Source organism: Salvelinus alpinus, chromosome 14, assembly GCF_045679555.1.
Source record: "Salvelinus alpinus chromosome 14, SLU_Salpinus.1, whole genome shotgun sequence".
Taxonomy (NCBI): Eukaryota; Metazoa; Chordata; class Actinopteri; order Salmoniformes; family Salmonidae; genus Salvelinus; species Salvelinus alpinus.
Window position 1 is genome coordinate 200,881 of NC_092099.1, and position 144,179 is coordinate 345,059.

Here is a 144,179-nt window from a genome sequence, read left to right on the forward strand (position 1 = left end):
AGGGCTGCAGATGAAGGATCCGGGGTAGGGGTGGACTCTGTACAGTTTGGCTTGGAGTCTCAGGTAGACATCATCGTTAGGCCATGGTAGTTAGGCTGCTGTGGTGATGGCAATCCCCGAAAAGAGAACTCCAAGTTAGTCGGACCTTGGAGAAGAAATGAGTCGTTCTGGACTGCAAGTGCTGAATGGTTGGCAATATAGTTGAGGTAGTACAGGCGTGTGGATGAGATGCCCACGGAGTGACCCAAACTTAGACCCCAGGAGAGAAAGCAGAAGCGACGGTGGAAAGGAAGAAAACCTTTAGGAACCAGGCCAGCTGGGGAGCCAATCCTCTTTTGGCTGATAAGGTAGGATTTGGTGCATGTGGTAGCTTGTGTCGGTGAAATGAGGCAGGGTCTGGAAGACTATGCTTGAGTTAATGCAGGTTTTGAGAGATGAGCATTGAGGTGGGCTGTTAGAGCGGACTTTCGTGAGGCAGGGCTATGGCCGGCAGTTGATGACCTGAACAGAGGCCGTTGGTTCACGGATATAGAAGAGTGTCTCAGCTGGTAACACCAGGGGCCAAACCGTGGCAGGAGCAGTTGGCATGTAACTGGCTGAGCTGGATGGGATGTGGGACTTCATTGATGGTAGGGATGGAATGCGAGATGCTGCGGGGGCGGCTTTCACAGGACCAGCTGGACCGGAGGTGAAGAGAGAGGGCGTCACTGGCAGAGAGAGGTGGTTAGTCACCGCCCAAGTGTCAAATGGTATTCACACCCCTGGATTTTTTCCAAATGTTGTTGTTTTACAACCAGAAAATAAAATGGATAAAACATTTTGCTTTCTTCTGGACTACACACAATACCTCATACTATCAAAGAGGAAATATGTTTTTTGAAATGGTTACAAATTAATAAAAAATGAAAAGCCCAATAAGTATTCAACCCCTTTGTTATGGCAAGCATGAATAAGTTCAGGAGTAAAAATAGGCTTAACAAGTCACATAATAAGTGACATGGACTTACTCTGTGTGCATTAATAGTGTTCAACATGATTTTTGAATGACTACCTCATCTCTGTACCCCACACAATTATCTGTAAGTTCCCTCGGTCGAGCAGAACATTTCAACACAGATTCAACCATGAAGACCAGGGAGGTTTTCCAATGCCTCGCAAAGGGCACCTATTGGTAGATGGGTAAAAGCATGAGCATGGTGAAGTTATTAATTACACTTTGGATGGTGTATCAATTCACCCAGTCACTACAAAGATACAGGCGTCCTTCCGAACTCAGTTGTCGGAGGGTAAGGAAATCACTCAGGGATTTCACACTGAGGCCAATGGTGACTTTAAAACAGTTAGAGTTTAGTGGCTGTGATAGGAAAAAAAACGAGAATGGATCAACAACATACAGTAGCAGGAACTCCACAATATTAACCTAATAGGCAGAGTGAAAAGAAGGAAGCCTATACACAATAACACATATTCCAAAACATGCATCCTGTTAAAACAAGAAACTAAAGTAATAATGCAAAAACTGTGGCAAAGCAATTCACTTTTTGTCCTGGATACAAAGTGTTAAAAAACATTTTTTTCACTCTGTTATTATGTGGTCTTTGTGTAGATGGGTGAGATTTTGGGGATTTTTTATTCAGGCTATAACATAACAAAATGTGGAATAAGTCAAGAGGTATGAATACTTTCTGAAGGCACTGTATATACTGAACAGAAATATAAACGCAACATGCAACAATTTCAAAGATTACAGGAAATCAGTCAAATGAAATAAATTCATTGGTCACAGATACCTTAAAAAAGGTAGCGGCGTAGATCAGAAAACCAGTCAGTATCTGCTGTGACCACCATTTGCCTCATACAGTGCTACACATCTCGCTTGCATAGAGTTGATCAGGCTGTTGATGTGGCCTGTGGAATGTTGTCACACTCATCTTCAATGGCTGTGCGAAGTTTCTGGATACTGGCGGGAAATGGAACACACTCTCGTACATGTCGATCCAGAGCATCCCAAACATGCTCAATGGGTGATAGATCTGGTGAGTATGCAAGCCATGGAAGAACTGTGCCATTTTCAGCTTCCAGGAATTGTATACAGATCCTTGCGACAGGGGGCCATGCATTATCATGCTGAAACATGAGGTGATGGCGGCGGATGAATGGCACGACAATTAGCCACAGGATCTAGTCATGGTATCTCTGTGCATTCAAATAACCATTGATAAAATGCAATTCTGTTCGTTCTCCGTAGCTTATGCCTGCCCATACCAAAACCCCACTGCCACCATGGGGCACTCTGTTCACAACGTTGACATCAACAAACCGCTCGCCCACACAACGCCATACACGTGGTCTGAGGTTGTGAGGCCAGTTGGACATACTGCTAAATTCTCTAAAACAACGGAGGTGGCTTATTGTAGAGAAATTAACATTTAATTCTCTGGCAACAACTCTGGTGGACATTCCTGCAGCCAGCATGCCAATTGCATGCTCCCTCAACTTGAGACATCAGTTGCATTGTGTGACAAAACTGCACATTTTAGAGTGGCTTTTTATTGTCCCCAGCACAAGGTGCAACTGTGTAATGATGATGCTGTTTCATAATCAGTTTCTTGATATGCCACACCTGTCAGGTGGATGGAATATCTTGGCAAAGGAAAAACGCTCACTACCAGGGATGTAAACAAATTTGTGCACAAAATTAGAGAAATAAGCTTTTTGTGCATTTGGTATTTTAGGTATTGTATTAGGATTCCATTAGCTGTTGCGAAAGCAGCAGCTTCTCTTCCTGGGGGACATACAAAACATGACATAATACAGAACATTAATAGGCAAGAACAGAACTACATACAGTTAAAATCAGCACAAACAGCCTACATATCAATACATACACACAAAATATCTAGGTTAAATAGGGTAGAGACGTTGTGCCGTGAGGTGTGGCTTTATAAATGTTTTGAAACCAGGTCTGCTGTTCATTTGAGCAATATGAGATGGAAGGGAGTTCCATGCAATAATGGCTCTCTTGAATTTGTTCTGGATTTGGGGACTGTGAAAAGACCCCTGGTGGCATGTCTGGTGGGGTCAGAGCTGTGTGTAAGTTGACTATGCAAACAATTTGGAATTTTCAACAAATTGTTTCTTATAAAAAGAAGTGTTGCAGTCAGTCTCTCCTCAACTTAGCCAAGAAAGACTGGCCTACATAGCATTTATATTAGCCCTCTGATTACAATGAAGAGCAAGACGTGCGGCTCTGTCCTGGGCCAGCTGCAGCTTAACTAGGTCTTTCTTTACAACACTTGAGCACATGACTGGACATAAATTCAAGATAAGGCAAAAAACCCTGCATGACTTGCTTTTTGGCGTGTGGTGTCAAATAAGCAGAGCATCTCTTTATTATGGACATGCTTACAATTTTGAATCTTTAGGTGTTGAACACGAGTTTACAATCTAAGGTCACACCAAGTAATTTAGTCTCCTCAACTTGATCGACAGCCACAACATTCATTACCAGATCGGGCTGAGGTGTAGAGTTTAGGGAATGATTTGTGTCAAATACAATGGCCTTAGTTTTAGAGATGTTCAGGACCAGTTAATTACTGGCCACCCATTCCAAAACTGACTGCAACTCCTTGTTAAGGGTTTCATAGCAGCCGTTTGATGCAGGTAGTGTTCTGCATTCAGGTCCTCTCTCCTGAACTAGTGTTGATTCATAATGCCATCAACAGGAGCAAACCTACCTTGAAGACTGTTGGAAGAACAATGTACACTTGTTCGGGGTATCGTGCTGTTCAGTACAAACGACCACACAACATAGCAAAACGTTTAATGAACTGAACGCACCCTTGCCCTTAGAACAAGAAAAGTTCTACTGAGCAACAATGACATTGTAAGTTCTTTTTTTTTTTTTAAGACCGTTGTACTAGTCTCAGGAAGATATTAATATTAATCTAAATTGAGCAATTTCATTTTTAGAAATTCCAGAAAAATTGCTTATTATGGCTTTAAGACAAAATTACCATTGCAAAAAAATGTCACACAAAAGGGGCTCTTTGCAAACTTTATTTTCCTTTCCAGACAGAGAATGCACAGACAATCAGCGAGGATGATAAATGCAATGACTACATTTAGATATCCAGGTTTGTAAACAATGTATCAAATTAAAAACCAAACAACCATGGACCTTCATATTATTATTTTGTATTTGCTGCTCCTAGTCCAGTAAAGAGATTATGGTAATCTAAATGGTGGCTAGACACTTGTAACCATCTCTATTGCATGAAAAATTGATTGTTAAAAGAATATAGCAACATTATAGCAGGCACCTATTCAGCCGATGAAGTACATATTTCTATTTTTTTTTCTCATGTTGAAAAACTGACTATGAAAAATTAATTAACATTGTTCTAAAACACGAAAGCTCTACCAATAGGCTCAGCAGGCCCTAAAGAATTCCTCATCGCTACAGTTGATCTGTTTATTTAAAAAATAAACTAACAAAACATTTGACTAGTCTTTATCATTTACATTTTTCTATACAAAAGCAGAGAAACAATTACATCCAAAACATTTTCCTGTTCCATTTAACTCATGCCTCATGCATGATTCGATCCAATCAAGTACATTAGTTTAATGTGATTGACGATGATTCACAGCCAATAAGACAAGACGATGGATGTCACACAGTGACAGGATAAATGGAGGTTGCACATTTCAATGTGATCCAGCAGGTGAAGCAGCCAGGCTGGCTAGCTTAGCACTCGAGCAGCAGACAGCCAATGGAATGTCAGGAGGCGACGGCAAGCACAGAATTATGGTAAAGAAAACCCAAATGGGCCACTTTTGGCACAGTCGGCGTGGTGTCTTATCACATACACCCATTTAACCAAAAATATACAACTAATGATTGTTAAAAAAAAACGAATCAAAGGAACATCTGATAACCTTATAGTTATACGGTTTGATTACAAGTCGAATATCAATTACACAAGTGCAAAGTGTGCTAATTTGAACATATTCAAATATATAGACATAAAGCATATTTTTAGCAGTGATAAAGGCCATTGTCATGCTTGTTCTTTTCCAGATTGTCAGAGAACAATTTCAAAATGACACAGGAAAATGTATTATTTGAGTACTTTCTTATAAACCGATTTGGGAGGAATGATACACAACACAGTATCCAAACATCTCAGGGTTTAACAATAACAGTGACACTCTTTAGATTTATGATGCTGAAAACAGTCTCAACTTGGGTCTTTTGGTAAGGTAACTAGTGTAACCCCCATGTAATAAGCCAAGTTAAATATACTTAATTCGCTCTCAATCTAATTGACTTCTGACTTTGCCCGATTGCGATGGGGGTAATCAAGACTTACAGTAACCCATTTAAAAATAAGAAAATACAACACAATGCATGGGTCATGTATTTGGCTACAAAAACAAGCTAGTGCCCTCAATGGAGTAAACGCAAAGCAACAGGTTTCTTCGACACAGAAGAAAATACTATTCTTAAATTCACATAGGACTTCGGGCATGCAAAGTTTAATTTTGTAAAATGTCAGATTTTTGTTTACAGACTATCAGTCCTACAAATGCAGTTGGGCAATATTTCTTGGTTCTTAATATATATCTAGGTAATCCAACTTTTTTCTCCCACATCATTTTAGAGGTAGACTCAGCGCTATGAATCAGTACCGCAGATATTGAGACGAGCGAGATGCAAGACTGCTCTCCAATAGTCACACAGAGTATCTGAGCATGTGCTCGGGTGCACTTTACACCGCTATAACGTGGTAGCTACAGGACCAAAACAGTGGAGAACTTGAGGCCCGTGCTTTAACACTCTTAGTTGTTGTGGAAATTGACATAATATTCTGTTTACTTTGTGCGTCGCTGAGTCTACATTTAACATCGTCTTGAACACGCATAATGAAATGAAACTGACTGGAGCCTACATCCGAGTGAGTACCTAAAGTCGTTTTTCTTTCGTAGCACTATGTAGCATTATGGGTACCTTCAATACCCCCAATGCTTCTCAAATCAGCCATAAAAACAAGACAAAAAATATATATAAATATGGAGACTGCTGCAAATGAACACAGACATTATAATTAGACACACAATCGCTCGTTTAAGGTTGGGGTAGTAGCGTTCACATTTTTGGCAAAATGCATAGCTAAGCTGTGGTTCAATAGTTTTGCAGAGCAACAGGGCGAAGACCTTCAATACAGACCTGTTGACTCATGCAATGCCTGTGGACAAATTTGGGCTTTAGCACCACTTTCCTTTAACGCTTCCGAGTCTATGGACTAGCTAGCTCCTAGCTACTCTATTACAGTGTGTTCATTGGCAAAGCCACCACAATGGACTTGGCTTGGCACAGCTTTAAACAGTAAATGTTGATACACAGCGGGACAGATTTCACAAGTTTACAATGGATAGGGGCAATGGGAAGGCACCACAGGTGCACTAAGCAAGTAAAATGGGACAAGCCACAGGGTTGATAACAGATAAAGGGAGTGGGAACGACATAAGACGACACACTGCACAGGGTTATGATGGATGAGCAGAGGGCTGCTGGGCCATGACAACTTCCTCTCTGTAGGGGAGCGCCCTGCACCGGTGGGAAGCAGTCTGGAGAATTCTCCAGGTTAGGAGGTGGATACTTTATCCATCTTGAGGAACTCAAAGGTAGTGGAGCACACCTGCTGATACTGAGGCGAGCCGCCGATATGTGAACTTATCTTGTCAACAAATGTATTTAGACCAATTGGAATGTGACATTCCTTTTGATTTGCTATAATGGTTTTCAGAGGAATGGGGAGAGTAATCAAAGTGTTACTTGCATAAGCTAGTCTCCGAAAGGAAGGTGCCCTTATCAATATCAACTAAAGAGGTGTTTGTTGGTGAGAGTAACCTTGAGGTGTACCTTCAGTACAGCATCTAAGCTACATGGGAAGGAGCATAGGATAGAACCTAGGAGCTGAAAGGAATAACTCAATGGGACAGAGAAAGGGAACAGAATGGGGGGATATGTATAAGCCACTGCTTTGATCTACGGAATGGAGAGGCACAGGGAGCATGAATGAGAGCTCGATCACTATGCATGCAGGACACTGGACCACCACAGAACAAACAAAGCACTTTTTAAAGGCCAAAAAGCACAAGTACCGACACACAACCCCACATTCGCCTTCCCTCGTACCAACCGACCACACCCTCCACCGCTAGAAGCCAAAGTCAAAAACTATCTGGTCTTCGAAGATGGCAATGAGCAGCATGATGGAGAAACCGGTGAGCAGGCCAAGGTTCTGCAGGACAAAGTGGCCCAGCTGACAGCGCTTGTGTTCCTCGCTGTCGCCGTGGAGCATCTCTGGTAACTAGAGAGGGAGCAAAAGGTCACAATGTAGTCAGACACCATACAGGAGAATTAAGAGGGGACTACACCGTATTAACGGTAGACACTAGATAGAGGTCATTCAACTGTACTGGACTTCGACATTAGGTCAGGTGTTACCAAACCTTTTATGCCCGTGATGCCATTTTGATTTTAGACAACCATCAAGGGCTGTCACCATTTTACAGTATTTGTCAATTTCTTCTTCTACAAGTTTATTGGTGGTTCGTAAACAAACTGAAAAGGTGCTTACCACCATCTACTGTGCTGGGATGTGTTTAGTCTGAACGGGCATAAAGCCAAGGTTTGGTCATTTCATGCCACCTGGAGTGCTGCAATTTGCTCAGGACATAAATAATGAATTGGCTGGTCCTTCCTGCTAACCATTATGGAATTCTGTATTTAAACCATGAGGTCCCACCCAGTCGACTACTTTAATGGTGAAAGCCTTCAATTGCACTGCCCTTGTTAAAACAGGTTGTGAAATGGTTGTGATTGTTTCACTGTACAACTAACTCACCATGTCTACCAGAGCCACATAGAGGAACATGCCAGCAGTGACGGCGAAGATCCAGCTGGTGACGTTGTGTGTGTACTGGCCCACGGCTGTGCCGATCATCATGCCCACGTAGGCCATGAGGGCAGAGAGTAGGTTATACACAATAGCCTGTTTCACCGACATGCCAGCCTTCAGAAGCACCGCAAAGTCACCTGGAGCCAGAAAAGCACAAGGAGGACCGGGTAAGAATACATGGGCTGGCCAACACGCATGTGATAGTATTCACTCAGTCACTCACCTCACACTTACTGTATGAAACCATTTGATACTCATCGATACCCACAAAATGATGTTACTTACTGATCATCAAGTTTGCTGACGACAAGACGATGGTGGGTCTGATCACTGACGACAATGAGCTTACAGAGAGGAGGTCAGAGACCTGGCAGTGTGGTGCCAGGACAACAACCACTCCATCAACGTCAGCAAGCCAACAGGAGCTGATCGTGGCCTACAGGAAACGGAAGAGCGAGCACGCCCACATTGTAGTGGAGCAGGTCGAGAGCTTCACGTTCCTGTGTCCACCACTAAGGACTTAATATGGTCCTCTCACACCAACACAGTCTTGAAGAAGGCGCAATTGCGCCTCATCCCAATCAGGAGGTTGAAAAGATTTGGCCTGACACCTCAGATCCTCAAAACGTTATACAGTTGCAGCATTGAGAGCATCTTAACTGGCTGCATCACCACTATTTATACAAATGTATGTGGACACCCCTTCAAATTAGTGGATTCAGCTATTTCAGCCACACCTGTTGCTGACAGGTGTATAAAATCTAGCACACAGCAATGCAATCTCCATAGACAAACATTGGCAAAAGAATAACCTTACTGAAGAGCTCAGTGACTTTCAACGTGGGACCGTCATTGGCCAGTTCGCAAAACAAGTCAGTCCGACAAATTTCTGTCCTGCTAGAGCTGCCCTGGTTGACTGGAAGTGTTGTTATTGTGAAGTGGAAATGTCTAGGAGCAACAACGTCCTGAGCAGCGAAGTGGTAAGCCACACAAGTTCACAGAACGGGATGGCCGAGTGCTGAAGCATGTAAAAATCATCGGTCCTCGGTTGCAGCACACACTACAGAGTTCCAAACTGCTTCTGGAAGCAACGTCAGCACAAGAACTGTTCGCCAGGAGCTTTATGAAATAGGTTTCCATGGCCGAGCAGCCTAAGATAACCATACGCAATGCCAAGCTGGAGTGGTGTAAAGCGCGCTGTCATTGGACTGGAGCAGTGGAAGCGCATTCTCCGGACTGAGGAATCACGTTTGTTGACATTTGAAAAGTTTACTGACGAATTATACATTTCCATAAGGCCTGTCATGACAGCAGTCTAAGGCACTGCATCTCAGTGCAAGAGGCATCACTGCAGTCCCTGGTTCGAATCCAGGCTGCATCACATCCAGCCGTGATTGGGAGTCCCATAGGGCGGCACGCAATTGGCCCAGCATTGTCCGGGTTTGACCGTCATTGTAAATGAGAATTTGTTCTTAACTAGATAATTAAATAAAATCTCACACATATAATAACAATACATTACCTTTGTAAAGCTTTCATTATACAATAATCTCAAAGTGCATAAAAGATAAGATTTAGGGATGCACGATATATCGGTGAACATATCGGAATCGGACGATATTAGTTAAAAATGCCAACATCGGCCGATGTCTAGTTTAACGCCGATGTGCAAAACCAATGTCAAAGTTGTCGTGCATACCTATATAACGTAGGTACATGACATAACGACATTATATACGTGCTATACAGCAGTCCTAGTCCACAATGTCTGCTGTGTGGATCGAGCAGTCATCAAGTCAAGCGTCCGTGTGTGTGCTAAATATTTAACTGTACTAGAATGCTTAAAAGGCCACACACACAGTGCCTTCTGAAAGTATTCATGCCCCTTGACTTTTTCCTCATTTTGTTGTGTTACAGCCTGAATTTAAAATGTATTAAATTGAGATTGTCACTGGCCTACACACAATACCCCATAATATGAAAGTGGAATTATATTTTTAGAAATTTTTAGAAATGTATTAAGTTGAAATGTCTTCAGTCAAAAAGTATTCAAACTCATTGTTATGGCAAGCCTAAATAACTTCAAGAGTAAAAATGTGTTTAACAAGTCACATACTATGTTGCATGGACTCTGTGTGCAATAATAGTGTCTAACCATTTTTTAATGACCACCTCATCTCTGTACCCCACACACAATATTCTGTAAGGTCCCTCAGTCTAGCAGGACATTTCAAACACAAAGGCAGTGAATAGCCCTTTGAGCATGGTGAAGTTATTAATTACACTTTGGGTGGTGTATCAGTAAACCCAGTCACTATAAAGATACAGACGTGCTTCTTAACTCAGTTGCCAAATGGGAAGGAAACCACTCAGGGATTTCACCATGAGGCTAAGTGTGACTTTAAAACAGTTACAGCGTTTAATGGCTGTGAAGGAATCCGGTACAGATTAAAAATATTTAAAAAATATGCATCCTGTTTGCAATAAGGCACTAAAGTACAACTGTAAAACATTTGGCAAATTTTTTTACTTAATGCCCTCAATACAAAGCGTCATGTTCGGGGCAAATCCAACAGAACACATCACTGAGTACTACTTTTCATATTTTCAAGCATGGTGGTGGCTGCATCATGCTATGGGTATGCTCGTCACTGGCAAGGACTATGGCATTTTCCCCCCCGGATAAAAATAAACAGAACAGAGCTAAGCACTGGTAAAATCCTAGAAGATAACTTGGTTCAGTCTGCTTTCCAACCCTTTTCACCTTTGACAGACAATAACCTAAAACACAAGGCCAAATATACACTGGGGTTGCTTGCTAAGATGACATTGAATGTTCCTGAGTGGCCTAGTTACAGTTTTGACTTAAATCTATGGCAAGACTTGAAAATGGCTGTCTAGCAATGATCAATTACCAACTTGACAGAGCTTGAAGAATTTTAAAAATAATAATGTGCAAATATTGTACAATCCTGGTGTACAAAGCTCTTCGAGACTTACAGCTGTAATGTCTGCCAAAGGAGATTCTAACATGTATTGACAAGGTGCGTATACTTATGTCAATGAGATATTTCTGGATTTAATTTTCAAATAAATTAGTTACAATTTATAAAAACATGTTTCCACTTTGTCATTATGGGGCACTGTGTGTAGATGGGTTAGATTTTTTTTTTCATTCAATCCATTTTGAATTCAGGGTGTAACAACAAAATGTGAATAAGTCAAGGGGTACGAATACTTTATGAAGGCACTGTATATATGGCTTGAACGTGGCTTGTCATAGGGTGTGTGGGGGTTAATAGGGAGAGAGTAGGTCTGACAGGTAGGCGGGTCCGATGCCATTCAGGGCTTTGTCGACAAGGATGATCATTTTAGTCAAATCTTTGAGGAACAGGTAGCCAATGGAGATTAGTAAGGATAGGGCTGATGTGGGCCGACTTTTTTTGTTTTTGTTTCAGAATCGTTGCGGCACTCTTTTGGATGAGCTGTAGTTTATGAATTGAATTTGCAGCGCCCTATTCTGGAGAACATGAATGCATGGATTCGATTTTCTGCATCAATATGTGAGGAGGGTCTTAGGTGGGAGATGTTCCTTAGGCAATTTTTTTTAGTTTTACAGACATGACTAATGTGGGCATTGAAAGAGAGGGCAGGGTCGAATTTCACACTCAAATTAGTGATGACTGATGAGTGATGACACGCTGCAGGAGTTGGTGATCTTGTGGGGGGTGCCTATGTGCATTGCCTCGGTCTTGCCACTTGAGTTGTTCTGCATCCAGTTGGACAATGTTGACAGAGCAGATGTGTCAGGCTTGGTTTTAATGTACAACTGTGTGTCGTCTGCATAGCAGTGGAATTGCTGTCTGAAGATCTGACCAAGTGGGAGCATGTAAAGTAGGAAGAGGATAGGTACTAACACAGACCCTTGTGGGAGACAGCAGTTTATGGTGGATTAAAACGACTTGCGGTTGGAGGTAGGATGAGAACCAGTTAAGGGCAGTCCCACAGATGGCAGTGTGCTCTCGGGGGCACTTCAGTAAAATGGTGTGATTTACTGTGTCAAAAGCAGCAGAGGTGCAGAACAATCAAGATGGTGGGGAATCCTGTATCTTCAGATATGAGCAAGTCATTTACAAACTTCACCAGGGCTGTCTCAGTACTGTGCATGGTCCTAAAGCCAGACTGGAGAGCCTCAAAGATGGTTAGCACGGAGGTGTGAATGAAACTGAGTTGCACTACTTTCTCCAGGACTTTAAGTAAAAATGGGTAGTTGGAAATAGGCCTGTAGTTTGAGATGAGGATTTGGTCAAGGGATGTTTTGAGCAAAGGGGTGACGGTAGCAAATTTTGAACAGTGATGGCACCTGCCCAATGTGGAGGGACTTGAACAGGTTGGCTACAAAATTGGATGAGACCAACTGAGTTGGAATAGGGTTTAGGGGTCACTGGTAGTATACATTATTTGAGGATTTCTAATACAGCAGCAGGTGAAACCAGAGTAAAGTCACTTAGGAGGTGGATACAACGTCCTTTCGGATGGTGTTGATTTTAGCTTTGAAGAACTCAGATAAATCGGTTGCATTGTTTGGGAGTTGCTGTGGGAGGGCCAGAGTCTATAGGGTGGAGGAGGCGACTGATGGTGGAAAACAAGGTCCTGGGATTTCCTCTGTCGTTGTCCATCATGGCAGAGTAGAAGGTGGATCTGGCTGCTTTTAGTGCTTTGAAATAGCAAGCCTGGTTGTCTTTATAGGCCAGTAGGTGGACAATACTTCTCCACAGACACTCTAAACTGCTAACATGGGTCTTTATGCTGCGCAGCTCTTCTGTGAACCATGGGGAAGACACCGGAGGAGACGGCTGCCATTTTACGATCTCCTAACCAATTGTGCTATTGTGTGTGTGTTTTCTCGTGTTATTTGTAACTTATTTGTACATAATGTTTCTGCCACCGTGTCTTATGACCAAAAGGAGCTTAAAATCTGACCATTATTCTATCCTCCTGATTCTGGCTTACAAGCAAAAACTAAAGCAGGAAGCACTAGTGACTCGATCAATAAGAAAGTGGTCAGATGAAGCAGATGCTAAGCTACAGGACTGTTTTGCTAGCATACACTGGAATATGTTCTGGGATTCTTCCGATGGCATTGAGGAGTACACCACATCAGTCATTGGCTTCATCAATAAGTGCGTCGATGATGTCGTCCCCACAGTGACTGTATGTACATAGCCCAACCAGAAGCCATGAATTACAGGCAACATCCGCATTGAGCTAAAGGGTAAAGCTAGCGCTTTCAAGGAGCGGGATTCTAACCCGGAAGCTTATAAGAAATCCCGCTATGCCCTCCGACGAACCATCAAACAGGCAAAAAAAAAGATCAATACAGGACTAAGTTTGAATCGTACTACACCGGCTCTGACGCTTGTCGGATGTGGCAGGGCTTGCAAACTATTACAGACTACAAAGTGAAGCACAGCCGTGAGCTTCCCAGTGACACGAGCCTACCAGAAGAGCTAAATTGCTTCGAGGCAAGTAACACTGAAACATGCATAAGAGCATCTGGTGTTCGGACAACTGTGAGATCACGCACTCTGTAGCCGATGTGAGTAAGACCTTTAGACAGGTCAACATTCACAAGGCAGCAGGGCCAGATGGATTACAAGGACGTGTACTCTGAGCATGAGCTGACATTTTCAACCTGTCCCTGACGGAGTCTGTAATACCAACATGTTTCAAGCGGAGCACCATAGTCCTTGTGCCCACTCCAGTTCGCATACCGCCCCAACAGATCCACAGATGATGCAATCTCTATTGCACTCAACACTGCCCTTTCCAACCTGGGACGAAAGGAACACATATGTGAGAATGCTATTCATTGACTAAAGCTCAGCGTTCAACACCCTTGTGCCCTCAAAGCTCATCACTAAGCTAAGGACCCTGGGACTAAACACCTCCCTCTGCAACTGGATCCTGGACTTCGTGATGGCCACCACCAGGTGGTAAGGGTAGGTAACAATACATCCACCACACTGATCCTCAACACGGGGGCCCTCAGTGGTGCGTGCTCAGTCCCCTCCTGTACTCCCTGTTCACTCATGACTGCACATCCAGGCACGACTCCAACACCATCATTAAGTTTGCCAATGACCCAACAGTGCTAGGCCTGATCACCGACAATGATGAGACGGCCAGGTCTCTGACCTCCCTATAGGCTGTGTGGTGCCAGGACAACAACCTCCCTCCACGTGATCAAGACAAAAGAGATGATTGTGGACTACAGGAAAAGGAGGACCGATCATGCACCCGTTCTCATCAACGGGGCTGTAGTGGAGCAGGTTTAGAGCGTCAAGTTCCTTGGTGTCCATATCAACAAACTATCATGGTCCAAACACACTAAGACAGTTGTGAAGAGGGCACGACAAAGCCTATTCCCCCTCAGGAGACTGAAAAGATTTGCATGGGTCCGAAGATCCTCAAAAAGGTTCCACAGCTGCACCATTGAGAGCATCCGGACTGGTTGCACTACAGATGGTAGTGCGCACGGCACGTCACTGGGGCCAAGCGTCCTGCCATCTAGGACCTCCACATAAGGCGGTGTCAGAGGATGGCCCTAAAAATGGTCAGAGACTCCAGCCACCCTAGTCATAGACTCTTCTCTCTGCTACCGCACGGCAAGCGGTTCTGGAGTGCCAAGTCCAGGTCCAAGAGGCATCTTAACAGCGTCTACCCCCAAGCCACAAGACTCCTGAACAGCTAATCAAAGGGCAACTCAGACCGCTCTTTTATGCTGCTGCTACTCTGTTTATTATCTATGCATAGTCACTTTAATAACTCTACCTACATGTACATATTACCTCAATTACTTCGACTAACGGGTGCCCCCACACATTGTCACTGTACCGGCACCCCCTGTATATAGCCCCACTATTGTTATTTTACTGCTGCTGTTCAATTATTTGTGACTTATTTTCAATTTTTTTCTTAAAACTTCTTAAAGTATTGTTGGTTAGGCGCTTGTAAGTAAGCATTTCACTAAGGTCTACACCGGTTGTATTTTGCGCACGTGACAAATAAAATGTGATTTGATTTGACAGTTGGAAGGATCCGTCATCACGCACTCAAAGCCGCCCATCTTGACCGTGTTGCTGTGTGCAATTAACACACCCATCACTGCCAATGAACTTCTCAGCGGGGTGTTAAAGAGCCTGGAGGAGGCATTTGTCTTTGGAGCGACGGGAGAGGAGAGGCTCACTTTTCAAATGCGCTGGCGTCATTTATTAGGAGATGACTGGTCCGAGTGTTGATAGCGTGGGGTGGAGTGAGGGGGTGGCAAGCAGATGCTCCCTTAGGGTTGGCCCCTTAGGGCCAGTCAATGAAGAATGGAAAAACATGGAATACAATGCATCTTAGGCCTACTCATGTTATAGTAGAACCTATAAAAATCTGCTGCAATACACCTTAAAAAGGAGCATACAATGCTAGACTATTTTACCCTTAGATGCCCCAGACCAGGGGTCTCTAACCTTTCTAGCACGAGAGCTACTTTTTACACTTTTTTTTTCTCCATAGCTTTCAAATAGGCACATTCTTCTCTCCTACAACTCTAGATGCTTCTTCTCTTAATCATCAACAGTTATGATACAAGTTTCTACAGTATACTACAAAATTCTTGACTAACAATTGTTAACCATTGAGTGGAGTTGCATTGCTAACAGAATGGCAACATTATCTATTCATTTATTCTATTCTCCTTAAACACATTGTGGTTCATCAAGTAATATTTGAAAGAGTCAGCCAACCGAAACAGCAAGACACTATTAGTTAACAGCAACATGAGGGGGAGCATGTAGACAAATGAATAGTGTTTATTTCTGCTCTAGTCTGGTCTATTCATCACTCAGACTAGAGACACACACTCAGACGTCATGTCTACGGCAGCAGCCATCATTAGTGTGCAGAGACACTGTCGATCAGCCTATTCCCTCTGCTTGCTACTAACACACAAATAAACAAAAAAAAGCCCTGCTGCATGGGCACAGCACAAGCCATGGCACAGAGGCCAAAGTACTTTTAGAGGTTGAATCAATGTTTTATTGTCAGTGGGGGTTCCTCATCCATCACACCTTTGAGCCACAACGCATCTTGATGACTAGTGGAGTTGAATCTGTCGGTCATCTCTACCTCAATGAATAGCAGAGTTTCTGTGAATGGTGTGGAGTTGTCATGAATGTCAATGCCTTGAGGCATGTGTGTGGCTACAATTCAATCAATTGCATAAAAAGTTCAATCACAAGGTCTACACTGTAACAGAGGTGTTAACCGTGTAAAAATATATAGTCTTTGTGTTTCATATGCTCCTGCCTTGATTGAACGTGTAATGAGTAATTGCTGCTGGCCTTGTCATGAAGGGCTCCCTTGCAAAGAGACCTCGGTATCAATGGGACTTACTGCTTCAAAAAAAGCTTAAATAAAATGTTTTTTAAAAAGAAGCTTATTTGATGTGTCAATTAGTCTTATTTAATGGGTCAATTAGGTTCAATAAAACATTAAATTAATATTAATAGATTTCCTTTATTTAGGCTACAATTGACTGGATCAGGGCTAGTGTCTGTTTAACAGATAGTAGGCACTGTGCATTCTCTCCATTGCCCAACACATTGTCCTTGGGGAGGGGATAATTATCCAAGCTTTTGAGTCAATTGTGAAATGAGTATTGGCAAAATAATGGATGTTGTTTGTGACGATTGATGGCTCTGAAGCCCTTCTCGGACCGGGAATGGTGTACTTACCCAGTTCGTGAGGCAATTCATGGCAGAACACGGCAACAGATGTACTGATGCCACCGGTAATATTTGCACTGAAGGCAGCACCTGTCAAAGAAACAACATTCAACAACAAGAACATTGACACAGACTTAATTATGTTACAGAACAGTATAATACAGTCTAATCTTTATTAATTCAACCTTTACCTAGCCAGATAAGTAATTGACAACAAAATATTTTACTAAGTGGTGGCTTCCTGCTCACCTATGGCCAGGCCGTCGCTGAAGTTGTGCATGCCATCACCCATGATGACCATCCAGGCGATGCTGGCGATGCCCGCGTCTTTCATCTCCTGGTCCGAGTGGCAATTCCCACCGTGTGAGTGCCCATGCCCACCGCCGTGGTTGTGCCCGTGTTTCTTGGGCCGACGGCCGTTCTCCTTGGTAAGTGAGTCTGCAGGGGCCAGTGGCGTCTTATTGCTGGGCGAGTCAGGTGGCTGCAGCTCTGTAAGCTGGGTGTCATTGTGGCCGTTGTCGCAGGAGATGGCCGTGCTGTCCAGACCTTGAGGGGGGAAAAGGAGTAGAAAGCTGTTACTAAATGCCAAGTTCAGGATATACTGTATATGGCATGTCCTACAAAACACAAAGCTGGCAATACAGCAATGCATATATAAAAATAAAAAAACACACTCCTTGTACTTTTGTCATGCATAGTATTATCATCCTCCTACACACAAAATTCCAAGAAAAAACACATCTCACACAAATCTTCCATTTTAAGTGTGGTAACAATCCTACTCTTTTGTTAGTTAGAGTTCACTTTAGGACAGGACACCCTCTTACCCTCTGTGAGAGGCTTGAGGTGAAGCCACTCCGCGTCCGAGCGTCGATTCAGCTTGTGATCTGACAGCTTCCTGCCAATCTTGGCCTCCTCGCCCCTCTTCTTCCTGCGACAGAAGGTGCCCTGAAGGAAGAAAGAATAGACACATTAATAGAAAGACACAGACTTGTTTGCTAGCTCAAGTATAGCAATTCACCCACACTTAAGTGATAATTCCTGAGAAACTGGGTTACAAAACATACTAAAATAATTGACATATTTTCATTAAAAACGTTATTTTGATGAATTTATTCATACTATTTCATCCTTCCACAAGATATAGTCCCGACACAAATCTAGGGTTGCTACCCAAGCCAGCTGGTTGTTCGTTCTATCGGTTGCCAGAGACGTGACCCAGTCGTTCAGTTTTTTTGTTCTGCAGCCGGTGGTAACTTGTGGAATAGACAGGCTGGAATGCGGTTTTAACCAATCAGCGTCCAGGATTAGACCCACCAGAATAGAGAGTGGGAGGCCCTGGTGCACAACTGAGCAAGAGGACAAGTACATAGGTGTCTAGCTTGAGAAAGACGCCTCAAGTCCTCAACTGGCAGCTTCATTAAATAGTACCCGCAAAACACCAGTCTCAATGTCAACAGTGAAGAGGCGAATCAAGGATTTTCTCGTGAAAGAACGGTGTCCATCCCTCCAATGAAGTTTCAGACACTTCTATGCCAAGGCGCATTGAAGCTGTTCTGGTGGCCAAACGCCTGATTAAAGACACTATGTTGGTCTTTCCTTTATTTTGGCAGTTACCTGTACATGTACTACTACAGTGCCTTTAGAAGGTATTCACACCACCTTCTCCACATTTTGTTGTTACAAAGTGGGAATGAAATGGATTGTCATTTTTTGTCAACGATAGACACAAACTCTGTCAAAGAGGAAGAAAAAGTAACTTTTTGTAATTAATAGAAAAAAAGAAAAAAAAACTAATATATCTTGATTAGATATGTATTCAACCACCTGACACAATACATGTTAAAATCACCTTTGGCAGCGAGGACACAATATTAGCCCATAATTTTTTTTTTTTAATCTTCAAGCTCTGCTGCAATATGTAACTTTTTGGGCAACCGGGTCATAATGACATAAATGAGTTACAGATATGTCACTCAATGAAAGCAAGACTAAGAAGCGGTAGATCTGTTTAATGTACGCTATTACTACGTTTCCCGTGCTTAAGTTTGTTATTTGCGTCTTTTACTTTTGTGCACCAGCTTCAAATTGCTGAAAATACAATATTTCTGGTTATTGAAATATATTTCAAAGTGATTTAGATTGTACAATGATTCTCTACAATACAGTACTCTCTTGTTTTGTCACAAACTGAAAAGACAAACTATTAGAATTTTAACAACCAGGAAATGTTGGAGCGATTTCTGCATAAAAACTGCAATTAGGCCATTCGGGAACATTCAAGGTCGTCTTGGTAAGAAAATCCAATGTACAGTTGAAGTCGGAAGTTTACATACACCTGAGCCAAATACATTTGAACTCAGTTTCACAATACCTGACATTTAATCCTAGTAAAAATTCCCTGTCTTACGCCAGTTAGGATCACCACTTTATTGTAAGAATGTGAAATGTCAGAATAATAGTAGAGAGAATGATTTATTTCAGATTTGATTTATTTCAATCACATTCCCAGTGGGTCAGAAGTTTACATACACTCAATTAGTATTTGGTAGCATTGCCTTTAAAATTGTTTAACTTGGGTCAAACATTTTGGGTAGCCTTCCACAAGCTTCCCACAATAAGTTGAGTGAATTTTGACCTATTCCTCCTGACAGAGCTGGTGTATCTGAGTCAGGTTTGTAGGCCTCCTTGCTCGCACATTCTTTTTCAGTTCTGCCCACAAATTTTATATAGGATTGAGGTCAGGGCTTTGTGGTGGCCACTCCAATACCTTGACTTTGTTGTCCTTAAGCCATTTTGCCACAACTTTGGAAGTATGCTTGGGGTCATTGTCCATTTGGAAGAAGCATTTGCGACCAAGATTTAACTTCCCAACTGTTGTCTTGAGATGTTTCTTCAATATATCCAAATCATTTTCCTGCCTCATGATGCCATCTATTTTGTGAATTGCACCAGTCCCTCCTGCAGCAAAGCACCCCCACAACATGATGCTGCCACTCCCGTGCTTCACGGTTGGGATGTTGTTCTTCGGCTTGCAAGCCTCCCCCCATTTTCCTCCAAACATAATGATGGTCATTATGGCCAAACAGTTCTATTTTTGTTTCATCAGAGGACATTTCTCAAAAAAGTACGATCTTTGTAACCATGTGTAGTTGCAAACCAGTCTGTTTTTTTTTATGGCGGTTTTGGAGCAGTGGCTTCTTCCTTGCTGAGCTGCCTTTCAGGTTATGTCGATATAGGACTCATTTTACTGTGGATATAGATACTTTTGTACCGGTTTCCTCCAGCATCTTCACGAGGTCCTTTGCTGTTGTTCTGGGAATGATTTGCACTTTTCGCACCAAAGTACGTTCATCTCTAGGAGACAGAACGCGTCTCCTTCCTAAGCGGTATGATGGCTACGTGGTCCCATGGTGTTTATACTTGCGTACTATTGCTTGTACAGATGAACGTGGTACCTTCAGGCATTTGGAAATTGCTCCCAAGGATGAACCAGACATGGAGGTCTACAATTTTTTTTCCTGAGGTCATTGCTTATTTCTTTTGATTTTCCCATGACGTCAAGCAAAGAGGCATTGAGTTTGAAGGTAGGCCTTGAAATACATCCACAGGTATACCTCCAATTGACTCAAATTATGTCAATTAGTCTATCAGAAGCTTCTAAAGCCATGACACCATTTTCGGGAATTTTCCAAGCTGTTTAAAGGCACAGTCAACTTAGTGTATGTAAAGTTCTGACCCACTGAAATTGTGATACAGTGAATTATAATTGAAATAATCTGTCTAAACAATTGTTGGAAAAATTACTTGTGTCATGCAAAGTCTTAACCGACTTGCCAAAACTATAGTTTGTTAACAAGAAATTTGTGGAGTGGTGGAAAAACAAGTTTTAATGACTCCAACCTAAGTGCATGTAAACTTCCGACGTCAACTGTATGAGGTACATAGACAGGGTAGACATTTAAAAATCATGTTAAACAGTGAATCCATGCAACTTGTGACTTGTTAAGCACATTTCAGCGTTTCACTTTTTTATTAATTTGCAAACATTTCTAACAACATAATTACACTTTGACATTATGGGTTATTATGTGTAGATCAGTGATACAAAATCGAAATTGAATCAATTTTAAATTCAGACTAACAACAAAATGTGGAAAATGTCAAGGGGGGGTGTGAATACTTTAAGGCACTGTATTTCCTACAATCGACTCTTTCACGTCACAGTAATATAAGGTATGTCTTACTTTCCAGGTATTCTGAATACCAGTTAACAATAGTAAACACCAGAGGTGTGCACTCGAGTCACAAATATGGTGACTTGCAACTCGACTTGACACCAATGACTTGTGCCTTCACTTGGACTTGAGCCTTTTGACTTGATACCCTCCCCAAGCCCAAATAATAAAAATTACGCTTTAAAAGAAAAGAAGTGTGCAGTGCATAAACTCTTAATTTAACGGATTACAGTCTGAATCGGACAGCAGCCAATGAAATTGTGCCAGCTGAGAAAAAGTTGCGCGTGGCAGTGCAGAGGAACGTCGGTGGGTGAATTCAGATGGAACCCTTGGAAAGATGATACCCAAAATTATTATTTTCGGATATAAAGACTACACTGTAGTCATCAAAAAAACGGATTGCAACTTGCAAAACATGCGGTAAGAAGATTACAGACGGAGGCGCAACAACTTCGTTCGACATTTGAAGCTGCACAAAGAACAGAAGTCATGGCTAATATAGCCGACAGCTATATATAAAACTTCGCTAGTGTAGCATGTAGGCTAACGTAACGTTAAAATAATGAGCCTCCACACTGTCAGTCAGTGAGGGAATGTGATCATTGCACCCAAGATTGTGCTACAACTGGCCAGGCAGTTGGAAGCCTAAATCCTGCCTGATGTTACTGCTGTTCCTGAAACCATTGACATACGTTAGCCTACGTTAGCCTACTGTAACCACACACAGAGAGGGTGTGTGTGTGTGTTAAGGTTGGGCGATTGTGCACAAGCTTACATGGCTTTCTCATGGCTACCCATGTACTTCCATGGAAATATAAAGTTTATTTGGAAAGTAATAAATATATATTTTAAAAAGCATTCATGATTTGTGTAAATGTAATATACTAACTATTACTCTTGTTAAAAATATGAATTGTATTACATTTGGTGAAGAGCACATGATGACTTGTTTAGGACTCGAAACTTGACTTGGGACTTGAGTGCTAAGTAAAACAATGACTTGATCCCACCTCTGGTAAACACCTAGTTATGAAATTATTTCCATAGCATTCAATCAGGTATGGGTGCATGGCTCCTCCTTACCCCTGCGTCTTTGTAGTGTTTGAACATGCCGAGGCAGTGCTCAATGATGAAGAGGAAGTAGATTCCAGCCAGCGCTGTCAGGCCCTTCCAGACCCCGTCAAAGGCAGTGAGCATGTCCACCTCTTTAGTGTTGCTCTCGTTTCCCGACTCACCGTGGCTGTGGTCGTGCTCCCCTTGAGCCTGTGAGATGGGGAAAAAAACGAAATATTGGTTGCACTATTTTACAGTCTTGTTTCCACTGGTAATAGGAAATTGTGGTATGGTGTAGCCAGAGTACCAGTCTTTTTAGCTAACATTCCACTCCTTGCCTCTCCTGTCATTTGTCAAAGAGACTGACCTTTCTTCAATCTTCAAATATGAAAATGTTATCATTAATGACCGAGGAGATCAGAGGATTTGATCCTGATTCGATAACTTTTGTGATTGGAGTAAAGCTATGAGGGTTATGTTTGAACTAAATAAACATGTATTTTCTCCACAGATCACGTAAGCAAAGACTTTTATAACTAACCCAAGAGACCACATCCTGTCGTTTCCAATGGAAGAAAATGAATCAGTGGGCAGAACAATCGAGGTGGGCAGAGCCAAGCACAAGCTAGCACAATCCTATTGGCACATGCCTACTCCGTGAAGTACACATGTGCAATAACCAGGGGTTAAAATAAGGCAGTCCGCTACGGTGTCACGGCAAAAGAAAGTGGGGTACGGCGTAGCGGTAAAAACATGAGCCTATAACAATAATTAAAACAAAATGTCAAGAAAACTGTAGGCTATTACAGCACTTTTTTAAAATCATTATCGCATGTCAGAGGCATGAAAAATGTGCGAATGGACAACGCTCCAAAACGGTTTAAAATAAATCCATCTCGCGCCATCTTCTGACTGTTACCCAACTGTGGACTGGGCTTCCTCTCATCACCATATTCAGCGATGAGTGGAAATCCCAACCAGATGCTTCAGATTTATACATTCGGTGAAACATATAGCTCATTGTTCTGTGGCGTTTTTGTTGTTGTTGTCCAGACGAAAATCAGTCTGAAAAGTTGCTAGCTCATGTCCAATTTTTTTACCATGATGTCCTTCTGGACATACTGGAGAAGTAAATTGTTTTAGGACCTATTGAACCAGCATAGAGTTTGTCACCCGTGGTGAACATACTGCAACTGAAAAAAAATAAAAAAAATAATAATAAATAAAAAATGGTACAAGGTACTTACTGTTTGAGCCAAAGCCCATTTTAATTCACAGGAAATAAAGATAAAACACCAGGTTTAAAAACCTACGTGTTATTTTAGAGGAGGAACATTGGCAAGGTGTGGCCGTTTCTCTCTCAGGCTGATACAAAGAATCATCCATGCATTTAGTACAAGCAGGCTTGAGTACTGTAATGCTCTCCTGTCTTGTCTACCCAAAAAAAGCCATTAGTCAACTGCAAAACATAGAATAATGTAGCACGGGTAATGACCAAGGCCAGACTGACGACACATTACACTAGTTAAGGCCTCTGCTGAATTTTTCTAATAAATTATAATACATTAAGATTCTTCTATTGTTTTTAAATCAATCCATGATTGTGCACCAAAACATTTAATTGATGTACCCAGTAGGTCCTTCAGGTCCTCTGGCGGCCTGTTAACTGTCCCAAATCCTAGGAACAAGAGGCATGGAGAAGCAGCCTTTAGTTATTATGCCCCTAATCTCTGGAATATCCTGCCAGAGAACCAGATAGGTGCCGAAACTGTGGACATATTTAAAATCGATTTTAAAACGCATCTTTTTAGCTTTGCTTTAGGGCGCTTTACTCATTCAGTTTTGCTCCTTCTTTAGTGTTTTCTTATCACATGTTTTTTGTATAGTAAATATTTAAGCTTTTATTTTCATTGTTTTATCATGTGAAGCACATTGTGTTGCATTCCATGTCTGAAATGCACTGGAAGTATAAATAAAGCTTGATTTGATAAAATTCTCAAACTAAAGATATACCGCAATTCAAACCACAAAACATTGTAGCTTTGATTTTAAAATGTAACAACTTGCCTAGCTAACAGCTAAATTGTTGTTTTTGACTTTGTATAATTCTAATTTCGAAGCTGCACATGTTGTCATGGAAAATATTTATGTAATTTCCAAAAACCAATTAGCAACCCCACCGGACATCTAGCTGCATATTGAACATTGAGATTGCTGAACGTGGAATGTTGGCTAAAAAGGCTGGTACCCAGACTAGATACGGTGTACTTTACAAATTCAATGAATTTAACCATTTTAGCATAAAGTGCTGAAAACTTTTTTTCCTGTGTGTTTATTGCAACAATAATATCAATATTACACATCAATACAGAGACATTTGTGTATACAATGATAAAATCAAACACAAATTCAGTACATCTTTAGATGTGACAAGACATGATTTCTCATACTTTGAGGTTTGAGGGACTTATAAAATTGTAACAGTTAAATGAAAAAACTACATTTACATTTTTTTATATAATATTTGGCCAAGAGAATAATAATGTTAATAAAATAGTTATGATCGGCATTACAAGGATAATAAGCATAGTGCCATTTAGCAACAAACGTACTGTTTAGTACCAGTGTTCTTTAAAATAACAGATAGAAACTTTAGCAAATGCTTAGCTAGTAACTTTTGCCAACATTCTTTAATTTCATGGCCAGGATTCCTGAACTTGTTAACAGTATGAAATGTCAAGACAATTATTCCATCGCTACTAGGGGTGATGGATGATGAATTGATGACTGGATGATGAATTGATGACTGGCATGAAACTCAGAGGGGAGGAAGTCTGGTTGGAATAGTTTGCAGGGAGATCTGAATGCAGGTTTTGTGGAGAACGATTGTCTGGGATAATGCAAAAGGCAAATTCAACTAGAGCAGTCTGATATTACGCAGATAAATAAATAAAACATCTGAATAAGTCATGTGTGTGATAATTCACAAGGAGCTGTCAGGCTGAGGGCTGTGAGGGGAGTTGGCACTGTGTGTGTGGCACTATATTGGCACTCCACTGAGGGCACCAGTGGTAAGGGAACAGGATCTTATAGCGAATGAGTTGCTCTGGCGATGGCAGGGGTTTACAATGTTTAGAACTTTGCAGCTGAAAATGTCATGAAGTCAATACCTTATTTCTTATTCTGCAAGAAAACGAAATCATGTCTGCTCTACGCAATCCACTTTTATCTGAATGCTCTAACGTTGGGCCAGAATGTGGTTAGTGAGTGTGTGTGGATTGGGTGCCATGGCTACACGGGAACAGATGGCATGCGAGGTGGATGTGTGGGTGGTACAGGGCAGAGAAGTTGGCCTACTCCGTGTTCGAATTGCATATGGATCAAGGCCTAAAATTAAACACTCGCCACACACCAAATGCAGGTAGGTTTTGGCATTGGCGGGTAGTTACTCAGGGCTCTACAGTGCGGGCATTTTATAAAAATAGTCACAAGTCAAGTATGGGCACATGCGAGTTGTGATTTATAGAAAAATAAATGCTGCAGTATCAGTTTTCTAAGTATTTCTGCCATTCTGTTTCATTCATGTTAATGCACAATCTAATCCGAACGTTGTACCCCACCTCGCGCAGCAACACTGCCTGTCTGGGGGGCTGTACGCACTGAAATATTTGCTTTTAGAAGCAATGCACACAGCCAGGAGTTGGTCTAACTAGTAAAGTGAGACTTGTGTTTCTTGGATATTTACATTGTTTTGTCCACAAGTTTTGTTTTTAAATGTTTGAGTTTGCTTCCACTGAAGGCAAAGAGATGCCGTTGGCCTCTAGTCAGATTCTCACAGGCACACTAGTGATGTGCAGTTCGAAAACAATTCATTATGTTTGAACTACGATTTTTACTGACTCAAGAGTCATGATTTGTTTTTCATGAGTGACTTGTTCATTTTAGTCGTTCGTTTGATCTGCTAGTGCCGGCCGTAATGAGTCCTAAAGCAGGATTAATACACGTTCCTCCGGCTCAGCGACTCCAGAGACGTGCTCCGACCACCAACTGTCTGGCATATGTGTGGAGGAACTGACAATTGATTGCATGGTGCATTAATGAATGCCATTAATTGATTATTGATGCACTATTGTAAAGTGGCCGTTCCACTGGATGTCATAAGGTGAATGCACCAATTTGTAAGTCGCTCTGGATAAGAGCGTCTGCTAAATGACTTAAATGTAAATGTAAATTATTGAATGTTATGCTGGAAACAGCTTTGTAGAACCAAAACATACACAGCTCAACAAACTCAAACGAAACATTTGGAGTGCTGCAGTTCGCAAACAACATTGTGCTCATCACCCTCACGGCAGTCAAGGAATGCATTTCGCCAAGAGTTTCTCAAAATCTAGTCCAGTTGCGGCCACAACTAGTCTAGACCTTGTAATAAACACTCTTATATGTTTGTATGCCCAGCAATACACGCATGTAAAAATGTGCTTTAAACAATGTACAAGTTTCAGTCACAAATGACAGCTCCAATGAGCCACCTATGGTGAACGACATGTGAACCAGAGGCTTAAGAATCATGACTTTGAGAGTTCAGTTCATCGATGCCCAGTAGAGGGTCCTGAATGCTCTGGGCATGATTGACTCAAATTAACGAAATTAGTTATTATGACTGAACGAGTCGAAAAGATCAGTCAGCAAAAAGAGCCGAAATTCCCACCAGTAAGGCACACTGAAGACTCAAGTGGCCCCGTTACCACAGTAACCTTAAAAGGTCAGCAGAATCTGTGATATTTGGTTAAAAGACTCGGTTAAAAGACTTGGTTAATATTACATTAAACTGAGAAATATACCACATTACTTCTTACTAGTAATACATATCTTGTTTTAGAAACGTTACTAAGCATGCTCATCCATTTTATTTTAAGTTTTTTAGTGTAACGCAAAACAAATATTTTGGTTGGTAAAAAAAATCTGAGTGGCTGGTAGATGTATTAATCTACATGCCAGTGTCTGGTAGGCATTCAAGTTTTAGGTCCTGACATTGACTCTTGGGGTGCCCCATGTCTCTTAGGGTTAATGTTAATATCTTTATTTTTTGGGGGCCCGCATAGATATTTCCATTCTTGTTGTGGGGGAGCCCAGCTCCCCTCTTCCAAGTATAGCTTTAATTCACGTGGGGCAGCAGGTGAATCATCAATCTGACATCCTGTAAAAAGTCTTCCTATTGGGGAAATTCAACTTAAAGGCCCAGTGCAGTCAAAATGAAGCGTTTCCTGTATATTATAACATATTGTACAGCTGATGAAACAAACACTGTAGAAGTATAAAAAAGTTAAAATCAGTGTTATTTCCTCATAGTTGCTGGTTGAAAATACAATCTACACAGGACCTAATCAGCAGGTTTGCATGGTTGGAATTTCAGCTTTCCAAGGTGAAATCACCATGCGGTAAATTGGTAGATAGACCAATAACAAGAGAGATCCAAACCTCTCTGCTAGTAACAGCTAGTTTTCAGTTTCCCCTCCCCAGTCCCAGAAAGTCATAGTAAAAATGCTAAAAAGCTATTTTTGCCCATTTAAATGGAATCTATTACAGTAAGGTGCCTTTTTCCACATTGTTACATTGCAGCCTTATGGATAAATGGATAAAACATATATTTTTTCTTCTCATCAATCCATACACAATACCCCTTAATGACAAAGCAAAAAATGCACCAACCCAAACAAGTCTCTGAACTTGTTGGTGGATGTGTGTAGATTGGATGCCATGGTGGTGTCATGACGTTGCCTGTCTGGGTACATCAAGCCCCATCCCCCTCTCCCTCTCCCTGCCACTCCCTGCCTCCCCCTTTCCTCCAACCCATGCTGTGGCCAGAGAGACGTCGTAAATTCCTGAGAATCTCCTCATGGACACACAGTATAGCAGAGGGTAAAACTTTCATAGAGAACAAAGGGATTTCTTCCACCTCACAGAACATGAGGTACGAACAAATTTCATGTTCCGGAAAAAGTATAAAAGATCGGTGAAGATTCCAGCTATTAACAGTATCATACTCCGTTTGTCACAACTTGGGAAACTCATGGGAGACTGTGTGGCTACATTACCATACCGCTGTTTATATAATAGCCTCAGATATACAACAATTAGATGTAAACCTCATAAGATGAATGAGTGAGTATGATACTGTTTGTATAATTGTGTAATATGATTTTGGACTGTTTAATGAAGAAAAATCCAATCCCTTTTGATTTGAACTAAATCCGAGGACCCGCCCCTGAGCCCAGTTGGGTCAGACATCCTGGGACAGCCCTTTCTGCAATCCTAATAAAAACCCAACTCTGAGAAATTATCACTAGACCATGTTTTTCTCCATTAGGAGAGGAACGAAGGTTGTGTACCATTGCTGAATCTTTAACCATACCACGTGGTTAAACTCTTAGACTATACCGACAGAATAAGAACAAGTCTTTGATATTGATTACTAGTCTGCAGCTAGGAATTCGGTATCATTGAACGCGAAGAACGACAACCGCCGAAACATCCACTTGATAACGAAACGAATGAAAGTTCAGAGTGACAATCTCCTCTAACCAAGACAGAGAGAGAAAGACGAAACTCTCCAACAGAAACTAACTTTTCTCCAGCGATCAAGACGACACACTGAGCGTAAATATATATATATTGATTGCAATTGTTCCCGAATGAGTGAGCGTTCATGTGTAAAGGATTAGCATGTCAATTGTTATAATTATGAACTCTGTAGTGACTTCTTAGTCGACCCCCAATTTTCCTTTTGTCTAACAAGCCGCCATGCCGGTTCAGCCCACTAGGGCATATTTCTCCTATCATTTCATGTAACCATTTTAAATTTGTTTGTTTGTTAACGCATTTCTGTGAATTACTTAGTTAGTAATAAATAAATGATTTAAGACAATTGATGTATGGATGACTCAGTGAAGACTGGGTTCGTGCAGATAACCAACAATTTACGACGTTTGGAATGAGACTAACGTGAGGTAAAATAAATAAATCATTAATCAGAAGACTATTGATCAGATATGAAAATATCTGAAAGGTTATATTGGGAAATTATAACTTTGTAATCTGAACACTTTCCCTGGTGCCCCAACTTCCTAGTTAATTAGTTACGTTATTATATCGTTGATCGCGTAATAACTAATTACAGAGAATCTTTGATAAAAACAAAGTCTTCAATTTAACTTCTTATGGCTGCAGGGGGCGTATTGACTAACTTGGAAAAAGGTGCCCATTTCAAACGGCCTCGTACTCAATTCTTGCTCGTACAATATGCATATTATTATTACTATTGGATAGAAAACACTAGTTTCTAAAACCGTTTGAATTATTTCTCTGAGTGAAACAGAACTCCTTCTGCAGCCCACTTCCTGACAGGAAGTGAGTTTCTGAAATCGGAGGTCTCTGTTCAAGGGCTTGCCTATAAATGGGCATGATACGTATTGATATACATACACATCATACACCTTCCCCTAGATGTCAAGAGGAAGTGAGAGAAGAAATGAATGGATTATCTTGCTCTGAAGTGGAATAAATCCTCTTGGAATGACTGGTCCGCCATTTTCTGTATTTTCGAAAGCGCGAAGTTGAACCTGGAATCGCCTTCTGGAAAGCCGTCGTTATAGGCGAATACTATCTCCGGCTTTGATTTTATTTGATACATGTTACAATATCATCGTAAAGTATGTTTTTTCAATATAGTTTTATTAGATTATTGAAATTTATTCGGGACGTTAGGCGTGTTGCGTTGTCTGCTTTTGTTCAGGATGGAGAGCTTAGCACCACTTGGCCAGTGTGCTTGCTAATTCAAGAGGGAAAGAGGTCGTTCTAAACCCAAACAAAGACGGTTCTGGACAAAGGACCCCTTGTACAACATTCTGATGGAATATCAGCAAAAGTAGGACCCATTTTGGGATGATATTTCATATATCTGTCGAACTGTGCTATCGCTACCGATTACCTGGAATCAATGCTGTTGTGTGTTAGCTATTGTAGTAAGCTAATATAACGCTATATTGTGTTTTCGCTGTAAAACACTTAAAAAAAATCGGAAATATTGGCTGTATTCACAAGATCTTTGTCTTTCATTTGCTATACACCATATATTTTTCAGAAATGTTTTTGATGAGTATTTAGGTATTTGACGTTGGTGTCTGTAATTACTCTGGTTGCTTCGGTGCTATATCTGACGGTAGCTGTGATGGTAGCATCAATGTAAAACTGATTTATACCTCAAATATGCACATTTTTCGAACAAAACATAGATTTATTGTGTAACATGTTATAGGACTGTCATCTGATGAAGTTGTTTCTAGGTTAGTTTGGTTGGATCTTGGTTAGTTAGGTTGGCTTTGTGCATGCTACCTGTGCTGTGAAAAATGTCTGTCCTTTTTTGTATTTGGTGGTGAGCTAACATAAATATACGTGGTGTTTTCGCTGTAAAACATTTTAAAAATCGGACATGTTGGCTGGATTCACAAGATGTTTATCTTTCAAATGCTGTATTGGACTTGTTAATGTGTGAAAGTTAAATATTTCTCAAAAATACATTTTGAATTTCGCGCCCTGCACTTGAAGTGGCTGTTGTCATATTGTGCCCGGTGTCGGGCTTGCAGCCTGAAGAAGTTAATGACAGTAAAGACACGACAGTGGCTATCTGAGAAACTAAGGTGTCACAGGGTCAGTGGAACCGGAAAGTACTCACATGTGGCAGCAGGTGGAGCAGGGCGTCTCCGCTGAGCGTGCCCACAGCCAGGGCAACCAGGAAGGTGAGCAGGAACTTGAAGCAGCCCTGGTTGAGGATGGGCACCAGTATTACGCCCAGTAGGGACAGCAGGCTGATAATGGTGATGGAGACAAAGCCCCACATCCAGACCCACACTACACACAAACATAGAAAGGGGGTGGGGGTGAGAGAGACAAAGATGGCGAGAGTGAAGAAAGAGAAAGACAGAAAGAGTCATACCACAACTCGTAAGGGAAGGAGCATTATGCATCAACCGCCAAAAATATTGAAGGGGGAGTGACACCATAGTCAGAAACATGTCCCCCTGCAGAGAAAAATGTCTACCGTCCACAAGCTGTTGTCATTCATAGGCTTACTTTCTTGAGTGAGATTTTGTAACAATCACTTCCATCGCTGTTGAAAGCGATAGCTACACACAGAGCTACGTTGGTAGATGTCATTATGAGTTCATTTTGTCCTTGCTCCTTGAACATTTATTCAAAACAGAGGCCCAGAATTAAAACAGAAACATAATGTATCAAAAGGTCATAAAAGTATATGGTCATGACAGGATCAGTTTGACAGTCATAGTTGGGGCCAGGGCTCTAGAAAACTGAGAAACTAAAGAACAATTTAGATGTTTAATGTAGTGTGAAATTCAATGTCACAAACGTGTGCCGCAGTCGCTAGACTGATACTAGCTTCTGCCGCCAGCATTCAGATCTGGCAGGTGTCGAAGACTGAAAATGCAGGCTCATCATCCAGACAATTGATGTCAAGGGTGGACATCGACAGTCCTTTCTTGCCAAGTCAAAATTAATTGGTGTTCGATGAATATGTTGTGAAGATTGCGTAGCCTGTTTTGGAGGTGGCCTGACTAATAACGGTTGGTTTGTTCAGGTTATTATACATGTAACCCTAAATAACCATAAAATTCTGTTGACAATAACTACACTCCAACTGCAAGTTAAGGAGTGGGAGAAACACCTTCAAGCCCCAAAAGAAAATGTATACCGTTGTTTTCCAGTTATTTTTATAGGGCAGGGTAATCATGTTACTTTTAGTGGGCCTGAATGCGACATGTGACTCCTTACGCTTCACAGGGATCACAAACGCTCTCACGGGATCAAATAAGTACAGCCTTTGGAAAGGTTTGAATACTGAATACTTTTTTCCTTCTCTCGGGGTGGTCACTGGTCTCTCGACTGGATAGGTTAAACCAAGTGTTCATGGACCTGTTCACCCCTAGTCGTTTCAGAGGTGTATTCCAAAGTAGCGTCAGCAAATATTATACATTAACAAAAAATAACCTAGGAGGAGTGAGCGGTCTTAACGCTAAAATCAAATAGATCAAACAACGATAGTCCAAATTTATACAAATAAGAATGAATAAAACACCTAGTCAAGCATCTTTTCATCTGCCTAGTCTCAGGTGGTTAATGAAAAAAGTGATCCCTGATCATTCTGTAGTTGTCTGAATAGTGAATCAAGCGGTTGCTGTCGCTTTGCCCAAATGGAGGATTAAAAATCATTACAAATCTCCAAATGCTGCAAGTCCTTTTGGAAACAGGAGGCAGGCGTTCCTCACAGGAGGGGGGGGGGGGGGATGCTAATGACAGAGACAGTGCACGACAAAGTTCTAATTACACAGATAATAGATGTTAGTTTTGGGAGCATGCCTGTTAAGCTCGGCTTTAGGATAACAAAAATAAAAAAAGTATTTGAAGACCGCAACAGGGACAGCGTCATAAAATTGTATTAGCTGTCAACTCCTCCTCCAATGAGCTTTGAGAGTGGGGTGAGGTATTGAGGAATCAAGGCTATTAGTTTTCAGACAGATATTGTCATGTTCATGATCTCCTAACAGGGAGATGATTTTTAATTGCCCATGAGCCTTCCTATTGGGAAAATTCAACTTAAAAAGGCCCAGTGCAGTCAAAATTAAGCTTGAAAACTGTTTTAAAACATTGTACAGCTGACGAAAACGAACATCGTAAAAAAGTATTAAAAAGTTCATCAGTATTATTTCCTCATAGTTGCTGGTTGAAAATACAATCTACACATGACCTAATCAGCAGGTTTGCATGGTGAGAATTTCAGCTTTCCAAGGTGAAATCACCATGCGGTAAGTTGGTTGATAGACCAATAACAAAAGAGGGATCCAAACCTCTGCTAATAACACATCAGCGCTCTGGAGCAGTTTATCAAGGATCTCTGTACTTTGCTCTGTTCATCTTTGCCTCGATCCTGACTAGTCTCCCGGTCACTGCCGCTGAAAAACATCCCCACAGCGTGATGCTGCTACCACCATGCTTCACCATAGGGATGGTGCCAGGTTTCCTCCAGACGTGACGCTTGGCATTCTGGCCAAAGACTTCAATCTTGGTTTCATTAGACCAGAGAATCTTGTTTCTCATGGTCTGATAGTACTTTAGGTGCCTTTTGGCAAACTCCAAGCGGGCTGTCATGTGCCTTTTACTGAAGAGTGGCTTCTGTCTGGCCACTACCATAAAAAGGCCTGATTGGTGTAGTGCTGCAGAGATGGTTGTCCTTCTGGAAGGTTCTCCAATTTCCACAGAGGAACTCTGGAGCTCTGTCAGAGTGACCACCGGGTTCTTGGTCACCTCCATGATCAAGGTCCTTCTCCCCCAATTGCTCAGTTTGGCCGGGCGGCCAGCTCTAGGAGGAGTCTTTATTGTTCCAAACTTCTACCATTTAAGAATGATGGAGGACACTGTTCTTGGGGACCATCAATGCTGAATAGATGTTTTGGTACCCTTCCCCAGATCTGTTGACACAATCCTGTCTCGGAGCTCTACGGACAATTCCGTCGACCTCATGGCTTGGTTTTTGCTTTGACATGCACTGTCAACTGTGGGAACATATAGGAAAGGTGTGCGCTTTTCAAAATCATGTCCAATCATTGAATTTACCACACGTGGACTCCAAACAAGTTGTAGAAACATCAAGGATGATCACTGGAAACAGGATGCACCTGAGGTCAATTTTGAGTCTCTTGAGTATTCACTTATGCAAATAAAGTATTTCTATTTTTCAAATGTGCAAAAATTTATAAAAACCTGTTTTTGCTTCGTCATTATGGGGTATTGTGTGTAGATTGAGGAACATTAATTAAATGCACTGTAATTGTTGCAAAGAAATTCTTTGATATAGATATAAATACAAATACAGCTGCATTGGGCCCTTAAACGGTCCAAAACATGTAAATGTTATGTAAATGTTATGTCTACTGAATTAAACTCCAGAAGTAGGGAAACCGGTAAATAACGTGTGGATTCATAGGGGACCAAATGAATGATTGACATGGCTCTATTAAAGTGGCTAAGGATGTTACATTGGGATTTGTATGAAAACATCTTGTTTATGTGAGTCAAGGTTAGTGTCCTCTCTCTGGCTTAATCCCTTTTAATGGCCATCACGGGAGCTTCAATGGTGTGAGTTTAGCACCACTGACATTCCAAAGGGCATTAAAAAAACGACCTCTACCCTCCCCTCTGCAGGGAGGGGGGGGGGGGGGGCTTAGGACTGGAACAACATTGTCCACACACCCTTGTTGCAGGAAACATCCTATAACATGCTGCAGTTGTGGGCCACACCCCTCAGGTTATCCCGAGTTAAATTGAAAATGTTTACCAAAGTTGGTCGCCAACTCCTCTATCCTGCTTTGTGACACACCCTTCAGGTGTTGATGCCCATGAAGCGAATATGCCACAAAAGGTGGCTAACCTTTGAGCCAGGTAAACTGTCGCACTCAGATAGTCCTTGAAATCTCGTAGCTCCCAGTTGGTGAAGATGACATGAATGCATTTTAGTGCTTCTGAAGTTGGAACAACTTCAACCAATGAGATTTTAGGTATATGGCTAAGCAAGCTAATGTTGCGGCTGTTAACTTGGTTATGGTGACAATGTGTCAATAATGCATATGTTTTATATAAATCTGTTGGTGAAACCCAGTTTTTCACTTTAGTGAGATTTTGCCAACCATTATTATTAGAAGATTCTGCATCAGGATTTGTTGTGTAGCTGCTTCATATTCCGCATTCACACCAGTTGCTTGGCCTTTTAAATTAAATAGTGTCAGAGAGGAAGACGTGAAGCAAGAGCTGACTCCTGTCCAAAATCTGAAAGTGGGGAGTGTTGAATTTGGTCAACATAAAATGTAATTGCTAAATGAGATGAGGCCTATTTGATCTAATAGAAGTTAAGAAATGCTTTAAAAATCAGTTGTTACAAATGTACTGGTATACAGTGCATTCGGAAAGTATTCAGACTAGAGGTCGACCGATTAAATCGGAATGGACGATTAATTAGGGCCGATTTCAAGTTTTCATAACAATCGGAAATCGGTATTTTTGTACACCGATTTGGGCACCGTTTTAAAATTATTTTTTACACCTTTATTTAACTAGGCAAGTCAGTTAAGAACACATTCTTATTTTCAATGATGGCCTAAGAACGGTGGGTGAACTGCCTTGTTCAGGGGCAGAACGACAGATTTTTACCTTGTCAGCTCGGGGATTCAATCTTGCAACCTTACAGTTAACTAGTCCAACGCTCTAACCACCTGCTTTACATTGTACTCCACGAGGAGCCTGCCTGTTACGCGAATGCAGTAAGAAGCCAAGGTAAGTTGCTAGCTAGCATTAAACTTCTCATAAAAAAACTACACATGGTTGATGATATTACTAGTTTATCTAGAGTGTCCTGCGTAGTATATAATCGATGCGGTGCTCATTCGCGAAACAGGACCGTCGGTGCTACAACGTGTACCTAACCATAAAAATCAATGCCTTTCTTAAAATCAATACACAGAAGTATATTTTTAAACCTGCATATTTAGCTAAAAGAAACAGGTTAGCAGGCAATATTAACCAGGTGAAATTGTGTCACTTCTCTTGCGTTCATTGCACGCAGAGTCAGGGTATATTCAACAGTTTGGGCCGCCTGGCTCGTTGAACTAATTTGCAGAATTTTACGTAATTATGACATAACATTGAAGGTTGTGCAATGTAACAGGAATATTTAGACTTAAGGATGCCACCCGTTAGATAAAATAAGGAACGGTTCCGTATTTCACTGAAAGAATAAACGTTTTGTTTTCGAGATGATAGTTTTCGGATTCGACAGGCTCGTAAGCATTCATTCAAACAGCACTTTCGTGCGTTTTGCCAGCAGCTCGTCGCGGTGCTTCAAGCATTGCATATCAACTCCCGAGATTAGGACGGTGTAACCGATGTGAAATGGCTAGCTAGTTGGCGGGGTGCGCGCTAATAGCTTTTCAAACGTCACTCGCTATGAGACTTGGAGTAGCTGTTCCCCTTGCTCTGCATGGGTAACGATGCTTCGAGGGTGGCTGTTGTCGATGTGTTCTTGGTTCGAGCCCAGGTAGGAGCGGAGAGGGACCGAAGCTATACTGTTACACTGGCAATACTAAAGTGCCTATAAGAAAATCCAATAGTCAAAGGTATATGAAATAGAAATCGTAGAGAGAAATAGTCCTATAATATGGATATCAGAAATAGAGGAAGGCTAGTACTAAAAACAAAAAATAACTACTGTAAAATAGATTGTGTTCGTAAAACGTACATACAGTTGAAGTCGGAAGTTTACATACACCTTAGCCAAATACATTTGAACTCAGTTTCACAATTCCTGACATTTAATCCTAGTAAAAATTCCCTGTCTTAGATCAGTTAGGATCACCACTTTATTGTAAGAATGTATTTTTTCCCCCCAGCTTTTATTTATTTCAACACATTCCCAGTGGGTCAGAAGTTTACATGCACTCAATTAGAATTTGGCAGCATTGCCTTTAAATTGTTTAACTTGGGTCAAACGTTTTGGGTAGCTTTCCAAAAGCTTCCCACAATAAGTTAGGTGAATTTTGGCCTATTCCTCCTGACAGAGCTGGTGTATCTGAGTCAGGTTTGTAGGCCTCCTTGCTGCCGCACACCTTTTCAGTTCTGCCCACACATTTTCTATAGGATTGATGTCAGGGCTTTGCGATGGCCACTCCAATACCTTGACTTTGTTGTCCTTAAGCCATTTTGCCACAAATTTAGAAGTATGCTTGGGATCATTGTCCATTTGGAAGAAGCATTTGCGACCAAGATTTAACTTCCCAACTGTTGTCTTGAGATGTTTCTTCAATATATCCAAATCATTTTCCTGCCTCATGATACCATCTATTTTGTGAATTGCACCAGTCCCTCCTGCAGCAAAGCACCCCCACAACATGATGCTGCCACTCCCGTGCTTCACGGTTGGGATGTTGTTCTTCGGCTTGCAAGCCTCCCCCCATTTTCCTCCAAACATAATGATGGTCATTATGGCCAAACAGTTCTATTTTTGTATCAGAGGACATTTCTCAAAAAAGTACGATCTTTGTAACCATGTGTAGTTGCAAACCAGTCTGTTTTTTTTAATGGCGGTTTTGGAGCAGTGGCTTCTTCCTTGCTGAGCTGCCTTTCAGGTTATGTCGATATAGGACTCGTTTTACTTTGGATATAGATACTGTTGTACCTGTTTCCTCCAGCATCTTCACAAGGTCCTTGTGCTGTTTTGGGATTGATTTGCACTTTTCGCAACAAAGTACGTTCATCTCTAGGAGACAGAACGGGTCTCCTTCCTGAGCGGTATGACAGCTGCGCGGTCCCGTGGTGTTTATACTTGCGTACTTTCGTTTGTACAGATGAACGTGGTACCTTCAGGCGTTTGGAAATTGCTCCCAAGGATGAACCAGACTTGTGGAGGTCTACAAATCTTTCACTGAGGTCTTGGCTTATTTCTTTTGATTTTCCCATGATGTCAAGCACAGATACACCTCCAATTGACTCAAATGATGTCAATTAGCCAAACAGAAGCTTCTAAAGCCATGACAATTTTCAACAATTTTCCAAGCTGTTCCTTTTCTCAATACAGGGGGTGCTGTTTCCACTTTGGAAAATATCGTCTCCAAATTAAACTGCCTCATACTCAATTCTTGCTCGTACAATATGCATATTATTATTACTATTGGATAGAAAACAATCTCTAGTTTCTAAAACCGTTTGAATTATGTCTGTGGGTGAACCAGAACTCTTTCTACAGCAAAAATCATGACAGGACATGCGAAGGTCTGAAAACTAGGCTCTGATCTCGGATCAGTTTAAAACTCTGTGTGTGCCCTATGGATCGAAATGAACCCGCCTTCCCCTGGATGTCAGTAACCAATGAGAAGTGGAATGGTGTTTCTACGTATTTGTCAGAGCTTATAAAAGAGCAAGGAACGAGGTGCGCTCCCTTTTCGACTTCCGCCATTACGCAACGCAAGACCCCAGGATAGCATTTTGAAACGCTCAGTTATCGGCCTTAGATATGGATTTGGACATGTGTGTGCCAGGTAGCTACTGTTAGCTGCTAGTTCCGAAGTTGAAGTGGACGTTTTACAACAAAGCAACGATTCTTTTGGACAAAAGGACACCTTGCCCAAGATTCTGATGGAAGCTCGTCCAAAAGTAAGAACTATTTATGATTTTATTCCGTATTTATGTGGAAAAATGTAAACACATTTTTCGGCCAATATTGCGGCACTAGTCTGGCTGTAACGCACACTGTATGCCTAGTAAGGTTAATTTTAAAAATCTAAATCAGCGGTTGCATTAATAACCAATGCATCTTTCATTAGCTGTCCAACCTGTATTTTTTTAGTCAATCTAATCGATAAATAATCGTAAACTTAGGTGCCCTTCCAAGATGGCGCCGGCCAGAATGCATGCCATGTTTTGACTGATTACATAGCATAACCACAATTTGTGATGCTAAATATGCACATTTTCGAACAAACTCTATATGCATTGTGGAATATGATGTTACAGGACTGTCATCTGAAGAATTCTGAGAAGGTTAGTGAAAAAATTAATATATTTTGGTGGTGATAACGTTATCGCGCTTTTTGCCTCGAATCAATGCTGGGGTGATGTTAGCTCATGTGGTATGCTAATATAACGATATATTGTGTTTTCGCTGTTTAACACTTCGAAAATCTGAAATATTGTCTGGATTCACAAGATCTGTGTCTTTCAATTGCTGTACGCTGTGTATTTTTCAGAAATGTTTTAAGATGAGTAATTAGGTAATACACGTTGCTCTCTGTAGTTATTCTAGTCGCTTTGGGTGAGTTTTGTGATAGTGACTGCAATGGTAAACTGTGATTTATACCTGAAAAATGCAGTTTTCTAAAAAAACATATGCTATACCATAAATATGTTATCAGACTGTCATCTTATGAAGTTGTTTCTTGGTTAGTGGCTATATATATCTTTATTTAGTCGAATTAGTGATAGCTACTGATGGAGTAAAAAAATGGTGGACAAAAAAAAGTTGTGTCTTTTGCTATGGTGGTTAGCTAATAGAAATACATATTTTGTCTTCCCTGTAAAACATTTTAAAAATCAGAAATGATGGCGCATTTGTGCACATTTGTGGCCTGCTGGAGGTCATTTTGCAGGGCTCTGGTAGTGCTCCTCCTTGCACAAAGGCGGAGGTAGCGGTCCTGCTGCTGGGTTGTTGCCCTCCTACGGCCTCCTCCACGTCTCCTGATGTACTGGCCTGTCTCCTGGTAGCGCCTCCATGCTCTGGACACTACGCTGACAGACACAGCAAACCTTCTTGCCACAGTTCGCATTGATGTGCCATCCTGGATGAGCTGCACTACCTGAGCCACTTGTGTGGGTTGTAGACTCCGTCTCATGCTACCACTAGAGTGAGAGCACCGCCAGCATTCAAAAGTGACCAAAACATCAGCCAGGAAGCATAGGAACTGAGAAGTGGTCTGTGGTCACCACCTGCAGAATCACTCCTTTTTTGGGGGTGTCTTGCTAATTGCCTATAATTTCCACCTTTTGTCTATTCCATTTGCACAACAGCATGTGACATTTATTGTCAATCAGTGTTGCTTCCTAAGTGGACAGTTTGATTTCACAGAAGTGTGATTGACTTGGAGTTACGTTGTGTTGTATAAGTGTTCCCTTTATTTTTTTGAGCAGTGTATATCTTTATTTAGTCGAAATTGTGATAGCTGCCCATGCAGGAAAAAAATGGTGGAGAAAAAAAAGTTGTCTTTTGCTATCGTGGTTAGCTAATAGATTTACATATTGTGTCTTCCCTGTAAAACATTTTAAAAATCAGAAATGATGGCTGGATTCACAAGATCTGTATCTTTCATCTGGTGTCTTGGACTTGTGATTTAATGATATTTAGATGCTAGTATTTACTTGCGACGCTATGCTAGGCTATGCTAGTCAGCTTTTTTACTGTGGGGGGTGCTCCCGGATCCGGGATGAGTACCAAGTAAAAGTTAAATGACTTAAATGTAATGTAAATGTTAAAAGGCACAGTCAACTTAGTGTATGTAAACTTCTGACCCACTAGAATTGTGATACAGTGAATTATAAGTGAAATAATCTCTGTAAACAATTGTTGTAAAAATTACTTGTGTCATGCACAAAGTAATGTCCTAACTGACTTGCCAGAACTATAGTTTGTTAACAAGAAATTTGTGGAGTGGTTGAAAAACGAGTTTGAATGACTCCAACCTAAGTGTATGTAAACTTCCGACTTCGACTGTAGTATGTATCAGCTGGAAGTAGAAGCCTAGGTGTTATTGTTTATTAGTTTCCTCCAATTAGGGGAGGGGTGGAATGATTTTTGGGAAATAAAGGAAAATATATTTTAAAAAGAGAACTACACTACCATTCAAAAGTTTGGGGTCACTTAGAAATTCTTGTTTTTGAAAAAAAAGCAATTTTTTTATCCATTAAAGTATCAAATTGATCAGAAATAGTGTAGACATTGTTAATGTTGTAAATTACTATTGTAGCTAGAAATGGCAGATTTTTTATGGAATATCTACATAGGCATACGGAGGCCCATTATCAGCAACCATCACTCCTGTGTTAGCTAATCCAAGTTTATCATTTTAAAAGGCTAAGTGATCATTAGAAAACCCTTTTTACAATTATGTTAGCACAGCTGAAAACTGTTGTGCTAATTAAAGAAGCAATAAAACTGGCCTTCTTCAGACTAGTTGAGTATCTGGAGCATCAGCATTTGTGAATTCAATTACAGGCTCAAAATGGCCAGAAACAAAGTCCTTTCTTCTGAAACTAGTCAGTCTATTCTTGTTCAGAGAAATGAAGGCTATTCCATGCGAGAAATTGCCAAGAAACTGAAGAGCTCGTACAACGCTGTGTGCTACTCCCTTCACAGAACAGTGCAAACGGGCTCTAACCAGAATAGAAAGAGTGGGAGGCCCCGGTGAACAACTGAGCAAGAGGACAAGTACATTAGTGTCTAGTTTGAGAAATAGACGCCTCACAAGTCCTCAACTGGCAGCTTCATTAAATAGTACCCGCAAAACACCAGTCTCAACGTCAACAGCAAAGAGGCAACTCCGGGATGCTGGTCTTCTCGGCAGAGTTCCTCTGTCCAGTGTCTGTTCTTTTGCCCATCTTAATATTTTCTTCTTATTGGCCAGTCTGAGATGTGTTTTTTTCTTTGCAACTCTGCCTAGAAGGCGAGCATCCCGGAGTTGCCTCTTCACTGTTGACGTTGAGGCTGGTGTTTTGTGGGTACTATTTAATGAAGCTGCCAGTTGAGGACTTGAGCCGTAACTGCACAAATTGTCTTTAAGCAATTTTGGTCTTTAATGCCGGGTCGACAGAAGAGTTCCTTACTTTCCCCCCCCCTGTTTTTAGAGGGAGAGAAACCAAAAGCCCACCGTGCCTATTTTTCAAAAATCGTCAGTCCACAAAGTGAAATTCCCCCAGTGTATTTTCCCAAGTCCTCTCAACTCCAGGACCACAGACAGTTTGTTGTTGCCTGATCCAAGACTCTAGTGTCAGAGAGAGATTCTCAGACTGAATACGCCTCCATTAATTGCCACAGTTTAGACTACCGATAGATCAGCCTTCTAACTCCCCCTTGCGATAGTGTGGTGCAATGACAGAATGCCACCATCTACCACTGACGTTCACGGCATAAGCTCCTAACTTTTAAAGAAAGAACCACTGTAGTTCTACAGAATTATACCTAGAAGAGGCTTATATGGAGGAACTTTGAATTTCCTTTAAGCTAGCAAGCTAACTCACAAGCTTGTGTGTGCTGAGCAGCACCAAATTTAAAAACGTCTTATTTTTTGTAGTTAATAAATCCAATGTGAAACGTGATAACTATGCCTATAGTATCCTTAACTAGCATTGAAAAAGTTTATCTATTCTTCTCTAGCTAATTAAAAATATCTCCTTATCTTCTGAATCATGCTTGTACGTCAGTACTGTAGCCGTGCTCCAAAGGGGGGAGGGACAGTTAGCCTAAACACACAAAGATGTTCAGCTTGCAGGCAGACACTGGAATATGTTTGAGTGACAAAGTGAGGGCTTTGAATACGCTCTTTGTGTTTAAGTGTGGGACGATTAAAAATGTCCCATTAGCGCTACATGAAATGGTCACTTTTGTAGACACACTTCAAATATTGCCACCCCTCCCACATCAGCTTAAGCGAGAGGGTATTAGACAGGTAAATAGCCGAACCTGGCGTAGGCTATTTACATGGCGAACTTGCAAACTAAAGTGCGTTTGGCACTTGCCTAAGGAGGCCTTAGCTCAAGCCGAAAATAGAGCCTACTATGTAAATGGCACATACGAAATGTACAGGCATACTAATTTGACATACGAAATGTACAATGCATATTAATTTGACATATTAGATAGTATGATGAGTTTTGGGATGCAGCCTGAGTCCATACATTAGATTTGTTGTAATTTGTACGTCAGCTGATTAATTTGTGAATAAACAATTATTTTAATGACATTTGTGCCCACCTTAGTATTTCAATTAGTGTAGGTTTAGTGCCAAGTAACTGACCCTTATCGCACATGACAATTACTTCAACAACTTTGTTCACATCCTGATTGTCAACTTCATACTCTTGCAACATGTCTATTGTTTTGAAATGTATCCTCTTGCCACAGAGGCAGTTGCTACCGTTGAGTAATATCTTTTTTGCACATCAGGCAAAACTCCCTATAATCCTGAGGCAACTGTAAATCAGACAGTTCACCACTGGCGGGTCCTTCACACTCACATAACTCATACCCAAACCCCCCCCTCTAATTACCCCTATCAGGAACAGCCGGGTGGAAATATGGGGAAGGAGGGAAAAGAGACGAGAACTGGTCTTCACTCCAATTGTGATTCTCCTTCGAGCCGTGCCCAGAAAGAAAGAAAGACTGTCCTAATTGGCAGTGTGAGAAAAAAAAGGAGAACTTACAGGACATTTTCTGAGCACACAAGTAGAAGTTTACGGGGGGTAAACGAGAGGTAGTCTCTCTCCAAGGGCATCCCTACTGGTGTCTCTCGCTGCACCATGGGAGAGACTCCAGTCCTTCACCAATGAGGAGTCATCCGTGCCCTCTTTTCTTTTTCAGTGCCCTCTTAATGATCTTCACCATTTTTATAGTGGTCTTCAGCCCCACAGCACAAATGTTGCATCGGGACTCTGGAGTTTGTGTGTTAATGAAAGATTTACAGTACCTTCAGAAAGTATTTAAACCCCTTGACTTGTTACACATTTTGTTGTGTTACAGCCTGATTTTAAATACCCCATAATGTCAAAGTGAAATTATGTTTTTCAAAATGTTTACAAATTAATAAAAAGCTGAAATGTCTTGAGTCAATAAGCATTCAACCCCTTTGTTACAGCAAGCCTAAATAAGTTCAGGTGTAAAATGTCCTTAACAAGTCACATAATACATTTCATGGGCTCATTCTGTGGGCAATAATTTTTGAATGACTATACCCCATCTCTGTACCCCACGCATATAATTATCTGTAAGGTCCCTCAGAGCAGTGAACACAGATTCAACCACAAAGACCAGGGAGGTTTCCCATGTCTTGCAAAGAAGGGCACCAATTGGTAGACGGGTAAAAATAAAAAAGCAGACATTGAAGAACCCTTTCAAATGAGAGGTTCGACAGGAAGTATTCCCTGTTTGGCAGTTTTGCTAAATGTTGTTGTTCAAGGCCTTTTCCATTTAGATGTATTGTCATGGGTAAGAACACTTTAGTAGTAGTACTTGGCAGCTAAAAGCTAAATTGCAGTGCTGAGAGTGCCATTGCATCAAACGCATGTCAAAACAGAAAAACACTTAGGCCTATCCAGCCCCAAGTAGTATCTATTCACCACACCAATAAAAGGGCAAAAACATAAGATCAACCTTTGTGCAGCCCTTATGTTTTGGCAAAGTTCTGCAGAGCCTTGGGAAATGCTGATGGCAAATAACTGTTATGCCAAAGTCTATTGCACACGCCATATCATGAGACTGTCAAAGCTATTGGCATGTTTCTGAGTATGTGTTCTCACTCGACACAGAAGAGCCTTCAAGCTCACTATGTGCTACCTAAGAAGCAGGGTTGTATTTGCTGGAAAAAAAATACTGTCGTTTGCAGTGCTCATTTTGTTTGCGTGCAACAGAAGCTAAGTGTGTACAGCAGGGTGTGACTGACACATCTATTGTGCAAATAGGCCCTAATACTGCCACCCATGTGTGAGTTGCACCATTCGAAACATAGATTCAAAGACTTACGTCCACAGAACAATCCAATAACATTATGTAGGCTTTTGGACACGAGTACCGCAATTGTCACATTGACATAAAAGTCACAATGGGCACCTTGTTAGTGGATGAAGTAAGATCCTTATGAGGGCTACATAAATGCATTACTGTCACCGAGTGAAATCACAGGGCCTTACCGGAGTTGGCTGGCTCCAGGGCGGCCTGCCCCACGTCCACCTGGTGATAGTGGCGGATGCAGACGCGGCTGTCAATCTGGTAGAGCAGGGCCGGGCACAGGTAGGTGAACTGGCTGGGCGAGATGCGGGAGTCTGGACTCAGGCCATAGTAGTTGAGGAGCTGGGTCAGATTCAGACACTGGAGATTGAGGAAGGAGGGAGGAAGAGATGGTGGATAGGGGAGAAAAGGTTCATCAAACAGTACCATGTCATTACATTACACATCCTTTACTACTCAGTTTATGCAAATCCATTTAATATATATATATTAACATTTGGTGTATTCATCATACATCAAATAAATAAGCCCCACCTCCTCATGCTGGTGAACCACGTCCTCTTGATGCCTGGGCAGGGCTGGCACCGGTAACGTGGGGCTCAAGTGGGGCTCACCTGCCGCCCTCTTCCCCCTAGGCGCAGAACTAAGACTGTGACCATGCACGTGGTCATGTTCCTGACTGTGGTTATGGTGGTCTTGGTTTCGGGTCCACTGGCCTTTGGGTTTCCTTGGCCTCTTGGGCTTGGATTCTGGAGGTAGGGTAAGTGGGGCAGAGGGCTTGGCAATGGAGACCTCTGAAGCCTCGGCCCCTGGTTGCTGCTCCTGGCGGGCCTGTGCCGGGTCTGTGGATGGCTGCTCTTGATGTGCTTGAGGACTGTCTGTGTTGTTTTGTGAGTGATGGGGGTGTGTGTGGGGTTTGAGGTCATGATCATGATAGTGTTCATGATGATGAGGCTGAGTCTTGTTGCTGTGGTCTTCATGGTTGAGCTGTTGGCTCTCTTTGTGTTTGTGCTTTTTGTCTTGTTCGTGGTCATGATTTTGTTTATGATCATGAATGTGGTCACTGTCTTTTACTGGGCCGTGGTCATGTTTGTGGTCGTGATCCTCCAATGGACCATCTACAGTGGGACCGTCACCGGTCGCCAGCTGGTTGCAGGGGGAGTGAGTTGGCCCTGGATCTGTATGTGGGTGGTAGTGTGCGTGGGGCCTCTCCCGTGTATGCTGGTGTCTATGCCCATGGCCATGCCCTGGCTCTTCGTGGGTGGGCGAGTGTGAGTGGAGCCCCTCCTGGACCTCCAGCAGGTCCAGGTGGGCAACGTGATCGTGGCCCAGCTCCTCATGCTCCAAGCCCACCACCTTCACCTCCCCCAGACCCAGGCTGAGCAGCAGGCTCTGGAAGCCACGGAAGTCCAGCTGGCCGCGCTGGCCGTAACGCCGGAACAGTTGGTGGATGTAGAAGCGCTGCTCCAGCTCTAGCACCTCGCCGGGACTCCCCTTGTTCTGCGCATCTATTTCCCCGCCAGACCCTCCTCCGCCCACGTAAGGAGCCTGGGAGATCTGCAGGTCACTGTGGGCGTGTTCGTGACCATCATGTTCGCCAGCGCCGCCATGGTCGCCTTGGTGATGGCCGTGGTGATGGTGCTGGCTGTCGCCGTGGCAGTGGCTGCACTGGTGGAACAGGAAGGTGAGCACACATAGGAAGCAGAACTTGGTGTGAGCGTGGACCCGCATCGTCTCCCCGCTATGACACCCCTAAAATAGGTAAAGAGAACACACACACACACACACCTGTAAGAAACTTTGTTATAAGCCTAGAAATTGATGAAGTAGCTACCCAACTGATCCCATAACCATTCTGATTTAAAATAAAGACTGGACAAATGGGCTTTCATCTAATTGCAGCCTGAGCACAATAAGCTCCCCAAAGAGCTAGCCGGAGAAAGTGTGAGAAATTTTGTTTTTTTCCTTCATGTTTTTCAGCCAGAGGCAGACATAGCATTCCAGTCAAATGATCTTCATAAGATCTCCAGAGAGGCCTGGGGGTGAGGGGGATGCTAGGGAGTTGAATAGGAATAACTAACTGCAAAGACCAGAGTTAGAAAGAGGGTAAGGCAATGGGGATTGTTAGCAAGGGAACCCTTGTTTTGATGCTAGAGACAGACAGTGCTGGGGACAGACCCCAGACGTCATAGACAATAACTGAAGAAGCCAAACTACAGAGAGCATTGAAACCCGTAGACCAGCAACTGTATTGAAGACACAGATTTAAAGTACACAACACTACCAAATTACTTATTTTTAGTACATTTTCAAAACATTGGTAGTGGGCTGTGTCCTATGTCATTTCTACAGAATTCGTACCAGTCAAAAGTTTGGGCACCTACTTATTCAAGGGTTTCTTTATTTTTACTATGTTCTACACTGTAGAATAAGTGAAGACATCAAAACTATGAAATAACACATATGGAATCATGCAAAACCAACAAAAAAAAGTTTGAAGAACTTAAAATATATATTTAGATTTGTTTAAAAGTAGCCACCCTTTACCTTGATGACAGCTTTATACACTCTTGGGATTTTATCATCCTGCTTCACCTTGAATGCTTTTCCAACAGTCTTGAAGGAGTTCCCACATATAATAACCACTTGTTGGCTGCTTTTCCTTCACTCTGCGGTCCAACTCATCCCAAACCATCTCAATTGGGTTGACATCAGGTGATTGTGGAGGCCAGGTCATCTGATGCAGCACTCCATCACTCTCCTTTTTGGTAGAATAGCCCTTACATAGTCTGGAGGTGTGTTGGGTCAATGTCCTGTTGAAAACCAAATTATAGTCCCACTAAGCACAAACCAGATGGGATGGCGTATCGATGCAGAATTCTGTGGTAGCCATGCTAGTTAAGTATGCCCTGAATTCAAAAATAAATCAGTGTCACCAGCAAAGCACCACCAGAACATCACACTTCCTCCTACATGTTTCATGGTGGGAACTACACATGCAGAGATCATCCGTTCACCTACTCTGCATCACAAAGACACGGCGGACGGAACCAAAAATCTAAAATTAGGATTCATCAGCCCAAAGGACAGATTTCTACTGGTCTAATGTCCATTGATCTTGTTTCTTGACGTCCTTTAGTAGTGGTTTCTTTGCAGAAATTCGACCATGAAGGCTTGATTCATGCAGTCTGCACTGAACAGTTGATGTGGAGATGTCTGTTACTTGAACTCTGAAGTATTTATTTGGGCTGCAATTTGAGGCTGGTAACTAATGAACTTATCCTCTGCAGCAGAGGTAACTCTGGGTCTGCCTATCCAATGGCGGTCCTCATGAGAGCCAGTTTCATCATAGCGCTTGTTGGTTTTTGCCCATGCACTTGAAGAAACTTTCAAAGCTCTTGAAATTTTCCGGAATGACTGACCTTCATGTCTTGAAGTAATGGACTGTTGTTTCTCTTTGCTTATTTGAGTCGTTCTTGCCACAATACAGACTTGGTCTCTCTTTTACCAAATAGGGTTATCTTATGTATACCACCACCATCTTGTCACAACACAACTGATTGGCCCCAATGCACTAAGGAAAGAAATTCCACAAATTAACTTAAGGCACACCTGTTAATTGAAATGCATTCCAGGTGACAACCTCATGAAGCTGGTTGAGAGAATGCCAAGAGTGTGCAAAGCTGTCAAGGCAAAGGGTGGCTACTTTGAAGAATCTCAAACATAAAATATATATCTTGACTTTTTTGGTTACTGCATCATTCCACATGTTATTTCATAGTTTTGATGTCTTCATTATTATTCTACAATGAAGAAAATAGTAAGAATAAAGAAAAACCCTGGAATGAATAGGTGTCCAAACCTTTGACTGGTATTATATACACAAAAGTATGTGGACACCACTTTAGATTAATGGATTTGGCCGTTTCAGCCAAACCCATTGCTGACAGCTGTATAAACTCAAGCACACAGCCATGCAATTTCCAAACATTGGAAATAGAATGCCCTTACTGAAGAGCGCAGTGCATTTCAACCTGGCACCTTCATAGGATGCCACCTTTCCAATAGGTCATTCTAGAGCTGCCCCAGTCAACTGTAAGGGCCGTTATTGTGAAGTGGAAACACCTAGGATCAACAACAGATTCGCCGCAAAGTGGTAGGCGACACAAGCTCAGAGAACGGGACCGCCGAGTGCTGAAGTGAGTAGCCTCTGGAGGCAACGTCAGCACAAGAACTGTTCGTTGGGAGCCTAAGATCACCATGGTGTAGTGGTGTAAAGCTTGCCGCCATTGGATTCTGGAGCAGTGGAAACTTGTTCTCTGCAGTGATAAATCACGCTTCACCATCGGACAGTCCGTCGGATGAATCTGGGCTTGTCGGATGCCAGGAGAACGCTACCTGCCCAAATAAATAGTGCCAATGTAAAATTTGGTGGAGGAGGAATAATGGTCTGGGGCTGTATTTCATGGTTTGGGCTAGGCCCCTTAGTTCCTGTGAAGGGAAATCTTAACGCTACAGCATACAATGACATTCTAGACGATTCTTTGCTTCCAACTTTGTGGCAACAGTTTGGGGAAGGCCCTTTCCTGTTTCAACATAACAATGCTCCCATGCACAAAGCAAGGTCCATACAGAAAGGGTTTGTCGAGATCAGTGTGGAAGAACTTGACTGGCCTGCACAAAGCCCTGACCTCAACTCCATCTAACAGCTTTGGGATGAATTGGAACGCCAACAGCGAGCCAGGCCTAATCGCCCAACATCAGTGGCCGACCTCACTAATGCTCGTGGCTAAATGGAACCAAGTCCCCGCAGCAATGTGCCAACATCTAGTGGAAAACCTTCCCAGAAGAGCAGTCTTATATAGCAGCAAAGGGGGACCAACTCCATATTAATGCCCATGATCTTTGAATGAGAAGTTCAACAAAAAAGTAGCTATACAATCTTTAGCAGTCTTGAGTCCTAGAGGGAATGGAACGAATCCAACAATTGTCCAACAAAGCACCACGAAATTAAAATTAAAATCAGTCAATGGTATAATTATTTGAAAGGTGATCTAAGCAAACTATGTACACTGCTCTGCATCCTTGACTCAATATTATTTTATTTATTTAAAGTGGCAATGTGTAACTTTTTGGGAGACCAGAGCAAAGGATCCTAGAAAGGTAAGTAGAAGATCTGTCACACACTGAAAGCAAGTCTAAGAAGCTGTAGATTTGTTCTATGTGCGCCATTTCTAAGCTTCCCGTTGAAGTTGAGTCTCTTTTGGTTTTGTACACCAGCTTCAAACAGCTGAAAACACGATACTTTTGTTTCTGGAAAATATATTTCACAGTGGTTTAGATGGTACAATGATTCTCTAAACTAAACAATGATTCTCTAAACTAAACTAACTAACTACTATATTTTGTCACATGAACTGAAATATTAGAATATTAGCAACCAGGAAATGGCAGAGCGATGTGTAGTGCAACTTCAACCTTTATTTTAAGCCCACATGCAGTCTTTATAATTGTATGTTTAAATCACTGTCTAATAAAATCAGTGTGTGTTTATTTCATGAAAATAACTCCAAATAGGTTTTTGATCATTTATTTCCCTGAGCCTTTTGTCATTGAAATGCTCAGTCTAAATCTGTTTGACACGATCATATACACAGCCATGATTGGCATACAGGATCCTCTAGACCAGGGATGGGCAATTGGCGGCCTTTTACAGGCCAGCGGATCAATTTCCACTCCCTCTGAGAATTAAGACTGCTAAGGAATTTTTGGGGGGGACATTGACACATCCTGACTTTAGGACAATCCCAATATGAATGAAATCGGATGAGAGTTTGAGTTGAGGTTTGTATGCCTTTAAAGCTACAGTCTGGGATATGTTTAATGGAAGCCCCGCCACTTGTTTTGGTATACAGCTAAGGGATGGGGCTGGGGTAGATGTCATGATCTGTCAGTCCTTGCATCCACAAGATAGTTTAAAACATATTTTGTTTACCTTCCTGTCGTTTGTAAACCCTGGAGTAATACAACCTTATATTTTGAGTTATGGTAGAATAAGACAGTTTTGCTAATCTCATGAGGCATCTATAAAATTATATTCTTCAAGAATCAATTACCATTGAACATATTGCCAGATCCCAGATTTCACCTGTAAGGACAGAGACTGACATGAAGGCTAGAGACAGACTTATCAATCCATGCTCTATAGATCTGTAGAGTCAGAGTATATTTAAAGATTGTGCAGAGACAAAAGTAGGTTTAGCTGTAAATTGGAGCCTGGAGTACTCTATACAAAGCAGGATTCTTTTTTTGCATGTGACTAATATAATTTATAATATTGACATTTACTAGCTAACAGTTATTGACTTAATCATTTAGCATTTATAATCTCCAAGAGTACGTCTTAAAAGTATAAACTGACATATGGAATTGTTTAAGGTCATACTGTGGAGAACAACATCCTGTTCATAAGAGTCTCCCCTTTCTATAGAGTGGTTAAATTAGTTAGTTGGCAATACTGCTACAGACGTTTGTGAGAAGACCAATTTTCGGGGTGTTTCCTGGTCCGACAAACAGCCCTGTAGTTCTACCACTTTTGACAGCAGATGCAGAAGGTCGACATAAGCGGATGCGGTGGATTGAGACGCAGGGATTGCAAAAGAAACTGGTATCTGTAGCTTAAACTGACAGATTTTGATTGGGATTTTTAAAATAATGTTACTTAAATTGATGGACCGGTGCATAAAGATTTCTCTCTTCTCATTTTTATATATCAGTAACTGAGATTAAACAGACCATGTTATTTATTTTTGCTATGATCTGTCCCCCCTAGGGTAGAGTACTGCATCATACAATTATTTGTAAACATTCTACACAAAGAAAGACTTTCTGGTACCCATGCGTCACTACGTCAGGCTACTTTATATCAATACTAACGTTTAGGCCAACATATGTTTGTGTTAGTATTGATGTCAGATCACCATGCGTATCTCAGTCAATTCTGATAACCTGGTACAGGTCCCAAGTATTCTGCCAATACCAGAGCTAATCAATGACTAACTTCCTTATCCCAGATTTAGGATAAGGAGGTTCAAATACTAGGATCCATTCGTTAAGTGGTACCAAAGGGCTGCTCGATAATATGCATCTAATACATGATACTTACAAATATAAAACATTTATATATGAGTGACTTCATACACATATCAACACAATTATTGCCAAATGCAGACTGTTGCACACTATATAACCATGTAACAATTAAAGTGGGAATGAACTGCTAAACATTATGTACAGTCAAATCAATGTGACACAATCAGTCAAACAATCCAAGGAAAGCAGAGTACGCTACTTACCACAGAGTGCCTTGCTTGCCGAAGCGATGCGTGAAATCAAGTTAAGGCAGAGTGTGTGACAGCGGTGCAGCTTTTCGGTTGCAAACGGCAATGTGCTTACAAGGCTACTTCGCGGCTGCTTCCGACAAGACACTGTTTATAAACATGAGTCTGGGCTGACCTATGAACCCACGTGGAGATAGGGCAAGACTAACCTATTTTAAGAACACACCTCTAACAAACACAGCAGGGTGTGTGTCTACTGAATACATTCGTTGTTGAGTGCTTTCACAAGATTTGCAATATTTGTGAACTACAATAATTTGCGTTTTATCACCAAAGTCCCATATACTACCCACCACTGCGACCTGTATGCTCTCGTTGGCTGGCCCTCGCTTCATATTCGTTGCCAAATCCACTGGCTCCAGGTAATCTATAAGTCTTTGCTAGGTATAGCTCTGCTCTCAGCTCACTGGTCACCAAAGCAGCACCCACCCATAGCACGCGCTCCAGCAGGTATATTTCACGGGTCCCTCCAAAGGCAATTCCTCTTTTGGCCACCTTTCCTTCCAGTTCTCTGCTGCCAATGACTGGAACGAAGTGCAAAAGTCATTGAAGCTGGAGACTCATATCTCCCTCACTAACTTTAAGCATCCGCTGCCAGAGCAGCTTACAGATCATTGCACCTGTACATAGCCCATCTGTAAATAGCCTACCCAACTACCTCATCTCCATATTATTATTATTTTTTGCTCCTTTGCACCCCAGTATCTCTACTTGCACATTCATCTTCTGCACATCTATCACTCCAGTGTTCAATTGCTAAATTGTAATTATTTCGCCGCTATGGCCTATTTATTGCCTTACCTCCCTAATCGTACTTCATTTGCACACACTGTACATAGACTTTTCTATTGTGTTATTGACTGTACATTTGTTTATTCCATGTGTAACTCTGTTGACTTGGCCAGGTCGTAGTTGTAAATGAGAACTTGTTCTCAACTGTCCTACCTGGTTAAATAAATACAATTTTGGAAAAAACGTATGACCTATATAAAATAAGTAATATCAGCACCTCTAATGCTCCTTAAAGGTTTATTGAGACATACATAAGACAAATCTTTCGATACCACTGGGCCCTCGAAGGAAGATTGCGCAAACAGTTTACTCTAATTGACACTCAAAATATGAAATGACTTAATATTTTAAAATCTGTCAAACTGTTGTTTCATAAAATGTGAGATGTTTTGGCCATGCAGCTTTTAATTTCAGTTTGTTCATTATATCCTTGCTTTTCGGGGGACCCCTGAAGTCAAGCAACTAAAAAGTACCTATAGTTATTCTAAATTAAACATTCTAAAAATGTTCGATGACACAAAAACATTCTTGTTTATGAGATAAACAAGAACATCTTAAACAAAAATATTTTGGGAAGGGGTATACTAGCCAACTTGCCTAAATATTCTGAAAACGTATTATTTTTATTGAAAGCTTGAAATGGGCAGGACCTAAATGACCCAACAACCAAAACACAGAAGTATTGCCTTCTTAACAAGAAAATCAATAGTTATTTCTTGTTTATCAAAGTTTGCCAGCTAACTCATTGATCCTGCTTTGTAGTATACCCCGCTGTGTGTGTGTGTGGCCTAAACACATAGGTAAAGCTTTTGGTTACAGTAGCCAAAGAATACTGTATTTGAACTTATAGCTGGGGAGAGCGGGTCATTAACTCACCATATCCAAGGGCGCCTTCTTCAATTCAACTGTGAATGAAAAGACCAATTCTCTGTTTAGTATAAAGCTCATACACCTTTGACACACACAACTCCAGAGATCCCTCAGGCTTAGTGTATTTTCAGGATTTAGTCAGGCTTGCGTGTTATGCACCACAACCAGTGTTTTTTTTTCAGACGGCCAATGAAAAAAGGTCAGCGAGTGATGTAACCGAACGCACTACAACCCAGCTCGTGAATTCACATGATGTTATTCTTTTAAGTTATACAATTTCAACCATAATTTACACAACAATTAGGTATTTTTGACTCGGCTACACCTAGTCTGTTGTGACAGACAGCGGATTAGCATCATTCAATGATTATTTTAGACAAAAAAAAAAAAGGGATTTCACAGAAGTAGCTGTTGGATTTTAACAGCAAAGGATTGTAAACACAGGTGGACTTTACGTAAGGAAAAGGGCTGAGGACTGGCTTTGGTAGATGCTTTCACAGGGGGGGGAGAACTGTCCGCTTCCATTCAGTACAGGTTTGAACACCTCAGCCCCCAAAGTCAAATTGAATAACACTAAACATAACCCATCTTTGATAGCAAGCACATTTCCTAGTTAACCAAATTAAACAAAATATATTTGGAAAGGTTAAACTTACTGTAGTAATACTGATCCACCTTGGCCCCCAATCCTGATGTGATAGGGCCTTTTCCAGTTCTTCAGAAACACCAACTGTTGAGCTGAGGAGAGAAGCGTGACCAATAGCCCATATTCTCAAAAACGTGAACAATGACAACTGAAATGCAGAGAATGGGAGAAACTCCCCAAATACAGGCGTGCCAAGCTTGTAGTATCATACCCAAGAAAAGTGGAGGTGCTTCAAAGTACTGAGTAAAGGGTCTCAAATTATGTTAATGTAAAAAAGTAGCAAAAATTAACAAAAAAAAAGTTTTGTCATTAAGCAGTATTGTCTGAAGATTGATGAAGGGACAAAAATTATTTAATCAATTTAAGAATAAGGTTGAAACATAACAAAATGTGGCAAAATTCATGGGGTCTGAATACTTTCTGTACAAATCCACAGGCCTCCACATTCAAAGAACTTGCACAGTTTATTATCTGATGGTTATGCAAACACCTAAGCCTCACAGGCTTTGACTTATACACAACCTAGGCTTATACAACATGGTCCAAGAACTAGCAGTCTAGTGAATATTTATCTGGGGGCCTGGCAGAAGCAGCGGTGCATTCCTGGCGTGCAGACAGTCGAGGCTTTTTCTCTATCGCTCATCTTTAAACACGAGGCGGTGGGAGAGGAGACGAGAGCCCTTAAGCCGCGTCACATGACTCTCACACGGCTACAGCTTCCTCCTCATCTCTGTCTCTGAGTGCGCGCGTGACGAATTTAATTTTGTCACATGCTTTGTAAAAAATTATAAAAACACCGGGTGTAGACTAACAGTGAACTGCTTACTTACAGGCCCTTCCCACCAATGCTGAAGAAAGCCAAAAGAACTAGAAAAATAACAACATGCGGAACAAATACACAAGTAACGATAACTTAGCTACAGTGGGGAGAAGAAGTATTTGATAACCTGGGAAATCGTCTGTGTTTCCTACTTACAAAGCATATAGAGGTCTGTACTTTTTATCATAGGTACACTTCAACTGTGAGAGACGGAATCTAAAAAAAGATCACATTGTATGATTTTTAAGTAATTAATTTGCATTTTATTGCATGACATAAGTATTTGATACATCAGAAAAGCAGAACTTAATATTTGGTACAGAAACCTTTGTTTGCAATTACAGAGATCATACGTTTCCTGTAGTTCTTGACCAGGTTTGCACACACTGCAGCAGGGATTTTGGCCCACTCCTCCATACAGACCTTCTCCAGATTTCGGGGCTGTCGCTGGGCAATACAGACTTTCAGCTCCCTCCAAAGATGTTCTATTGGGTTCAGGTCTGGAGACTGGCTAGGCCACTCCAGGACCTTGAGATGCTTCTTACGGAGCCACTCCTTAGTTGCCCTGGCTGTGTGTTTTGGGTCGTTGTCATGCTGGAAGACCCAGCCACGACCCATCTTCAATGCTCTTACTGAGGGAAGGAGGTTGTTGGCCAAGATCTCGCAATACATGGCCCCATCCACCCTCCCCTCAATACGGTGCAGTCGTCCTGTCCCCTTTACAGAAAAGCATCCCCAAAGAATGATGTTTCCACCTCCATGCTTCACGGTTGGGATGGTGTTCTTGGGGTTGTACTCGTCCTTCTTCTTCCTCCAAACACGGCGAGTGGAGTTTAGACCAAAAAGCTATATTTTTGTCCCATCAGACCACATGACCATCTCCCATTCCTCCTCTGGATCGTCCAGATGGTCATTGGCAAACTTCAGACGGGCCTGGACATGCGCTGGCTTGAGCAGGGGAAACTTGCGTGCGCTGCAGGATTTTAATCCATGACGGCGTAGTGTGTTACTAATGGTTTTCTTTGAGACTGTGGTCCCAGCTGTCTTCAGGTCATTGACCAGGTCCTGCCGTGTAGTTCTGGGCTGATCCCTCACGATCATTGATGCCCCACGAGGTGAGATCTTGCATGGAGCCCCAGGCCGAGGGTGATTGACCGTCATCTTCAACTTCTTCCATTTTCTAATAATTGCGCCAACAGTTGTTGCCTTCTCACCAAGCTGCTTGCCTATTGTCCTGTAGCCCATCCCAGCCTGGTGTAGGTCTACAATTTATCACGGATGTCCTTACACAGCTCTCTGGTCTTGGCCATTGTGGAGAGGTTGGAGTCTGTTTGATTGAGTGTGTGGACAGGTGTCTTTTATAGAGGTGACGAGTTCAAACAGGTGCAGTTAATACAGGTAATGAGTAGAAAACAGGAGGGCTTCTTAAAGAAAAACTAACAGTTGATCAAATACTTATGTCATGCAATAAAATGCAAATTAATTACTTAAAAATCATACAATGTGATTTTCTGGATTTTTGTTTTAGATTCCGTCTCTCACAGTTGAAGTGTACCTATGATAAAAATTACAGACCTCTACATGCTTTGTAAGTAGGAAAACCTGCAGTGTATCAAATACTTGTTCTCCCCACTGTATATACACACACACGGTACCAGTACGAGGTAGATCTGTACATATAGGTAGGGATAAATTTACTAGGCAACAGGATAGATAATAAAGAGTAGTAGCAGCAGCAGCATGTGAGGAGTCAAAAGAGTTGGGGCAAAAATTGTCAATGAAGATGGTTACCTATTTAACTAATAGCTACCGGACTAACTATTTAGCAGTCTTACGGTTTGAGGGTAGAAGTTGTTCAGGGTCCGGTTGGTTCCAGACTAGCTGCATCGGTACCGCTTGCCGTGCGTTATCAGAGATAACAGTCTATGAATTAAGTGGCTGGAGTCTGAACATTTTTAGGGCCTTCCTCTGACACCGCCTGGTAGAGGTCCTGAACTGCAGGGAGCTCGGACCCAGTGATGTAATGGGCTGTACGCACTACCCTTGCGGTCGGATCCAAGCAGTTGCCATACCAAGCTGTGATGCAGCCAGTCAATATGCTCTCAATGGTGCAGCTGAAGAACTTTGAGGACCCAAGGGCCCATGTCGACTCTTTTCAGACTCCTGAGGGGGAAAGCGCTTTGTTGTACCTTCTTCACGACTGTTGGTGTGGACCATGATAATTCCTTAGCGATGTGGACACGGAGGAACTTGCAGCGCTTGACCCCCTTCACCATGGGTGTGTGTGTGTACGAAACATGTCCAGGTCTGTTGTTGCATTTCTGCAGACAGTACTGTGGGTGGGTGAAGTCAGGACATGGGTAGTGCCGTGTCACTGAATCCTGCACCTGGTGAGCTCTCACTACTAAGAATACATCTCAGCATTCATAAGATGTAGATTCACAGTTTACATGTCACAAAATGTCCACTTTGGCAGATTACATGTCATGTCAAACTGAATTGAACACAGACCACAATAATAGAAAATAAACTCCTATAAAAAGTAGAGACTAAGAAATGTTTGGCGTTTTAACTAGGCAACTTTTCTACTGTATATCTGACTGGTTTGTGAGTCAGACTTTACAGAGCAGAAAGGGCAACTAAACTGGTATAGTACTTTGAATAGTCAAACAATTTCTTACTGTTCAAATAACTACCTTCGCCTATGTAAAAGGTTGCAGTTATCTAGAAAAGACAGAGCTCGGGCAGAGAGAGAGAACGATGGGCAGGTGTCTGATACCACATGGACTCCAGATGGTCTGTGTGGGCACAGTGAGGATATGGTACAGTGACGCCAGAAAGCATTCAGACCCCTTGAATTATTACACAGTTAAATTTACAGCATCATTCTAAAATGGTTTAAACAAAGAAAAATAACCCTCATTAATCTACATACAATACCCAATAATGACAAAGCAAAAACAGATTTAGAAATGTTTTGCAAATGTATTAAAAACCTTAATCACATACACTAGCGTTCAAATGGGGTCATATAGAAATGTCCTTGTTTTTGAAAGAAAAGCAAAAATTTCCCCCATTAAAATAGATCAAAATACAGTGTAGATAGACATTGTTAACTTATTGTCAATATGGGGGCGCTGTTTCCACTTTGGAAAAAATTGTGCCCAAATTAAACTGCCTCGTACTCTATTCTAGATCGTACAATATGCATATTATTATTACTATTGGATAGAAAACACTCAAGTTTCTAAAACTGTTTGAATTATATCTGTGAGTAAAACAGAACTCATTTTGCAGCAAACTTCCAGACAGGAAGTGAAAAATCTGAAAACGATGCTCTGTTCCAGGGCCTGCCTATTGAATTGCCTTATATTTATGGATATGCATGCACTGCATACGCCTTCCACTAGATGTCAAAAGGCAGTGGAAGGTGGAATGGGGTGTCTAGCTTGATCTGAGGTCGAACAAGAGCTCTTGGAATGACGTGTCCAGAATTTCCTTTCTCTACCTAGGCGCGGGAAACACCTCCATATTGTCTTATGATAAGCGTTCGGTATACACGGCTAATATCTCCGGCTTTGTTTTTATTTGATACATATTAGAAAAACATCATAAAGTAGGTTTTTTCAACCGAGTTTCATCAGTTTATTCAACGTTTAATGTGACTTTTGGAGTTTTCCGTTCTCTGCGTCGAGAGAAATTGGGAACGTCATCAACATTGGCTAGCCTTGTGGAGCAAATTCGACAGGAGAGAAGGACATTCTAAAACCAAACAACGATTTATTCTGGACAAAGGACTCCTTGTACAAGATTCTGATGGAAGCTCAGCAAAAGTAAGAACAATTTATGATGTTATTTCGTATTTCTAGGGGAAAATGTTTAGTCCTATTATCCGCCCTTTTGTAAGCTGTTTGTTATGGTAAAGTTATTTTTAAAAATCTAACACGGCGGTTGCATTAAGAATTAGTGTATCTTTCATTTGCTGTCCAACATGTATTTTTTAGTAAAGTTTATGATGAGTTCTTTGGTCAGATTAGGTGAGTGTCCAAAATAGCTCCGGACAATTTGGTGAATCGATGCTACATATTCACAATGTATAACCACGGTTTGCAGCTCTAAATATGCACATTTTCGAACAAAACATAAGTGTATTGTATAACCTGATGTTATAAGACTGTCATCTGATGAAGTTGGTCAAGGTTAGTGATCATTTTATATCTTTTGCTGCTAATAAATGCATTTGTGTGTTTGGCTATTGTGGTAAGCTAATATAATGCTATATTGTGTTTTCGCTTAAAAAAAATAAAAAATTTGAAATATTGGCTGGATTCACAAGATGTTTATCTTTCATTTGGTGTACACCATGTATTTTTCATCAATTTTTTATGATGAGTATTTAGGTATTTCACATTGCTCTCTGTAATTATTCTGGCTGCTTTGGTGATATTTTTGATGGTAGCTGCAATGTAAAACTATGATTTATACCTCAAATATGCACATTTTCGAACAAAACAAATTTATTGTATAACATGTTATAAGACTGTCATCTGATGAAGTTGTTTCTTGGTTAGTGACTAATTATATCTCTATTTGGTCGGTTTTGTGATAGCTACCTATGCGGTAGAAAAATTGTGAAAATATGCGGTTGAGTCTTTTGCTATTGTGGTTAGCTAATATAAATATATATTGTGTTTTCGCTGTAAAACATTTTAAAAATCGGAAATGATGGCTGGATTCACAAGATGTTTATCTTTCATTTGCTGTATTGGACTTGTGATTTCATGAAAATTATATTATATGATATCCCTGTCGCATTAGGCTAGGCTATGCTAGTCAGCTTTTTTTGATGAGGATGCTCCCGGATCCGGGATGGGTAGCAATGAAAGGTTATTAATGTTGTGAATGACTAGTGTAGCTGGAAACAGTATATTTCTTTATGGAATATCTACACAGGCGTACAGAGGCCCATTATCAGCAACCATCACTCCTGTGTTCCACTGGCACGTTGTGTTAGCCAATCCAAGTTTATCAGGCTAAGTGATCATTAGAAAACCCTTTTTACAATTATGTTAGCACAGCTGAAAACTGTTGTGCTAATTAAAGAAGCAATAAAACTGGCCTTCTTCAGACTAGTTGAGTATCTGGAGCATCAGCATTTGTGAATTCAATTACAGGCTCAAAATGGCCAGAAACAAAGTCCTTTCTTCTGAAACTAGTCAGTCTATTCTTGTTCAGAGAAATGAAGGCTATTCCATGTGAGAAATTGCCAAGAAACTGAAGAGCTCGTACAACACTGTGTACTACTCCCTTCACAGAACAGCGCAAACTAGCTCTAACCAGAATAGAAGAGTAGGAGGCCCTGGTGCACAACTGAGCAAGAGGACCTTTCCAGCTACAATAGTAATTTACAACATTAACAATGTCTACACTGCATTTCTGACCAAGTTGATGTTATTTTAAAAATGGACAAAAAAGTGATTTTCAAAAACAAGGACATTTCTAATTGACCCCAAACTTTTGAACGGTAGTGTAGCAAGTCAGACCCCTCAGACTCGAAATCAGGTGTATCCTGTTTCCACTGATCATCCTTGAGATGTTTCTACAACTTGGAGTCAACCTGTAGTAAATTAAATTGATTGGACAGGATTTGGAAAGTCACACCTGTCTATATAAGGTCCCACAGTTGACAGTGCACGTCAGAGTAAAAACCAAGCCATGAGGTCGAAGGAATTGAACATAGACCTCTGAGACAGAATTGTGTCGAGGCACAGATCTTGGGACGGGTAACAAAACATTTCTGCAGCATTGAAAGTCCCCAGAAACACAGAGGCCTCCATCATTCTTAAATTTGAATAAGTTTGGAACCACCAACACTCTTCCTAGAGCTATCTGCCTGGCCAAACTGAGAAATCGGGGGAGAAGGGCCTTGGTCAGGGAGGTGACCAAGAACCCGATGGTCACTGACAGATCTCCATAATTCCTATGTGAAGATGGAAGGAACTTCCAGAAAGACAACCATCCTGCAGCACTCCACCAATCAGGCCTTCATGGTAGAGGGGCCAAATGGAAGCCATTCCTCAGTAAAAGGCACATGACAGCCCGCTTGGAGTTTGCCAAAAGGCACTTAAAGGACTCGGACCATAAGAAACAAGATTCTCTGGTCTGATGAAACCAAGATTGAAGTCTTTGGCCTGAATGCCAAGCATCACGTCTGGAGGAACCCTGGCACCATCCCTACAGTGAAGCATGGTGGTAGCAGCATCATGCTGTGTGGATGTTTTTCAGTCGCAGGGCCTGGGAGACTAGTCAGGATCGAGGGAAAGATAAATGGGAGAAAAAAAGTACAGAGATCCTTGATGAAAACCTGCTCCAGAACACTTAGGACCTCTGACTGGGGCGAAGGTTCACCTTCCAATAGGACAACAACCCTAAGCACACAGCCAAGACAACGCAGGAGTGGCTTCTGGACAAGGTTTTGAATGTCCTTGAGTGGCCCAGCCATAGCTCGGACTTGAACCCGATCGAACATCTCTGGAGAGACCTGAAAATAGCTGTGCAACGACGCTTCCCATCCAACCTGACAGAGCTTGAGAGGATCTGCAGAGATTGGGAGACACTCCCTAAAGACAGGTGTGCCAAGCTTGTAGTGTCATACCCAAGAAGACTCAAGGCTGTAATAGCTGCCAGGGGTGCTTCAACAAAGTACTGAGTAAAGGGTCTGAATAATTATGTGAATGTGATTTCAGTTTTTTCTTCATAAATTTGCTAACATTTAGAAAAACCTTATGGGGTATTGTGTGTAGATTGATGAGGGGGGGAAACTATTTCATCCATTTTGGAATAAGACTGTAACGTAAGAAAATGTGGAAAAAGTCAAGGGGTCTGAATACTTTACGAATGCACTGTACACTGGAGAAGCAACATAAATTTGTTCAACATTGGCATGTTCACTTAACTACATTTGGTCACATGGATAGCTAGTTTCACTCACGATAGTGCACAGTATTGCACGTCCATTCACAACCAATCCATCCATTCAGTTAGAAACACGGCAATGACCCTTGGTTACTTTAACAGCCTTCAAAACCAAGCAAGAAGACAAACAAATTATATTGACCAGGATTATTCCTGAACTTCTTGAATGGTGTAACCAAACTGTTTCCATCTGAACCGTGAAATTAGCATCACCATAAATCAAATAGTTTCAAGAGGCCGAAATTTGCCCACTGCTTCTCCTGAAGTAGTCACCTAAATCACAAAAAGTCTTCAGAAATCCACCTTGTATTAGCAGTGGCATGGTCAGGTCTTCAGCCTCTGAACCATTAAACTTCCCCAAAACCTGGGCATTGTAGGCTATATCCACTGAGCTAAAGAAGGGGTGGATGGACTCAGTCTCCTAGCGTGAGTCCCACCGTAAGCAGGTGCAGATCAGCATGAGATCTTTAAAACTGAACGTATGTGTGATGCTGACGTGCTACAGGCTGGAAACGAGTTAACCGCAGGGTGAGAGGGACGGACAGAGGCTACGCCTACAACCAGGTAAACACTTATTAGCAAACAATGCCAATACAGGGACAACTTAAACCTAAACAGCACTTGGGGAGGGCTCAAAAAGGTACAGCTTACCTTTATCTCAAGACCTAGAGGGACAAAAGAAAAAATCCGCTCACACCCAATGCTCTTCTGGGTTACTATTGGAACTGGTTGGCTGTTGTAAAGTCTTTAAATCAGTTGACGTAGGCTAACTCGTTTGTGTGTGGGACATGGTATACAAAGGGAGGGGACATAGTGTGTGCTTGCTTGTGTATGTCTTGGAGATGGGATCAGAGTTAATGAGCCACTGAACCGGACATTTTCTAGAAGGGGTGGGGGTCCAGATGATTTGTGCAGCATGTTTGTGCGTGCGTATACAGACTGAGCAAGAAGCCAGAGTCTGGTGAGTTACGCAAGAGAGCCTCTCGTTGGGGGCACAAATGGGCATCACATTCGTGAGGCAACATGCTGACATATCATTGGGGGAGAGAGAAAGAAATGGACAAAGAGACAGAACCAAACGATATGATGAGTAGGCCTGTGACGGTTATTGAATAACCGTGGTTGGTTATGGATGAACACCGTCATGAAAATACCAGTCAAAACCATTTAAAAATAGGCCAACATTAATTTTAGGATTTTTTAAATGTTTTATTAACTTTATTTTCATGTAGATAAACTTTACCTAATGGGAGTGTTGACTAATGATAAGCAATTGTTTGGCTAAGTTCGTCTATTAAACTTTCTACATCTCCTCTTTCCAACTTTCCTTTGATGCTTTAGCTAGAATGCGCTAATGTTGGGTCAAACGGACAAGGCGCAATTCCTCTCCAACCTGGCATGGTATAATTCTTAACATATCGACTAATCAGCAATGATCCTGCCCGGTCCTGGCCGATATGATGCCCAGGCGATACGAAGTAGAATAGTAGCCTAGGTTATAGTGCACGGCCAGCAATGCACTTTCATGCATAGTAGCCTACAGTTTGTAAAACAGGCAATTTCCGTTTATTACAGTCATTTGGTTACATTAATTTCATGCATGTACTAATTACAGTAGTTCACCATTTCATTCTCAGACTGGAAACGTTGTTTAGAGTTCAAAACCGGCTACACTTGAGAAAAAAAAGTATTGGTTTATTTCATAGGCTCCCATCATTTATGTGCTCCATGTGAGCAATGAGCATGTGTCTGGATTCTCTGTCCTGTTACTGTTGACGGAGAGTGCGCGCATAGAAGTACCTGGCCTGCCTCTTGCTAATGTCAAATCTAGGAAAGTGCCCAGCCGGACTTCTCCGTCATTTTTTCTTCACCTCAGAGAGCAAAGACGTTTTTTTTTTAATGGTATTCTTTCAAAAATATAATATTAGTTCCACAGGTTTTGAAAAATCTTTCCAACACTCTCCCCCTCGATAATCAGTGTCACTGATAAATAGCACACACACAACTTGTCCATAGGCTATTTGTTTCTATTTGAAGGATTGTCAAGTTCATCTTCATACTCGTCCCCTTCATACTTCCAATTTCATATAATCTACTTTAAAAGAAAAGCTATGGTAAGCGTAATAAAAATAAAAAAATTAATGAATGGAGGAATGTTTTTAATGAATGGAGGAATGTTTGCTCATCTGACACGCTGTTGGCGTTGATTTATGGGCGCTTTTACGAGGGTGTGCTTGTTTGAGTTCGCCGATTCTCTCTACAGGCCCATTATTGTCCATTAAGAAAGTTTCCTAAAGTAGCCTGTCTGGACACAATCACTTTAATAAGAATCAAACTGGTCATGATTTAAGCTACATTATTTATCTCATTAAGGTGTCCTGTCTTTGAAGAAAATACACACGACTAAAAGTATGTGGACATATGCTCAATTAACATCAAAGGGGGGGACCAAATGGAGTTGTAACAACTCTATAACAACCTCCACTCTTCTGGGAAGGCTTTCAAGAAGATGTTGGAATAGTGCAGTCGGGGACTTGCTTCTATTCACCCACATGAGCATTAGGGAGGTCAAGCACTGAATTCTTCCCAAAGGTGTTCGATGGAGTTGAGGTCAGGGCTCTGTTCAGGCCAGTTAAGTTCTTCCACAGGGACCTCACTTTGTTCAAAGGGGCATCGTCATTCTGATACAGGAAAGGGCCTGTTACCACAAAGTTGGAAGTACAGAATCTTCACCTGGAATGCATTTCAATTAACCAGGTATGTCTTGTTAAAAGTTAATTTGTGGGAATTGTTAACTTCTTAATGCATTGGAGCCAGTTGTGTTGTGACAAGGTAGGGGTGGTATACAGAAGATCACCCTATTTGGTAAAATACCAAGTCCATATTATGGCAAGAACAGTTAACATAAGCAAAGAGAAACGACAGTCCATCATTACTTTAAAGAAATGAAGGTCAGTCAATGCGGAAAATTAGTAACCAAGTTTCTTCAATTGCAGTCGCAAAAAACATCAAGCGCTATGATGAAACTGTAGTTGAGGACCACAACAGGAAAGGAAGACCCAGAGTTACCTCTGTTGTTCAGAGGAGACTGCATGAATCAGGCCTTCGTAGTCAAATTGCTGCAAAGAAACCACAACTAAATGACACCAGTAAGAGACTTGCTTGGGCCAAGTGGAAATATGTCCTTTGGTCTGATGAGTCCAGATTGAGGTTCCAACCACTGTGTCTTTGTGTCTATAGAATTCAAGGCACACTTAACCAGCATGTCTACCACAGCATGCTGCAGCGATACGCCATCCCATCTGGTTTGCGCTTGGTGGGACTATAATTTCTTTTTCAACAGGACAATGACCCAAAACACCTCCAGGCTGTGTAAGGGCTATTTGACCAAGAAGGAGAGTGGAGTGCTGCGTCAGATGATCTGGCCTCCACAATCACACGACCTCAACCCAATTGAGATGGGTTGGGATAAGTTGGAACACAAGAGTGAAGGAAAAGCAGCCAACAAGTGCCATTATATGTGGGAACTCCTTCAAGACTGTTGGAAAAGCATTCCATTTGAAGCTGGTTGAGAGAATACCAAGAGTCTGCAAAGCTGTCAAGGCCAAGGGTGGCAACTTTGAAGAATCTAAAATATATTCTGATTTGTTTAACACTTTTTTGGTTACTACATGATGTTATTTCATAGTTGAGGTCTTCACTATTGTTCTACAATATAGAAAAAAATACAGAAAAACCCTTGAATGAGTAAGTGTCCAGACTTTTGACTTGTACCATATATGCAGAAAATAGGATCTGTATATACAGTGGGGAGAACAAGTATTTGATACACTGCCGATTTTCCTACTTACAAAGCATGTAGAGGTCTGTAATTTTTATCATAGGTACACTTCAACTGTGAGAGACGGAATCTAAAACAAAAATCCAGAAAATCATATTGTATGATTTTTAAGTAATTAATTTGCATTTTATTGCATGACGTAAGTATTTGATCGCCTACCACACCCGTAAGAATTCCGGCTCTCACAGAGCTGTTAGTTTTTCTTTAAGAAGCCCTCCTGTTCTCCACTCTTTACCTGTATTAACTGCACCTGTTTGAACTCGTTACCTGTATAAAAGACACGTCCACACACTCAAACAGACTCCAACCTCTCCACAATGTCCAAGACCAGAGAGCTGTGTAAGGACATCAGGGATAAAATTGTAGACCTGCATAAGGCTGGGATGGGCTACAGGACAATAGGCAAGCAGCTTGGTGAGAAGGCAAAAAACTGTTGGCGCAATTATTAGAAAATGGAAGAAGTTCAAGATGACGGTCAATCACCCTCGGTCAGGGGCTCTGTGCAAGATCTCACCTCGTGGGGCATCAATGATCATGAGGAAGGTGAGGATCAGCTCAGAACTACACGGCAGGACCTGGTCAATGACCTGAAGAGAGCTGGGACCACAGTCTCAAAGAACCATTAGTGTGTTACTAACCATTAGTAACACACTACGCCGTCATGGATTAAAATCCTGCAGCGCACGCAAGGTCCCCCTGCTCAAGCCAGCGCATGTCCAGGCCCGTCTGAAGTTTGCCAATGACCATCTGGATGATCCAGAGGAGGAATGGGAGAAGGTCATGTGGTCTGATGAGACAAAAATAGAGCTTTTTGGTCTAAACTCCACTCGCCGTGTTTGGAGGAAGAAGAAGGACTTCCAGCATGACAACGACCCGAAACACACAGCCAGGGCAACTAAGGAGTGGCTCCGTAAGAAGCATCTCAAAGTCCTGGAGTGGCCTAGCCAGTCTCCAGACCTGAACCCAATAGAAAATCTTTGGAGGGAGCTGAAAGTCCGTATTGCCCAGCGACAGCCCCGAAACCTGAAGGATCTGGAGATGGTCTGTATGGAGTAGTGGGCCAAAATCCCTGCTGCAGTGTGTGCAAACCTGGTCAAGAACTACAGGAAACGTATGATCTCTGTAATTGCAAACAAAGGTTTCTGTACCAAATATTAAGTTCTGCTTTTCTGATGTATCAAATACTTATGTCATGCAATAAAATGCAAATTAATTACTTAAAAATCATACAATGTGATTTTCTGGATTTGTGTTTTAGATTCCGTCTCTCACAGTTGAAGTACCCATGATAAAAATTACAGACCTCTACATGCTTTGTAAGTAGGAAAACCTGCAAAATCGGCAGTGTATCAAATACTTCTTCTCCCCACTGTATATAAAAAAAGATATACAGAAAAGCCAACAGACAAGGTAGGCATATATCTTTATTTTGACTCTTAATATTGTGTGTCAATACTAAAATGCAACAGATCCTCTCCAACCTGGCATTTCTTAATTTGTTTCTTAATATTTATAAGTAATAACCTGAATAATAATGAAATGTCATGATAATAACGCAGTGTAATGGCTTGTTTCAAATAGTAAAAACCTAAGGAAACATATCCATGTAAACAAGTGTACAAACCAAAATGTGACCCCCACTGAATGGGTGTCAGTGACCGTGTATATTGGCTTGGCCAATTACCATAACCTCAAATTCCAAGACGGTCACAGCCCTAACCATGAGACATCACCATAGGGTCATAGGAGATGTGAGAGCCCGATCGACCACCTAAACAGGGAATTTAAAAAAGGTTGAAAAATGCCTAACTGAACACGAGAACAAGTTAGAATTAAAGCGCGGGCTGCCAATCTGGGGGGATTTTCAACCGCCTCTCTGGACAATTTCCACAGCAGTCTGTGAACCATTTGAGGTGATATATATATATGGAGGAAACAGAGTGCATTTTAGGATTTGTGTGCAAAACTATCTTATGGGCAAAGAGTCAGGCTCATGTCTAAGGCCCAGTCCAGGGATATGGGGTTTTATATTGGCGTCTGGAAAGCCGGATATGTCATTAGGCATACTGTGAATCTTCACGGAAAATATGTGGCTAGAGGAAGCTTGGACTGCTAACTCATGTCCTGTTCACAGTTTCGGCAAAGACTCATTTTCAAAGTTGACCTCCTATACAATCCCCCAGACATACTAACAGAGGAAGGAAGTTCTGTTACAAGCAATGATTAACATTAGAGCTGCTGCTTGTACATTTTACAAAACATTGTCCACCAGCACCTGATTTGCAGTGTTACAGTAATTCTGAATAAGGCTACTCTGTAAAACTGAACCCTACATCACTTCTGCCATTAATTCTACTGCATCTAGTTACCAGGCCGGTCAGTGTACATGCGTATTTGCCACTGTTGAAGGAAATTTGCATTCAGCCGTAAGAAGTACAATACAGACACGGCACAAAATGCAAGTTATGAAAGCCATAATATAATATATATTCATGTTATATAGGGCTAGGTAAAAAGTTGCTGTTAAAAACGAAAACATAGGCCTAGGCGTGGTGAAAATTTTGCCAATACCCCCACCTTGTCATTACATAGGCCTAAGCTTGTGGGATTTCCAAATCCACACAAAAATAATGTGCGGCGTGTTAAGAAACAGAACATTCTGGATGCATTAGTCAGTAGCATCTAATAGCAGAACAAATATGTTCATATTCACAAATAACCACACAGAGATGGCTCTGGGTTGCAAAACTACTGGAATTTTCCATAATGCATAGTTCTTGGGAGGGTACGGTAGGCTTATCGGCTTCCAGGGTTTAAGACTTAATAAGACATATTCCTACAAACAACTGAAAGTTCAACATAACAGCTTTCATGGAAATGCAACTACATCTGTATGGTAGCCTTATATCTTTGGATTAGATTGCCTCCTTATGTAGATAATGGTAATGCACGTATGGCTTTGCTTTTAAAGGCTTAGTGCAGTCAAAAATGTGATTTAACTTTGTTCTATATACACCGAGTGCACAAAACAATGGGAATACCTTCCTAGTATTTAGTTCAACCCCTTTTGCCCTCAGAACAGCCTCAATTTCATCAGTGCATGGACTCTACAAGGTGTCAAAATCATTCCACAAGGATGCTGGCACATGTTGACTCCAATGCTTCCCACAGTTGTGCCAAATTTGCTGGATGTCCTATGGGTGATGGACCATTCTTGATACACGTGGGAAACTTTTGAACGTGAAAAGCCAAGCAGTGTTGCAGTTCTTGACGCAAACCGGTGTGCCTGGCACCTACTACCATACCCCGTTCAAAGGCACTGAAATACACTGCTCAAAAAAATAAAGGGGACACTTAAACAAGACAATGTAACTCCAAGTCAATCACACTTCTGTGAAATCAAACTGTCCACTTAGGAAGCAACACTGATTGACAATAAATTTCACATGCTGTTGTGCAAATGGAATAGACAACAGGTGGAAATTATAGGCAATTAGCAAGACACCCCCAATAAAGGAGTGGTTCTGCAGGTGGTGACCACAGACCACTTCTCAGTTCCTATGCTTCCTGGCTGATGTTTTAGTCACTTTTGAATGCTGGCGGTGCTTTCACTCTAGTGGTAGCATGAGACGGAGTCTACAACCCACACAAGTGGCTCAGGTAGTGCAGCTCATCCAGGATGGCACATCAATGCGAGCTGTGGCAAGAAGGTTTGCTGTGTCTGTCAGCGTAGTGTCCAGAGCATGGAGGCGCTACCAGGAGACGTGGAGGAGGCCGTAGGAGGGCAACAACCCAGCAGCAGGGCCGCTACCTCTGCCTTTGTGCAAGGAGGAGCACTGCCAGAGCCCTGCAAAATGACCTCCAGCAGGCCACAAATGTGCATGCGTCTGCTCAAACGGTCAGAAACAGACTCCATGAGGGTGGTATGAGGGCCCGACATCCACAGGTGGGGGTTGTGCTTACAGCCCAACACCGTGCAGGACGTTTGGCATTTGCCAGAGAACACCAAGATTGGCAAATTCGCCACTGGCGCCCTGTGCTCTTCACAGATGAAAGCAGGTTCACACTGAGCACGTGACAGAGTCTGGAGTAGCCGTGGAGAACGTTCTGCTGCCTGCAACATCCTCCAGCATGACCGGTTTGGCGGTGGGTCAGTCATGGTGTGGCATTTCTTTGGGGGGCCGCACAGCCCTCCATGTGCTCGCCAGAGGTAGCCTGACTGCCATTAGGTACCGAGATGAGATCCTCAGACCCCTTGTGAGACCATATGCTGGTGCAGTTGGCCTTGGGTTCCTCCTAATGCAAGACCTCATGTGGCTGGAGTGTGTCAGCAGTTCCTGCAAGAGGAAGGCATTGATGCTATGGACTGGCCCGCCCGTTCCCCAGACCTGAATCCAATTGAGCACATCATGTCTCGCTCCATCCACCAACGCCACGTTGCACCACAGACTGTCCAGGAGTTGGCGGATCCTTTAGTCCAGGTCTGGGAGGAGATCCCTCGGGAGACCATCCGCCACCTCATCAGGAGCATGCCCAGGCGTTGAGCCTCATTTTGACTTGTTTTAAGGACATTACATCAAAGTTGGATCAGCCTGTAGTGTGGTTTTCCACTTTAAATTTTGAATTTGATTGGAAATAAATTTGATTTCCATTGATAATTTGTGTGATTTTGTTCTCAGCACATTCAACTATGTAAAGAAAAAAGTATTTAATAAGAATATTTCATTCAGATCTAGGATGTGTTATTTTAGTGTTCCCTTTATTTTTTTGAGCAGTGTATTTTGTCTTGCCCATTCACCCTTGGAATGTCACACATACACAATCCATGTTTCAATTGTCTCAAGGCTTGAAAATCTTTTAACCTGTCTCCTACCCTTCATCTAAAATGATTGAAGTGGATTTAACAGGTGACGCCAATAAGGGATCATAGCTTTTACCTGGTCAGTTGATGTCATGGAAAGAGCAGGTGTTCCTAATGTTTTGTACACTGTATATTTCCACACTACGAGGTTGGTGATGATAATGCCATTTCAATGTAAGAGCTGATTGAAAAGACTGCCTGAAATTTCTGCCAGTTTGTCTTCCATGGTGACGTTGCCATGCTGTAAATTAGTTAATAGACCAATTAGAGAGTTCCAAACCTCTTGGCCAATAACAGCTAATTTTCAGTTTACCCCATCCCACGTAAACCACTCCAACAACCCTAGCAAAATTGTTCTCATTGCTAAGAAGCTTTGTCTTTATGACCATTTTAATTGAAAACAATCACAGTAAGAGACTTAATTGTTACCCAGAAATGATTTGATATTGAGATAAAAACAGCTGCATTGAACCTTTCTGGGAACATCTTCAGTTAAATGTGGGGTATTGGAGTGTGACCCTGTAACAGACTTAAGTAGCCACTAGACCTGTGTCTAGACCAATGGTTCAACTTTGGAACACTCGTTAAAAGTGACCTGTAGAATGAACGTGGGATTTCGACTTGAACACGAGCACAGCAAGAAAGAAAATCAATCAGATAATACATTGAATAACAGATGATTATGCAGATGAGGCAACAGGTAGCCTAGTGGTTAGAGTGGGTTGGAGGGGCGCGGCTCTGTTGCGACCTGCAGTGTGTGTGACGTTTGGTGTGGCGTTATCTTATGTTTTTAATGTTATGTTTTTAATTTGTACACTTAGTGGCGTTATTTTATGTTTTTAATTTGTACACTTAGTTTACAAACATTCTGCCAACCATGGATTTCCAGTGGTGGGGTGTTGGACTGATCTTGTTGATCGTGTACATACCCGCTACGAACGGACTAAATAATGAAAACGCTGCTGGCAGCGGAATCCAATACAGCAGGGAGTTTTTACTACAATGCAACTCAAATACGAACGCGATGGATATCCCAATGGCCCATCTAATACCTGATTGTCTGCGAGTGGATTACAAACCCAAATGCAAACGTGGAAAACGCGGGGGAATCAGACAACGACTTAAAAAAATTAAGAACAAACTTCCCTTACCCACCACCTTGCTGATTAATGCCCAGTCACTGAGGGGGAAAGCGGATGAGTTGTCAGCGAATCTGCGCTTCCAACGCGAATACCGGGAGGCCTGTTTGCTGGCATTTACTGAGACTTGGCTGGATGACAGAGTCCCGGACAGAGAAGTGGAGCCGGCCGGCTTCACCCTGGTCAGAGCGGACCGCGATCTGACAGTCACAGGGAAACTTCACGGCGTGAAGTCTGCCTGCTTGTCAGGGACCAGTGGTGTAAATCGATCCTGGTAAGAGAGCGACTCTGTACCCCCGACATTGAACTGCTTTCTGTGTCACTGCGACCTTACTATCTGCCCCGTGAGTTCCCCCAATTGTTTGTTACCGTTGTGTACATTCAACCAAAAGCTAATATAACAAAGGCATCAGAGATTATTTATAATCTGTCACAGAAACTGGAATCCATCTCCCCCGACGCACCCAAATTTATTTTAGGGGATTTTAACAACTGTACCTTGCGCAAAGTTTTGCGCACATACCATCAGTATGTGAAATGTCACACTAGGAAAAATAGGACTCTTGATTTGTGCTATGGGACAATACCAAAGGCGTTCTCTGCCACCACCAGACCTCCTCTGGGGACATCAGACCACAATGTGGTCTACCTCAGGCCAACTTACTGTCGCCTCCTGGAGGGGGAGAAACCCACAGTTAAAACTGTCCAGATCTGGAATGACAACAGTATCACTTGTCTCCAGGGGTGTTTTGACTGTACAATGTGGGAGGTATTTGAGGACAGCAGCTCTGATCTGGATGAACTCACAGAGGTTATTTCAGACTATGTAAACTTCTGTGTTGAGTCAGTTGTGCCTACTAAGACCTGTAAAATCTTCCCTAACAACAAGCCTTGGGTATCAAAACATCTAAAATCACTACTTGATAGGAAGAAGGCAGTTTATGCTGGGGGTGATAGACAGGCTTTAAGAGATGTACAACGTGAGATAAAAAGACAGATACTGGTGGACAAGGAGGCATACAAGCAAAGGGTGGAGAGGACGCTCTCCTCAGGAAACGCAAGGGTGGCCTGGCAAGGGATTAAATCCATGGCTAGCACCCCCCATATAGGCAGGGGAAAAACCAGTGCTGACCTTGGGGGATATGAGGGCCAGAACATGGCTAATGAACTGAATGTTTTCTTCTCAAGATTTGAATCAGACAACTTCGTGTCGGAGGTAAAACAAATGGAAGCATCATTACAAATGTTTGAGAGAGTTGTTGTTCAACAGTCTGATGTTATAAAGTTGTTCAGGGGATGTAACACATACAAAAGCCCAGGCCCAGACAAAATAAGTGGGCATGTGTTAAAGCACTGTGCTGAACAACTGGCTGGTGTTTTTACAGACATTTTCCAATCCTCACTCAACCAGCAACACGTTCCAGTATTGTGGAAAAAATCAATAATTATACCAATTCCTAAAGTATCGAATCCCTCTGTGCTGAATGACTATCGCCCTGTCGCTTTGACATCCTTAGTTATGAAATGCCTTGAGAAACATGGTCTATAGACATCTAGAAGGTACCAAATCCCATGTCAGGGTTCTGTTTGTTGACTTTTCTTCTGCCTTCAACACAATCCAGCCCTACATTCTGGCACAGAGACTCATTCGGGACTTTTCCTTAGATGGGGGGCTGGTTTTGTGGCTGTTGGACTTCCTGAGCCAACGCTCACAGCGAGTCAAAATAGGTCCCCATGTGTCGGATATACGCAATACCAATACAGGCTCTCCTCAGGGATGTGTTTTGTCCCCACTTCTGTACATCTTGTACACTAATAGTTGTACTAGTTCCCATACTGACAGACACCTCGTTAAGTTCGCTGATGACACTGCCTTGATCAGCCTGTTGCATGATGATGAGGAACATCATGGCCCGGTCCTAGATAACTTTGTAGAGTGGTGTGAGGAATCACACTTGGTCCTCAATACTAACAAGACCAAAGAGATGTGCATAGACTTTAGGAAGCGTACAACACCTACCTCTGCAACATCTATCAGAGGCCAGAATATAGAAATTGTAGAGGAATATAAATATCTGGGTGTCTTTTTGGACAGTAAGCTTCAGTGGAGTAAATGTACAGACCAGATCTACAAAAAGAGCCAACAGACTGTACTTTCTAAAAAAGTTGGGTTCTTTTAATATAGACTGTACTATATTGACTCTGTTTTACAAATCCTTTATTGAGAGTATTTTAACTTTTTGTATTGTTTGTTGGTTTGGCAATGCCACTGTCAGTCAGAGAAACATGCTGAGAAGGATTATTACCACAGCAAGCAAGGTACTTGGAGTCAAACAGACAGGCCTGGATGAGATTTTTAAGGTCAGGGCCCTCCGTAAGGCTCACAAAATCATTTTAGACCCAAGTCACCCCCTGTACCTGGACTTTGAATTACTCCCCTCTGGGCGCAGGTATAGGGCACCCCTCAGCAGGAAAAATAGAACGAGACAATCATTTGTGCCAGGTGTGATATCCCTCTTAAATAGCTCGGGCAAATGTTCCCATTGACCCCGTAAGGCCAGCAGGCTAGTCTTTTCTTATTTTTTAAATGTTAAATTTTATTTTATTTATTGGTGCGTGACTGTTATTGAAAGTTGTATTGTCAATCTTGTTTTGTATTTAACGCCACTTTAAATGTGTACATGGCACTGCAACAAAATTTCCCCATGGGGACAATAAAGTAAGTAAGTAAGAGCGTTGGACTAGTAACCGAAAGGTTGCAAGATCGAATCCCTGAGGTGACAAGGTAAAAGTGTTCTGCCCCTGAACAAGGCAGTTACCCCACTGTTCCTAGGCCATCATTGAAAATAAGAATTTGTTCTTAACCGACTTGCCAACCAACTTGCCATCTGTATTGTTGTTTCAAGTTCAGTGCACTGGAGCAGTTGTTACATTTGAGGGGTGGGCATCATGAGCAAAGTAATTTGTATGTTAGTCTGTGAAAACCGTTATCGGATTTGCCTGTGCTTAGGCTTAGCAGTAGCACAGCCGCTGCTATATATTTAAAAAAAAGTTAGTCTTGTATCTGTGGTAGGATCTTTACAATGCTCATCTCTAGACCTTCCCGTTCAAAAGACCTATTTTACCTGCGCTACATTTTTCTTTAATCGAAAATGTGCACCTTTAGCGTTACAGTTTTAAACGGGTACACACAATTTAACCATCATGAGTAAGGAAACGAAAATAGTTTAAACCCTACCTAATCTATGACAAATGGTTTATTGAAAACAGATCTGCAGTACGGATTCGAAGGAGGTCATTGCCACTAACTAAATTAGGAAAAGTATGTGTGCCACAATTTATCCCATCATTGTGCTACGGTTCAAAAAAGGTTGTAAGCCACTGCAGTGGTCTAGATGCAAGGGAAACATTGATTCGGTTACGGTAGTATTGATTCAGTGCCTGTCTACCAGGCCCAATACTTACCTGCAGTTATAGTTCGTAGATACTATTATAATATCTCACCAAATTTGCTACATTTAATAAATTAGGCTGCCAGCCAAATAGAACTAGAGCGCATTGCTAATACTGAATCACAACAAGCTTATGACACACTAGCTTAGCTACTTTAACAAGGACTGATTTAACATTACCAACAAATTATTCGACATTTAATTTAACGGAAATGTTATCGTTCAGACATGCACAGCCGTACACATGGACTGCATAACGTTAGACAAGCCACCAACGTAGGTTGCTAGTTAACGTTACCAGCTCCGTTAGTTGCCGTTTTGGTTTCTCGGCTTCCCATCATAGGTCGGTGGAAGTTTGAAACGTAGTTTGTGGTGGTTAGTTAACCAACTAGTTGCGTTAGGTAGCGTTAATCTCCAAAGCGGAACCAGTTAGGCCGGTAAAATAGCTAGCTAACGTTAGCGATGGTGCACCACGCGTAGTCTGGTCCCTGCAATGGCTGCATGCAACACAGCGTGCCCAAGTAGCTTGCTGTTAAATATTTTTACAAGGCGTAGCTAGCTACTTTCACAATATGTTGCTACTCATACCGTAGTGGCACTGGGTAAATGAATGCACCTAGCTGACAACGTTAGCTAGCTTGCAAGCTAGCCATTTTAGTTTCAAGACGTCAAAGTACCACAATAGGCAAAATTCCAAATAGCTAACTAAGGTTAGCTAGCAGACAACGCAGAGGAAATGTGCTAGCTAACGTTAGCCATTTAAACAAAGCTGGGCGTTTAAGACTTCTGCTACGTTATTTAATTTAACAGATAAATGAATGTAGCTAGCCAACAGCTACATCTGCATGTTGTAGCAAATTCTGCCCGGTTCCATGTTGTGGGAGTGAAAGAAAACAAATGTTTTTTTTTATATAGTTACCTCACTCGAGTGCCGTGTGCATCTCCTCTCAGCTCCGTACCCCCCAAAAAAAGCAACCCGTTCACTGAGCAGCGACTCACAAACAGCCAATGGATTTTCAAGGGGGCCGGCTTCCCACGACGATCAAGAGGGCCTTTTCGGTACTGCAGTTTACAGGCCTAGAAAGACAATTCTTATAGACCGCCCGAAAGAGAAGTCACGTTTTTTAATTCCAAATAAGACACTTTAGTCATCAACTTTATGAACAAAACATCAATTGAATTATTCATGTAATTGTCTCAGCGGCAGGCCATCATTCACAGACTAAGTTATTAACATTTTAGATTAATGCTGTGAAGTTGAGCTTCTGTCACATGAACACGCTGAAGGGAAATCATTCACGCGTTCTCGTGCGGGGGGGGGATTCTTTGCACCTGTTGAACATTGCCAGAAGAAGAGAGGCAGCAAAAACCTGAATGTACTGTCATGTTTAGCTTTCAACTTCACCAAACATGCTAAGCAGTCTAAAATCTACACATAAATTGGTTATCGCATTTTTTGGTATTATGAATGTTGTCATGCATCTGCCTTAAAACTTCTTTAGGGTACCCCCACTTCTTCTCAATTTCCGCCTAAAGACTTACCCTAATCGAACTGCCTGTAGCTCAGGCCCATCATTTGAAAGGAAACACTCTGAAGTTTGTGTAAATGTGAATTGAATGTAGGAGAATATAACACAATAGATCTGGTAGAAGAAAATACAAGGAAATAAACATACGTTTTCTGTTTTTTATTGTTGCTGCATCATCTTTCAAATGACCAAGAACAGCCAAACATACAGATAGGATGCTGTGGATGATTTGAATGAAGAACATAAGATGGCAACAATAGCTGAGCAAAGTTTTAGACAGATAACTTCAAAAATGAGCGAGCTACATGACATTGAGCATGAAGTCACCCAGGTGTCCCACACAAATGTACCCAAGTGGCCGAATTGGTACAGTGAAACATTTTGAAGGAAATAACTATATACAAAATACATAAATGCTATTCTAACACACCCCCAAAAAATAAATATATATGAAAAAAAATTCGAAAAAAACTATAATAATAAACAAGCAAATAACAAGGGTAACTATTTACACATTTTCTATTTACAATATTGTATATTTTATAAATAAATGAATAAATAGATAGATAAATATTGTGAAGACCCTCGGCCCTCAGTCCTGGTGCCATGGCCCATAGCAGTCTCTTTCTGCTGTAAAGCAGAGGCTTACTGAACAGGTGGTGCAGGTGATGGGGCATTTCCTGTGACAAAGGGCACAACGTCGCCTCCCCACTCTGCCCTTTTTGCCCTGAGGCACATTCATGCCTGCAGAGATTAATCTGGGCAGGTGAACACCACTGGTTGACGGAGCAGAAGGTGCTGCAGTGGACTTGCTGTAGCTAGCAAGCTCCTGGATGAGCAGCTCCCTGAAGGCTAGCTGTGAGATGGGGGCTGTCTCTATCAATTTCCTCTATAATTTGGGTTAAATCTGTATACCTGGACTTTGTTTTAGCTTTTCCTGATTTATTCGCCATAATTTAAATATATAAACTTGTTGAAAATGCTATTGAATATGTACTGCTATGCGTAACACTCGTGGCTCCGTCAAGTAGGATTTGCAATGGCGAATGAACCTCTTTTACGCCAGAGTTTACAACAAAGGCTGGTCTTCAAACGTATAACCATTACATATTGCCGTTTACCTCAGCTCATTGGCTATCTTCCAAGCTAGATTTCAAGATGATCAGTGGTCATTGGGCCAAAATACAGTCAATCAACGATAGACCGGTCCTACCATTGGTGCGCAATGAGGTCATTGATTGGTGTCTTCAAATCGGTTTGTTTCGGTCAATTACGTCCCGGGAAAAGAGCTATCATGTATGGTTGTGTTAGTAACAACAAGAGGATTGCAATGAAACCAACCATGACTGGATAAACGTTTGTTTAGTGTGTGTAATTACCACGAACGCTTCATCTATAGTTGATTGAGACGGAAATCACGACGCAACCGGTTTACAAATGTTTCGTGTTAGGCTATAAAAATTGATTTTATCAAACAAAACGAACATTCACTGTGTAGTTAGGTCACTTGGCATTGCCACCAGAGGAAGATCTTCAATGGTAAGCGATTTATTTTATTGTTATTTCTGACTTTCGTGACGCTAATGCTTGGTTGGAAAATGCTAATAATACTTGTGTCTGTGGGGCGCCGTCCTCAAAAAATCGCATGTTTGCTTTTGCAGTAAACCTTTTTGAAATCTGACACAGCGGCTGGATTAATAAGACGTTCATCTTTTAAATGATGTAAGATACATGTATTTACAAGAATGTTTAATACAACGAATGGTGTATTTAAAATGTTAGCTCTCTGCAGTTTCACCGGATGTTGGCTTGGTGGGATGTTAGCGTCTCACCTACCCTAGAGAAGTTTTAAGATCGATGATTGATTTGTGTTAGCTAGCTTTAGCATCTTGACAAGGCATCTTGAAAACGCTCATGGTTGTTTTGCTTGTAATGTGTGTTTGTTATTGTAGTTATAAACACAATGTTTGATAAGATAATTATGACATTATCTGAGTGACTATTATTCAAATGCTGTCAATAAGCAACCAAACAGGCGGCATGACTGGTGGTGGCACTAATGTTCGCTAGCGAGCTAGAATCCACATGGATGTAACAGACCTAATGTGACGCCAAGTCAGCATGGTTATAATTAACTTGGTTTAGAAACGATATGCCATTTGCCTACCGTTAGTGAATTTCTATAACAAGAGTAGTAGCATTAGCTAATGTAATGACCTGGCTACATCATAAAGGAACAATTGTCCAGACAGAGGATTGAGTTTACGAATTTACAGTTTGGTCTTAACTTGCAATGCTCCACCCCCCACGCCACTCCACCAACCACCAGGATGCCCGGCATCAGAACATTCCAGGCATTCCCGTGATTGTTAGATAGCAGGTTGATTGGCATGTTGGACCCCTCGACCACTGGGTACTGGTAAGTACAACACAACCAACTAATAACATAACACACAGCTGTCTGTGCGGGTTGCTACACAGCCCCCCCACCACAAAGTCCCTCGTCCCTGAGAGAACAAACAAAGTCTCTGAAGCAACCCGGAGGTCTACTTTGCCTGCATGGCCGTGATCGCGGGAACGGGGAACCACGCGATGGAACACAGGGAGGGAGACTGTGTTGTCTGGAGCCTTGTCAGTGGTGCCTGGAGTAGGGTGCCTGGAGAATGTAATTGCCAGAGAGGGGAATTGTGGGGGTCCCTGGGGTTTGGGGAGAAGAGGCCCCTCTGTATGGGGCTAACCTGTCCCGGTGCAGTGCCACCTTTCTCCCCCTGGGAGAAAGCTGCACCCAGTAAACAACCTCCCCTACCTTCTCCAGGATGCTGCAGGGCCCCACCCAGTGGCTGTCCAACTTGGGGCATTTGCCTTTCTTTCTTAGGGGGCTATAGACCCAGACCAGCACCCCAGCCACAAAGTGCCTTCCCCGGGTGTGCACGTCATAGTTACTCTTTTGCCTCACACCTGCATTCACCAGCTGCTCTCTGGCGAAGGTGTGGGCTGTCTCCAGGACCGCTCACAGCAGACCGGCCCGCTCGCCCGACACACTCTGGCACAGACCCCCTCCTCTGCACACAGCTCTCTCTCATGGCCCTCTTTCCGCTCACAGTGGTGGCACCCGTCTACAGTACAGGGCTGACGGGACATGGCGTTGGAGTGGCGTGCCCCTGCCCTGTGCACCACTGTGAAGTCGTGCGGCTGAAGCTCCTCCAACCAACGTGCCACCTGCCCCTCTGGCTCTCTGAAAGACATGATCCACTGAAGAGCAGAGTGGTCAGTCCTTACAGTAAAGGGCAGGCCACCCAGGTAGTACTTGAAGTGTTTGATGGAAGCCACAAAAGGAAGGAGCTCCCGCCGGGTGAAACAGTGGCGGCGCTCATGTTTGTCAAATGTTTTGCTGAAGTACGCCACCACTCCCTCCCCTCTGGCCCCAACTGGGCCAGCACCCCACCCATGCCCGCATTGCTCGCGTCTGTGTCCAGGAATTAAGGGCAAGGTGATGGCACGGGGGCCTCGATCACCTTTGAGGGTGTCGAAGGCCTTCTCGCACTCCGCTGTCCAAGTGAAGGCCTTGTCCTTCGGCAGCAGGCGGTTCGGGGGAGCAGCAATGCTTGAGAAGCACCGTACAAACCTCCTGTAAGTCGAGGCCAGGCCCAAGAAGCTCTTCATCTGATGCTGGTCGGTGGGGGTGGGCCAGTCTTGGATAGCCCCCACCTTGTCCTCCATGGTGCTGGTACCCTCCTTCCCCACTCGGTGGTCCAATAAGGACACCTCTCTCCTCATGAAGTGGCACTTCTCGGGGTGGAGCTTCAGGCCTGCGGCAGCCACTCTCTCCAGCACACGCCGTAGCGCCCCCAGGGCTGACTGGAAGGAGCTGCCATGGCCTCACAACCACAGACCACGTGTAACCACGCCAGCCCAGGACCTCCACATCCGGCTTCTTCACCTGGGGGATCGTATAAAGGGAGTTGGGGTGCTAAGGAGTGTTTCTGTTTATAATAATGCCCTTTTGTGGGGGGAAAACACACATGCCCTCCCAGGCCCACCCATGGCTGCTCCCCTGCCCAGTCATGTGAAATCCATAGATTAGGGCCTGATGAAATTATTTCAACTTAATTATTTTATTATTTGAACTGTAAATAAGTAAGATTTTTTTAATTGTTTCATGTTGCCTTTCATATTTTTGTTCAGTATAGCTCAAATGTAAAGTCAAAATAGGGCAGAGTGTAGTTACATTGATCATTGTGTCTATATTGCTTGACGGCAAAGTTATTTTAGAAGAATCAGGTAACGTGGTCTTAGGGGGGGTAAATATCCTGATAAACTAGACCACTGCCAGTTCTACCCAAACGTGGGGTCAGGGTCCCTTAAAATGGAAACGGGGTCAGACCCCTGGTAAAATCTGTGATGTTATCAAACAAATTAGATATATGAAATGTTTATTAGAATGGACGTTGACGTCTTTATTTTGTGTAGGAACATCCCTGGGGGACCTACAATGGAGTGAATATGAATATACAGCGCATTCGGAAAGTATTCAGACCCCTTGACTTTTTAGAAATGTTGTTACGTTACAGCCTTATTCTGAAATTGATTAAATTTGATCTACATACTACCCCATAATGACAAAGTGAAAGCAGGTTTTTAGACATTTTTCAAATGTATTAAAAAACAACAACAGATACCTTATTTAAATAAGTATTCAGAACTTTTGCTATGAGACTTGAAATTGAGCTCCTGTTTCCATTGATCATCCTTAAGATGTTTCTGCAACTGGATTGTCCACCTGTGCTAAATTAAATTGATTGGACATGATTTGGGAAGGCACACACCTGTCTATATAAGGTCCCACAGTTGACAGTGAATGCAAGAGCAAAAACCAAGCCATGAGGTTGAAGGAATTGCCCATAGATCTTTGAGACAGGATTCTGTAGGGAAACAGATCTGGGGAAGGCTACCAAAAAATGTCTGCAGCATTGAAAGTCCACAAGAACATAGTGGCCTCCTTCATTCTTAAATGGAATAAGTTTGGAACCACCGAGACTCTTCCCCGCCCGGCCAAACTGAGCAATCGGGGGAGAAGGGCCTTGGTCAGGGAGGTGACCAAGAACACGATTGTAACTCTGACAAAGCTCCAGAGTTCCTCTGTGGATATGGGAGAACCTTCCAGAAGGACAACCATCCTGCAGCACTTCACCAATCAGGCCTTTATGGTAGTGGCCAGATGGAAGCCACTCCTCAGTAAAATGCACATGACAGCTTGCTTGGAGTTTGCCAAAAGGCACCTAAAGATGAACGGAGCAAAGTACAGAGCGATCCTTGATGAAAACCTGCTCCAGAGCACTTAGGACCTCCGACTGGGGTAAAGGTTCACCTTCCAACAGGACAACGACCCTAAGCACACAGCCAAGACAATGCAGGAGTGGTTTCTGGACAAGTCTGTGGAATGTCCTTGAGTGGCCCAGCCAGAGCCCGGACTTGAACCAGATCGAACATCTCTGGAGAGACCTGAAAATAGCTGTGCAGCGACGCTCCCCGTCCAACCTGACAGAGCTTGAGAGGATATGCAGAGAAGAATGGGATATACAGGTGTGCCAAGCTTGTAGTGTCATACCGAAGAAGGCACTAGGCTGTAATCGCTGCCAAAGGTGTTTCAACAAAGTACTGGATAAAGGGTCTTAATACTTATGTAAATGTGATATATACACTACTGTTCAAAAGTTTGGGGTCAGTTAGGTGGTTGATTATCTTTGGAGAAATGCTCAATAACAGGGATGTAAACTAATTTGTGTACAAAATTTGAGAGCAAGCTTTTTGTGCGTATGGAACATTTCTGGGATCTTTTATTTGAGCTCATGAAACATGGGATGAACACTTTACATATTTTATAATTTTTTTATTTTATTTATTTATTCTGTATATACAGTGGGGAGAACAAGTATTTGATACACTGCCGATTTTGCAGGTTTTCCAACTTACAAAGCATGTAGAGGTCTGTAATTTTTATCATAGGTACACTTCAACTGTGAGAGACGGAATCTAAAACAAAAATCCAGAAAATCACATTGTATGATTTTTAAGTAATTAATTTGCATTTTATTGCATGACATAAGTATTTGATACATCAGAAAAGCAGAACTTAATATTTGGTACAGAAACCTTTGTTTGCAATTACAAAGATCATACGTTTCCTGTAGTTATTGACCAGGTTTGCACACACTGCAGCAGGGATTTTGGCCCACTCCTCCATACAGACCTTCTCCAGATCCTTCAGGTTTCGGGGCTGTCGCTGGGCAATACGGACTTTCAGCTCCCTCCAAAGATTTTCTATTGGGTTCAGGTCTGGAGACTGGCTAGGCCACTCCAGGACCTTGAGATGCTTCTTACGGAGCCACTCCTTAGTTGCCCTGGCTGTGTGTTTCGGGTCGTTGTCATGCTGGAAGATCCAGCCACGACCCATCTTCAATGCTCTTACTGAGGGAAGGAGGTTTTTGGCCAAGATCTCGCGATACATGGCCCCATCCATCCTCCCCTCAATATGGTGCAGTCGTCCTGTCCCCTTTGCAGAAAAGCATCCCCAAAGAATGATGTTTCCACCTCCATGCTTCACGGTTGGGAGGGTGTTCTTGGGGTTGTACTCAACCTTCTTCTTCCTCCAAACACGGCGAGTGGAGTTTAGACCAAAAAGCTCTATTTTTGTCTCATCAGACCACATGACCTTCTCCCATTCCTCCTCTGGATCATCCAGATGGTCATTGGAAAAATGTATGGTGGAAAAACAATTGGAACCATTTCCCTGTTTGACAGTTAGGTTATTATGACTCCTCCACTGTGGGGCTCTATGGGAGGTGTAATGGTTTATTCTATTGGTGGTGTAGGTGGTTTTCATAGGTCTCAAATTATCTTGTAAAATGGTTTTAATGTTTAAATTTATAAAGACACGCTACTGAACCTTTACTGGAATCCATTTCACTGTTTAATTTGTTCCTTGGGATGTTGTTCCTAGGGAATATTTTAGTATATTTGTCATTTACTGTTTACACTTGGCTAAGACCTAGCGTGCTATTAAATAGATCATCTTTTTACACAGGTTCCCATTTAATGACATCCCAGGCTGCAGCAGTTGGTAGCAAATGTCAGGGGGATGAATTGGAAACCAACCCAACACTCTCGTCTCTGCCGAGAGTGGAATGTTTTGGGCATGATAACAAGAGAAAAGTCTACCTCACCCCGATTGCTGTGCCCACCATTTTTTTTTCTTCGCTGAATGGTCACAATTCCCCAGGGAAAGACAAGGAATAATGTAGGTACAGAGGTAAGTAGCTACATTGATCATGCAAAATCATCTGCTGCACAGGATCGCACTTACTGCGTAAGTAGCGTAGATGAGGCTGAGGTACTTTTGTTATAGTCAGGTGCCCTGACTCAGAAGCAGTGCGGCGGCCTGGAATTGACTGGTGTCTGCCTTGGCAGGACGCCGCCGAGTAGGAAGCCCTGCAGAGGGAAGATTTTTCATTGTTGTGAGTGTCAGTTGTGTTCACATGCCACTCACCTGAGGTCCTCCTGTGTGTTTCAGTCTCGAAGCAACGCTGCCGCCACTGCTGTTTTCTTGCCTCTATCAGAGAGCTACAAGGCTTATTACAGTAGTGCTGCAGGCCGCTGACGTCACTAGGCGATGTTCCCACACCTCAGTGGATCAAATGACGACAAACCATTGCTCTCCATCTCATTTGGCTGTGATTTTTTTTTTTTTTTTTTCATGCTTCTTTATTGGCGGGAGTGTCATTTACCGTTTGTTTTCACATGCCACTTAACTGAGTTCCGCCTGTGTGTTCCAGCTAAAATTGTTTAATCGCATGCCAGTTCCAGGCCAGCTGCTGCTGATTCCTTGCCTCTACTAGAGAGCTACCTGGCTGACTACAGTGGAGCTGTAGGCCGCTGATGTCACCAGGCGATGTTCCAACACCTCAGCTGAGCAAAGGATCCAATACCGACAAACCATGCTGCAGATCTTCAATGGTACAGTAGTACAGCTTCTTGGTTAAATACGAAGATTCTCTTTAATATTTTACTTTCTACATTTGGATTGACAATGGTACTTGTGTGCATCTAAGATGTTTTATGAGCTTTGATGAGAGGCATCATCATTTGGCTTTAGAAGTACAACACAGACATTTTTGATCATGCTAGCCATAAATCTTACATACTGTTTTCTGAAAGTTAATTTAAAACTGTGTTGGTCCCTTTCCTACAGGAAATAATCCAACTCGAAACTGAATTGGACTACCGGTTTCTGTAAAACACCCACACTGTGATGTAAGTGACCTTTGTGGAAAGCCTAGATATGGAATAGCTTGGATGTCATCAGACTTTTGGGCAAGTCATGATGAGGTTAAATGATGTCCTCTGTCTTTCTCACTCCTATCCTCTCTGTCACCCCTCTCCTCTCTCTCTCTCTTCTGTGCTCTCCCCTCTCCTCAAATCAAATGACATTTTATTGACTACATACACATGGTTAGCAGATGTTAATGCAAGTGTAGCGAAATACCTGTGCTTCTAGTTCCGACCGTGCAGTAATATCTAACAAGTAATCTAACAATTTCACAACAACTACCTTAAACACACAAGTGTAAAGGAATGAATAAGAATATGTACATATAAATATATGGATGAGCTATGGCTGAACGGCATAGGCAAGATGCAGTAGATGGTAGAGGACAGTATATCCATATGAGATGAGTAATGTAGAGTATGTGAACATTATATAATGTGGCATTGTTTAAAGTGGCTAGTGATACATTTATTACATCCAATTTTTTATTATTAAAGTGGCTAGTGATTTGAGCCAGTATGTTGGCAGCAGCCACTCAATGTCAGTGATGGTTGCTTAACAGTCTGATGGCTTTGCGATAGAAGTTGTTTTTCAGTCTCTTGGCCCCTGCTTTAATGCACCTGTTCTGATCTCGCCTTCTGGATGATAGTGGGGTGAACAGGCAGTGGCTCGGGTGGTTGTTGTCCTTGACAATCTTTTTTGGCCTTCCTGTGACATTGGGTGGTGTAGTTGTCCTGGAGGGCAGGTAGTTTGCCCCCCGTGATGCGGTGTGCAGACCTTGCTACCCTCTGGAGAGCCTTACAGTTGTGGGTGGAGGAGTTGCCGTACCAGGCGGTGATACAGCCCGACAGGATGCTCTCGATTGTGCATCTGTAAAAGTTTGTGAGTGTTTTTGGTGACAAGCCAAATTTCTTCAGCCTCCTGAGGTTGAAGCGGTGCTGTTGCGCCTTCTTCACCACGCTGTCTGTGTGGGTGGCGCCATTTCAGTTTGTCCGTGATGTGTACACAGAGGAACTTAAAACTTTCCACCTTTTCCACTACTGTTCCGTCGATGTGTATAAGGGGGTGCTCCCTCTGCTGTTTCCTGAAGTCCACGATCATCTCCTTTGTTTTGTTGACATTGAGTGTGATGTTATTTTCCTGACACCACACTCCGAGGGCCCTCACCTCCTCCCTGTAGGCCGTCTCGTCGTTGTTGGTAATCAAGCCTACCACTAGTGTCGTCTGCAAACTTGATGATTGAGTTGGAGGCGTGCATGGCTACGCAGTCATGGGTGAACAGGGAGTACAGGAGAGGGCTGAGAACGCACCCTTGTGGGGCCCCAGCGTTGAGGATCAGCGGGGTGGAGGTGTTGTTTCCTACCTTCACCACCTGGGGGCGGCCGTCAGAAAGTCCATGACCCAGTTGCACAGGGTGGGGTCGAGACCCAGGGTCTCGAGCTTAATCACGAGTTTGGAGGGTACTATGGTGTTAAATGCTGAGCTGTAATCGAAGAACAGCATTCTTACATAGGTATTCCTCTTGTCCAGATGGGTTAGGGCAGTGTGCAGTGTGATTGCGATTGTGTCGTCTGTGGACCTATTGTGGTGGTAAGCAAATTGGAGTGGGTCTAGGGTGTCAGGTAGGGTGGAGGTGATATGATCTCAAAGCACTTCATGTTGACGGAAGTGAGTGCTACGGGCCGATAGTTGTTTAGCTCAGTTACCTTAGCTTTCTTGTGAACAGGAACAATGGTGGCCCTCTTGAAGCATGTGAGAACAGCAAGACTGGGATAAGGATTGATTGAATATGTCCGTAAACACACCAGCCAGCTGGTCTGTGCATGCTCTGAGGATGCGGCTAGGGATGTCGTCTGGGCCGGCAGCCTTGAGAGGGTTAACACGTTTAAATGTTTTACTCACATTGGCTGCGGTGAAGGAGAGCCCGCAGGTTTTGGTAGCGGGCCGTCTCAGTGGCACTGTATTGTCCTCAAAGCGAGCAAAGAAGTAAAGAAGTTGTTTAGTTTGTCTGGGAGCAAGACATCAATGTCTGCGACGGGGCTGGATTTCTTTTTGGAATCCGAGATTCGCTGTAGACTCTGCCACATACGTCTCGTGTTTGAACCGTTGAATTGCGACTCTACTTTGTCTCTATACTGACGCTTAGCTTGTTTGATTGCCTTGCGGAGGGAATAGCTACACTGTTTGTATTCGGTCATGTTTCCGGTCGCTTTGCCATGGTTAAAAGCAGTGGTTCACGCTTTCAGTTTTGCTCGAATGATGCCATCAATCCACGGTTTCTGGTTGGGAAGGTTTTAATAGTCACCGTGGGTACAACATCACTGATGCACTTGCTAATAAACTCGCTCACACAATCAGCATATACATCAATGTTGTTGTCTGAGGCGATCCGGAACATATCCCAGTCCACGCAATCAACGCAATTTTGAAGCGTGGAATCAGATTGGTTGGACCAGCGTTGAACAGACCTGAGCAAGGGCGTTTCCTGTTTTAGTTTCTGTCTATAGGCTGGGAGCAACAAAGTGGAGTCGTGGTCAGATTTGCCGAAAGGAGGGCGAGGGAGAGCTTTGTATGCGTCGCGGAAGTTAGTGTAGCATTGATCCAGAATTTTGCCAGCCCGGGTCGCGCATTCGATATGCTGATAAAATTTAGGGAGCCTTGTTTTCAGATTAGCCTTGTTAAAATCCCCAGCTACAATAAATGCAGCCTCAGGATATGTTGTTTCCAGTTTACATAGACTCCAATGACATTCTTTCAGGGCCGTCGATGTGTCTACTTGGGGGGATATACATGGCTGTGATTATAATTGAAGAGAATTCTCTTGGTAGATAATGCGGTCGGCATTTGATCGTAAGGAATTCTAGGTCAGGTGAACAAAAGGACTTGAGTTCCTGTATGTTATGATCACACCACGACTCGTTAATCATAAGCTATTCACCCCCTTCTTCTTCTTACCAGAGAGATGTTTGTTTCTGTCGGCGCGATGCCTGAAGAAACCGGGTGGCTGTACCTACTCTGATAACATATCCCGAGTGAGCCATGTTTCCGTGAAACAGAGAATGTTACAATCTCTGACATCACAGGAGTGTGAAGGTGAACGGAAAGGCTCTGGAGCAACGAACCACCCTTGCTGTCTCTGCCTGGCCGGTTCCCCTCTATCCACTGGGATTCTCTACTGCTAACCCTATTACAGGGGCTGAGTCACTGGCTTACTGGTGCTCTTCCATGCCTTCCCTGGGAGGGGTGCGTCACTTGAGTGGGTTGAGTTACTGACGTGATCTTCCTGTCTGGGTTGGCCCCCCCCCTTGGTTTGTGCTGTGGTGGAGATCTTTGTGGGCTATACTCGGCCTTGTCTCAGGATTGTAAGTTGGTGGTTGAAGATATCCCTCTAGTGGTGCGGGGGCTGTGCTTTGGCAAAGTGGGTGGGGTTATATCCTTCCTGTTTGGCCCTGTCCGGGGGTTTCTTCTGATGGGGCCACAGTGTCTCCTGACCCCTCCTGTCTCAGCCTCCAATATTTATGCTGCAGTAGTTTATGTGTCGGGGGGCTAGGGTCAGTTGGTTATATCTGGAGTACTTATCCTGTCTTATCCAGTGTCCTGTGTGAATTTAAGTATGCTCTCTCTAATTCTCTCCTTCTCTCTTTCTTTCTCTCTCTCGGAGAACCTGAGACCTAGGACCATACGTCAGGACTACCGGGCATGATGACTCCTTGCTGTCCCCAGTCCGCCTGGCCTTGCTGCTGTTCCAGTTTCAACTGTTCTGCCTGCGGTTATGGAACCCCTACCTGTCCCAGACCTGCTGCTTTCAACTCTTAATGATCGGCTATGAAAAGCCAACTGACATTTATTCCTGATTATTATTTGACCATGCTTGTCATTTATGAACATTTTGAAAATCTTGGCTCTCTAATTCTCTCCTTCTCTCTTTCTTTCTCTCTCTCGGAGGACCTGAGCCCTAGGACCATACGTCAGGACTACCGGGCATGATGACTCCTTGCTGTCCCCAGTCCACCTGGCCTTGCTGCTATTCCAGTTTCAACTGTTCTGCCTGCGGTTATGGAACCCCTACCTGTCCCAGACCTGCTGTTTTCAACTCTTAATGATCGGCTATGAAAAGCCAACTGACATTTATTCCTGATTATTATTTGACCATGCTTGTCACTTATGAACATTTTGAACATCTTGGCCATGTTCTGTTATAATCTCCACCCGGCACAGCCAGAAGAGGACTGGCCACCCCTCATAGCCTGGTTCCTCTCTAGGTTTCTTCCTAGGTTTTGGCCTTTCTAGGGAGTTTTTCCTAGCCACCGTGCTTCTACACCTGCATTGCTTGCTGTTTGGGGTTTTAGGCTGGGTTTCTGTGCAGCACTTTGAGATATCAGCTGATGTACGAAGGGCTATATAAATTGATTTGCTTTGAAAGTGTGTAAACAGTTACCCATGTTATTTTGTAAATGTATATATTTTTTTTCTTTATATTTTTTTTTCAAACTTTTTTGCCCATTTTTTTCCCCTTCATTTTTTCCCCCTCCATTTTTTAGGGGGGTGTGTTAGAATACCATTTTGGTATTTTGTATATAGTTATTTGTTTCAAAATGTATACCTTCACCAATATGGCCACTTGGGTACATTTGGGCTACTTGTGTGGGACACCTGGGTGACTTCATGATAAATGTCATGTAGCACACTCATTTTGGAAGTTATCATTCTGAAACTTTGCACAGGTACTGTTGCCCTCTTTTATGTTTTTCACTGAAAGTGTCCCCATATTCATATCTGAATGTTTGTTTTATCTTGTTCATTTTAAAGATGATGATACAACAATTAAAAAGAAAAAACTTATGATTTCTTTCATTGTATTATCTAAACCAGATCTATTGTGTTATATTCTCCTATATTCAATTCACATTTACACAAACTTCATAGTGTTTTCTTTCAAATGATACCAAGAATATGCATATCCTTGCTTCTGGGCCTGAGCTAGAGGCAGTTAGATTTGGGTATGTCTTCAGGCGGGAAATTGAAAGAAGGGGGGGGGGGGGGGGGGTAGCTGTAAGTTAAGGGTGGATGTGTTGATGGAATTTATAGGTTTAAATGAATGACTAGAATATTCCACCCTGAAGCCATATAATTGTATGAAATTGATTAGAAATATAAAATGATAATCAATTACGTGTGTAGTGCTAGTCAGTAAAATTATAATAAATGATGCGTGTAGTTTTAGTCATGATGTGTGTAGTTTTAGTCAGAATTAGGGTAAAACAATATAACTGTAACAATGTCTCTAAAGTATCTTAAACACAGACTGTCTGAGCAAGATTCGGTGCCGACCTTGGCTAGGGGCCACAGAGATTTGGGAAAGGACAGGGAGTGCTTCTCACGGTCCCTAATCTTTGTCGGCTGGGTAGTGGGACACCTAATGTTTGTGTGTGAAAGTATGTGCGTAGGATACCTACTGTTTGTGTGCAAATGTATGTGCGTATGAATTATGTTTGTGTGCAAGAGTATGTGCGTAAGGAGCTAGTATAAAATGAATGGTTTTGTACAACTAACCAGCTCGCTCGTGAATAAACCTTATTGACTATTTTAGTTGGGCCTCCGTCTGTTTCATTTCAATCAGTATCTTACAAATACTGATTAGCAGACTGAGTAATTTAATTGAATTGGTTAATGAACATCGAGAACATAATTCTCATGACACAGTCCCAGCTTTGATGCACCTGTACTGACTTTGCCTTCTGGATGATAACGGGTTGAACAGTCCGTGGCTCGGGTGGTTGATGTCCTTGATGATCTTTTAGGCCTTCCTGTGACATTGGGTGCTGTAGGTAGAGGGCAGGCAGTGTGGCCCCGGTGATGCGTTGGGCAGGCCACACCACCCTCTGGAGAGCCCTGTGGTTGCGGGCGATGCAGTTGCCGTAACAGGCGGTGATACAGCCCAACAGGATGCCCTCAATGGTGCATCTGTAAAAGTTTGAGAGGGTCTTAGGGGGCAAGCCAAATTTCTTCAGCCTCCTGAGGTTGAAGAGGTGCTGTTGCGCCTTCTTCACCACACTGTCTGGTGGGTGGACAACTTCAGACTGTCAGTGATGTGTACGACGAGGAACTTGAAGCTTTTCACCTTCTCCACTGCGGTCCCGACGATGTGGATAGGGGCTTGCTCTCTCTGCTGTTTCCTGAAGTCCACAATCAGCTCCTTCATTTTGTTGAGGGAGAGGTTATTTTCCTGGCACCACTCCGCCAGGGCGCTCACCTCCTACCTGTAGGCTGTCTTGTCATTGTGGTATTCAGGCCTAATACTGTGGTTTCATCTGCAAATTTGATGATTGAGTTGGAGGTGTGCTTGGCCACGCGTTCATGGGTGAAAAAGAGTGCAGGAGGGTGATGAGCTTTGAGTGCACAATGGTGTTGAACGCTGAGCTGTGGTCAATGAATAGCATTCTCACGTAGGTGTTCCTTTTCTCCAGGTGGGAAAGGGCAGTGTGGAGTGCAATAGAGGTTGCGTCATCTGTGGATCTGTCGGGGCGGTATGCAAATTGGAGTGGGTCTAGGGTTTCTGGGATAATGGTCTTGATGTGAGCCATGACCAGCCTTTCAAAGCACTTCATGACTACAGACGTGAGTGCTATGGGTCGGTAGTCATTTAGGCAGGTTACCTTGGTGTTCTTGGGCACAGGGACTGTGGTGGTCTGTTTGAAACATGTTGGTATTACAGACTCTGTCAGGGACAGGTTGAAAATGTCAGTGAAGACACTTGCCAGTTGGTCAGGCATGCTCGGAGTACACGTCCTGGTAATCCGTCTGGCCCTGCGGCCTTGTGAATGTTGACCTGTTTAAAGGTCTTACTCACATCGACTGCGGAGAGCGGGATCACACAGTCATCCGGAACAGCTGGTGCTCTCATGCATGATTCAGTGTTGCTTGCCTCGAAGCGTGCATATAATTAATTTAGCTCATCTGGTAGGCTTGGCTCACTGGGCAGCTCACAGCTGTGCTTACCTTTGTAGTCTGTAATAGTTTGCAAGCCCCGCCACATCCGACAAGCGTCCGAGCCGATGTAGTAGGATTCAATCTTAGTCCTGTATTGAAGCATTGCCTGTTTGATGGTTCGTCGGAGGGCATAGCAGGATTTCTTATAAGTGTCCGGGTTAGAGTCTCGCTCCTTGAATGCGGCAGCTCTCCCTTTTGCTCAGTGTGGATGTTGCCTGTAATCCAAGGCTTCTGGTTGGGGTATGAATGTACGGTCACTGTGGGGATGACATCATCGATGAAGTCAGTGACTGATGTGGTGTACTCCTCAATGCCATCCAAAGAATCCCGGAACATATTCCAGTCTGTGCTAGCAAAACAGTTCTGTAGCTTAGCATCTGTGTCATCTGATCATTTCCGTATTGAGCGAGTCACTGGTACTTCCTGCTTTAGTTTTTGCTTGTAAGCAGGAATCAGGAGGATAGAGTTATGGTCAGATTTGCCAAATGGAGGGCGATGGAGAGCTTTGTATGCGTCTCTGTGTGTAGAGTAAATGTGATCTAGTTTTTTTCCCCAGTTGGTTGCACATGTAACATGTAACATTCTGGTAGAAATTAGGTAAAACGGATTTAATTTTCCCTGCTTTAAAGTCCCTGGCCGCTAGGATTGCTTCTCGATGAGCATTTTCTTGTTTGCTTATGGCCTTATACAGCTGGTTGAGTGCGGTCTTAGTGCCAGCATCGTTTTGTGGTGGTAATAGACAGCTATGAAAAATATCATGAGATGCTCTACCTAAGGCGATCAAAACCTCGAGACTTCATTAATTTTGTGCACCAGCTGTTATTGACAAATAGACACAGACCACCACCCATTGTCTTACTGGAGGCAGCTGTAACATACTACATTCAAAGGGCAATTTTCCAACATGTATCTTACATTTCTTTCTATTGCATTAACTGGTTGTTAAAATAACTAAATTGAGAAGATATTGTTGTGTTTTGATGATTAAACTAATGTACTCATTATATTTCACAGTAAACTTTTTGGATCAATGGTTGTGTGGTGAAAGATGTCTACAAATGGAATGAATGCACAATGAAAGCTTTTGAATGTAAGACTGTCTGCATTACAAGTGTTACCAGTTTGGAGTTTTGTACTATGTGTTTTGAAAATTCACCACATATTTGTGAATATAGTACCAAAGCAATAGAAAAATACTATTGAAAATAGGCTGCAGGGACTGAATCTATGATGACTCTATATAGCTGAGAAGAAACTTCCCCAATGGTTGTTCTCTGTGAAATGGAGTAGTTGGAGTAGTCACTATACTGTCCATTCAGGCTCGATATACCCCAAAATGCATACATGTGTGACCTTTGACCCCCAAGGTCCATAGAGATGTCATTACCATTCCAATTGTTTCTTACAGTACCTTAATATGCGTTGTAGTATGAAGTTAAGAAAATGTCAAATTGTCTTAGTTTGAGGAGATTGTTCCCTGATAGTACACAATTACATTTCATGCCCTCAATTCTGTTGGCCCAATTAACCGCATAGGAGTCATATTCAGGCTCGATATACCCCAAAATGCAATTAACCGCATAGGAGTCACATTCAGGCTCGATATACCCCAAAATGCATACATGTGTGACCTTTGACCCCCAAGGTCCATAGAGATGTCATTACCATTCCAATTGTTTCTTACAGTACGTTAATATGCGTTGTAGTATGAAGTTAAGAAAATGTCAAATTGTCTTAGTTTGAGGAGATTGTTCCCTGATAGTACACAATTACATTTCATGCCCTCAATTCTGTTGGCCCAATTAACCGCATAGGAGTCATAACATACTGTATAATGCAGTGATAATCACACTTAGCTACCTCCTCATTCGTGGCGATCAAACCAAAATATTACCCACAGACATGGACCGTAATGAAAATCATCATTCGACTTTTGCCCCGGTGCGCAACTTTCACTGGTGACAGAGGGGACATGTCCCCCCACATTCTGAAATGGCATTTTTGTCCCCCGCAGTTTTATCATTGGATGTGATACAAAATGAGGCAACGGTATGCTTTCGGACCATGTGGATGGCTCCGAGCGGTCGGGTAGGCTGTTTGTAGTGTTATCTGGAAGAAAAATGAATAAATAATATATATAGGTAAGTCAGGGAAGTCAGGTACCAATACAAGCAGTCAGTCAGGAAAGCAAAGGCTAGCTTTTTCAAGGAGAAATTCACATCCTGTAGCTCTAACTCCAAAAAGTTTTGGGACACTGTAAAGTCCATGGAGAACAAGAGCACCTCCTCCCAGCTGCCCACTGCACTGAGGCTAGGTAACACGGTCACCACTGATAAATCCATGATAATCGAAAATTTCAATAATTATTTCTCAACGGCTGGCCATGCCTTCCTCCTGGCTACTCCAACCCCGGCCAACAGCTCCGCCTCCCCTGCAGCTACTCGCCCAAGCCTCCCCAGCTTCTCCTTCACCCAAATCCAGACAGCAGATGTTCTGAAAAAGCTGCAAAACCTGGACCCGTACAAATCAGCTGGGCTAGACAATCTTTCTAAAACTATCCGCCGCCATTTTGCAACCCCTATTACCAGCCTGTTCAACCTCTCTTTCGTATCGTCAGAGAGCCCTAAAGATTGGAAAGCTGCCACGGTCATCCCCCTCTTCAAAGGGGGTGACACCCTAGACCCAAACTGTTACAGACCTATATCCATCCTGCCCTGCCTATCTAAAGTCTACGAAAGCCAAGTTAATAAACAGATCACTTACCATTTCGAATCCCACCGTACCTTCTCCGCTGTGCAATCCGGCTTCCGAGCCGGTCACGGGTGCACCTCAGCCACGCTCAAGGTACTAAACGATATCATAACCGCCATCGATAAAAGACAGTACTGTGCAGCCGTCTTCATCGACCTGGCCAAGGCTTTCGACTCTGTCAATCACCGTATTCTTATCGGCAGACTCAACAGCCTTGGTTTTTCTAATGACTGCCTCGCCTGGTTCACCAACTACTTTGCAGACAGAGTTCAGTGTGTCAAATCGGAGGGCATGTTGTCCAGACCTCTGGCAGTCTCTATGGGTGTACCACAGGGTTCAATTCTCGGGCCGACTCTTTTCTCTGTATATATCAATGATGTTGCTCTTGCTGCGAGCGATTCCCTGATCCACCTCTACACAGACGACACCATTCTACCTACCTCATCCCCATACTGTTTTTGTTTTATTTACTTTTCTGCTCTTTTGCACACCAGTATCTCTACTTGCACATCATCATCTGCTCATTTATCACTCCAGTGTTAATCTGCTAAATTGTAATTATTCTCTCCTATGGCCTATTTATTGCTTACCTCCTCATGCTTTTTGCACACGCTGTATATAGACTTTCTTTTTTCTACTGTGTCATTGACTTGTTTATTGTGTTATTGGCTTGTTTATTGTTTACTCCATGTGTAACTCTGTGTTGTTGTCTGTGTCACACTGCTTTGCTTTATCTTGGCCAGGTCGCAGTTGCAAATGAGAACTTGTTCTCAACTAGCCTACCTGGTTAAATAAAGGTGAAGAAAAAAATATATACATATATATGTCCCCCCCACTTCTAAAACCAAAGTTGCGCCCTTGCCTTTGCCACCCCAAGGTGGACAAATATGTGAAATTTGGCCTGCTGGCCCATGGACTTTTATGGTTGACTCATTGACTCATTAATTTACTTTTACACAATGGTACATTTCATTACTAAAGTCATATTGATTAGATCAAATTTCAGCGTCGGTGTGCAGTATTTCAACAGCTCAGCTATGAGTAGGGATTATTTCTGTGTGTGTGTGTGCCTAATTTCAAGGGTAGGATTTGGTATATTCCTGGAATCTTTTTGAAGTTAACCAGTAAACTACCAGAATTTTCCAGTTTTTATTTTTTAGAAAAAGTGGCATTTTGGGGTGCTTCAGATTATCACAGGTGTCTGTAATTATCTCTGGCCCTCAGAGTGATTTTTAAATATAAATATAAACCATAAACTTGAATACCATTGATGTTTGATATGAGGGTTTCAGCATGAAATATCCTTTATTTTAATTTTACGCTCTTATTTATTCTAATGTCAATATGTCTCCTGTAAATATTTTGATGCCAAACTGGTGTCAGTTGGGATAAAAGTCAATAGTTGGAGGAGTTGCAGAGTTAATTGAAAATAATGCCATTGTTGATTTCTTAATTAATTTGCCTATTTTCTCTTGAACTGTATGGTCTATCCACTAGAAACACATGGACAAAATGGACACAGCTATAAAAAAAGGTATACTATATATGAATATATATATTTATTTTGTTATTCAAGTATAAATGACCAAAATTACCATAGATTACCTGTTAATTACCAAAATCCCTGACGATTCTGGTAACTTGGTCAATTACCGGTAGCTTTGTAACCCTAATCATGGGTCAGTGCCGCCCAGGCACTTGCTAGCACAGCTACTTTCTCCCTCCTTTTTGTACGTTGCTGTTGATCAGAGTGAGATTAATCGAGGGGGGCTTGGCATCCATTTTCTCATATACTTCTCCAGTCATGGAGCTCCGAGGTCTTAGCGAGAGTCGTAAAGCACAGGTGGGAGTGCTTCTGGGTCTCACTGTCATTTAGCCCCTGTATCTACCCCAGTAGGACCATATATGAAAAGGGCCAACAACTGCACTGAGTTACGAGGCCAGACTCAATCCGTGCCATATTTATGGCACAGCGCGGGAAACCATTTTCCGCTGAAATGCCTCTTGCTGCAGATTACTGTGGTAGTATTTCCTGAACTGGAACTCTGTGGTTGTGACTTTGGAGGCAATCTACCTGACACAGCTTTAGTTGACAGACTCTGCACAGCTATGACTGGCTGAATAGCTGGCCAGCCCCTGACATTGACTGGTAAAAATGGCCCACTTTATCAAACAATGGTGGAGAGGTGCTTTTTATTGATGACGATAAAATACAACCTAACAGACAAGCCTGTGGTACCAACCAACCCAATACTCTAGAAGCCTATCTATAACCTTGTTTTTAAGAAATCAGGCCTATAGGGCCATTTTCCCAGACCCCAAATAAACCTTGTCCAGGACTAAAGAACTATTTCAATGAAGAATCTCCATTGGCTCTTTTAGTCCCGGAGTAAGCCTAGGCTTAATCTGGGTCCAGAGAAGGAACCCTTACTATAGGCTTGAGGAGCAACAATCATAGATGTTAGAAAATGCACACACATGATGTGCCTCGTTAAGTACCTAGATGAGTCAAATTCAGGTCGACTATCTTTGATGTGGTTCCCTACATTTGATCCTGGTAAACATCGGGGACGTGCTGCTTTGGGGTGCCATGTTCGTATAAATCTTCTTTGCCGCCATGCTGTTGTTACTGAGAGTTCTTGTCACTAGCCATACCGGGAGCAACCCGGCGGGCTCCCCGCGGCTCCCTATCTCTCCTGGAGGCCAGATAGCAAGAGAGGACGAGCGATGAGTTTTAAATATAGGCTCATTAGCCACCTGTAAGCGAGTCCCGGACTGAAGACCATCCTAGAGGGCGCCACTGGACGGAGGGGCAGGGCCGGACTGAGGAGCAGCGCCGGACTGAGGGGCAGCGCCGGACTGAGGGGCAGCTCCGGACTGAGGGGCAGCTCCGGACTGAGGGGCAGCTCCGGACTGACGGGCGGCTCTGGCAGCTCCTGCTGGGCAGGCGGCAGACTCTGGCCTGCTGAGGCGCACAGTAGGCCTGGTGCGTGGTGCCGGAACTGGTGGTACCGGGCTAAGGACACGCACCTCAGGGCAAGTGCATGGAGGAGGAACAGGGCTCTGGAGACGCACTGGAAGCCTGGTGCATGGTGTTGGCACTGGTGGTACTGGGCTGGGGCGAGGAGGTGGCACCGGATAGACCGGACCGTGAAGGCGTACTGGAGCTCTTGAGTACCGAGCCTGCCCAACCTTACCTGGTTGAATGCTCCCCGTAGCCAGGCGAGTGCCGGGAGGTGGAATAACCCGCACTGAGCTGTGCTGGCGAACCGGGGACACCATGCGTAAGGCTGGTGCCATGTACACCGGCCTGAGGAGACGCACTGGAGACCAGATGCGTTGAGCCGGCTTCATGGCAACTGGCTCGATGCCCACTCTAGCCCGGCCGATACGAGGAGCTGGGATGTACCGCACCGGGCTATGCACACGTACAGGAGACACCGTGCGCTCTTCCGTATAACACGGTGTCTGCCCGTACTCTCGCTCTCCACGGTAATCACGGGGAGTTGCCGCAGGTTTCCTACCTGACTTCGCCACACTCCCCTTTAGCCTCCCACCCAAGACATTTTTGGGGCTGCCTCTCTGGCTTCCAGCCGCGCTTCCGTCCTCTCGGCTTTAGCTGCCTCCAGCTCTTCACGAGGTCGGCGATATTCTCCAGATTGTGCCCAGGGTCCTCCGCCGTCCAGAATGTCCTCCCGAGTCCACGAGTCCTGCGATCGCTGCTGCTGCCTTTCACCACGCTGCTTAGTCCTTTGTTGGTGGGTGATTCTGTCACAATCATCGTATGGTGGAAGAGAGGAGGACCAAGGCGCAGCGTGATAACAATACATCTTCTTTTAATTATAACGAAGACGAAACGAAGAACACTGACAAACTATACAAAACAACAAACGAACGTGAAGCTATAAAACGAAAGTACAGACACAAGCAACTAATGTATAGACATAGACAATCACCCACGAACTACCTAATGAATATGGCTGCCTAAATATGGTTCCCAATCAGAGACAACGATAGACAGCTGTCTCTAATTGAGAACCAATCTAGGCAACCATAGACATACATACACCTAGACTATACACTGCCCCATAAACATACAAAACCCCTAGACAATACAAAACACATACTTCCCCCATGTCACACCCTGAACTAACTAAAACAATAAAGAAAACAAAGATAACTAAGGCCAGGGCGTGACAACATTGACTTGAATGGGTAGTCACATTCTAATAATTATATGTAGATGGTCACAAGACAGCTTGTGACAGTTCTGTCTCCCTTATCTTATTTCAAAGTTCCACTGTGCAATAATTCCTTATTTGGAATCAAGATTTTAAAAATGAACAACGGACTACATTCCATTTTTCCCCCTGAATTTCTCCCACTTAATTATCTGTTATTCGCAATATTGGTGATATTCATCAAAGCCATAAGGGCTATTTGGTAATATTACATATCTGCAGTATTTGATTAATGGTATAAAAACACACTTTATGAATTAGTAAATGAGTGTGCCAGGTACAGTGCTTTCAGAAAGTATTCATACCCCTTGACATGTTGTTGTATTATAGCCTGAATTCAAAATTACTTTAATAGATTTTTTATTTCTCACCAATCTACACACAATAGCCCATAATGACAAAGTAAAAACATGTTTTTAGAAATGTTTTCAAATTTATTGCAAATGAAATACAGAAATATCTAATTTACATAAGTATTCACACCCCTGAGTCAATACATTCTTTTTGGATATGTCTCTAAGAGATTTGCACACCTGGATTGTACACTATTTGGACATTATTCTTTAAAAAATGATTTAAGCTCTCAAGTTGATTGTTGATCATTGCTAGATGGCCATTTTCAAGTCTTGCCATACATTTTCAAGTAGATTGAAGTAAAAAGTGTAACTAGGCCACTCAGGACCATTCAGTGTCATCTTGGTAAGCAACTCCAGTGTAGATTTGGCCTTGTGTTTTCTGTTATTGTCCTGCTGAAAGGTGAATTTGTCTCACAGTTTCTGTTGGAAAGCAGACTGTAACAGGTTTTCCTCTAGGATTTTTCCTGTGCCTATAGCTGTATTCTGTTCCTAGCACTATTCCATTTCCTTAAAAAAAGTCCTTGACGATGACAAGCACACCCATAACATGATGCAGCCACCACCATGCTTGAAAATATGAAGAGTGGTACTCAGTGGTTTGCCCCCAATTTTTTTTGGGGGGGGGAGTATTACTTAAGTGCCTTGTTGCAAACAGGATGCATGTTTTGGAATATTTGTATTCTGTACAGGCTTCCTTCTTTTCACTCTGTCATTTAGGTTAGTATTGTGTAGTAACTACAATGATGTTGATCTATCCTCAGTTTTCTCCTATCACATTCATTCAACTCTGTAACTATTTTAAAATCACAATTGGCCTCATGGTGAAATCCCTGAGCAGTTTCCTTACTCTCTGGCAACTGAGTTAGGAAGGACGCCTGTATCTTTGTAGTGATTGGGTGTATTGATGCACCATCCAAAGCTTAATTAATAACTTCAAAGGGATAACAAAGGGATATTCAATGTCTGCTTTTTTTTACCCATCTACCAATAGGTGCCCTTCTTTGTGAGGCATTGGAAAACCTCCCTGGTCTTTGTGGTTGAATCTGTGATTGACATTCACGACTCAATTGACGGACCTTAATTTGCTTCTCTCTCCCGGATCCGGGATCCTCCTCTTCAAAAAAGCTGACTAGCATAGCCTAGCCTAATGCGACAGGGATATCATATAATATAATTTCATGAAATCACAAGTCCAATACAGCAAATGAAAGATAAACATCTTGTGAATCCAGCCATCATTTCCGATTTTTAAAATGTTTTACAGCGAAAACACAATATATATTTATATTAGCTCACCACAATAGCCAAACACACAATGCCATTTATTCACCGCAAAGGTAGCTTTCACAAAACCCACAAATAGAGATAGAATTAATCACTAACCTTGAACAACTTCATCAGATGACAGTCTTATAACATCATGTTATACAATACATTTATGTTTTGTTCGAAAATGTGCATATTTAGAGGTACAAATCCTGGTTTTGCATTGTGAATACGTAGCCTGATGCACCAAATTGTCCGGAGATATTTTGGACAGTCACGTAATCTAACCAAAGAACTCATCATAAACTTTACTAAAAAATACATGTTGTACAGCAAATGAAAGATACACTGGTTCTTAATGCAACCGCTGTGTTAGATTTAAAAAAATTACTTTAGTACAACATACAGCATGCAATATTGTGAGACAGTGCTCACCAATTCTCCGCCTTGTTGGAGCCAACACAAACCTCAAAAATACGAAATAACATCATAAATATTCTCTTACTTTTGATGATCTTCCATCAGAATGTTGTGCAAGGAGGCCTAGTTCCAGAATAAATCGTTGTTTTGTTTTAGAATGTCCATTTCTTCTGTCGAATTAGCAACTTTGGCTAGCCATGTGGAGGGCACATGTCCAAGAAATCTTTGCGCCTGGAACGAAAAAATCCAAAAGTCCCAATAAACGTCGAATAAACTGGTCAAACTCGGTTGAAAATCCTACTTTATGATGTTTTTCTCATATGTATCCAATAAAATCAGAGCAGGAGCATTTCATCGTGTATACGCTTTTCAGAAGACAATGTGAGGTTCCCTGGTGCGCAGTTGAATACTGACAAAAGAGCGGACCTGTCACTCCAAAAGCTCTCATTCGGTCTCACATCAAGCTAGACACCCCATTCAACCTTCTACTGCCTGTTGACATCTAGTGGAAGACGCATGAAGTGCATACAGATCCATAAATATAAGCCAGTTGAATAGGCAGGCCCTGACACAGAGCCCCATTTTCAGAATTTTCACTTCCTGTTTGGAAGTTTGCTGCCAAATGAGTTCTGTTTTACTCACAGATATAATTCAAACAGTTTTAGAAACTTCAGAGTGTTTTCTATCCAATAGTAATAATAATATGCATATTGTATGATCTAGAACAGAGTACAAGGCTGTTTAATTTGGGCACGATTTTTTCCCAAAGTGAAAATAGCGCCTCCCTATTGACAAGAAGTTTTAAAGATGCAACAACAGTAAAAGAACAAAAAAACGTCTGTTGATTTCCTTGTATTTTCTTCTACCAGATCTATTGTGTTATATTCTCCTACATTCAATTCACATTTACACAAACTTCAGAGTGTTTCCTTTCAAATGATACCAAGAATATGCAAATCCTTCCTTCTAGGCCTGAGCTACAAGCAGTTAGATTAGGGTATGTTTTCAGGCGGAAATTGAGAAAATGGGGAGGGCTATCCCTAACAAGTTAAACAGACACCTTGGTGCATTCAGCATGTGAACACTTCTTACAAAAAACAAGTAGTGATGAAGTCAATCTCTCCACTTTGAGGCAAAATGTAATTTAAGGTGCTCCAAAGCTTTTTTACTCTCAATCTTTGTCATTTATCTTTATATCTTAGTATAGTTTCTTCTTCTTTTTATTCTGTTTAGTCACATTATTTCTCAATTTGCAGTACGTTTGCCAATCGGTTGTGCAATCAGACATATATTTTGCCACTCCTTTTGCCTCATCCCTCTTAACTATACAATTTTTCAATTTCTTATCAATCCATGGGGATTTAACTGTTTTTATAGTCATTTTCTTAACGTGTGCATGCTTATTAGAATGCTACCAAATACTAATTGAGTGTATAGTTGAAGTCGGAAGTTTACATACACCTTAGCCAAATACATTTAAACTCCGTTTTTCACAATTCCTGACATTTAATCCTTGTAAAAATGCCCTGTCTTAGGTCAGTTAGGATCATCACTTTATTTTAAGAATGTGAAATGTCAGAATAATAGTAGAGATAATGATTTATTTCAGCTTTAATTTCTTTCATCACATTCCCAGTGGGTCATAAGTGTACATAGACTCAATTAGTATTTGGTAGCATTGCCTTTAAATTGTTTAACTTGGGTCAAAGTTTCGGGTAGCCTTCCACAAGCTTCCCACAATAAGTTGGGTGAATTTTGGCCCATTCCTCCTGACAGAGCTGGTGTAACTGAATCAGGTTTGTAGGCCTTCTTGCTCGCACACCCTTTTTCAGTTCTGCCCACAAATCTTCTATGGGCTTAAGGTCAGGGCTTTGTGATGGCCACTCCAATACCTTGACTTTGTTGTCCTTAAGCCATTTTGCCACAACTTTGGAAGTATGCTTGGGGTCATTGTCCATTTGGAAGACCCATTTGCAACCAAGCTTTAACTTCCTGACTGAGGTCTTGAGATGTTGCTTCAATATTACCACATAATTTTCTTTCCTCATGATGTTATCTATTTTGTGAAGTGCACTAGACCCTCCTGCAGCAAAGCACCCCCACAACGTGATGCTGCCACCCCCGTGCTTCACGGTTGGGATGGTGTTCTTCAGCTTGCAAGCCTCGCCCTTTTCCTCAAAACATAATGATGGTCATTATGGCCAATCAGTTCTATTTTTGTTTCATCAGACCAGAGGACATTTCTCCAAAAAGTACAATATTTGTCCCCATGTGCAGTTGCAAACCGTAGTCTGGCTTTTTTATGGCGTTTTAGGAGCAGTGGCTTCTTCCTTGCTGAGGGGCCTTTCAGGTTATGTCAATATAGGACTTGTTTTACTGTGGATATAGATACTTTTGTACCTGTTTCCTCCAGCATCTTCACAAGGTCCTTTGCTGTTGCTCTGGGATTGATTTGCACTTTTTGCACCAAAGTACGTTTGTCTCCTTCCTGAGCGGTATGACGGCTGCGTGATCTCATGGTGTTTATATTTGCGTACTATTGTTTGTACCGATGAACGTGGCACTTTCAGGCGTTAGGAAATTGCTCCCAAGGATGAACCAGTCTTGTGGAGGTCCACAATTTTTTTCTGAGGTCTTGGCTGATTTATTTTGATTTTCCCATGATGTCAATCAAAGAGGCACTGAGTTTGAAGGTAGGCCTTGAAATACATCCACAGGTACACCTCCAATTCACAGAAAATATGTCAATTAGCCTATCAGAAGCTTCTAAAGCCATAACATAATTTTCTGGAATTTTCCAAGATGTTTAAAGGCATAGTCAACTTAGTGTATGTAAACTTCTGACCCATTGGATTTGTGAGACAATGAATTATAAGTGAAATAATCTGTCTGTAAACAATTGTTGGAAAAATTACTTGTGTCATGCACAAAGTAGATGTCCTAACCGACTTGCCAAAACTATAGTTTGTTAAAACTTCTTAGGGATGGGGGGTGACATTTTCACTTTTGGATGAATTGGTGCCCAAATTAAACGGCCTCGTACTCTGTCCTAGATCATATGATATGCATATTTATTATTACTATTGGATAGAAAACACTCTGAAGTTTCTAAAACTGTTTGAATTATATCTGTGAGTAAAACAGAACTCATATGGCAGGCAAACTTCCAAACAGGAAGTGAAAATTCTGAAATGGGTCGCTGTGAAAGGCATCGCCTATTCAATTGCCTTATATTTATGGATTTGTATGCACTTCATATGCCTTCCACTAGATGTCAACAGGCAGTAAAACGTGGAATGAAGCATATAGCTTGATGTGGGACCGGATGAGTGCCATTGGAGTGACTGGTCAGGCATATTGCCAGTTCTTGGCCACGCACGCTACGCATGTGATGTTCTTCCTTGCTATCGGTTATATAGATATGAAGAAATTCTCCGTCTGGGACGTTATTGGATATATATGAGAAAAACATCCTGAAGATTGATTCTCAACTGAGTTTGACCAGTTTATTCGATTAATAATATCACTTTTTGAAGTTTTCGTTCATTAGCGTAAAGTTCTATGGACACGTGAACTACACATGCTAGCCAAAGTTGCTAATTAGACAGAAGTAATGGGCATTATAAAACAAAAAAACGATTTATTGTGGAACTAGGATTCCTGGCACTGCATTCTGATGAAAGATCATCAAAGGTAAGGGAATATTTATGATGTAATTTCGTATTTCTGTTGACTCCAACATGGCGGAGAATGGCTGAGCGCTGTCTCAGATTTTTGCATGCTGTGCTTTTTACTAAAGTTATTTTTTAAATCTAACACAGCGGTTGCATTAAGAACCAGTGTATCTTTCATTATATGTTAAACATGTATCTTTCATCAAAGTTTATGATGAGTATTTCTGTATTTCACGTGGCTATCTGTAATTACTTTCGCTATTTTGGAGCCATTTCTGAACATGGCGCCAATGTAAAACCACGATTTGTGGCTATAAATATGCACATAATCGAACAAAATATAAATGTATTGTATAATATGATGTCATATGATGAAGTTGTTCAAAGGTTAGTGATTAATTTTATCTCTATTTGTGGGTTTTGTGAAAGCTATCTTTGCTGTGAAAAAATGGCGGTGTGTTTTTGGATATTGTGGTGAGCTAACATAAATATATGTTGTGTTTTCGCTGTAAAACATTAAAAAAATCGGACATGTTGGCTGGATTCACAAGATGTTTATCTTTAATTATATGTACATTTACATTTACATTTTACATTTAAGTCATTTAGCAGACGCTCTTATCCAGAGCGACTTACAAATTGGTGCATTCACCTTATGATATCCAGTGGAACAACCACTTTACAATAGTGCATCTAACTCTTTTAAGGGGGGGGGGGGGGGGGGTTAGAAGGATTACTTTATCCTATCCTAGGTATTCCTTAAAGAGGTGGGGTTTCAGGTGTCTCCGGAAGGTGGTGATTGACTCCGCTGACCTGGCGTCGTGAGGGAGTTTGTTCCACCATTGGGGTGCCAGAGCAGCGAACAGTTTTGACTGGGCTGAGCGGGAACTGTACTTCCTCAGAGGTAGGGAGGCGAGCAGGCCAGAGGTGGATGAACGCAGTGCCCTTGTTTGGGTGTAGGGCCTGATCAGAGCCTGAAGGTACGGAGGTGCCGTTCCCCTCACAGCTCCGTAGGCAAGCACCATGGTCTTGTAGCGGATGCGAGCTTCAACTGGAAGCCAGTGGAGAGAGCGGAGGAGCGGGGTGACGTGAGAGAACTTGGGAAAGTTGAACACCAGACGGGCTGCGGCGTTCTGGATGATGTACAACATGTATTTTTCATCAAAGTTTTATGATGAGTATTTCTGTATTTCACGTTGCTCTCTGTAATTATTCTGGCTATTTTGGAGCCATTTCTGAACATGGCGCCAATGTAAAACCACGATTTGTGGCTATAAATATGCACATAATCAAACAACACATAAATGTATTGTATAACATGATGTCATATGACTGTGATCTGATGAAGTTGTTCAAAGGTTAGTGATTCATTTTATCTCTATTTGTGGGTTTTGTGAAAGCTATCTTTGCTGTGAAAAAATGGCTGTGTTTTTTGGGATATGGTGGTGAGCTAACATAAATATATGTTGTGTTTTCGCTGTAAAACATTTTAAAAATCGGACATGTTGGCTGGATTCACAAGATGTTTATCTTTCATTTGCTGTATTGGACTTGTGATTTCATGAAATTATATTATTTGATATTCCCTGTGGCGCTAGGCTAGGCTATGCTAGTCAGCGTTTCTGATGACAATGATCCCGGATCCTGGATGGGTAGTCCAGATTAACAAGACATTTGTGGAGTGGTTAAAAAACGAGTTTCAATGACTCCGACCTAAGTGTATGTAAACTTCCGACTTCAACTGTACATTTTATGAGCCCTATATTAAAGGCATTTCATGAGGCCAAGCCCCCCAAAAAACTAACGATTGTGCTATTATCCAACACACATATGATGTAGGTTACTGCACATTACGAGTGATGGGAAAAACATAAAACCCATAGATGTATCCATCTACCATGCATTCGGAAAGTATTCAGACCCCTTTACTTTTTACACATTTTGTTACGTTACAGCCTTATTCTAATATTGATTAAATACATGTTTTTCCTCATCAATCTACAAATAATACCCCATAATGACAAAGTGAAAACAGGTTTTTAGTAATTTTAGCAAATGTATTAAAATACAGAAACAGAAATACTTTATTTACATAAGTATTCAGACCCTTTGCTATGAGACTCAAATTGAATTCAGGTTTATCCTGTTTCCATTGATCATCCTTGAGATGTTTCTACATCTTGATTGGAGTCAACCTGTGGTAAATTCAATTGATTGGCATGATTGGGAAAGGCACACACTTGTTTATATAAGGACCCACAGTTGACAGTGCATGTCAGACAAAAAACCAAGCCATGAAGTTGAAGGAATTGTCCGTAGACAGGATTCTGTTAAGGCACAGATCTGGGGAAGGGTACTAACACATTTCCCCAAGAACACAGTGGCTTCCATCATTTTTTAAATGGAAGAAGTTTGGAGCCACCAAGACTCTTCCTAGAGCTGGCCGCCCAGACAAAATGAGCAATTGGGCCGGAGGGGCCTTGGTCAAGGAGGTGACCAAGAACCCAATGGTCACTCTGACAGAGCTCCACAGTTTCTCTGTGGAGATGGGATTACCTTCCAGAAGGACAACCAGTCAGGCCTTTATGGTAGAGTGGCCAGGCGGAAGCCACTCTTCAGTAAAAGGCACATGACTGCCCATTTGGAGTTTGCCAAAAGTCACCTAAAGGACTCTCTGATCAAAAGAAACAAGATTATCTTGTCTGATGAAACCAAGACTGAACTCTTTGGCCTGAATGCCAAGCATCACATCTGGAGGAAACCTGGCACAGTCAGTAGCGCTCAGGACCTCAGACTGGGGGCGAAGTCTTCCAACAGGACAACGACCCTAACACACAGCCAAGACAACGCTTCGGGACAAGTCTCTGAATGTCCTTGAACCCGATCTAAAATCTCTTGAGAGACCTGATAATAACTGTGCAACGACGCTCCCCATCCAACCCGACAGAGCATGAGAGGATATGCAGAGAAGAAAGGGAGAAACTCTCCAAATACAGGTGTGCGAAGCTTGTATTGCCATACCCAAAAAGACTTGAGGCTGTAATTGTCAAAGGTGCTTCAACAAAGTTCCCAAGTAAACAATCTGAATATTTATGTATTTTTTGAGCGTGAACTGCATTACTGTACTGTATTGTATTATATTTTATTATATGGACTGGAATCGTTCAAACCATGATAAAGCAGGTGAGAACATAATAGGGCCTATTTGTATAATTAGTAGGCTTACGCATATATACCTTCCATAACATTTCTCCTAACGTCTTTAGCCTACCTCCTTTTAGATTAACTATCTTCAAAGTAATGACTCGGGATGTCGGGTTTGATATGAAAGCTTATTTTAGTAATAATACTTGTTCACGTTACATTTACAAACTTTAGATTCTACAGAACAATGAATAATGAGTTGCTAGCGAAAAGGTCAAGATAATCACTTGTCAATTGCACTTAACTAGTGCGTTTTCGCTCTACTTCCTGTCGCAAGGCATTCTGGAACTTGCAGTCAAAAGCCTAATTCAATACGAACCAGTACAAAATATGTATGTAGTTCTCTCAATCTCCAACACACAAATTCTAATACAATTACAAATATCTTTAGATAGAGCTCGATGAATTAACTTAAACATTAACTCTGTAACCCATTAAAGTTACAACACCTCCTCTTTCTCTATTGTTGCTTCATTCCTTCCTCGCTTTCAACAGTTAAATTAAATACGTATTGTTGTTCTTATCTCCATCATTCTAATGTATAATATACGACTAAAATTAGATGCAGAAGGCTTTTACTTGTCTTCACAAAGATTGAATGGTTATGGGCAACGTTCCCTCTAAGGTGCATGTGTGCGCAGGCGTGCAGTAGCCCAGAGACTGCCCTGCAGCTCCCCAGGACTGCTGCACAGAAGAAATACAGTATCAGCCTACAGAGAGAAGCACGAGATTGAACTTCACGCAACTTTCTAGTTTCCCTGTTAGTTAACACTATCAACGTTTCCCTTTACCTTTGGCAATTGTGATCAAATCAATCCAATATTAGCCACTTTGAATGCAAGATAGCAAAACAAAACAAACTATGCAAGAGATTTTGTTGTAGGCAGAACACATCGGAGTAGGATTCTATTGCATTGACATGCTCTACACAGACCTGTGCGGCATAACCAATCAGAGCTGCAGTAGGCTTACATGCAAATAGGCCTTTGCCATATATTGATCTGTGCCATTTACTTTCAACTGGACTGTGTTTACAGCATGAGCGGTCAAGAGTAGATGCGCTTGTTTTGAGATCAAAGCGAGAGCTGCATTTAGCCACGTGTGCACATATTGCTAAAATACATAGCTAGTTAGGTAGTTATTAGCCCAGTTATAGATACTTTGTAGTCAGCAATAGAGGAGTGATTGCTTCCTTCAAGAGCACAAAAGGTGTACATTTCTAGATTTTTTTGTCTTAAAGGGGCAATGTTGTACTTTGAGACAGGCACGAATAAGCTAAGTAGCCAATAGGCAGAGGTAGCATAATTTGTCTAATTCTCTGTAGTAGTGTTATGGGAATAATAATGCATTTTATTTTGTAAAGTGGTTTCTTGCATCAAACAACGCAACAACATTTTTGTCACCTCCTTGTCTGAAGGACAAGTGGATAAACAGGTTAATTTCAAGCCCTGCATGTTTTTTTTTTCAAGTCTCATTGAATGTAGGCCAACACCACACATTGGCTGTTACTGTAGGCTGAATGATAGAACAGCTATTTCCATGTAAGCATGTTAAGGGATGCATTTTCTTTATTGTTTTTGATGGTAGGCCACTGGTAGACCTACACTATGATCAAATAACCACAGTAGCCTACTGTTAAAACTGTAACTTAAAGCGGGTACAGCTTCACTATTCACAACTCTCTGAATTTTCACAACGTTCATGCGCTCAGCAGACCTGAAATTTGCTCAGTACTGAATTTTTTTGGAGGGAACATTGGTTATTGGTCAGAATAAATAATTGCTGTAGCCTACCGCATCGTGCGTTCACTGTTCTTTCATACTAAGATGTGCTGTCTGAGCATTGATGATTCATCATGCAGAGGCCGTAGAGAAGCCAGATTTAGTTTGAGTTTATTTATTCTTGCTCACAGATAAAACTGAAGAAATGCAGAATTTACATTACTTATAATTGTAAAACACAAATTTAAAAATACATAACACGTGACATAAATAGAATACAGAATACAGTAGTCCCTCTCACCCAGCTTCTTGCGCGTATTATACCAAAGGACTGAAGTTTGTCTCGGATATGCAGTGGAAAGTGTGATGAGTATTCCACAACGTTTGTACAATCCATACTTAATCCGTTAAGCTGTCTAGCCCCGGCCCCCTACATTCCACTGAAAAGGCAGCGCACGAAATTCAAAAAATATAAACATCTTGTGAATCCAGCCAACATGTCCGATTTTTTAAATGTTTTACAGCGAAAACACCACGTATATTTATGTTAGCTCACCACCAAATACAAAAAAGCACAGACATTTCTTTCACAGCACAGGTAGCTTGCACAAAACCCCCAAATAGAGATAGGATTAGTCACTAACCAAGAAACAACTTCATCAGATGACAGTCTTATAACATGTTATACAATAAATCTATGTTTTGTTCGAAAAATTTGCATATTTTAGGTATAAATCATAGTTTTACATTGCAGCTACAATCACAAATATCACCAACAGCTAGAACAATTACAGAGACCAACGTGAAATACCTAAATACTCATCATAAAACATTTATGAAAAATACATGGTGTACAGCAAATGAAAGATAAACATCTTGTGAATCCAGCCAATATTTCAGATTTTTTAAGTGTTTTACAGCGAAAACACAATATTGCATTATATTAGCTTACCACAATAGCCAAAAACACAACCCATTTATCAGCAGCAAAAGTTAGCGATCGCAAAAAACCAGCAAAAGATATATAATTTTTCACTAACCTTGACAAACTTCATCAGATGACAGTCCTATAACATCAGGTTATACAATACACTTATGTTTTGTTCGAAAATGTGCATATTTAGAGCTGAAATCCGTGGTTATACATTGTGAAAACGTAGCAACTTTTTCCCAGAATCTCCGGATATATTTCTGACACTCACCTAATCTGACCAAATAACTCATCATAAACTTTACAAAAAAATACATGTTGTACAGCAAATGAAAGATACACTAGTTCTTAATTCAATCGCCGTGTTAGAATTCTAAAAATAACTTTAGTACGACATACAGCTTACGTTATAGCGAGACAGCACCTGCAATGAGGGCGGAAAATAGTACTAAACATTTTCGACAGAAATACGAAATAACATCATAAATGGTTCCTACTTTTGCTGAGCTTCCATCAGAATCTTGTACAAGGGGTCCTTTGTCCAGAACAATCGTTGTTTGGTTGTAGAATGTCTTTTTCTCCTGTCGAATTAGCAACCAAAGCTAGCCAAGTTCCGCGAAGCTGTCCATCTTCACCAAACGCAGAGAACGGAAAACGCCAAAACTCCCGAAAAACTTTCAATAATCTGATAAAACTATATTGAAAAAACATACTTTACGATGATATTACCACATGTATCAAATAAAATCAAAGCCGGAGATATTAGCCGTCTATAACGAAAGTTTTTCAGAAGGCAATCCAGGGTTCCTTCCCGCGCCTTGCTGAACAAAGGAAATTTGGTGTCACGTCATTCCAAGAGCTCTTATTCGACCTCAGATCTAGCTAGACACCCCATTTCACCTCTCACTGCCTGTTGACATCTAGTGGAAGGCGTATGAAGTGCATGTATATCCATAGATTTCAAGCAAATGAATAGGAAGGCCCTGGAACAGAGCCTCGATTTCAGATTTTTCACTTCCTAACAGGAAGTTTGATGCAAAATGAGTTCTGTTTTACTCACAGATATAATTCAAACGGTTTTAGAAACTTGAGAGTGTTTTCTATCCAATAGTCATAATAATATGCATATTGTACGATCTAGAATAGAGTACGAGGCCGTTTAAATTGGGCACGATAATGGTCGATCTGACCAGAGAGGTTCAGGATCTGAAGAACAGTTTGCATATTTTTTTATTTTTTTATTTAACATTTATTTAACCTCTAATTCCTCACAAACCCGGATCCGGGAGCACCCCCCACAGTAAAAAAGCTGACTAGCATAGCCTAGCATAGCGTCACAAGTAAATACTAGCATCTAAATATCATTAAATCACAAGTCCAAGACACCAGATGAAAGATACACATCTTGTGAATCCAGCCATCATTTCTGATTTTTAAAATGTTTTACAGGGAAGACACAATATGTAAATCTATTAGCTAACCACGTTAGCAAAAGACACCACTTTTTTTACTCCACCAGTTTTTTACTCCATCAGTAGCTATCACAAATTCGACCAAATAAAGATATAAATAGCCACTAACCAAGAAACAACTTCATCAGATGACAGTCTGATAACATATTTATTGTATAGCATATGTTTTGTTAGAAAAATGTGCATATTTCAGGTATAAATCATAGTTTACCATTGCAGCCACCGTCACAACTCTCACCAAAGCGACTAGAATAACTACAGAGAGCAACGTGTATTACCTAATTACTCATCATAAAACATTTCTTAAAAATACACAGCGTACAGCAATTGAAAGACACAGATCTTGTGAATCCAGACAATATTTCAGATTTTCTAAGTGTTTTACAGCGAAAACACAATATAGCGTTATATTAGTTTACCACAATAGCAAACATCACAACAGCATTGGTTCAAGCCAAACATAGCGATAACTATAAACCACCAAAAGATATACATTTTTTCACTAACCTTCTCAGAATTCTTCAGATGACAGTCCTATAACATCATATTACACAATGCATATAGAGTTTGTTCGAAAATGTGCATATTTAGCGGCACAAATCGTGGTTATACAATGTGATTAGTGGCCAAAACCTCAAGCAATCTGTCCGGCGCCATCTTGGAGAGGCACCTATTCTAATCGAAAACTATTCATAAACTTGACTAAAAAATACAAGTTGGACAGCAAATGAAAGATAAATTAGTTCTTAATGCAATCGCTGTGTTAGATTTTTAAAATTAACGTTACTGCGCAATACAGGGTGCGCTAAAGCGAGACCGCACCATAATTCATGGCGGAATTATTATTTGACATTTGTCAACATAAGTACGAATTAACCGCATAAAGACTGCTTACTATTAGCTGAGCTTCCATCAGAATCTTGGGCAAGGTGTCCTTTCTCCAGAACAATCGTCTTTGGGTTGAAAGATGTCCTCTTGTCCTGTCGAAATAGCCGCTAACGTTAGCCACCCACTGGAGAGGTGTCCAACTCGTGAAAGCGCATCACAAAGAAATCCAGGAAAATCGCAATAAACTGCTATAAACTGCTATAAGTCGGTTTAAATTAACTACCTTATGAAGTTTTTAAGACAAAAAACAAATTAAATCAGAGCCGGAGATATAGAACTGCTAAACCGAAAGCTTTTGAAGAAGCCATGCCGGTGTCCCTGCTGCGTCAGGCGCCTCGTCGAAAAGGTCGGTACTTCCGTTCCAAGAGGTTTTATACTCCCCCAGATGGTGCTATCCGCTCCATTCAAAGTCTCACCGCTTACTGACATCTAGGGGAAGGCATATGTAGTGCATGTAGCCCCATACCTTATAAGGGAATTTATAAACCGACCCTGGAACAGAGACCTCAATTTCAGAAATCTCACTTCTTGACAGGAAGTGAGCTGCAGAATGACTTCTGTTTCACTCAGAGAAATAATTCAAACGGTTTTAGAAACTAGAGAGTGTTTTCTATCCAATAGAATGATAAATGTCGAAGTTTAAACAGCACCCCCTATAGTGGCAAGAGGTTTTTAACTAGGCAAGTCAGTTAAGAACACAATCTTGTTTACAATGACAGCCTAGGAACAGTGGGTTGTTCAGGGGCAGAACGACAGATTTGTCAGCTCGGGGATTTGATCTAGTAACCTTTCAGGTCACTGGCCCGACTCTCTAACCACTAGGCTACCTACCGCCCCAAGATCTCCCAGGGTCAACTCGATTAGTTTATACTGGAGAAAAGCAAAATGACAGCAATCTGTAAGTCTTTGAGACATCAGTTCTGTATGTGAATCCAAGATAACAATGACAGAGAAATTCGTCATTGAAATTTTCTCGAGGGACAATCAAGGCGGAACATCATTGAATCTCCACATGAGACCTGGACGGAGTCTGAGGGCAAAGTCAGAGAAATGATCACTGAGAAACTGAAGATGGACCCCAGGATCTTGCGAGCCCTGCTATCCCGACTTGGAATAATTGGTCATCAAATATTTTTACCTTCTGAGAGAGTTCTCAGGGATTATCCCGCCCCAAGCCGACACTAAAAATGATCTCAAGTTTCTTCATTGGACCCTGAACAAACTGGAGACCGCACACCCAGAAGCAGCTTAATTTGAAGACCGTGCTCCTAAATTACTATCAACATATTGACTGTCCAACTCATGGAAATTACACTCTTGACCACTGCTATACACCTTTTCGACACGGGTATAAGGCCCTCTCCCGTCCTCCTTTCGGCAAATAGGAACCACGACTCCATTTTGCTCCTCCCCACCTACAAACAAAAACTTGAGAGAAGTTCTGGTTGTTAGGTCTGTACAACACTGGTCTGACCAATCAGAATCAATGCTCCAAGACTGTTTTAACCACGTAAACTGGAATATGTTCAGAGTCGCCTCTGGGGCTAACATCAATGAATACGTCGACTCAGTCACCGAATTCATAAAAAAATGCATAGATGATGTGATACCAATGGTGTCTTTCAAATCTTACCCAAATCAAAAACCGGGGATTGATGGCAGCCATGTAGGAAAACTGAAAGGGAGATGCTGCTTATAAACAAGGCAAGGTGACCGGGGACAATAGTATGGTTAACTTCTTATGGCTGCAGGGGCAGTATTGAGTAGCTTGGATGAAAGGTGCACAGAGGTGCCCATAGTAAACTGCCTGCTCCTCAGTCCGAGATGCTAATATATGCATATTATTATTCGTATTGGATAGAAAACACTCTGAAGTTTCTAAAACTGTTTGAATTATGTCTGTGAGTATAACAGAACTCATATGGCAGGCAAAAACCTGAGAAGTTCCACTTCCTGTTTGAATTTTTTCTGAGGTGGCAGATTTTCAACCAAGCTCTCATTGAAATTACAGCAAGATATCGATGAGTTTTGACTTCCTACGGCTTCCACTAGATGTCAACAGTCAATAGAACTTTGTCTGATGACTCTAATGTGAAGGGGGGCCGAAGGAGACAGGAATTAGTCAGGTCTGCCACGAGCTGACCATGCTTTCACATGCGCTTTCACATGCGCGTTCACATGAGGAGGACCTCCGTTCCACCGCTCTTCTGAAGTCAATCTAATTCTCCGGTTGGAACGTTATTCAAGATGTATGTTAACAACATTCTAAAGATTGATTCAGCACATTATTCTTTTTTAAATTCTTCAAGCTCAGTCAAGTTGGTTGTTGATCATTGTTAGACATCCATTTTCAAGTCTTGCTGTAGATTTTGAAGCCGATTTAAGTCAAAACAGTAACTAGGCCATTCAATGTAGTCTTGGTAAGCAACTTCAGTGTATATTTTGTGGGAGTAGTTACATGTCCCCCTCCGTAAGGGGGCGCAAGATGACCGAGTTGATAAATACTGTGTTGAAGCAAGATAAACTCACTCTTGTTTCGTACTAACTCTTGTGTCCGCGTCCCCTCACTTCCTAAGTTAACATGTGGTTAACAACCACCCTGCTCGCATCTCAGAGAATCAGAAGAAGTAGTCAGTTTTATTATGTCATGGTTTCGAATGAAAGAGTAGACGTGAGAACAAGTTTTACCGGCATTTTCATTGTTAATGTCCTCAGCTAACTTGCCAGAAAGCAAACAAACTAGCTAGCTACATTTAGAACAGTGATTGCTAACAAGTTACAGAAGCTAGCTAAAGACCACGTTGGAACCACAGCAAGATGATAATCAGAATGCAGAACAAGCGCAAGCTCACATGAACGAGATGGCATAACAAGCATTATTCCAAATATCTACCCCATCTGAATTCAACTTGACTCACAGTGGTTTACCTGCTTCCAATGTTTCAGACAGGCATCTGGCTTGGAAAAGCAGCCGCAAGACAGGCAAGTGAACACACTGCTATTTTCAATGGAAGCAGAGGCCAAGGCTATAGTACGCTCCAGAAATCTGTCAGCTAACAAGCTAATGATATATGACACTGTCACAGCAGCGCTAAACAGCCACTTTCTGCCAAAATGGAATGTGATTTTTAAAGAGCTCAAATTATTAAACACATCCAGAAAAGTGGGGAATCAGTGGACAGGTTCATCATTGCTTTGCATGAGCTCAGTGAACAATTTGATTATGGACAATTACGTGATAATCTAATAAAGGACAGATTAGTGGTAGGTCTTTGTGACAGCCCTGTCAGAACAAATGCAGATGGATTCAGCCCCTCCCTCCGAGAAAGCTAAAACCATGGCTCATTAAAAATAAATAATAAACAACAATTCTTACGAACAAAGACAAACAGTAGAGGCTATATAAGGAACACTAAGTTGCCTTTCCAACCCTCTAGGTGACCAAGATACAAAAACACTGCTAGTGACCAAACAGGGCTACACAGAGAAGTGACACACAGTGGAAAAACACAAATCAATAGACAAAACCATGTTCATGGTGTGGAAAGGGCCACGATTCTTTATTGTTTATCTTCTTTTTTGCAAGGACAGGTACAGTGCCTTAGGAAAGCATTCAGACTCCTAGACTTTTTCCACATTTTGTTTTAAGTTACAGCCTTATTCTAAAATGGATCAAATAAAATAAAATCCTCAACAATCTACGCACAAGAACCCATAATGACAAAGTGAAAACAGGTTGCTAGATTTTTTTGCAAATGTATAAAATATAACTGAAATACCTTATTTACACAAGTATTCAACCCTTTGCATTGAGAATCGAAATTGAGCTCAGGTGCATCCTGTTTACATTGATCATCCTTGAGATGTTTTTACAACTTGATTGGATTAAATGGAAGAAGTTTGGAACCACCAAGACTCTTCCTGCCCGCCCAAAATGAGCAATCGGGAGAGAAGAGCCTTGGTCAGGGAGGTGGCCAAAAACCCTATGGTCATTCTGACAGAGCTCTAGAGTTCCTCTGTGGAGATGGGAGAAACTTCCAGAAGGACAAACATCTCTGCAGCACTCCACCAATCAGGCATTTACAGTAGAGCGGTCAGACAGAAGCCAGTCCTTAGTAAAAGGCACATGACCGCCCGTTTTGAGTTTGCCAAAAGGCACCTAAAGACTCTCAGACCATGAGAAACAAGATTCTCTGGTCTGGTGAAACCAAGCCTGAATACCAAGCGTCACGTCTGGAAGAATCCTGGCACCATCCCTATGGAGAAGCATGGTGGTGGCAGCATCGTGTTTTGGGGATGTTTTTCAGCAGCAGGGACTGGGAGACTAGTCAGGATTGAGACAAAGATGAACGGAGCAAGGTACAGAGAGATCCTTGATGAAAACCTGCTCCAGAGCGCTCCGGAACTGAGACTGGGGCGAAGGTTCACCTTCCAACAGGACAATGACGCTAAACACACAGCCAAGACAATGCAGGAGTTTCTTCGGGACAAGTCTTTTGAAGAGCTCGGACTTGAACCCGATCGAACATCTCTGGAGAGACCTAAAAATAGCTGTTCAGCCACGCTCCCCATCCAACCTGTCAGAGCTTGAGGTGATCTGCAGAGAAGAATAGGAGAAACTCTCCAAATACAGGTGTGTCAACCTTGTAGCACCATACCCAAGAAGACTCAAGGCTGTAATCGCTGCCAAAGGTGCTTCAACAAAGTACTGAGTAAAGGGTCTGAATACTTATGTAAATGTGATATTTAAATGCTTTCCTTTTGTTAAACAGTTTTTTCCTTGTTATTATGGGGTATTGTGTGTAGATTGATGAGGGGAATAAAAAAAATATAGAATATGGCTGTAATATGGCTGTAACCTAACAAAACGTGGAAAAAGTCAAGGGTCATACTTTCCGATGCATTTTCACCTTTTTCTCTGCCAAAAGAAGCAAGAGGCGTATTTTTTTGGGGATCAAATGCAGGCAATAAAATAACATCTATTATTTTTGCACTGAATCTTAGATTTTTCACATAATATGGTGGTGAAGCGGGGCGGGGATTGAATCCTGACAGCCCTGACATTTGTTAAATCCAACGTCGGCCCCGTCAATAGCAGCCTTGTCGCTACTCCTAGTTCTCTTGAATCTTTAACGGGAAGATATCGTGTGTTCTAAGGCGCCCCACTGAGAGGTATAATTTCAAAGCCATTCAAAATCTCATCAGGTGACGCTTAAAGCTGATCTCGCTGAAATATGCTCCACTTACTTTTGATAATAGCGTAATGAGCAGGGAATACAGTCTCAGGAAAAATTTAATTATTTTGTATTCTAAGCATGGAGCTAAGTGCTCCCATGTACCAAATGTGCCATGTGCATGATGTGCCAGTCTGTGGGAAGAAATACTTTGGTGGTGGAGGCCACACTTCACACTAAATACCGCATCTTTGTTGATGTATCTTTCCACATACTTGTGTAACTATACTGAACAAAAATATAAACGCAACATGCAACAATTTCAAATATTTTACTGAGTTACAGTTCATCGAAGAAAATCAGTCAATTGAAATATTATTATTAATTATTAGGCCCTAATCTATGGATTTCACATGACTGGGCAGCCATAGGCCCAACCACTGGGGAGCCAGGCCTAGCCAATCAGAATTTGTTTTTCCCCACCAAAGTGAGGATTACAGACAGAAATACTCCTCATCAGCACCCCCCGCTCCTTAGACAATCCCGCAGCTGAAGAAGCCGAATGTGGAGGTCCTGGGCTGGCATGGTTAGACATGGTCTGCGTTTGTGAGGCCGGTTGGCTATACTGCCAAATTCTCTAAAACAACGTTGGAGGCGGCTTTATGGTAGAGAGATTAACATTCAATTATCTGGCAACAGCTCTGTTGGACATTCCTGCAGTCAGCATGCCAATTGCACGCTCCCTCAAAACTTGAGATATCTGTGGCATTGTGTTGTGTGACAAAACGGCACATTTTAGAGTGGCCTTTTATTGTCCAGCACAATGTGCACCTGTGTTTAATCAGATTCTTGATATGTCACACCTGTCAGGTGGATGGATTACCTTGGCAAAGGCGAAATGCTCACTAACTGGAATGTAAACAAATGTGTGCACACATTTTGAGAGAAATAAGGATTTTGTGTGTATGGAACATTTCTGTGATCTTTTATTTCAGCTCATGAAACATGGGACCAACACTTTACATGTTGTGTTTATATTTTTGTTCAGTTACATAGCATCTATACTTTGAATTAATATAAAACAATAAAAAGTGTGTAACATGTCATCAGTTACTTACTGTGTAATGATGATTAAATTGTAAAGACCAAAATAATGAGAGTAATTATGGCATAGTAGGCCGTCATTGTAAATATGAATTTGTTCTTAACTGATTTGCCTAGCTAAATACAGGTTAAACAGAAAAATTAAAAAAAATGGTTGATTAGATACACAGATAAGGCCATATTTATCACAAAGAAAGTAGAAGCCATGCGCCAAATCATAAAAAGAGTCTCTCTTCCTCTGCCCCTCCCTCTCTCTCCCGCTCTCTCTCTTCAGCACTCATTTTTCTATAAGACACCTCAAAGCTGTGGTTTCCCTGGAGATCACACAGCATTTTTTATGAGACCTGTCACTCAGGGGAAGAATGTGTCCTGTCATTCTTCAAGCCCCCATCTTCTCTCTCTCTCTCTCTCTCTCTCTCTCTCTCTCTCTCTCTCTCTCTCTCTCTCTCTCTCTCTCTCTCTCTCTCTCTCTCTCTCTCTCTCTCTCTCTCTCTCTCTCTCTCTCTCTCTCTCTCTCTCTCTCTCTCTCTCTCTCTCTCTCTCTCTCTCTCTCTCTCTCTCTCTCTCTCTCTCTCTCTCTTTCTGCAGCATGTGTTGACACACACACCATGTACCAATACATTTTCACTGAACACATAATAATGCATTTAATGTGCTACATATACACTCACCAGACAGTTTATTAGGTACACCACCCCGTTCAAGAAAATGTATCGCTACAGATTCACATAGTTGTGGTTTGCTATATAAAGCAGGTAGACAGGCATTGAGTCATTCAGTTACTGTTCGATTGAAGGTTAGAATGGGCAAAACAAGTGACCTAAGTGACATTGAGGGTGATATGATCATCGATGCCAGGCACGACGGATTCAGTATCTCAGAAACGGCAGCCCTCCTGTGCTTTTCACGCACGACACTCTGTAGAGTCTCTTGAGAATGGTGCAACAAAACAAAAACATCCTGTCAGTGGCAGTCCTATGGGTGAAAACAGCTCATTGATGAGCGAGATCGAAGGAGAATGGCAAGTATTGTGCAAGCTGAAAGGCGTGCCACAAACAGACAAGTAATGGCGCAGTACAACAGTGGTGTGCAGAACGGCATCTCAGAATGCGCAACTCGTCGATCCTTGTCACTGATAGGCTCTTGCAGCAGACAACCACACCGGGTTCCACAACTATCAGCTAAAAACAAGAAGAAGCGGCTCCAGTGGGCACGCGATCATCAACACTGGACAATTGAGGACTGGAAAAGCGTTGCCTGGTACAACGAATCCCGGTTCCTGTTGCATCATGCTGATGGCAGAGTCAGGATTTGGCATAGGCAGCATGAGTCCTTGGTCCCATCCTGCCTGGTGCCAACTGTACAGGCTGGTGGTGGTGTGCCGCCGTCCAATCTGCAGCAACTGCATGATGCTATTATGTCAGCATGGACCAACATCTCTGTGGAATGTTTCTGACTTGTAGAATCCATGCCTGAAGAATTCAGGTTGTTCTGGAGAAAAAGGGGGGTCCGACAACGTACTAGAGGGGTATACCTAATAAGCTTGCCTGTGAGTGTATTATGTATAATACTCACATGTCTGGAAAATCATTTTCTTATTATACCGATTTAAGAACTGATTTATATCCAAAGTAGGATGGATTACATTTTCGAAAAATACAGTATATTGTAACGGTCCTGACCTGTTTTATGTTGTTTTTGTATGTGTTTAGGTCAGGGCATGTGTTTTGGGTGGGCAGTCTATGTTATCTGTTTCTATGTTGGTTGTGGTTGCCTGGTATGGCTCTTAATTAGAGGCAGGTGTTTTGCGTTCTCCTCTAATTAAGAGTCATATTTAGGTAGGGTGTTCTCACTGTTTGTTTGTGGGTGATTGTCTTCCGTATCTGTGTTATGTCTTGCACCATACGGGACTGTTCGGTTGTTCGTTTCGTTTCGATGTAGTCTGTTTCCTGTCCGTAAGTGTTACGTTTAGTTATGTAAGTTTATGTTCAGGTTTCGTCTACGTCGTTTTCTTGTTTTTTGTATTTTTGAAAGTGTTTTGTTTTTTCGTGTTGCCATCGTCGTGTTAAATAAAAGATGGCTTATTTCCCTAATGCTGCATTTTGGTCTGATGATCCTTCTCTCCTCTCCTCGTCCGAGGATGAGGAGAGCGACAGCCATTACATATATACACATATTATGAATCTACGTGATGAGGATTTTAGGTAAGATTTCTATTTCACTTACATCAAAAATACATCTCTTATCAATTTCCAATTAAACCCTTATTCTCAGATTTAATTTAGACTTAATTCGTCCACTTTCAACCAGGCTCCTCAGAAGCCATCCATGGCCTACAGCACAGCAATATAAAGCTCATTTGATATATAAAGATTTCATTAGGCTACAATCATTATCATAATTGTACGAGTTTTCTGTCACATTTGTTATGGAAATCACTTTTCAGATGGCCCCATCTCCCGACACACCAAATCCATTTTTCCACCTTCCGTCATGATCCATCAATTTAATTTGAATGATCACAAGCGTGCTTAGCCACGAGCAATGGCAGCGTTATTCAATAGGCAGGCGATGCCTCGTCCTTATCTGTCAGTGGTGCCTGCTACCGTGGAGCAGGGATGACCCGACAAACAAGGAATATGTCTTCCAACACAGGCAGCTAGCTCATGGATGTGCCACATCACATGGAGATGTATGGATACAAGTTGAAGTGGTCAAAAGATTTAAGATGAAATCTTTATAGCATTAAAGATTCAAGGTCAATTGATTTCGTTCACCAATCATGTGTCTTATGATACACCAGGAGAGACCAGAGGTTTTGCATGTGATACTCAAGCCTCAATGAGAAAGACAGAATAAAAAAAGTGTTTTTGAGTTTGCCTGAGGCTGAGTAAAGAGAGAGGGACCATTTCCACTTCCTCTCCATTATGCATCAGTGCTATGGTTGCAAAGCTAGTACCAGAATGTTCTGTAATTAAACAAATTAATAAGTAATCTATGGCAGTCTATGGTAACTTTAGTAATTTATACTTGAATAATATTTTCATATGCGTGTCCATATTGTCAATGAGTTTTTGGTGGATAGACTATATGGTTCAAGAGAAAACAGGCAAATTAATAAAAGAAAAAGTATCTAATCAACAATGGCAGCAGTCCCAACTATTGACTTTTTTCACAACTGCCATCAGTTTGGGGGCAAAACATTTACAACAAAGACATATAGAGACACATTTACAACAAAGACACATGTTAAAATAAAAGTGTGTACTTTTTGAAAATATATACTATATAAAGGATATTTCTTGCTGAAACCCTCATAATAAAAACCAATGGTATTCACTATGTTGATGGTTCATATTAAGGATAATGTTTTACAGATATGTCATCCTATTTTACATTTTTGAATAATCTTATTCTTTACACTCTGAGTGTACAAAATGGTGTCATTGTTCCAAAAAACCTTGAAAGTTACATACATTCTGGTAGTTTACTGGTAAACTTAGACATATCCCAGTAATATACCCTCTCTTTGCAACCCTGATCACTGCCAATCAATATCCGTTGAGCTGATACGGCCAAATCCAGACTGATTTGTGAAGAAAGCCCCTCTGAATTTTCCCAACATGACCTGACTAGATATTGGTGGTCCTGATGGCACACACAAATATGAGCACGTAAGCAGGTCGGGCAATGAGAAATACAAAAAACTGAAGTAGCCATTCTTACACCAAATACAAACAAAATTCACATTGAGGATGACAACAAAATAATAGATGTAAGTGTAACAGTGTTTCTTCCATCCCTCTTCTTACCCTATTCTGGGATCAAACCAGGGACCTTCGGAACACATCATGTGACACCCATGTAGTTGTGCCACAAAAGCTAAGGCCCTTGCTGAGCAATGGAAGCAACTATTTGATGGGGGCATGAAGAAAGTCTCACATCGTGGGATGTCACCGATTGAACGTAACTAGTGTACCGCTAACTAGCTACCTATTTCACATCGGCAACATAAGGTTACACACCAAAACAGACAACTCATTTGTAGGGGAAGTTAATATCTCATCTAGCATCTATAACATATTCACCACATTATGTACACCTGCAAGGACATTTGGCTGGATAAAAGTGCTGCATTAAGTGTTTCATGATGTCAGTTGACATTTGGATTGGAGGAAAAGGCTTTCAGCTTGAGTCCATTAATAAAAGTCCAAAACAAGAAGTGGAGGAGATAACCCAGAGTTATTCCTCCAAAGGTCAAGTTGAGCCTGTGTAATTACTGAGTGACGGGCCACTTACAGCCTGGGAATTTGTTAGAGACAAGATAGCTGAAGAGAGCAGTGAAAAGGTAAGGACATAGTGAGTAGAGGAGAACAAAGAGAGGAAAAGTTTGCCCTTGAGTGATCGTCAACCATCTGGAACGAACAGTTTGTGCGTATGTGTGCACGGGTGTGTGCATGCATTCGTGTGTGTGAAAAAGACAGTAGCCTTGGCTTGGACTTCGCCAAAAGGGAACATGCACATACTTGGTATTCATATCACAAAATATATAAATGAGCTCTCCACAATGAATTTCAATAGAAAACTAGTAAAAATAGACAAGATCCTGCAAAAATGGAGATGTAAATACCTGTCTATTTATGGGGGAATTACATTGATTAACTCCTAAGTCATATCTCAGTTTACTCACTTACTTATGGCACCCCCTACTTCTGATGATTCGTTTTCATATTTTGCTTTATCTGGGATGCTAAACCAGACAAAATAAAAAGCGTGCCTATTTATATAATGAATATGAACTGGCTGGATTGAGATTATTAAATATAAAAGCACTAAACTTCTCTCTAAAAGCTTCTTTTATACAAAAGTTTTACTTGAACCCAAAATGGTTCTCAGGTAGATGACTAAGAAAAGCTCATCCATTGTCTAAAAATGTCCTTTTTGTCTTTGTGCAGATTGCCATAATTCATTTTCGATTAATTGAAAATGAAACCTTGTTCAAAGTATCTTTCTTTTTCAAACAAGCTGGTTACAATTTCAATGTCATCCCCCTTATAAGATAGAACAAATATTACAACAAATATTATAGTTGTACTCAAATGTGCTGGTTGATAAAATACCTGTATTTATGGAAAATCTGTTTGAAAAGGATATTTTGTTTTTAAATTATATTGTAAATTAGAATGGTACAGTTTCATAGAGTTATCGGAAGGTCTGCTCAATCCAAGATTACAACTAACTGATTACAGCATTACCCCAAAAATGGAGGAGGTACGAAGCAGCGGAAGGAGGTAGAGAACTGGTCTGTCTGCCCAATATACTTTAAAGGATCAAAACTGGTGGAGGAACAAATATAGCATAAATAGGAAAGTACACCAGTTTAATTTGAGGACCAGGATGTTGACAACTGTGTCTTACAGATTACAAAATAGCTGGGAAGAGATGTTTGATGTACCGATTCCATGGCACAGAGTGTATGAGTTGATATATAAAACGACGCAAGATTCAATACTTCGTGCTTTTCAGCTAAAATGATTGTACAGAATTCTTGCCACCAACAAAAGGTTGAATATTTGGAGCATACAATCATTGCAGCATAGCATATTTTGTTGTGAGGATACAGAATGAATAGACCATTTGTTCTGGTATTGCCCTCAGTTAGCCTGTTTTTGGTCTCAGGTTCAGGAATGGCTGACAAAGCATAAAATTCATCTAAAATTTACCCTAGAAATAGCGTTGTTGGGAGATCTGGAGAGAACTCGTCAGTCAATTACTAATATACTAAAACTCTCAGTTAAAGTATTTATCTTCAATTCGCTATCTTTGGATTCTATTCCACAAGATAGATTCAAATTGTATGTTAAACATCAAAACATATTTGAAAGATATATGGTACATATATAAATCTGAAAAGTGTGGAACAGCAGAGATAATTGGTGTAATGGAGTGCGTAACTGGCTGCAGGGAAGTCAGGCGCAGGAGAGCAGAAATGGGTAGCAAACGGAGCCCTTTATTGAAGCGAACAAAACACGAGACTCAGAAAACTAAACACACACGGGTTACAATAACCCGGCGCAAACCAGCCTGTAGTACACATACATTTACACATAACAATTCCACACACAGACATGGGGGGAAACAGAGGGTTATATGCAAGAAAAGTAATGAGGGAATGCAAACCAAGTGTGCGGGAAAACAAGACAAAACAAATGGAAAATGAAAGGTGGATCGGCGATGGCTAGAGGACTGGTGACGTCGACCGCCGAACGAACAAGGAGTGGGACCGACCTCGGCGGAAGTCGTGACAATTGGGATGGGCTGAGGGAAGCTGAAGGTTGGGATGTGGAACTGGAGACAAGTGGTAGTGGAGTTGCTGGGCGGGGAACAGAATAATCGTCAAAGATAAAAGTCAAAAACAAAGTCAAAATAAACAACAACACAAAAGTAAGTTTGAATGACACTGAGGGGAAACGCCGTTACATCCATTGCCTATTTGCCTGAGACTGATGCCGCACGGGTGCTTGTACGCGTGTACACAACACGCCCAACAACCTGCCCGCTTGACCCTATCCCCTCCTCTCTTCTCCAGACCATTTCCGGAGACCTTCTCCCTTACCTCACCTCGCTCATCAACTCATCCTTGACCGCTGGCTACGTCCCTTCCGTCTTCAAGAGAGCGAGAGTTGCACCCCTTCTGAAAAAACCTACACTCGATCCCTCCGATGTCAACAACTACAGACCAGTATCCCTTCTTTCTTTTCTCTCCAAAACTCTTGAACGTGCCGTCCTTGGCCAGCTCTCCTGCTATCTCTCTCAGAATGACCTTCTTGATCCAAATCAGTCAGGTTTCAAGACTAGTCATTCAACTGAGACTGCTCTTCTCTGTGTCACGGAGGCGCTCCGCACTGCTAAAGCTAACTCTCTCTCCTCTGCTCTCATCCTTCTAGACCTATCGGCTGCCTTTGATACTGTGAACCATCAGATCCTCCTCTCCACCCTCTCCGAGCTGGGCATCTCCGGCGCGGCCCACGCTTGGATTGCGTCCTACCTGACAGGTCGCTCCTACCAGGTGGCGTGGCGAGAATCTGTCTCCGCACCACGTGCTCTCACCACTGGTGTCCCCCAGGGCTCTGTTCTAGGCCCTCTCCTATTCTCGCTATACACCAAGTCACTTGGCTCCGTCATATCCTCACATGGTCTCTCCTATCATTGCTATGCAGACGACACACAATTAATCTTCTCCTTTCCCCCCTCTGATAACCAGGTGGTGAATCGCATCTCTGCATGTCTGGCAGACATATCAGTGTGGATGACGGATCACCACCTCAAGCTGAACCTCGGCAAGACGGAGCTGCTCTTCCTCCCGGGGAAGGACTGCCCGTTCCATGATCTCGCCATCACGGTTGACAACTCCATTGTGTCCTCCTCCCAGAGTGCTAAGAACCTTGGCGTGATCCTGGACAACACCCTGTCGTTCTCAACTAACATCAAGGCGGTGACCCGTTCCTGTAGGTTCATGCTCTACAACATTCGCAGAGTACGACCCTGCCTCACGCAGGAAGCGGCGCAGGTCCTAATCCAGGCACTTGTCATCTCCCGTCTGGATTACTGCAACTCGCTGTTGGCTGGGCTCCCTGCCTGTGCCATTAAACCCCTACAACTCATCCAGAACGCCGCAGCCCGTCTGGTGTTCAACTTTCCCAAGTTCTCTCACGTCACCCCGCTCCTCCGCTCTCTCCACTGGCTTCCAGTTGAAGCTCGCATCCGCTACAAGACCATGGTGCTTGCCTACGGAGCTGTGAGGGGAACGGCACCTCCGTACCTTCAGGCTCTGATCAGGCCCTACACCCAAACAAGGGCACTGCGTTCATCCACCTCTGGCCTGCTCGCCTCCCTACCTCTGAGGAAGTACAGTTCCCGCTCAGCCCAGTCAAAACTGTTCGCTGCTCTGGCACCCCAATGGTGGAACAAACTCCCTCACAACGCCAGGTCAGCGGAGTCAATCACCACCTTCCGGAGACACCTGAAACCCCACCTCTTTAAGGAATACCTAGGATAGGATAAAGTAATCCTTCTAACCCCCCCCCCTTAAAAGAGTTAGATGCACTATTGTAAAGTGGTTGTTCCACTGGATATCATAAGGTGAATGCACCAATTTGTAAGTCGCTCTGGATAAGAGCGTCTGCTAAATGACTTAAATGTAAATGTAAAATGTAAATACACATGCATATATCCACACTCGCATTCAAACGCACACGTGGCCTTCCGGACTATTTGCATTGACACCCCCCCACCACCCTTTGTTTTTACGCTGCTGCTACTCGCTGTTTATTATCTATGCATAGTCACTTTACTCCTACCTACATGTACAAATTACCTCAACTAACCTGTACCCCCGCACATTGACTCGGTACCGGTAATCTCTTTATATAGCCTCATTATTGTTATTTTGTTGTGCTACTTTGTAAATTATTTTTTTATTTTTTATTTTAGTATATTTAGAAAATCATTTCTATACTCTATTTTCTTAAAATTGCATTGTTGGTTAAAGAGTGTGTAAGTAAGCATTTCACGGTAAGGTTGTATTCGGCGTATGTGACAAATACAATTGATTTGATTTGATTGTGATGTGCGCACACACGGATATACACATAGTGCCACATATGCACTGGAAAGTATACAGTTGGCCTTGATGTTTTCCTTAGTTTTCAGTGGTTGTTGGTGCATTGGACAGTGGAAAATATGTAAAGGAATTACCAAAATTTTTTCAAAGAAATTACTGCAATTGAATTGGCTACAATGGGAAATCATAGTAGTCACAAACCACAGCTGGGTCACCTGCTACTGTCCTCCCTTCTACTGGCATACTGTTATGTTGAGATCATAACTGTTTTTTTTTCTTTCTGGCGTCTGGTGGTCAAAGCAAGACTGTAAAACATTATTTTATTATTTAACCTTTATTTAACCAGGAAAAGCCCATTGAGAAACAAAGTCTCTTTTTCAAGGGAGACCTGACTAAGGCAGCAGCAACCATCAATACATTACAGAATTAAAACGCACAACAATACAATACAACAACATGATCCAGCCTAAAAAAAGCATTTACACTCCTCTGTAACAAAGTCTCCCATCAATATTTTAAATTCATTCATTGGTACTAACAAATCTAGATGAAGCATGGATTGTAGACTATTCCATGCCTTTGGTGCAAAAGAAGAGAAGGCAGTCTTGCCTAATACTGTGAATGTCCTGGGGATTTTAAGTAGCAACCACCTAGCAGACCGGGAATGGTAATTGCTGGTGGTGAAGGAGTCCAGACTCTGTAAGACGGAGGAGGTTGCATGTATATACAACAAGTCACCATAATCAATTACAGTTTGAAAAGTAGCCTGAACAAGCTTCTTTCTAGCCATAAGCGGGAAGCAAGCCTTATTACGAAAATAAAAACCCAATTTCAATTTAAGCTTCCTCACAATATTATCCATATGAACTTTAAAGGACAACTTGTCATCCAACCATATACCTAGGTATTTGTAGAATGACACTTTTTCAATGGATAAGCCACCAGATGTGACAATGCTAACCTTCTCTGGCGGAGTTCGAGCTCCTGTAAAATTAATGAATTTTGAAACCATAAAGGGAGGCCTGCAGTGACTGAAAAGCAGTCTGGAGCTCTTAAACAGCCGGAACCAGAGAAGGAGCACATCAATATATGACTGTATCATCTGCATATAGATGTAACTTTGCTGGTTGCATCCCATTTCCCAAATCATTAATACAAATTGAGAACAACACACTCTCCTTCACTCTGCCGCTCTCTCTCTCTCTCTCTTTCCAGTTAATGTCACCTAGCTCTTACTGACACCTACTACCTACACTCTTTCCATTTACTGTTAAAATAATTCTCACCCACTGAGCCCCGAATGACACCGGACGTCCATTGACGTTGAAAAATGAGTTGACATTTGATCAGTCCGCCCTGGCCAGACCAAATCTGATCCAATCATAGACGTCTATACTTCACACAGTACAGTAGAGCACAGTAAAGAAAAGTACAGTACAGTAAAGAAAAGTACAGTACAGTAGACCACACTTGAATAGAGTACAGTATAATGTACTTTACTGTACTTTACTGTGCTGTACTTTACTGTGCTGTCCAAACTTACTTGTGAAACATTGATGTCTATGATTGTTTCAGATTTGGTCTTGTCCGGACCAACCACATGCGGTCTTGTTTGGGGGTGGAGCTCATTACAATAATAGCCAGCGTGTAGTATAATACCCAAACATGCAAAAGAAGGATATTGTATATTTCTACCTTTGTGTTCCTATTCAGGATACATCACCATGAAGAGAATGATATTCATATCTATAATTATGCATTTCTGTATAGTACAGCTCAGGGACCCATGATGTAATTCTGTTACCGTAATTCTGTTACCGGATGTAAATCCACTTCACCTACTGTAGTTCAAAAACCAAAATTGGTTTGTTCAAACTCAAGGTTTCATGTCATAGCTGACACCCCCTTCTTTCTGCAGACATTTTTGAATCTTAATTCGAAGCAGATATTTAACAGAGTTTTTGGAGAATTTGGTCACATAAAAAACGAAGGGATATTTTAATTTGAAATCAATGGTTTTTGTTTGGCATACATTTTAAAGTGATAAAAAAACTCTATGTCACGGACATGCAGGAAGTGCAAGGAGTTAATAAAATACCAGTACTCCTGTGACACAGGGTGGAACTAATAAATACCTCATACACCCACATTTACTCAAGGAACTGATGAGACATATCTTTTTTCCTCACACAGATTTAATGTGACACCCTCTCAGAGACACATCAGAGCAACTTTGCAAGTCTCACTTACAGTTACAAGCTTTTAATAAAGGTCCTTGCTTAGCCAGTCACTCACCCACTCAAAACACTTTGATTTCCCGCTAAGGAATTCACACAGAACTCAACATATCACTCTACTAGTCTGGTTATAATAAGAATATTTTTAAGATTGTGTCATGACATGACTATCATTAATGTGATGACATGCTATTGATCAAATATGTTTAATTATTACGTGATTAAATTAATCATGTAACAATTAACTCATTAGTAACTTGTGGCACCACAGGAAAAGTTTGTTTAATGAGTTACCATTTCTCAAATTAACTCAATAATATATCAGTCTATCTTGATACCATAACAGTCAATAATCAATCATTTCCTCATATCAGGCTCATTCTGAACGTTGCATAATCGGTAAATCTGCACAAACCCGGGTCCCACTAATTATGCCGTACCACACAAATTTATTTGATTATTTATTTACTAACAAGCTAAATGATAACATAAGATACACATACACGGTAAAGGTTATTGATTAGAAACTTAATACGATGACAACAGGTCCCTTGCGGACCAACACAATATGACACGTGTTACATAAGATGGAGATTTAAAGAGAGAGAGCAAGAGAGAAAGTGAAACAACACTTGGATACATTTGTAAACTACGCTTCATTTAGCCCTAATACCCCGAACTGGCCCGGAACTGCCGCTCTTATGGGTAAGAAGTGCAATGCATGTATTTACATGTTGAAGGTCTTTGTTGGGTATCTCTGTTGGGCCCTTTTCGAATGGCCTGTTCTTTCGTTCTCAGGTGTAAGTCTCTGATTGTCCACAAGATGTGACAATGTCCATTCTCTTAGTTGTCTGTTTGCTTGTACTAGTTCTGGAGGAGTGGTCTTCTGAGGACGGCTAATCAGCTGTGTGGATGATCCCATCCGTGGGAATGAAAGCAGTGTAGACAAGCGATAACTTGAAGAGAATAACCAGATGGTTCTGCTTAAATTCACCTTCTTAGATACAGTGCTTTAGAACAGCTACTCAACCATAGCATTTATTGTTAAAAGGTTTCTTTGTCTTCTTCAACCTTGTGTTGCATTTCGGGTTTATGACTGTCCGTAGACCTTGGCTGCAGCGAGTGGTCATCCTAGTCTGATATGTTAATTCTTAACTCACATAACTCACCCTCTGGTAGAAAGGGGGCGTTTCTGTCTTTATGACACGTTCCCAGGGGCATAGCTCGTTATGAGGCAAGGTATCACAATTTACTATGATCTCATTTAGATAACTAAAATCACAGTCTCATCATCACAAAAACATTCTCTTTAATCTGGATATTTTCTACACAACGTAAAGTATGTAAACATCATATACACATTATGAAAACTCTTCAAGTTACAATGTTTTTGTCATAACATCTTCATTTAACTTTTATTGACATCACAAAATTAGACATTCATCTTCCACATTCCACCTCTTATCGTTACCAGCATTTGGAGGATGAAACATATTGTCCCAGAGTCCATTTATTTGATGTTCTAGTTTTGGGCTGTAAACTCTTCATAAGGCACAAAGACATTCCAGTCACCCACGCTAGAGCAGAAATAAATCGTCTGTTGCCTTACAAATTACGATGGGGTGTCATAAAACCCCCACCTTCATCCCTCTCCACCTCTGCAGGAGGGAGAAATCTCTGTAGAGCTGATCCACTGTAACCTGATCTTTCGGATCCTCATAGCAGAGTCATGACAATTGATAGGTAATAATTATATTATATAATTTATAGCTTTTATTTGCTGTATCAAGTTAGCATTATTATTTGGATTTAATCAGGATTGCCAAATGTCAGAGAATTTCTGGATTGTCATAGAATTAAATGTGAATTCCAGACAGGGAAAGTCAGGAAATTGAATAGATTAATTGATGCAATCATGGAAAATCAAGGAATATTACTAATTGGCACAAGTGTATAACCACAGGTGAATCTTCTTAAAGGGATAGTTTGGTATCTTAGCAATGAAGCGTTTATCTACATTACATGACCAAAAGTATGTGGACACCTGCTCGTCATTCCAAACTCATGGGCATTAATATGGAGTTGGTCCCCCATTTGCTGCTATAACAGACTCCACACTTTTAGGAAGGCTTTCCACTAGATGTTGGAACATTGCTGTGGGGACTTGTTTACTTTCAGCCACAAGAACATTAATGAGGTCGGGCACTGATGTTGGGCGATTTACATGGCTTGTAGTCGGTGCGCCAATTCATCCCAAAGGTGTTTCATGGGGTTGAGGTCAGGGCTCTGTGCAGGCCATTCAAGTTCTTCCACACCAATCTCGACAAACCATTTCTGTATGGACCTCGCTTTGTGCAAGGGAGCATTGTCATGCTGAAACAGGAAAGGGCCTTCTTCAAACTGTTGCCACAAAGCACAGAATCGTTTTCAGACCTATTTTCAGACCTTTGCCTGAAAATAGTGTAAAATAACATCCAGACCTTTTCTACACACATGTGTCATGTGTTTAAGTTTTATTGAAGTGGAAGAAGACTTAAACTTTAAACCAAAATTCTCCCAAGCCCTTACCCCTTAGCCTGGAAATCCAGACAGATTTCAGCTCAGTTTCACATTTGTTTCAACGCACTAACAATGGTGAAACATGGAGTGATTCCATCTGGGTTGAGGCTACGCTTGTAGATTTGAAAGGATCAATAAAGTAATACGGTAAAAGGTCCCCCCAGTCTATCAAAAGGAAAGGTGGTTTGTTCAGTGGTTAGGGTTCAGGGACAAGGGGTTGATTAGTAATCAGCATTGCAGGCTACCATACTTACATAACTTGGAGACAGTATTGGCTGGAGGTGGGAGATTACATTCCTCATGCAATTCTAAATACACAGCAATATACAGAATAAAAAAAAAAAAGCCAAGTAAATTGAATGGACACAAAATGTAAATGTGTGTTTAAACATACCAGTTATACATTCTTTGAATGTAGTTTTCTTTTGGTTCCTCTTGGAGATCTCCTCCACTTCACTGGCTTCGGTGATTTTGATGTCTTCACATTGCTGTTTTGATTTTTAACAACCAGCAGTTTTTACTTATTGCACTTTCAAGTATAATGTATCCTCTATTTACCTGATGTCAGTTTTATCCTCAGAAGCTGAAATTACTTTCATTTCAGAGAGGGTGTGGACCAATCCTATATTGCTTTGTCATATTTATTTGGGGGCCACCACACAGTTTGGTCTTTGATCCAATGCTCTTGAATAACACCTACTTCCTTCTCATTTTCCATCCACACTGCTCAGGCCCACATCCTCTGTGATTAGAACCTGGGGAAATAGACATTCCAAACTATTACAATAGATCTGATCTTACTTGGCAAAAGTGAGCAACAGAAGGATCACTATGTATTACCTATCATAGTGCAGACATACAGCCTTGCTGATGAGGTCTTCGGGAAGAAGTAATTTATTTTACATTTGCCGATATTTGAGATGTTAGTTTGAGTATGGTGAATGTTTCCAGAAAATGTTTCCATCGTCTCTTTTTTCTTTGATGAATGCATATTTGTCCTGCAGGAGGAAGCAACCATCTTGCATGTTATTCTTGATGTATGGTTCAATGATTTTGGCAGTAAGCCTCACTTGGCATGATTCAGACAGTCACCTCGTCACTTGTACCAATGGATTATGTGGGCTTTTGATGGCACGTTTAAGCCACTGCAGATGGTTCTCAAACTAAAAGCAATTAAGGCCATTGAGTGACAAGTTGTGAAATGCAACATCTGCCAATTGAGTGAGACAATGTACATTGTACACTGTAAATGTATCACCATAGACACTTTTTTTTCGCAACAAAGTGTATCAGCATCTGTTTGGCATAATCAAGGTAATACCTCCTGTCATAATCTGAATCTAGCAAAATTGACATGGCTACACTGAGGGGCAAAGTGGTGAGACCTTTTTAGAAACAACATCCTTCAATACTATGGGCCTGTGTAGAGCATAACTTCCTGTACTCAGGGGCCTTCCATGGGTCAAGTTCTGCCAGTGACCGAGGTTGTCAGGCAAATTATTTTGTCAATAAGCCTCAAAAGGAGATCAGAGTCTGACAACCTGGTTTTCTGAGAGAAAGACAGTCTGCTTGTTCTCTAACATCGTTTAAGGAATGATGATGGCAAGCCATGTAAGCCAAGTTAATGAATTCACCATCATTTCTCTCTGGATGTGTCCCCTCAGAGTGCAACTATTTAGAGACTATTTAAAAATGTAAAACATTTCTCTTTATAAGATTTGGTACAGAATGGGCATGACACAAAATGTAGAAATAGTAGCTTACTTTGACAACAATTCAGTGAATTAGATGTGGTGGTGAACAGGTTGGTGTTAAACACCAGATCTGAAAAAACAAACAGACTCCTACCACTTAAAAACAACTCCAAAACCTCTGCCACTGTCACTAGGCTCAGGCTGTGTGGTACAAGGGTGAATGGTGGGACTTGGGGCAGACGCACTTCATGGAAACGTAAGCTCCCCTCTCGGGTGTGCTCTCCCTTTCCCTCTCCTCCTCTCTATGTTAACCTTCATGTTCCCCTCCCTCCCTCCACTCTCCTCTCCCTCTCCTCTTCCTCCACTCTCCTCTCGCTCCACTCCTCCCTCCAAATTTCATCTGGAGTACCAGAGTGTGCTCTCTGCATTCGTAAACTCAGAGCATTGTCAGTTTACCATTCGTAAATTCAGAGTGTTTCACTCTCGGGGCGTTCAGAGTGCACACTGGACACTCTGGCCGAGGAGAAGGGTTGATCCAAGACTTCTGACCTAACAACAGAAGTCAAGCACCCAAGCTAACTGGCTAAGGTTGTCTAGCTTGCAAGCTACTTCCAGACACAAATGCGAGAACAGCTTAACTTCTTTAGTGTAGGGGGCAGTATTTTCACGTCCGGATGAAAAGCATGCCCAGAGTAAACGGCCTGCTACAAATCCAGGCTTTTGCCTGCCATATGCATGGATATGCATGGAATATGCATATTATTAGTAGATTTGGATAGAAAACACTCTGAAGTTTCTAAAACTGTTTGAATGATGTCTGTGAGTATAAAATAACTCATATGGCAGGCAAAAACCTGAGAAAAAATCCAACCAGGAAGTGGGAAATCTGAGGTTGGTCGATTTTCAACTCAGCTCCTATTGTTGATACAGTGGGATATTGGTAATGTTGTAACTTCCTAAGGCTTCCACTACGTGTCAACAGTCTTTAGAACCTTGTCTGATGCCTCTACTGTGAAGTGGGGCAGAAGGAGAGGGGAATGAGTAAGGTCTATCATGACCTGAACATGCGCTGACCATGCGCGTTCACATGAGAGCGAGCTCTGTTCCATCGCACTTCTGAAGACAAAGGAATACTCCGGTTGGAACATTATTGAAGAATTATGTTAAAAACATCCTAAAGATTGATTCAATACTTCGTTTGTCATGTTTTTACGGACTGTAATATAAATGTTTTACTTTTCGTCCGTACTTTCCACTGAACTTGCCCGCGCGTCGTGAGTGTGGAAAGTGTACTGAACGCTAGAACAACAAGGAGAATTTTGACATAGATTTTGACATAAATGATGGACATTATCGAACAAAACAAACATTTATTGTGGAACTGAGATTCCTGGGAGTACATTCTGATGAAGATCATCAAAGGTAAGTGAATGTTTATAATGTTATTCTGTTGACTGCATAATATGGCGCATATGTGTCTTGATTGGGCTCTGAGCGCCGACTCAGATTATTGCATGGTTTGCTTTTTCCGTAAAGGTTTTTTGAAATCTGCCACTGTGGCTGGATTTACAACAAGTGTATCTTTAAAATGAGGTAAAATACATCTATGTTTGAGGAATTTTAATTATGGGATTTGTGTTTTTTTTATGTGGCGCCCTGCAGTTTCACTGGCTGTTGAAGAGGTGGGACGCTACCATCTCAAGTACCCTAGAGAGGTTAATCTGACAATTTTAGTCACCCTAGCAGAGCTGGTTATGCTGTTTTTATGTTATCCAGAGCGTTGGGGACTGCAACTGTGCTGCTGATCTAATAATGGCTGCCGTTTTACGGGCTCCTAATCAATTGTGCGTGTTTTTTTTGCGTTATTGTAATTTATTTGTACATAATGTTTCTGCCACCATCTCTTATGACCGAAAAGAGCTTCTGGATATCAGGACAGCGAACACTCACTTCGTGCTGGATAAAGATTTTTTCTTTAACGAGTCAGACGTGAAGGATTTACTTCAGACACCACAAGGCCCAAATCCCATCATCTGCATGAAGAAGAGACAGATATATTGAGGACATAGGTTGGGATGCCTTGTAAGGATCCGACGCAGAGTGGGTAATCTGCCTCTACCATCAGTCCTATTAGCCAACGTGCAATCATTGGATAGCAAACTGAATGAGCTCCGAATCAAGACTATCCTACCAACGGGACATTAACAACTGTGATATCTTATGTTTCACCAAGTCGTGGTCTGTGTCTATTTGTCAATAACAGCTGGTGCACGAAATTTAATATTAAGGAAGTCTCGAGGTTTTGCTCGCCTGAGGTAGAGTATCTCCTGAAAAGCTGTAGACCACACTATTTACCAAGAGAGATGATCTATATTTTTCATAGCTGTCTATTTACCACCACAAACCAATGCCGCCACTGACTACACTCAATGTGCTGTATAGGGCCATAAGCAAACAAGAAATGCTCATGCAGAGGTGGTGCTCCTAGTGGCCGGGGACTTTAAAGCAGGGAAACTTAAATCCGTTTTACCTCATTTCTACCAGCATGTTACATGTGCAACCAAAAAAACTCTAGACCACCTTTTCTCCACACACAGAGACGCGTACAAAGCTCTCCCTCGCCCTCTACTTGGATAATCTGACCATAACTCTATTCTGCTGATTCCTGCTTAACTTCTCTAGGGTAGGGGTTAGCATTCGGAATTTTGGATGAAATGCATGCCCAAATTAAACTGCCTGCATCTCGGGCCCAGAATATATGATATGCATATAACTGGTAGATTTGGATAGAAAACACTCTAAAGTTTCCAAAACGGTTAAAATAGTGTCTGTGAGTATAACAGAACAGATTTGGCAGGCAAAAACCTGAGAAAAATCCATTCAGGAAGTCGTTTTTTTGGGTTTTTGTAGTTTTCTATTCAATGCCAATACAGTATCCATTGACTTAGGACTCAAAATGCAGTTTCTATACCTTCCACTAGATGTCAACAGTCTTCAGAAAATGTTTCAGGCTTGTATCCTGAAAAATTAGGAAGTAAGAGCAGTCTGAATGAGTGGACCCTGCCGTGTCACAGAGCTTTTTCCTGCGCAAGACCGAGAGAGTGCGTTCCTTGTTTACATTTTATATTGACGACGTTATTGTCCGGTTGAAATATTATTGATTATTTAGGCTAAAAACAACCTGAGGTTTGAATATAAACATCGTTTGACATGTTTCTATGAACTTTACCGATACAATTTGGATTTTTTTGTCCCCCTGTTTTTACTGCGTTTTAGCCTGTGGATTACTGAAGAAAACGCGCAAACAAAACTGAGTTTTTTGGGTATAAAGATACTTTATCGAACAAAAAGAACATTTATTGAGTAAATGAATGTCTGCTGATTGCAACCATATGTAGATCATCAAAGGTAAGGGATTCACTTTATCTCTATTTCTAAATTGTGTAACTGTTCTAGCTGGCTGGCTACTGTTTGTAATGATTTGTTTAGTGGGCTATGTTCTCATAATTGTAATGTATGCTTTCGCCGTAAAGCATTTAAAAAATTTGACACCGTGGTTGGATTCACAAGCAGTTCATCTTTAAACCTATGTAAAATATGTTTTGTTTTCTGAATTTTTATAATGAGTATTTCTGTATATGAATTTGGCACCCACCAGTTTCACTGGCTGTTGAAGAGGTGGGACGCTACCGTCTCACGTGCCCAAGAGAGGTTAAAAGCTAAAGCAGGAAGTACCAGTGACTCGCTCAATACAGAAGTGGTCAGATGACGAAGATGCTAAGCTACAGGACTGTTTTGCTAGCACAGACTGGAATATGTTCCAGGATTCTTCGATGGCATTGAGGAGTACACCACATGAGTCACTGACTTCATTAATAAGTGCATTGATGACGTCGTCCCCACAGTGACCGTACATACATACCCCAACCAGAAGCCATGGATTAAAGGCAACATCCGCAACGAGCTAAAGGGAGAGCTGCCGCTTTCAAGCAGACTCTAACGCAGATGCTGATAAGAAATCCCGCTATGCCCTCCGACGAACCATCAAACAGGCAAAGCGTCAATACAGGAGTACGATTGAATCCTCTACACTGACTCCGATGCTCTTCGGATGTGGCAGGGCTTGCAAACTATTATGGACTACAAAGGGAAGCACAGCCAGGAGCTGCCCAGTGACACGACTCTACCAGATGAGCTAATTGACGTCTATGCACGCTTCGAGGCAAGCAACACTGAAGCATGCATGAGCACCAGCTGTTCCGGATGACTGTGTGATCACACTCTCTGTAGCCAATGTAAGAGTAAGACCTTTAAACAGATCAACATTCATAAGGCCGCAGGGCCAGACGGATTACCAGGGATGTACTCTCCAAGCATGCGCTGACCAACTGACAAGCAAGTGTATTTAAGTAATATCTTCTTCAATACAAGTAACAAAACAAATATTGTCCTACCCATTGGGTATCTCACCGCACCACCATATGTCATGTCTTGAATGCAGATAGATGGATTAAAAGTAAACACACATTGTAAAACTTCCGACAGCCAGCTTTCTAACTCTGCCCATAGCTTTTGGACTTTATAGCACTCCCAGAAGGCATGAATTTTGTCTCATCTAATATATTATATACATAAGTTTATACTGGATTAAGCGTACTTCTTTGTTACTGTAATTTAGTTAATTTAGTTCCAACACTCCCTCCATCTTGTGACAATATCAGTTGTTTTTAAGTCTTATTTCCAATAATTTATATTTTTTTCTTAGTGATTGTCAGTTGGATAGGCTTTTTACACAGTAAAATCACCAGTGTTAAATTCCCAGTGTCAAAAGTGATCGACACCCATATAGTTGTTTTAGCAACTGGCAGTGCCAAATGACCCCTAGTGTCAGTGCTGATAACTGGTATTAATTGCTAAGGTATAACATTTTACTCTATTTGTGTAGACTTTTACTCAGTAAGTGTAAACATCATCAGTAAGTGTAAACATCATAAATTCAGTTTCTGCATTCAAATGTCCCCTTTTCTTGACGCCATTGTTGGATCATCCAAATCCTAATTTGTTCCATGCAAAGTTGAGTTTTAAACAATTATTTCACTGATATTATTTAGCTATTTTAATTTAAATACTTGATGCTTGGTTGTCAGACTGCAGTGTAACATAAAAAGTCTAACAGTTTTGATTGTGTGTGTGGTGCTAATGTTAGAGTTACTTGTGTTTCACTTTTTTTTGCTAGATAGCTAGCATTCTAGCTAACTAGCTCGCCCTGTCCTGTGCAGTTAGTCTGCTCCACGTGGTGGTTCCATGGGTGCGTGTCTCATTTCAGCAGTTTGTTCTCCTTATTTCAGCTGCTTACTATATATTGAGGACTAATCTGATTAAGGCGAGTTGTTAATTTAGCCAAATTCTAACATAATTTTTGACTTGTGGGTGATGCTTTTAGAGAAATATTGTGGCCATTCAATTGGCAGCTAGCTAGTCTAAGTAATTTTGGCAGTCTTGTAAGACTGTTCCTAGAACATGACAACATAATATATTGACTAGCTGGAATTATGCGTGTATTTTACTAGACTAATTAGGCCGTGTCCATATTTCGGGACAGTGAATGTGAGTTGAGTAGTATGTTTGCTGTAGTTTGGGACCTGCTTCAAGTAATATCAGAGAAGTTGTGGTCATGATCCAATATTTCATAATATACTTGAAATTAGCATTGCTAAGTAAAGGAGTATTGGTGAAAACGTTTGTAGTCATCCTTATAATGTGTCATGATTGAAATACAAATGTAATGCTTTTTCATCCGTTTTGGTCTTATCTTGTAAAATTAATTGCTTTCAGACCTAGTCATGCTGATCAGGGTGAAATTCAAATGGTGAACAAAAATACTTGAAAACCTTTGAATTGGAGGTACACTTTTAATTTGTGATTGGAAGTAAATGTATCGTTTTCATACATTTACAAGTCAGTCTGATTAGTCTTACCGTTACGATTGTAATTCTAATTGTAGGTTTTTGTTTTAATATTTGCCATCACAGCTTTCCTGAAATTTGAGATCCCACTTACTAGTTTATCAGAGGCAAAGCTGTATGATGGGTCTGGAACTGAAGTTGATGGGGATGTGTTTGAGGAGGTGGTGAAAACGGACAGATCTTGGTGTTTTCAAGCTCACACTGAACAATCATGCTAAAGGTATGAGTTGGTTTTCAAGTCTTGGTTACTTGTGGCATCCCTTTCAATATAACCATATATTTGACATGCTTGTATTGCCATCTTTGTGTATTTCAGAATCTTCCCTGATGAGTCCTGTCTCTGCCAGCTCTGTGATGGGTGGTTCAGACCATGAGTCAGATGATACAATCCTTTTGAGCGAGGATGGAAGCCCCTCACAAAAGCGTCAAAGATGATGAAGCAAAAAATTTACATTTGTAATTCATTCTTCAATTCACTTGCCATCAAATAGATTTTTCACTGTTTTTTTTTTTTTTTTTACAGCTAATAGAGAGCATACTGAAGAAAAAGACTGGTGGAGAGGTTGTCATCAAGGAATACTCCAAAATATGATCAACATTCTTGTTTCGGCAATGACAGAGACACACGAGTAAGTTAACAGGAAATATTCATAATGAAAATTGTTGAGCATTACTTGCACCCATGTCTGCTGAATGTTAAAAACAACTTCTGTATCAGTATCGCAGTAATTGGTTAGGCTACTACTGACCATCCACTGCTATTGGTAGAAGATTTATCTTGCATCAAACTCAATGGGCATGATACTGCTTCAAAAATCACTCCTGATATTTAGCTGACTGGGGACCAATGCTGCTTGTGGAGATTCTGATTACCGCCTAAACATAACATTATATTCTTGTCAGGACATCACCACCGCGCAGTGAGAGAAACGTTTGCACAAGGCATCGTCTCCTTGTTCCCATACCTGAAGGATCCCTACACCGCAAATGGATATGTAAGTATAAATTACTTATAACTGATAAAAGGCATCTGCGTTTAATTTGTCTGGTATGGTATCTGAGCAAATGGGACTTGGTTATTTGTTTTTTCTTATAAGATTAGTAATACGACCCTAATAGTGGAGAAGGGTAGCTCTCGTATAGAATCAAAACTGTTCAGAGGAATTTGGCTTCATCTGAGAAATTGCCCACTCAACTATACTCTGGAGGGCCAACTGCTGAGAAGGAGTCCAGTCCATCCACTTTGGTTACCCTGAGTGAAGACCAGTGCAGAGAGGCCATTTATCTTATGTTTCTGATGAAGAAACAGTCAAACAGAAGATGAAATTGACCTTTGAGTACAGGAAGATGACCCACGACCAAGTAAATGTAAACTAACTGAATTTCCACACTTTCTGGATATGAAGTGCTTGGTAAGACTTTTGTTAAAGAACAGTTTAAGTTCTATAAATTGCATTTAATCTCTAGATGCCAATTCAGGTTGGCCAGTAAATTTAAACAAAAACAACACTTCCATCAAAGTAGTTAAATTAATGTGTATACTGGTGATTTACTCAAACTCTGTTTTGAAGGTTAAAGTGGAATGTTTTGTGAGAAAGAAATTGACTTGCACGAAACAAATGTTTTGTTCTTTATCTTATTTGTTTCAGATTGAACAGGGTTTTGTGCTGCTGTTTGGAGAGGGAACATCAGCCAAGTTTTTGGAGAGGTGGGCAACTACATTCAAGCAAAAGATCATCATGCTAAGCAAAACCCTAAGCAAGGCCACTCAGGGGAGCTGAACTTCAGGAGCTGATCCAGATGGCAGAATCTGCAGTTGATGAGGGAGCTGACATGATGGCTGACGGTTAGGTGATCATAATTTATCATTCATATTTCAAAAAACTCTGAAATGTTAATGTCACCGATGATGGAATTTACCATTTTAATCAGGATCTATTCTTTGATTAGGATGGGGCGATGACCTTTCCCCCATCCTTCTCCTGCTCCATTTGATTCCTCCTCCATCACAAGGCCGCAAAAGACCAGGCAAGATGTCTGCATCCCAAGCTGAACAGCATCTTGTGATATTCCAAAAGGTTTGTATTGGCATTCTTATTATTGGACAGTGCTGCAGCCGTTAAGATTAACTAATGATGCTTACTTCATCATCCTGGATTAACAAGCCTTGCCATGCAAGTCAACGAGTGCTCTTGGTACCTTCGATGAGCTTTTCAAGACTCACTTTGTTTTTGCTTACAATACAATGCTGCGCAACATGTACACCTTCATACAAACAACTGCGTACAACATAGACATTGGGAAGGTTAAGGAGACTCCAAGGGTTGCTGAGCTCAGAGCAAGACTCCTGCACTAATGCTGATTAAGTTATGACGATGTTTTTTGTTTGCCATGTTAGTCATGGAATTACTAACTTGCTCGTGATGCATCTCAAGTTGATGCATGGAATGTGCCCTGGTAGAACTCTTAGACTAAAATGTGGTCAAGCAGATTGTTGTCGTATATTTAGTGCATTTTCAGGCTTTAGGAAGCATTTCAAATTGTGTTAAACACTAAGCTTGGATGCTAATACAACCGTTGATAAACAGTCCAAAAAATGCTGATTTTCCTTCAAATTGTAGTTGTAACCATGTTCTATCAATATCTAACAAGAACACACTTGATGTGTATATCTGCTATTGCACAACTGCTGTCAAGTGTCAGTTGTGCAGAGGTGAGAACGGAATCAGGCGCAGGACACATAACTGAGTAAAATAACATACTTTACTCTGAAATATAATCAGCCAAAAAATCCAAGCAGGGATAATAAACCCTAACACAAAAGACTAACACAAAACCAGGAACAATCACGCACAAAACATAATGAGAACCAGAGGGTTAAATAGGGAAATAATAACGTAATGGGAACCAGGTGTGTACAATCAAGACATAACAAACGGAAAAAGAAACGTGGGTCGGTGGCAGCTAGAAAGCCGGTGACGACGACCGACGAACGCCGACCCGAACAAGGAGAGGCACCAAGTTCGGCGGAAGTCGTGACATTTGCAGGCTGCAGGTGTAGGTCAGACGATTGTAAATAATGTTGTATCTTCCATGGAAGAAGCAGTTCAAGAGATACAGGGTCAAGCTAAAGCGAAATATATCTTCAAAAGACACAGAAACTGTCAGAAAAAAATATTGTTTTCAAGATATTGAAAATCCTTTCACATTGTTGAATTCGGTATCAAAAGAAAGTGCTTATTTCATACAAAAATGGGTAACAGTTCAACCAGTTGAGAAAGTCCTTGGTGTTATATTTGACAATAGAAGAAAAAAAACTACTGGAACTTATGATCAAATAGTCAAACCTGATACATTTTCTTACGTTCCAATTCAAGGCCATGCAGTCAATTTTTAAGAACCCAAACACAAGTGGCATGTTTAACTCAGGCCACAATTTTAGAGATGGAGTTTACTTTGATTTGGAAGATGGACTAATTATGAAGAGACATCTCCTCTTTTCTAAAGAGAAAAATGCATTGCAAATTCAACTCTTTTATGACAACTTTGAGACTGCTAATCCATTGGGATCAAAAAAGGGTATTCACAGGTTGGGTGTATATTTTACTTTGAGAAATTTTCCCCCAAGGTTGAATTCAATTTTGGTAAATAATCACTTATGTGTACTCTTCCATACCCAGGACCTTAAAACTTATGGATTTGATTCCATTCTTGAGCCAATAGTAAGCGATTTGAACGTGCTTGAGACTGAGGGTAATGAAGTTCCCTTCTTCAGTGGTCGTATACATGGCACTGTTGTCCAAGTAACTGGAGATAATCTTGGTATACATTA

At 41.8% G+C, this 144,179-nt stretch overlaps 1 protein-coding gene across 2 annotated transcripts; it reads right to left on the minus strand.

The window, feature by feature from the left end:
• Nucleotides 1-4,043: 4,043 nt before the first annotated feature.
• On the minus strand, nucleotides 4,044-76,285 carry slc39a10 (solute carrier family 39 member 10). 2 transcript variants are annotated; one of them, XM_071340127.1, is made up of 12 exons: nucleotides 76,141-76,285; nucleotides 54,144-54,225; nucleotides 53,494-53,522; nucleotides 44,960-46,177; nucleotides 44,608-44,785; nucleotides 30,773-30,948; nucleotides 22,069-22,248; nucleotides 17,575-17,695; nucleotides 16,997-17,293; nucleotides 16,757-16,837; nucleotides 7,917-8,107; nucleotides 4,044-7,379 (listed from the first exon to the last, which is right to left on the minus strand). In XM_071340127.1, the coding sequence occupies exons 3-12, from the start codon at nucleotides 53,494-53,496 to the stop codon at nucleotides 7,227-7,229; spliced, it is 2,598 nt and encodes an 865-aa protein (XP_071196228.1). In that variant the 5' UTR covers nucleotides 53,497-53,522; nucleotides 54,144-54,225; nucleotides 76,141-76,285; the 3' UTR covers nucleotides 4,044-7,226. The 2 variants fall into 2 exon arrangements, with proteins under 2 accessions (XP_071196228.1, XP_071196229.1); XM_071340128.1 differs by lacking the exons at nucleotides 53,494-53,522; nucleotides 54,144-54,225; nucleotides 76,141-76,285 and adding an exon at nucleotides 51,781-51,867.
• Nucleotides 76,286-144,179: the final 67,894 nt, after the last annotated feature.

Coding starts and splice junctions, on each gene's coding strand:
- slc39a10 (XM_071340127.1), bottom strand. Junction 17,696..22,068: donor AACACTACAAAGACGCAGGG/GTAAGGAGGAGC, acceptor TTCTTCCTTCAG/GGCACCTTCTGTCGCAGGAA. Junction 8,108..16,756: donor TGAATTGCCTCACGAACTGG/GTAAGTACACCA, acceptor TTCTGGCTCCAG/GTGACTTTGCGGTGCTTCTG.